Raw genomic sequence first — 144,179 nt, 5'->3', positions numbered from 1 at the left:
GTCCAACTCTTTCATCCCCATGGACTGTAGCCTGCCAGGCTCCTCTACCCCTGGTATTTCCCAGGCAAGAATACTGGAGTGGGTTGTCATTTCCTACTCCAGGGGATCTTCCTGATCCTGGGATCGATCCCACATTTCTTGCATCTCCTGCATTGGCAGACAGATTCTTTACCACTGAGCCACCTAGATATGGTGTCCCCCAACTCATGTGTATGCCTGTCCATGGTCCTGAATCTCATTGTTCTCTGTGGGTGCTCCCCTGACCAGGGATCCAACCTGCAGTGCTCTCTGCATGCTCAGCTGTGTCCACGACTCTTTGCGACCCATAGACTATTGTTCTCTGAGTGGTCTCCAAAATGAGGTTGACCTACTCTAATGATTCATGGGAGTTGTGGAGGAAAACATATTGGTAGAGCCCTCTATTTATATGTTTAAACTTAAAATAAGTAAAATATTAATGTTTACTAAGCTATAATATGCCAAAGCCTTTGACTGTGTGGATCACAATAAACTGTGGAAAATTCTGAAAGAGATGAGAATACCAGGCCACCTGACCTGCCTCTTGAGAAACCTGTATGCAGGTCAGGAAGCAACAGTTAGAACTGGACATGGAACAACAGACTGCTTGCAAATAAGAAAAGGAGTACATCAAGGCTGTATATTGTCACCCTGCTTATTTAACTTATTTAACTTATTTAAGCTTATTCAACTTATATGCAGAGTACATCATGAGAAATGCTGGGCTGAAAGAAGCACGAGCTGGAATCAAGATTGCCGGGAAAAATATCAATAACCTCAGATATGCAGATAACACCACCCTTATGGCAGAAAGTGAAGAAGAACTAAAGAGCCTCTTGATGAAAGAGGAGAGTGAAAAAGTTGGCTTAAAGCTCAACATGCAGAAAACAAAGATCATGGCATCTGGTCCCATCGCTTCATGGGAAATAGATGGGAAACAGTGGAAACAGTGTCAGACGTTATTCTATTGGGCTCCAAAATCACTGCAGATGGTGATTGCAGCCATGAAATTAAAAGATGCTTACTCCTTGCAAGGAAAGTTATGACAAACCTAGATCGCATATTCAAAAGCAGAGATATTACTTTGCCAACAAAAGTCGGTCTAGTCAAGGCTACGGTTTTTCCAGTGGTCATGTATGGATGTGAGAGTTGGACTGTGAAGAAAGCTGAGCACCAAAGAATTGATGCTGTTGAACCGTGGTGCTGGAGAAGACTTTTGCAAGTTCCTTGGACTGCAAGGAGATCCAACTAGTCCATCCTAAAGGAGATCAGTCCTGGATGTTCATTGGATGCTAAAGCTGAAACTCCAATACTTTGGCCACTTCATGCAAAGAGTTGACTCATTGGAAAAGACACTGATGCTGGGAGGGATTGGGGGCAGGAGGAGAAGGGGACGACAGAGGATGAGGTGGCTGGATGGCATCAGCGACTCGATGTACATGAGTTGGGTGAACTCCAGGAGTTGGTGATGGACAGGGAGGCCTGGCATGCTGCAATTCATGGGGTCGCAGAGTCAGACATGACTGAGCGACTGAACTGAACTGAACTGAATATGCAGATAAGCTCTGATGCTCTGATGCTCTTATGCTCTTACTGGGTCTATTTGTCACCTACTCTCTACTCTTGTTTCTTTCTCTGCATAAAAAGCAAGTGTCTTACAAGACAGAAAGGCTACCCACAGAATCCTCATTCAATTTTTACTTTTCAGCATTTAATGGTTTACTGTATGGACATGAGTATAATTAAGTGACTTTACAGATTATTGTTTGAGATACTAGAGTTGGGTGAAGATGGTGAAAATCTTCTATACCAAACAGAGGCTCAGTAGTTATCCCAGAGCTAAATACTTAAAAGAGTTGTCTAGAAGAGAGATGAGATATGAAATTATTTTTAAAAAAGACAAAGGTTTGAAATTTACTGAGATTTCCTGTGATGAAAACAGCTGTTGGCAGTCCCTTACAGCTAAGAAAATGATTAAATTCAACCCCTCAAATAAATTAAACCTGGGCTAAACTTTTCCTTTTTTTTTTTTTTTTAACTTTTTGGCCACACCGGACAGCTTAAGGGATCTTAGTTCCCTGACCAGGGATCCAACTTGCACCCTCTGCAGTGGAATCATGCAGTCTTTACCACTGGACCACCAGGGAAGGCCCTGGGCCAAACTTTTAAATAACTATTTCAAAAAGTGTTACAAGATTTTCAAAATCACAATATTTTAGTGTGAGTATGCATCTCTGGGTCATTAATTTCTTTTAATTAGCATTTATTTTTATTTCAGGCTTTCAAAAAATTCCAATCTTAAAAATTTCCATTTGTGGACTTCCCACCAGAGAAGGAGGTCCAGTGGTTAAAACTCTGAAATTCCAATGAAGGGGTGAAGATTGTTTTCCTAGGCAGGGAACTAAGATCCCACATGCCATGTGGCATGGCCAAAAAAGAAAAAAATCTCCATTTGTGTTTGTCTTACACACAAAATATTAGTACATGTGTAACGATACAATTTTTAAACAAAGAACTGTGCATACATTGATACTGGATGCTCAAAGTGTCCAGTGCCAATAGAGGCTCATGATCAAAAAGTATTGATCTAGAGCCCACTTATTTTCAATGTGATTTATACTCGTGCTCATTCTCCTGAAACATTTCTAAGTCAGGAACAGGCAGGATGCGTGAGAAAGGAGAGAGCAGAGATGGAGAGCAAACAAGAGATGGCCACTCTGGAAAGTCAGAGCTACTCAGGGATTGCCAAGGAGAAAGCAAGGTTTGTTCTGAAGTTGATTTCATATAAGTACAGTAACCAAGGACAAAACTGCAACTGAACCCAGCTAAACTACTAAAGAGCTTTTTTAAAAAAATAAGTCAAAATGTGTACATTAATGGACACCGAGGCAGGCAAGCATCAACATGAACAAGGGTAGTACTGTGGTGTCCCAACAGAGCAGCGTGAAGAGAATGAGCTCTCCCTATGATGGAGTTATTCAAAAGGCTCATGATTTTTCTGTTTTTATTTTCTATCTTGATGAGAAATGTGCTGATTCCACCCTGTCTCAGGACAAATAGAACTTTGACATATAGTTCACAATTTATGTAACTGATTGCATATACATTGTGTCTCTGACAATTACAAATACTTCTTTGCTCACTCAGTGGTGTTGTGGGGCATCTGTGATCACCCCACTCTGCCTTGATGCTACAGTTAGGGGTGCTCTTTATTCCATCTGACACTGCAAGGAAGCGAACTGAGGCTCAGACAGGTTATTTGATCAAGGACACCTAAAGGGTAAATGGCAGATCCAGGATTTGGACCCAGATCAATAAGGGAAGTACCTTAAAATTTCTCTGCCACATCTCAAGTGTCCCCAGACTGAGTCACCTCAATCCCAAGGAATCTCTGTCTATAGCAGTGTTTCAGAGGTTCAGGGTACCCAAAACTTCAGGGTATTCTCCAAACTTCAAAATGTCTAAAAAATGGCACAAAACAGGCTATTTACTAATAAATACAGTGCTTGTACTGGGTAAAATCTTTCAAGGGTGCAGTCAATCAATGTATGAAAATCACGTATGGGTCATTGGTGGTCAAAATGGGGGAACTCACTGCTTTATATTTTTACCCAAACGACAAGTACCCTGCATCAAGTCCCTTCAACTTCATATAGCATCTGGTGAAGCCAGACGGGCTGTTGAATGAATGAATGCCTCAGGCTGTTAATAAGACTTATTGTGTTCAGTTTCCTCAGCTATAAAATAGAGGTGAAGATAGACCTACCTCTAAGAGTTGTGGTTGGTATTTTTAAAAATCAAAACATGCAAAGTACTTAGAACAGTGCCTGGCACCTAGCAGGAAATCAGTGACAGCTATTATTGTTTTAGCCTCAGTTTCTTCATCAGTAAAATAGGAGAATGCATATACTACCTACTACCGACAGGCATACTGCGAGACCCAAATGAAATGGTACAATAGTGCCTGACAAGCTACAGCATGCTCCAAAGATGACAGAAGGTGTTGTACTTCTCAGTCTTCTGACTCACACATGAAACATGTCTGAGAACAGCACATTCCAGCCGGGAAATTAAAAGCTTTGTTCCTTTGGAGTCAGAGTGTGTCCCTGTACAGATCAATGTTGCTGAAGAGAAAAGAGAGATTTAATTACCTCCAGCCTCACCACCTTCCTCGCTGAGAGCAGCGAGCTCCTGGTGGGAGGGGAGGCTGAGTGTGGAGGTGACAGGTCATCGTGTGCACACCTGGGGAATCCCAGACCACCAGCCTGGGCTCTGTTCCTGGGGGCAGACAGCTTGACACAGGCAGAGCTGACCCCAAAGAAAAGGTGTGAACCTGTCTTTGAAAAGGCCACGAGCTGGGATGGAATCCCCCGGGGGAGGAGGCAGTTAAGGCTGCCTTCCTTGCCCTTGCAGGCCTGTGTGTGTCACCATGGAAGGGCACACGGCACTGAGTTTGCACACACTGGTATCCACGTACTGAGGGGTATGAACTCTCAGAAGCATAAGGTCATATGCACACCAGAGTCTGCCTGTGCATGTACCTGTGCATCTGGGCACACCTTGCATGCGAAGCACAAGTAGGTTTGCCTGTGGGCCCTGTGTCTGCCCCCATGGGCACACATGCATGTCTGGGTCTCTGCTCTTGGCCCAGTGGGCATCAATCCTTGTGGCCAGGTGGATCCATCGTGTAAGATCCTGGCATCACTGTCTAGATTTGTGTTCAAGTCTGAACACAAATATATATGAGTTTGTACAGCTCTTACTGTGCATCTCAGTAGTGCCTGGTTACTGAGACAGGGCAGCCTGTGGGGCTGCTGCCCACGGGATACCTGTGGAGCTGGGTCTGGGGGGCTCTGGGTGAATGCCCCAAAGCTAGGAACTGGCAGCGAGCCGTGGTTGGGAGAAAGTGAGCTCACTGCCAAAGGGGTCAAGTAAGAGTGGACCTAAATGAGATGTGGAGCCTGGGCTGCGGGGAGGAGAGGACACGGAAGAACACAGTGCAAGAGAGGGGAGGAGAGATCTGGCTGACAAGCCCACCCCCAACGGGCAAGCACAGACAGAAGAGCGTCTTGCTTTTTAACCAGAGATATCTCCTTAAAGGCGCCGCACCAGTTGCCCAGGGCACACAGTCTGAGGACCGGCGTGCATACACAGGGTCTGTTTCTACACAGGGCTTCTCTGGGGGTTGACATATGATATGACTGCATGTTGGCTTTTACTCAGGCAGTATTTACACAGCACCTATTGTATACCTGGGGTCTTTGGGAGGAATCGGAACAAAGTGAAAGCAAGTCCCTTGAGCCTGAGTTTCTAAACGGAGGAGTGACACACACAAGGAAGAAAAAAATTAGCAATGTAAAGAAAGTGCTCAGGCATTCTACTGTCTAGATTTGTGTGCAAGTCTGAACTCCACCTTTTACTGGCTCTGTGGTCTTAGGCAAGTTATTTAACCTCTCTGAGTTTCATTCCCTCATCTGCAAGATGAAATAATAATACCAATTATTGTTACTAGGCTATTGTGACAATGAAAGGAAGTAAGAAATATGAAGTCACCTAATAAAGCATAAAGTACATATCATATGTGATGAGTGGGGCTCAGTCCAGCAGGCTCCTGGGAGGAGAAGGAAGTGACCAGGTGACAGTCTGAGAGAGGAAGTGGAGGATCCAGACCTCCACGTGAGTCAGCTCTTGTCTTTAGACCTTTGTTGTGGTGGTGGTGGTTCAGTCTCTAACTCATATCCAACTCTTTGTGACTCCATGGACTGCAGCCCGTCAGGCTCCTCTGTCCCTGGAATTCTCCAGGCAAGAATGCTGGAGTGGGTAGCCATTCTCTTCGCCAAGGGGACTTCCTGACCCAGAGATTGAACCCAGGTCTCCTGCACTGCAGGCAGATTCTTTACCATCTAAGCCTCCAGGGAAGCAGAATCAGAGGAGGATCCTAAAACCAAGCCCCAGGGTCAGGAGTAGCTTTGCAGAAAGATGGACAGAGTGAGGTTGGGTGTATCTGACATAGGCCGTGGTAGGACACACGGTGTTTCACATTTGATGCAGTCCTGTCAAGGTGATGCACTGAAATAGCCTGCAAATCAAAATGGGTCCACTACAGTTATAATGGATAACATTTATGGAGCACGTGCCATGTGCTTTCATTCATTTGCTCCTATGACACAGTGTGAGAATCCACATTTTCAGATGAGAAAACTGGGCCTTAGGTAGCTTGACTAAAGTTCCCAGCTGGTAAGTCTGAGCTTGGGGGATGACTCCAAGCTGTACCCCTATACCACCTCTGGTCAGAAATGTTTCCCCATTAGAACTCAGGACCTGAGGCTAACAGAGAAGCCAGATTTTGGAGAGGAAGAAACCTAGACCAGTATGGTGGCTGCAAGAACATGCCTCCCAGATGTCCAACCTCAGGGAGTGTAATTGACCAGTGGTCCCAGCCACTGTGCTCTGAAGTCCAGTATTACCTTTGCACCATGCTGGTTCCTGACAGCTCCCAGCCAGTGGCAGAACCCAGCGAGGGTCACTCAGCAGGGCCATTCCTGGGAGACTCGGGTCTCCTCTCCCAGGCAACTTGGGTTCAAGGACCCCCAGACAGCTTTGCCAGACTCAGGATTGTCTAAGACATTTCCACCCAACCCTCTGCCTTCCCTCTGTCCTTCACTCAGGGTCACATCAACTTCACACGCTGTAGCTCCTCCCATCTCTCCCGACTTCCCCCTCATTTTCTCTCCTGTTTCAGATTTCCTATATTTAATCCTGTCTGTCTCTGGTTTCCGCTTCTTCTATGGACCTGGACTAATGCAGATCAAGTGAGTGTAAACAGAAGCCCAGCTGGAGTCTGTGGAGCCCTGGATTCCGAGCCCGGACGGCAGAGGAAAGGGAGGATGTTTGAGTGGTGTCGTGTGAAGTACTATCACTTTACTCTCCCTTTCTCAGGCCTTGGGGAGGCGGTTCTTTCCTGAAGGAACAATCTCTCTCCCCGGCCACACGCCATCCTCTCCTCCTTTCCCTGGCTCCACCTGGGTCTCCTCTGGAGGTCACTTCCTCCAGAAAGCCTTGACGCCGTGACACGGGGTGACGGGTCACTTTCAGCGCGCTGCCACTGCCCCAACCTTCACCCAGCATGGGCTTCATCCCACTGCCCAGGCACCTGCCCATGCCTCTGTGTTCCTGCTAGATAGGGGTGGGGGCTCCTGGGCGGTGGGTCAGTCTGTGCTACTTGTCACTGTATTCTGGTGCCTGGAACGTAGGAGTGGTGAATCAATGACTGAAATGACCGAACACATTAATAAGCGGATGACTGGCCTCATAGCAGACAAACACATCGCTTGCCTTGTGCAAAACAGACACAGAACCTGGAGGCAGGGCACCGCCGAGGACCCTTGACACCAGAAAGACTTTCGTGTGAACCCAGCTCTGCTAATTAGCAGCTGAATGACCCCAAATTCGCTGAGCCTCAGTTTTCTCATCTGTTAAAAGGGGTTGTAATACTCAACTCTCCAAGTTGTGAAGACTGAAAATAAAACACATGAGGCATTTAACAAAGTGGCTGTCACAGTAGTAGGAAATCAGGCGTCAGACCCTCTGACCTGGCCCCCCAGGTCCTCCACCATAGATCTATTACCTCATACAGCAGTGCTCAGACAAAGGCAGAGGCTCTGCTTTCCTGACTTTCAAAACAGTTACTTACGTTCGACTATCTGCTCTACCCGCCTTCTCTCTTCCCTCGATTTTCCATCTCCTGATTAATAAAAACATATTAAGCACATATTGCTTGTCATCAGCACTGGGGATTCAGAAACAAGCAGATGAGAATCTTCCTTCTTAGAGTTCATGGTCCAGTGAGGGTCTGGGAGAGAAAGAGAGTAGAAACAAGCATAAAAATAAAGAAATGCTACTCAGGGCAGGAAAAGCCACAATAGGCTAAGACTCAACTGCTGACATGTGATAACAAAGACCCAAGATTTTCTGAAGCAGAGCCGATTTCAAGTCATTTAATATATTTTCAAAAAAGGTAATCTGTGGAGTATGATTTAATATGGGTTACTTTTATCATGGAATACTTTAGGCACAGGTAGAAAGAGTAACCATCTACCAACCACTCAGCTTAAGACAGAAAACCTGACTGCATTCTTTTTTCTTTCTCTCCCCAGTGGCAACTTCAATCCAGCAGTTTGTGCTTAATCACTCCCTAGTACTCCAGTACTCTTGCCTGGAAAATCCTATGGACGGAGGAGCCTGGTAGGCTGTGGTCCATGGGGTCGCTGAGAGTCGGACACGACTGAGCAACTTCACTTTTACTTTTCACTTTCATGCATTGGAGAAGGAAATGGCAACCCACTCCAGTGTTCTTGCCTGGAGAATCCCAGGGATGGTGGAGCCTGATGGGCTGCCATCTATGGGGTTGCACAGAGTTTGACACGACTGAAGCGACTTAGTAGCAGCAGCAGCAGCAGTGTGTTCTTACACTTTTATTATGTATGCACATATCTACAAATGATGTATTGCTTGGTTCTTCATGTTTTAAAACTTTATATAAATGTCACATCCTGTATGTATGTGACATTCAGGATGTATGTCACATCCTGCAACTCTTTTGGTTGTTTTTGCTCAATACTGTACTTTTGAGATGTATCCACATTGAGGCCTTTATCTCTAAATCATTCATTTTCACTGCTCTGTAGCATTCCATTAGATGTCAATATCACAGTATTGATCTGTTTTCCTGGTGATAAACATTTGGATTGGGGAAATAAAATCACTCTGTCTGTCTACTAGAGACTTCCAAGAAGCAGACACCAAGATGGAATCAGATGTACAAGAGATGAATTGGAGAGACACAGGTGAGTGATGTGGGTAGGGGAGAAGGAGTAGGCAGAGAGAGCCTTCAGACCACAGTGCAGGTCTGACACAGGAAAGGAGAGTGGGAAGGAAGGAAGGACTCAGTCAGGAAGACTTCTGACTAGCATGGCTCTAAGCAAGTCTCAGCTAGGCCAACAGGGAGTCCTCAAGCAAAGGTTGTCCATTATAGGTACTCACCGTGAGGCCGGAATGGCCCAGTCCAGCTCTAGCGCTGCTGCTGTGTCCAGTCACTGGCTGGAAGCCATCCAGATGAAATGTCACAGTGGATCTGAAGGTGTGGCAGCTGGGGCATCAGTCAGCTAAGCTCCATACAGTAGGTTCTCTGGAATGGGGTGCTGAGTGGGTCCACAACCTCTGTGGCTGCCATACTGTGCATGAGCAGAGAACAAGCAGATTCCTACTTACTTATTCGTTTGTTCATTCATTCTCTGTCTTAGAAAAAAATTGAGATGTTTGAGAAGGTCATCACAGAACAGTGCCATGAAAGCTGGGTCCTTAGAGGACTGTTCCAGATATCATCACTGGGGACAGCAGCCACAGGAAGTCATTTTTTTCTGGGTGACCACATAGAGCTCTACTGCCAGGGATCTATAGTCAAGGTCCCAAGAGGCTTCAAGGTAAGATTTTGGAGTCATATAGACCTGATCTGTTTTTATTCTCTTCTCTGCCACTTGGTCACTTGTGCAAAGACCTTTGTACCTTGCTCTAGGTCTCAAAAATGAGGGTATCCAGACCTATTTCATGGAGCTGTTATGAGGATTAAAAGAGGTGACGTAAAGATAGTACCTGGCACACATAGTAGGTGACTTAAAAAACATGAGGCAATTAGGTTCCTCATCCAACATTCTTGAATGGAAAAATTTTTCTCAAACAGAACTGCTAAAACTTAGAGCCCTAGTTCTGCAAACTCCAGCTATAGCAATCAGGGTGAATCAAAATGATCTCCATTGACCCTTCTTATTCACACCCATCACTCTTTCTAAAGCAGCATTTGTGATTAATCTCACTCTAGGGCTAAATCAGTCCCAAGCGCTTCCAAGGCACTTGATAAAGAAGCTCTCTGATTTATAGCAAACATCATTATTGAGCGATGGCAGAGAGAGGCCATTGGGGGATTTGTCTTGCTGGAAACTGTCTGTTGGAGCCATTTCTTCTACTTTCCTGGATAAGAGCTCAATTTACTTCAAAATAGATAAATGGGGTCCTTTTTTTATTCCCTTGGTGGGGTAGGAAGGAGAGAGGAGTTGGACAATTTTTTTAAAATAATGAATAATAGTTAACATTTTTAATTTGGGGAATTCTTCACGGCTGACACAGACATCAGGGTTCAGCAGGCTAGGCACATAGTTCAGTTCAGTTCAGTCGCTCAGTCATGTCCAACTCTTTGTGACCCCATGGACTGTAGCACACCAGGCTTCCCTGTCCATCACCAACTCCCAAAGCTTACTCAAACTCATGTCCATTGAGTTGGTCATGCCATCCAACCATCTCATCCTCTGTCATCCCCTTCTCCTCCTGCCTTCAATCCTTCCCAGCATCAGGGTCTTTTCAATGAATCAGTTCTTCACATCAGGTGGCCAAAGTACTGGAGCTTTAGCTTCAGCATCAGTCCTTCCAATGAACATTCAAGACTGATTTCCTTTAAGATTGAGTGGTTGGATCTCCATGCAGTCCAAAGGACTATCAAGAGTCTTCTCCAACACCACAGGTCAAAAGCATCAATTCTTCAATGCTCAGCTTTCTTTATAGTCCAACTCTCACATCCATACATGATTACTGGAAAAATCATAGCTTTGACTAGATGGACTTTTGTCAGCAAAGTAATATCTTTGCTTTTTAACATGCTGTCTAGATTGGACATAGCTTTTCTTCCAGGGAGCAAGCATCTTTTAATTTCATGGTTGTAATCACTATCTGTAGTGATTTTGGAATCCAAAAATATTAAAGTCTGTCACAGTTTCCATTGTTTCCCCATCTATTTGCCATGAAGTGATGAGCCAGATGCCATGATCTTAGTTTTCTGAATGTTGAATTTTAAACCAGCTTTTTCACTCTCTTCTTTCACTTTCATCAAGAGGCTCTTTAGTTCTTCTTCACTTTCTGCCATGAGGGTGGTATCATCTGTGTATCTGAGGTTATTGATATTTCTCCCAGCAATCCTGATTGCAGCTTGTGCTTCATCCAGCCTGGCATTTTGCATGATATACTCTGCATATAAGTTAAATAAGCAGGGTGACATAGCAGGTCCTCAATACATGTTTGTGGGCATATGCAGTCATCTCATGGAATCCTCACAGTGCCCCTGTGAAGTGTACCAAATCCATTCTTCCCATTTGATAAAAGGGGAAGCTGAGGCTCGCAAGTAAGAAATGGAAGAACTAGGACCCTGATGTATTTTTCTGGTGGCTCAGGCGGTAAAGCATCTGTCTACAGTGTGGGAGACCTAAGTTCGATCCCTGGGTTGGGAAGATCCTCTGGAGAAGGAAATGACAATCCACTCCAGTACGATTGCCTGGAAAATCCCATGGAAGGAGGAGCCTGGTAGGCTACAGTTCATGGGGTCACAAAGAGTTGGACACAACTGAGCACACTTTCCCTTTCAGGACCCTGATGTAGCCTCAGACCTGACCTTGACCAGTCACCGCACCACTGCCCTTGCTGGTCCAGGAGCAGAGCCATGATACCCATTCCTTGAGCACAGATGCCTAAGACACAGGCTCAGAGTGAAAGCCCAGTTAGCCAAGGCTGCAACTTATTTTTACCTAGTCTTTGGATCCAGTTGGTTCTACTCCAGAACATATACATAGAACATTTGTCTCTCACTTGCAGTCCCACTTCCTCATTTCTGCCTACTCAGAGCCAGACTTTCCTCTCCAACAAACCTTACAAACGGTAGTCTGACAAGACTTTGCCTGAATATTTCCAGTAACCAAGAGCTCCCTCCCTGCCAGAGCTGTCCATAAGAGAGCTCTTCTTATTTGCGCCCTAGGAAGGTAATTCCCCTGGACCTTAGACTTTGCTGCAGGCAGAAGAGCATCAGTGAAAAGCTCAGGCAGACCTGCCTTGAAGTATGAACTTTCCATTTACTAGCTAGGTGAACTGGGAAAGTTAACTAATTTGCAAAATGCAACCAATAATATTTTATCAGTAGGATTTCTTTTGGGTGCAGGTGTGAGAATGGCCACCTGATGTGAAGAGCCGACTCATTGGAAAAGATCCTGATGCTGGGAAAGATCGAAGGCAAGAGGAGAAGGGGATGACAGAGGACGAGATGGTTGAATGGCATCACCGACTCAATGGACATGAGTTTGAGCAATCTCTGGGAGATGGTGAAGGACAGGGACAAGCTCTGGCAGATGGTGAAGGACAGGGAAGCCTGGCACGCTGCAGTCCATGTGGTTGCAATGAGTTGGACACAACTGAGCAACTGAACAAGAAAATACTTAATTAACAGTGGCATAAACAATACACTTAACTTTTCATTTCATAAACAGTTTCAAGGGAGGCAGCACTGGCACTTGTTCAGCAACACAGTGATGTTGGGCTTCAGGTTGGTATCTTCACGATTCTCTTGGCCCACCCTCAAGTTCATTAAAAGACCACAGCAGCAACAAGTATCATATCTTAACACAAAACTTGCAAAGCAGGGATAGAAGACACAGGCTTAAAAATAAAGTAGATAAACAATAAGGGTCTACTGTATAGCACAGGGAACTATACTCAATATCCTGAGATAAACCATAATGGAAAGAATATACATATGTGTGTGTGTATATATCAGAATGTATAACTGAATCACTTTGCTGTATAGCAAAAATTAATATAACATTGTAAATCAACTATATATAGCCTCTCTCTTATCAGGGTGGAAAACATTTGCCATCCTGGAAAATATTAGACTTGTCTCTGTTTCTCATGGGTTGGATCTGGTCACATGCCTACTTCTAGACCAATCTAGAAGTAGCTTAGGGAGATAGTACTGCCGTGATTGACTTAGATAACCATGTTTTATCTCCTTGGGCAGGGCAGATGGCCATTTAAACAAAATGAAGCTTTGCTAGCTGTTGGCTGAACAGCAACAATATTGCACTTGAGGGTAAAATGTGATACTATGCACACACTGCTTAGTAATTTCTGACATGTTTTACTCCTTAAGTGTTAACTCTTACCATTGCCTATTATGATGACAAACATTAATAAAGGTATCCAGTTTCCCTCTGACAATCTCCTCTTCCACCTAGAACTTCAGCTCTACCTTGTAATTAGGTTCTACCTTGAGGAGCATTATTCTTGACAGAAACGATAAAAGCATTAAAGGTAGGACTTCCTTGTTGCATTACTCTACTGGGAGTTGTTCACATTGTAGTCTGGGCAGATGGCGCCCTCTGGAGTTGTGCAGTATATAACTTGTGTGACTGCTAGCCTTGGGCCTATTAGAAGTAAAATCGTTCTTTCTGTGTCATCTGTCTTCACCATACCATCTTCTCCCATAAGCAGTCCTCTCCTGTTCTTGGTATATTTGACCCTACAAAAACTTTAGCTTTTCTGTTTTGTCTTACTCTTAAGTCTCACTTAGGAATTTAGCCTGGATTAACATCTTATCAATATCTTGAGTAAAAACAGGGACAGGCAGCTCCCTTTAAGGGATAGTCAGTGACCAGTTGTGGTCATTGAACTTGACCATGGGACCTCTATCTGCCCTTCATATGGCAGTGGGGTTGGGGGGAAGGCAGGATTTCCAGTTCTGCTGTCATCTTTGAAACAATTCAAAGAGACTCATCAGCAGAGAACAGAGAAACCAGGGCAGGTATTTCCTGAATATTACTTAGTGCTATCTTGAGCAGAAAACAAAAGACTTTGTTGAAAAACCTTTCTTGTATTTGTCTCTTGATATTCTCTGCCTTACAAAAGAATCTCTTAAATCATCTGAGGCCTGATAAGAAGAGTCAGATTTTGGCCCCAAACTTTCCTTTGCAAATCATCTTTGGAAGTAAGTGGATTATAAGGCAAATGTTTGAGGGGGAAAGAGAAAGAACAAGAAGTGATTAGTTACCATGTGCCAGGCACCTCTGCCCATAAATCCACTGCCTTCTCCTGGCTGCTCTGTGAAGCAGGTATCACCAAATATTTAGCGGGAGTGAAATCAGTCCTGGGAAGGTGAAGGAATTTTCTAAGGTCTGTCTGATTCAAAAGACATTTCTCCACATCACACTGTCAGTTCAATTCAGTTGCTCAGTCATGTCCAACTCTCTGCAACCCCATGGACTGCAGCATGCCAGGCTTCCCTGTGCATCAGCATCTCCCAGAGCTTCCTCAAACTCACGTCCATTGAGTCAGTGATGCCCTCCAACCATCTCATCCTCTGTCGTCCCCTTCTCCTCCTACCTTCAATCATTCCCAGCATCAGGGTCTTTTCCAATACATCACACTGTATTTTTGTGCATCATAAACCAGTCAGTCAAACAGCCAACCCACTGTCATCGAACGCCTTCAGATGGCCTTAAATCTGGGGCTCATGAGCTTGGAGGATGGGGATAGTCCAAACTGTGACTCTGGGTCAAGACACCCATGCTCTCTAGGCTCTGATTCCTGCATTCATCTATGAAGTGAGACGATCATATCCACCTCACAGAATGGCTGCAGGGATCAAATCAGCCCCTGGAGGTCAAGTGCTTTTGGGTCCTGGCTTGTAAGAGGTGATTAATTATTCATCCACTAACCAATGGTGGCTCTTATTATTGCTCTGCTTACTGGTCTCAGTCAGTGACTGGATCTTGCTGAGCCCTGAAGTGAACTGAGAAGTGTGAAGTGAAAGTGTTAGTCGCTCAGTCGTGTCTGACTCTTTACGACCCCATAGCCTACCAGGCTCCACAGTCCGTGGAATTCTCCAGGCAAGAATACTGGAGTGGGTTGCCATGCCCTCCCCTCCAGGGGATCTTCCCAACCCAGGGATTGAACTCGGGTCTCCTGCATTGCATGCAGATTCTTTACCATCTGAGCCATCAGGGAAGCCCCAGTGACCACTTTCCAAAACAACCCAACCTGAATGTCCTCTGCAGAGTAAGCTGGAGCACTTCTGAGTGGGCTTCCCCAAAACTGGCTTGCCTTCCCAGCCTGTGTTTCGTATTTTGACTCCTGACAGTTTCCTTGTATTGGACAAGGCCTCTAAGTGTGACTCTGCCATCTGCTCCGGCTGTTAAATAAACTTCTGCTCCTGGATGGGCTGTCACGGGTGTGTAAAAACCACTTTACGTCTGGACTCTGATTTCCAAGTCAAAATTCCCACTGCATGGCTGGTTATTAGGGTCACTCCGGATCCAGAGTGTATGAATCAGAGATAATAGGTTCCAGCTCCGAGGCTGCCCTGGGCACTGATGATGGGCCTGAATGAGGGATGTTTACTTATTGTATGTGGGCATGTTTATGGCTACTCTGAGCATCAGATGATCGCTTTTGTGTCACCATCATTAGAAGAGGTGTCCTTATGAAGGGACAATAAGCCACTCATGCCCAGTACTACAGTATATGAAGCCCATTTATATTTAAGTGTTGACTCATTACCTCCTCATAACAATCCTGAGAGGCAAGGGTTATTTCAACCATGCACTGCTGTGTAACCATGGGCCGATTCCTACGCTCTGAACTTTAGTTTTGTCATCTGCTAAGTGGGGTTGTTATGGGCATTCAATAATAATAATAGTGTTTGGTAACTAACTTCCCAGTTTGGGTCTCCCCCAAAATAAGGCCAAGGCGGGCACCAGGGTAAAGTAGGTAGGCCTGAGATGGTTTATCTGGCCTTGCTCTCAGGAACTCATGTAAGGGAGTGGACAGAGAGAGCGCGGAGGGAGAAGCCACTGCAGTACGGATTAATGACTGGGTTAAAACTGTGATGGGGCTTCCCAGGTGGCTCAGTGGTAAAGAATCCACCTGTAATGCAGGAGACCTGGGTTTGGTCCCTGGGTCGGGAAGATCCCCTGGAGAAGGGAATGAATGCCCACGCCACTATTCTTGCCTGGGAAATCCCATGGACAGAGGAGCCTGAAGGGCTACAGTCCATGGGGTCGTAAAGAGCCAGACATGACTTAGCGCAGTAGCAGGTTAAACACACACATCTATAGGCTCATAAATCAGACTAAAACTAAACCTGCTACAGATAGGTTTCCCTTTTTGTCACCCTTGGGTAAGAACAGATCATCATCAGTTCTGGGCTGTATCACATCAGGCAATGGTCATCCTTTTGGAAATGACCTCTCCTAAATAATTTGTGACCCCATGGACAGTAGCCTGCACCAAGCTCCTCCGTCCATGGGATTTTCAAGGCAAGAGTACTGGAGTGGGTTGCCATTTCCTTCTCCAGGGAATCTTCCCAACCCAGGGATCGAACCCAGGTCTCTCGCATTGTAGACAGATAATTTGCCATCTGAGCCACCAGGGAAGTCAAATAATAACCTTATCACCCAGACTAAGATGATGCTAGAGTCAGCCTGCATGCAGCGTTGTGTTTTTTTTTTTTAAGAGAAATGAAGCAGTTTTTAATAAATTAATGGCATAAATTTGGTTGTATATCTTAGAATACGAAAATAAATTACAGGTGTTTTAAATAGAAAACGATAAAAAGCCAGCCCCAAACTGCATGCAGCATTTTGGATAATGTACAAAGCAGAGACACATAACTATATTTAAAACCCATTATAACTGCGGGAAGTAGGCAGGGAAAATGTTATCATCCTATTTTCCTAAAGAAAAAAAAAAGATTAGTCATGTTCTTGATTTTTCTCAAGGTATTCTAACATCAGAGGGGAACAGTTGTGGAAAAAATTAAATTCAACTTGCTTTTCTGCAAAAATGATACTTTTAAAATATATCCTTATATACAGAACAACAGACCTGTCTACCTTCAGTAGACTGTCCATCATCCCTAACCTACAGCAATATGGCTCTAATTTAATATACTGGTCAACATTAATACATGTTAATTTTACTTTCTTTCATCTTCTAGAGAAAAAAAAGTGAATCTGACTGTAAACCCATACCTCCTGGGAAGAGGTCCCAGGCCCCTTGTGGCCTGTAAAGATGTTATTGGAATCTTTCAAAGAACCTAACTAAAAATGTTATATTTTCTCTCATATAATTAGGCCACACAGACTAATTAAAATCACAAATCTTGCTTTTGGCTGGAATTTGGTAACACCAGAGATCACATGATGATCAGCAGTCCTGATTGGTCATTAATGACATCACAGAAACTCTGAGACCTGGAAGCAGAACCACACTGTGACTTATGCCCCTCACCCAACTATCTCAGCTCCTAAGCAGCCAGTGCAGCAAGAGACCCTGGTCATGGGTTGAGACATTCCAACCCTTCAAGACAGAGAGAACTTGGTGCAAACATCCATGCACACAGAGCCAGATCATGTAAAAAGAATTCTTGGTGATTTAAAAGCTAGAGCCGCTGGCCTACTTTGGAGGGCTACTGGTTTTCTGATGGAAATTAGGGGGCCGAAGAATTGATGCTTTTGAACTGTGGTGTTGGAGAAGACCCTTGAGGGTCCCTTGGACTGCAAGGAGATCCAACCAGTCCATTCTGAAGGAGATCAGCCCTGGGATTTCTTTGGAAGGAATGATGCTAAAGCTGAAGCTCCAGTACTTTGGTCACCTCATGTGAAGAGTTGACTCATTGGAAAAGACTTTGATGCTGGGAGGGATTGGGGGCAGGAGGAGAAGGGGACGACAGAGGATGAGATGGCTGGATGGCATCACTGACTGGATGGACGTGAGTCTGAGTGAACTCCGGGAGTTGGTGATGGACAGGGAGGCCTGGCGTGCTGCGATCCATGGTGTCGCCAAGAGTCGGACACGACTGAGCGACTGAAATGAACTGAAGGAATAAAGGGGGGATGCACTGATAGTGCTTTCTTTCCACAGTGAAATGAGATATGTATATATATATATATATATATACATGTTTTTACACAGATTAAGGAACTCTCTAGGTTTCAATAAAAACACATTATACAAATGCTGGAGAGGGTGTAGAGAAGAGGGATCCCTCCTACACTGTTGGTGGGAATTTAAGTTTGTGCAGCCATTATGGAAAACAGTAGAGAGGTTCCTCAGAAAACTAACAATAGAATTACCACATGATCCAGCAATCCCACAAGTGGGCGTATATCCAGACAAAACTCTAATTTGAAAAGATACATACAACCCAGTGTTCACAGTGACACTATTCACAATATCAAAGATATGGAAACAACCTACATGTCCATCGACAGACAAATGGATAAAGAAGATATGGTAAACAAATACAATAAATACTACTCAGCCATAAAAAAGAACAAAATAATGCCCTTTGCAGCAACACGGATGCAATGAGATTATCATTCTAAGTGAAGTAAATCAGAAAAAGACAAATGATATATGACAAAAGACATATGCTATCCTCATACATGGAACCTAAAAGATGACACCAATGAACAATCTATGGAAGAGAAACAGATTCACAGACATAAAGAGCAGACTTGTGGCTGCCAAGGAGGAGGGAGATGGGGGAGGGATGGACTGGGAACCTGGGGTTGAAAGATGCAAACTACTACACTTAGGATGGAGAAACAAGGTCCTATTGTACAGCACGTGGAACTATATTCAATATCCTGAGATAAACCATAATGGTGATGCATATAAAAAAGAATTTCTGTGCATATATATATATATGTGTGTGTATACATATATATAAAACTGAGTCTCTTTGCTGTACAGCAGAATTAACACAGCATTGTAAATCATGAGTATTTCAATTTTTAAAAAAAACATGCTATATAATAGAACAATTACCAGGAATTTTATCTTCATGTATATGAATATGCTTAAAATAGATATTTTTACCACATGCCATACAGCATTAAAATGAGTGCTTTTAAGAAAGGGAAGAGAAGGTATTGGCCCTGCTGTTCACAAGTGAGGAGTGAAAGGAAAGGAACCCTGTGCATTTCCACTTCCTTTATGAGATTTGTCAGCTGAAGCAGTAAATTGATGAGGAGCACAGACTCTGGAATCAGAAGATGAAGGCTTGAATCTCAGTTCTGCCATTACTTACTGAGCAGTGCTGGGCACACAGTTGCTTAGTACCTTTGAGCTTCAGTTTTGAGATAAAAAATGGAGGAAAGGCCTGCCTCTCCAAAGAGAGTGGAGTTACAGTGTGGTGTTACTGTTGAATGAGCACAGGATTATAAATCAACGAATCTTTTCCTTCTGATCTCAGTTCAGCCATTCACTTGGATAACTTGTCTAACTCCTTCAAGCTTTAGTTTTATCCCCTATGAGCAAAACTCACTTGTCCTTCCAATCTCATAGGTTGATTTTGAGGATATAATTCAGGATAGGCAAAAAAAAAAAAAAAAGATAAATAATAAAACAAACATTTCAACACAAATCCACTATCATATCAACATAAAATTTTGCTACAGTGTTTTTGTCCAGATTAAATATCATTTCAGACCAATCTTCAAAGGATCATGTTTCCTTACTTGCTCAAAGAGGCAAAGGTAACAGGTTTCTTTATTCATCACTCAACAGACCCTTCGGCTGCATGTCCCCCACCGTCTCATAGAGCTCTGTTTGGGTGCTGTTGACTGTACCCATCCTTGGCTCCTGCCAGTCAGGACAATCCCATCCTCTACCATGGTGATGGTGACTGCTTCTGGGATGATCTTTAGAGGCTGCAATTAGAAATGAAGGCTTTGTTTCAAAAGTTGCAAAGTGAGTCACTCTTCCCACCTAGATGTGAAGTAAACCTGGCGGCTGCCAACAGCCATCTTGATTATCATCAGAGGAGAGAGAAGCCAGAGCTGAGAAAAATCACATAGAGCCATTGCTCTGCTGATATCATGATCTTCTGGACTGAATTGTGTCCAGAGCTAGTGCACTTCTGGGCTTGCTGGCTAAGACAATAAATTTTCTTGATTGAGGTTGAGTTGGTTTTTCTGTTCTTGCAAGTAAAATAATCTTAAGAAATATACCATGTGACCTTAAGCAAGTTTCATTAACCCCCTGAACATCAGTTTCCTGATCTATAATAGGGGATAATATAATATCTATCATATACAAGGTTACAGTGAGGTTCAATAGTGCTTGAAAAATGCTTAGCACAGTGCTTAATACAAAGTAAGAATTCAATAAATTGTGGCTATTTTTATTATGTTTGGAGCTCTGGACATTGTGCTAAATGCTTTCAGTACATCATTTCCCTTAATCATCACATTAACCTATAAAGTAAGATTTATTATCTCCATTTATAAATGAAGAAATGAGGGTTAGAGGGTTTAGGGGACTTGTCCAGGGTCCCATGGCTACCAAAAGGCAGAGATTTCACCAAGTATGATTGCTTTTCCTTTTTTCTAATCTTTTGACCAGATGATATTGTACATTATCAGCAAAACGCAAATGTGCTAAAAATGATTATAGCAATATAGCAGTAAATATACATGTTTTCTTTGAGCTTAGTTTTACAGGGTATAGTATTAAAACTATTTGGATTATAAACAAAATTAGATTGAATTTCTTCCCTGGATTAACCAGCATCATGTTCCAGCCAATAGCATCTAAATCCTCCAAGCACATAAAAAGCACTGAAAGTAAGTTAAGCAACTAAATGCAGGACATAGAGAGGTCGTTTCCATGTACAACTTAAAGCATATGTACACATATTATGTTCCAATTGCTATCTGATTTCTCCTAAAACTCTGAGCTGAAACGTAACATTTCTTTTACATTTATTGATTCTAGTTTTTAAAGAATCCTTTTCATGTACACTATAATATTATCATCTCTATATTTTCTCTGCTCTTTCTGACAAGATGTCAACTTGTATATGTTTTCTAGGAAGTCTGAACATACAATTAGATGTGAGAATAGAAGAAAAAAAACAGACTAGGGTCTCCACCACATAATTTTCTTAGGAAATTTACAGGGCAATCTGAAACTGTGCTTTACTGTTGACCTGTAGGGGGCCTTCTCCAGATGTCATTACATGGCATGGAGTGTCAGAACTCCAATCACTAAGGGAGGAAAGAACAACCAAATGGAGAATGGTTAATCCAAACCTCTGCCTTACAAGTGTTGTCTCGTGGGCAGATGAGGGGATTCCTTCCAAGCGATATATAGAAAGCCTCAAAAAAACATAAATACACTCTGGACTTGTCTTCTTAACAACTAGGTCAATATTTTGTCAAAGAAAATGTAACTGCATCCAGACATATCCCCAATGAGAAGTAAGAGTTTCACAGGCAGGGCAAGAGGTTTCACTTCCGTCCTGCCTCATTCCAGGTTTTTCACATGAAGCCTGATAGAAACGTCTGAGAGGAAGACCTGGAAAACAGTCTTGTAGATGATACAAGTGACCCTTGATTTTAAACTTAGACAGTTTTTTACCTATATCAAAGTCATACATGAGGAAGCTGACAAACAACATAGAATAGAGTTTGTTCCTTTTGGTAGTTGTTAGAAAGCTGAGTGGGAAAGTGGACATATTTGTAGTCAGGCAGGTCTAGCTTTGCTCCTTCTAGGTGAGAGACACTGAGTGTATCTTTGAACCTCTGCAAGCCTGTTTCTCATCATAAAATGAAAATACGGGCATGCCTCATTTCACTGTGCTTCACTTTATTGCACTTTGCAGGTATCATGTCTTTTACAAATTGAAGGTTTGTGGCAAGACTGTGTCACCCTGTCCCGACAGCATGATTTTTTAATTAAGGTGTGTACATTGTTTTTTACACATGATGCTATTGCACATGTAATAGACTACAGTACAGTATAAATATAAGTTTTATATGCACTGGGAAGCCAAAAAAATTGCAACTTATTTGACTGGGATATTCACTTTCCTGTGGTGCTCTGGAACCGATCCTGCAGTATCTCTGAGGTATGCCTGTAGTAAGAAGTATTCACAGGGTTGTGTGATGAATGGGCACAGGTAAAAGGTAGCTTATTTTCCCTTTTTCTATTAAACTATTTATTTGATTTAATCTGTTATAAGAAAAAATCCCTCTTAATATAACTTCAGCATCACTAGACTTCACCAGTTTGGGAGTACAAATCATACAAAAACAACAATACATTTTAAAAACCTATTTCTACATGTAGCAAAAACAGTAATTTCTGGGTATCACTAGGGATGTGTCTTGTGATTCTTTCATCTTCATCCAGATCTTTTTCGATGTCTACTGCCCAGAAAGATCAACTTGGGGACTACACCTCGCCCCTGCCTGCGTCTCCGTGAAACCTCAGTGAGAACAGGTTGGCTGTGCTGAGAACCCCCGAGGTACCGAGACTATAATGCCATCAACGAGCCCAGACGACACAGCTGCCTGCTTCGGCTTCAGGGCACCAGAAGTGCACCATGTCTGCAGAGAAGATCCTGCTCCACATTTTCTCACTTGATCACTTAGACCACAAACCGCACTACGTGTGTCTGCCTATGGAAAGAGCTTCTTCAGCTTCTTCTTAATCACTCATGGCCCACAGATGAGGATCAGGAAACTCTCTAGTCAAAGGTGCCCTATTCCACACAACTGCAGTCCTAATGCAAACCAATTTCTGCCTATTTCAGACTGTCAGTTTCCTAGTTCCTTGCAACCACCCAGACTCTTAAATTCAGTTTAGGCTCAGCTGGAACCCTCTGCTGCTGCTAAGTCGCTTCAGTCGTGCGACCCCATAGACGGCAGCCCACCAGGCTCTGCCATCCCTGGGATTCTCCAGGCAAGAACACTGGAGTGGGTTGCCATTTCCTTCTGCAACACGTGAAAGTGAAGTTACTCAGTCGTGTCCGACCCTTTGCAACCCCATGGACTGCAGCCCACCAGGCTCCTCCGCCCGTGGGATTCTCCAGGCAAGGCATGGCAGGCCTCCCTGTCCATCACCAACTCCCGGAGTTCACTCAGACTCACGTCCATTGAGTCAGTGATGCCATCCAGCCATCTCATCCTCTGTCGTCCCCTTCTCCTCCTGCCCCCAATCCCTCCCAGCAGCAGAGTCTTTTCCACTCTTCGCATGAGGTGGCCAAAGTACTGGAGCTTCAGCTTTAGCATCATTCCTTCCAAAGAAATCCTATGGCTGATCTCCTTCAGAATGGACTGGCTGGATCTCCTTGCAGACCAAGGACTCTCAAGAGTCTTCTCCAACACCACAGTTCAAAAGCATCAATTCTTCGGTGCTCAGCCTTCTTTACAGTCCAACTCTCACATCCATACATCAGTTCAGTTCAGTCGCTCAGTCATGTCCGACTCTTTGTGACCCCATGAATCGCAGCACGCCAGGCCTCCCTGTCCATTGCCATCTCCCGGAGTTCACTCAGACTCACGTCCATCGAGTCCATGATGCCATCCAGCCATCTCATCTAGGTTGGTCATAACTTTTTTTCCAAGGAGTAAGCGTCTTTTAATTTCATGGCTGCAGTCACCATCTGCAGTGATTTTGGAGCCCCAAAAAATAAAGTCTGACACTGTTTCTACTGTTTCCTCACATATTTCCCGTGAAGTGATGGGACCGGATGCCATGATCTTCGTTTTCTGAATGTTGAGCTGGAAGCCAACTTTTTCGCTCTCCTCTTCACTTTCTGCTATAAGGGTGGTATCATCTGCATATCTGAGGTTATTGATATTTCTCCCAGCAATCTTGATTCCAGCTTGCTTCCTCCAGTCCAGCGTTTCTCATGATGTACTCTGCATATAATTTAAATAAGCAGGGTGATAATACACAGCCTTGACGTACTCCTTTTCCTATTTGGAACCAGTCTGTTGTTCCATGTCCAGTTCTAACTGTTCCTTCCTGACCTGCATACAGATTTCTCAAGAGGCAGGTCAGGTGGTCTGGTATTCCCATTTCTCTCAGAATTTTCCACAGTTTATTGTGATCCACACAGTCAAAGGCTTTGGCATAGTCAATAAAGCCGAAGTAGATGTTTTTTTGGAACTCTCTTGCTTTTTCCATGATCCAGCAGATGTTGGCAATTTGATCTCTGGTTCCTCTGCCTTTTCTAAAACCAGCTTGAACATCAGGAAGTTCACGGTTCACGTATTGCTGAAGCCTGGCTTTGAGAATTTTCCTCTAGATCATAACAATTATTTCACATTCTGATATTCTGATTTTTTACCCACTTGAGGTTTTCTCCCAAAATCAAAAGTATAAGACACAGTAAAATGTGTAATACAGGGGTGGTCTTAAGATGGCGGAGGAATAGGATGGGGAGACCACTTTCTCCCCCACAAATTCATAGAAAAGAAAATTTGAACGCTGATAAAATTCCACAAAACAACTTCTGAATGCTGGCAGAGGACATCAGGCACCCAGAAAGGCAGCCCATTGTCTTTCAAAGGAAGTAGGACAAAATATGAAAGATAAAAAGAGAGACAAAAGAGGTAGGGATGAAGATCCGTCCTGGGAAGGGAGTCTTAAAAGAGAAGTTTCCAAACACCAGGAAACAGTCTCACCGGCAGGTCTGTGGGGAGTTTTGGAATCTCAGAGGGCAACATAACTGGGAGGAAAAATAAATAAATAAAACCCACAGATTACGTGCCTAAGGGCAACTCCCAGTGCATCCGCCAAGCGGGGGCTGAACAGGGAGGCATGGGCTGCATTGTTTAGAGTAAGGACAGGGCCTGAATGCTCTGAGGGCAATCTGAGGGAACTAACGTGAGATAGCAACCCAAACTGTGGGATAGCCAGAGAGAGAGAGAGAAAAAAAGAGAGAGAGAGAACTACCCTGTGAAAAGCCCTAACCTAAGGCACTGCCAGGTCCGCTCACAGAACAGAGGACTGAGCGAATACCAGAGGAGAGCTAGCCGGCTGCAGACCAGCCCATCCCCCGCTGGAGACAGGGAGGCAGCGGGGGACAGCCAGAGCCGGAAAGGGGCAATCTCAGCCCCAGAGATGGCATCCTCTACCAAACTGCAAGCAGGCTCCCAGTTGCTAGCCAAGACTTATTGGGATTCTGGGCGGTTGACATCTGCCAGGAGGGTCGCAGCCAGAGACCAGCTCCCCAGAAGAACCGCACGGCACACCTGAGATGGCGCACCCGCTGCCACCCAGGAAACTGAGCTGCTGGGACCAGGGAGGTTATAAGACGCACTCCCCACCTGGGGAGACTGCGCTCGCCAAGCACCTGGTCACCGGAGCTGCTCGGACCTGGGAAGGGCACAAAACACAGACCCAACCGAGTCTGCGCCTTTGTGGAGTACCCGAGAACCTGAACCCGAGCGGCTTAGACCTGGGAAGTGCATACAACCCAGGGCCGGCCTCAGACAGTTCCCGGCAGAGCAACCTAGAGCCTGAGAAGTGTACACTGGGAAAGCACATGTGCCATGAGCGGGAGCACCCAGTGTGGCCCAGGCGCTGCGAGCACTCCCCACACATGCCAGTGGTATTTGTTTGCAGTGTTTCTCCCTCCCCACAGCATCACTGAACAAGTGAGCCTAAATAAGTGACCACCTTTGCCCCCGTGTGTCAGGGCGGAAATTAGACACTGAAGAGAGCTGCAAACAGAAGAAGGTAAAATAAACAGAGGGAACCATTTTGCAAGTGACAGGTGCAACAGATTAAAACCTCTAGTTAGCACCAACTACACTGGAAGGGGCCTATAGATCTTGAGACGTATAAGCCGGATCAAGGAACTATCTGAAACTGAACTGACCACACACTGCCTGCAACAGCTCCAGAGAAGTTCCTAGATATACTTTTACTATTATCACTTTTTAAATTTTTAAAAAATGAAAAAAAAAATTTAAGTCCTCTATTACTTCTTTAATTTTCATTTTTATAACCTACTATTAACTTGCAAAAAAAAAGACCCTATTTTTAAAGCAAACTTCATATATATATAATTTTTGTGACTTTTTTTAAATATTGTATTTTTGAGAATCTAACCACTACTCTAGATTTTTAATCTTTGCTTTTGGTATTTGTTATCAATTTTGTACCTTTAAGAACCCAATCTTCAGTACCCATTTTAACTTGGGAGTGTGATTAATGGCTTGATTGCTCTCTCCCCGTTTTGACTCTCTTTTTTCTCCACCAGGTCGCCTTTTTCTCCTCCCTCCCCCTTCTCTTCTTTACCAAACTCTGTGAATCTCTTTGTGTGTTCGGACTGTGGAGAACACTTAGGGAACTGATTACTGGCTGGATCTGTCTCTCTCCTTTCGATTCCCCCTCTTCTCCTCCTGGTCACCTCTAACTCCCTCCTTCCTCTTCTCTTCTCCATGTAACTCTGAACCTCTCAAGGTGTCCCTCACTGTGGGAAGATTTTCATCATTAGTGTTAGTCGCTCAGTCATACCCGACCCTTTGCGACCCCATGGACTGCAGCCCTCTGTCTGTGAGATTTTCCAGGCAAGGATACTGGAGTGGGTTGCCATTTCCTTCTCCAGGGGATCTTCACAACCCAGGAATCGAACCTGGGTCTCCTGCACTGCAGGCAGATTCTTTACCAAGATGTTTCATCATTGGTGCTGTATAGATGGTGAAGTCTTGAGGCTACTGTAGCAATAAGACTGAAAACCAGAGGCAGGAGGCTTAAGTCCAAAACCTGAGAACACCAGAGAACTCCTGACTCCAGGGAACATTAATTGATAAGAGCTCATCCAAAATCCTCCATACCTACACTGAAAGCAAGCACCACCCAAGAGCCAACAAGTTCCAGAGCAAGACATATCAGGCAAATTCTCCAGCAATGCAGGAACATAGCCCTGAGCTTCAATATACAGGCTGCCCAAAGTCACACCAAACCCATAGACATCTCAAAACTCACTGGACACTTCTTTGCATTCCAGGGAGAAGAAATCCAGCTCCACCCACCAGAACACCAATGCAAGCTTCCCTAACCAGGAAACCTTGACAAGCCACTCATCCAACCCCACCCACAGTGAGTAAACTCCACAATAAAGAGGAACCACAAACTGCCAGAATACAGAAAGGCCACCCCAAACACAGCAATCTAAACAAGATGAAAAGGCAGAGAAATACTCAGCAGGTAAAGGAACAGGATAAGTACCCACCAAACCAAACAAAAGAGAAAGAGACAGGGAATCTACCTGATAAAGAATTCAAAATAATGATAGTAAAAATGATCGAAAATCTTGAAAACAAAATGGAGTTACAGATAAGTAGCCTGGAGACAAGGATTGAGAAGATGCAAGAAATGTATAACAAGGACCTAGAAGAAATAAAAAAGAGTCAATAATGAATAATACAATAAATGAGATCAAAAACACTCCGGAGGGAACCAACAGTAGAATAATGGAGACAGAAGATAGGATAAGTGAGGTAGAAGATAGAATGGTAGAAATAAATGAAGCAGAGAGGAAAAAACAAAAAAGAATTAAAAGAAATGAGGACAACCTCAGAGACCTCTGGGACAATGTTAAATGCCCCAACATTCGAATCATAAAGTCCCAGAAGAAGAAGACAAAAAGAAAGAGCATGAGAAAAGACTTGAAGAGATAATAGTTGAAAACGTCCCTAAAATGGGGAAGGAAATAGTCACCCAAGTCCAAGAAACCCAGAGAGTCCCAAACAGGATAAACCCAAGGTAAAACACTCCAAGACACATATTAATCAAATTAACAAAGATCAAACACAAAGAAGAAATATTAAAAGCAGCAAGGGAAAAACAACAAATAAAACACAAGGGGATTCCCATAAGGATAACAGCTGATCTTTCAACAGAAACGCTTCAGGCCAGAGGGAATGGCAGGACATACTTAAAGTGATGAGAGAGAAAAACCTACAGCCCAGATTAGTGTACCCAACAAGGATCAAATATGAAGGAGAAATCAAAAGCTTTACAGAAAAGCAAAAGCTCAGAGAATTCAGCACCACCAAACCAGCTCTTCAACAAATACAAAAGGATCTTCTCTAGACAGGAAACACAGAAAGGGTGTATAAACTTGAACCCAAAACAACAAAGTAAATGGCAACAGGATCATACTATCAATAATTACCTTAAATGTAAATGGGTTGAATGCCCCAGCCAAAAGACAAAGACTGGCTGAATGGATACAAAAATAAGACCCCTATATATGTTGTCTACAAGTGACCCACCTCAAAACTGTTATGCACCGAGCCTGTATCTCCAAACCAACCGAGAGAGTGAACAAGTCCACCGTGGTAATGCAAAGGCAAGAAGGGAATTTTTATTTCTAGCGCACTAGGGCTCAAGCCTCATCCGATGCAGCGGAATCAGACGAGAGCCTCGAACAAAGCAGTATGGCGGTTTATATACAGTCAGTTGTCTCAGTTACAGGGTACTTGGCGATACCTGATTGGACAGGCAGAATGAGCTCATGTAACGCCTTCCTTATGCTATCACATATAGAAAATTTTCCTTATTTGGTTAAGGAATGTTCTTCAAGAAAACAGGAAATATGACTCAGGTCCCCGGCGCTGTTATGCACCTCATTGAGCCGACCACCCTGCCTAACATTCCCCCCTGTTCTTAGATCATACAGAGGAATCCTCCTCTGGGTCCTGAGATACTGTTTGATATTGCTGCCGAAGCACGAACAGCTGTACTGTATTAATACGCTCTTTTACAAAGGCTACAAGTCTATTGATAATACAAGGGCCGAACGTAAGCATTATTAGGATTATCAGGGGTCCTAGCAAGGTAGAGATTAAAGTAGTCAGCCAGGGGGATTGTTGAAACCAGGACTCAAACCATCCCTGTTGAGCCTCACGCTCTCGTTTACGCTGGGCTAGCCCCTCTCTCACTTTGGCCATGGATTCCCTAACTATTCCAGTATGGTCTGCATAAAAACAACATTCTTCTCCTAGGGCAGCACAAAGTCCCCCCTGTTGCAAAAATAGCAGATCTAGCCCTCTTCTATTTTGCAAAACTACTTCAGACAGGGAAGTTAAAGATGACTCTAAATGACTAATAGACTGTTCTATACGAGTGATGTCTTCATCTATGGCTGCTCTTAAAGAGTTAAATCCTTGACTTTGCATGGACAAAGCTGTTATTCCAGTTCCGGCCCCGGCTATTCCCAGACCGAACATAGTTGCTATGGTTATGGCAGTAATGGGCTCTCTCTTAACTTTATAAGCTCTTTCTTGTTGATTAAGAGTCAATTTGTGGGCCCAATAATCATATACAGCTTCTTCTGGTTGATACAGTATCTTTGGTATCACAGCCACCATAACACAAAATTCTTTTTTAGGATCAAAAATGGAGCTATGTACACAGGGAGTCAACCCAGTGTGAGAGCACACCCACCATCCTCCCATCTGTGGAACTGACCACCTGGCTACTGGCAAACTCATGAGTTCAACAGTAAGGGCACACAATGAGGATCTGTCTGGTGGCACTTTGCCCATACATAGTCCCTTTCCCCACACTTCTCTCATTGTAAGGCCTACTTTTCGTTCTCCCCATCGACACTGGGGAGGATCGGTGCCGTTGGCCAGGTCGTAAGAGGCGTTGAGGCCTACTGCCTTGTAATAAGGGGGAATTAAGTTGTAACATAACCAACAGGATTTAGTTGCCTCAGGATGGGTTTGATTTAAGGTAGCATAAGCTGCCTTTACTAATTTCCATAGTGGATCTGTTTGCCCAAGTTTAGCAAGGGGGCCCATCTCTGGGTCTTTTGTTGGTCCTTGGGATGTAGGTAGGGAGGTTGTCGGGTAGAGAGTTGCATGGACCTGTTCAACGGGGTTTGGACCGATACTATACATTTGTACCGGTTCTAAAACTTGACTCACAACAATGATCCCATTATAAGTAGTCAGGTCATTTCTGGTCTGAAGTCCCCATGATATCCTGTTGACCCAGGCCTTCTCTTTTTTTGCTTTGTCAATGTTAAACCTTATTTTCACCTGGGCAAAGTTATGATCCTTTTCCCAATCGGAGTACGGAGGTACGGGTCCTACAAATGAGAAGTTAAGCAAGTCCTGATTTCCTACATCCCACCGTCTATACCCTGGAGTCTCCGACCCATCATTAGAAGTTACGCAGTCCCAAGATTTACAATAAGAGTCCTGTATCCCCCCACAGATCTTCCAGTTGTGCCTGGGTGCACCTGGACATGCCCAGAATGCATGATTCTGGAGGTAGCCCCTTTTCCAAGGTACATTTACCACCGGCTTAAGGTCAAAGTATAAGTCTGGCCACCAAGTATTTGGTGGATGTATTGCGGTGGTGGAGTTAAGCATCTCACGTGTTAGTCCATTTTGCAGTTTCCAGGTGATTTTGACGGGTTGGTGTGGGTTCACACTGGCAGCTTCGGAGCAGAGTAACATGGTCATCCATAAGATGGTCCAGACGAGTTGCCTTGGTCCTGTCGACGACGCCGGAGCTTCAGCCTCAGGGGGTTGGACGGGTGCAGAGACGCTTCCCATTCTTTTTTAGCGTCTTCCTGCTCTGCTGAAGTAGCTGGGCGTACGTGGTTGCAATGCACCCAAGGCCCGATACCGTCGACCTTTAGGGCAGTTGGGGTGGTAAGAACAACAACATAAGGACCATTCCATTTAGGTTCTAGTGCCTTGGTGTGGTGCCTTTTGACCCACACCCAATCTCCGGGGCCGATGTTATGTGAGGGGATAGTCCCCTTGTTTTGACCCTCATGTATTTCCCAGAGCAGTTTCCAGACACGAGAATGCACTTTGCCCAAAGCCATCAAAGCCTCCTGGAATTGTCCCAAAGTAGGAGGTGGAAGTTTCTTTCCTTCAAATATTGGACATACAGGGGGGAGGTCGCCCATACAGAATTTCAAATGGGGTCAGATTAAGCTGATAAGGAGTATTACGTGCGCGAAAGAGGGCGAAGGAAAGGAGAGTCACCCAGTCCCCGCCAGTCTCTATAGCCAATTTAGTTAAAGTTTCTTTTAGGGTCCGATTCATTCTTTCAACTTGCCCCGAGCTCTGTGGGCTGTATTCACAATGTAATTTCCATTTGGTCCCTAGAGCCCGGGCAAGGTTCTGAAATATTTGGCTCACAAAAGCAGGTCCATTATCAGAGCCAATAGTCACCAGCAGGCCAAACCTGGGAACTATTTCTTCTAAAATCTTTTTAGCCACTACCATTGCAGTTTCTCCCTTAGTAGGAAAAGCTTCTACCCACCCTGAGAAGGTATCTACCAACACTAACAAGTACCGGTAACCATACTTGCCTGGCCTTACCTCGGTGAAATCTATTTCCCAGTGCTGCCCTGGCCCTTCTCCCCGATACCTCAGTCCTGCGTGTTGCCTCTTTCCTGGCCTCATCCGTTGACATGCCTTACAAGCATGTACTATGTTCTTCACAGTTGTTTGGTGCCGGGGGAATTGCAGGTGCGCAGTTTGAAAAAGGATCAGAGTCTTTTTCTCTCCCAGATGAGTAGACGAGTGTAGATGCTCACACAGTTGCCGTCCCAACTGAGCAGGGAGTATCAAGTAACCATCGGAATCTCGGTACCATCCATCCTCTTCTTGTTGGAGGTTGGGACGTTCCTGGATCCAGGCAAGGTCTGTGGATGAATACTCAGGGGTTGGGGGCAAAGTTCCCATACCTGGGGGTGGAAGTCCGATCGCCAACACCGGAGCGATGAAATCTTCATTAACCGCTTTTCGAGCAGCCAGATCTGCGGCACGATTTCCTCGTGCCGTGGGACTGTCCCCTTTTCGATGTCCAGGTACATGTACTATTGACACAGCCCGAGGCAACTGCACAGCCTCCAGAAGTGGACGGATTTCTGGCAAGTTTTTAATCTCTTTTCCTTCAGCTGTCAAAAACCCCCATTCCCGATATATCGGGCCCTGGATGTGTACCATGCCAAAAGCATAGCGACTGTCAGTAAAAATAGTTATTCTTTTTCCTTTAGCTCTCTCTAATGCTTGAATCAGGGCAATTAACTCTGCTCTTTGTGCTGAGGTGTCTGGGGAAAGAGTCTCTGCCCATATCGTCCGTCCAGAATCATCTACCACTGCAGCCCCCGCCCGTCTCTGTCCATCTTTTACATAACTGCTTCCATCTGTAAACCATATTAGCTCACTGTTATCCAGTGGCGTATCTGTTAAGTCCTTCCATATTGCCGTTACCCCGGCCAGTATCTCATCGCAATCGTGGAGGGGGCTATCCCCCTCCGGATTGGGCAAAAGAGTAGCCGGGTTTAGAGTGCACGGCATTTGAAAATGAATCCGTGAGGTGTCAAGTAACAGGGCCTGGTAGTGTGTCAAGTGGGCATTGGAAATCCATTTACCCGGGGGTTGTTTCAGAACTCTCTCTATAGCATGAGGAGTGTAGACCAAGAGTCTCTGTCCATAAGTCAGCTTATCAGCATCATGGACTAGGAGCGCGGTAGCCGCGATGATTCGGAGGCAAGGTGGCCATCCGGCTGCCACTGGGTCCAATTTCTTGGAAAGGTAAGCTATGGGACGCTTCCAAGGTCCCCACTTCTGTGTTAGTACCCCTTTTCCTATCCCTCGCCTTTCATCTATAAATAATTGGAAAGGCTTAGATGGGTCAGGAAGGGCAAGGGCAGGAGCTTCCAGCAAGGCATGCCTGAGCTCCTGAAAGGCCGTTTTCATTGACTCAGTCCATTTCCAGTCTTTGTTTTCTTTGGTCCCTTCATACAGGGGCCCGGCCTTTTCTGCAAACCCCAAGATCCATAATCGGCAATATCCCACAGTTCCCAGAAATTCTCTCACTTGTCTAGGGTTGGCTGGCTCAGGGATCTGGAGGATGGTTTCTTTCATAGCCTGTGTTAGCCACCTCTGGCCCTGTTTTATCTTATAACCGAGGTATGTAACCTCTTGCTTGGCAATCTGGGCCTTTTTGGCACCGGCCCTGTAACCTAAAGTCCCCAAGGTTTGGAGAAGGTCACCTGTTGCCTCTTGGCACTCTTTTTCTGTAGTTGCTGCCAGCATAAGGTCATCAACATATTGTAATAAAACAATGGTAGGGTGTTCAACCTGATACTCACGGAGGTCTTCATCCAAGGCCTCGTGAAAAAATGTGTGTGAGTTTTTGAAACCGTGGTAAGCGAGTCTACGTCAGCTGCACAGGAGTCTGAACACCGTCTTCCTGCCATTCGAAGGCGAAGATCTCTTGGCTTGCAAGGGCAAGAGGCAGACTGAAAAAGGCATCTTTTAAATCTAAAACAGTATACCAAACGTAGCTTGGTGGCAAGCTGCTTAGCAATGTATAAGGGTTAGGAACCATAGGATGAATGTCACTCACCCGTTTGTTGACTTCTCGCAGGTCTTGAACCGGTCTAAAATCAGTTCCCCCAGGCTTCTTTATGGGAACTAGGGGAGTGTTCCATGGGGACCGGCACTTTCTCAAGACCCCAGCGTCTATGAGGCATTGTATGTGAGGAGTAATTCCTTGCCGAGCCTCTTGATTCATGGGATACTGCCGCACTCTCACCGGTGTGGCACTGGCTTTCAGTTCCACAATAATAGGGGGCCTCTGTTTGGCCAGTCCCATTCCTGCTGTTTCAGCCCAGGCCTGGGGGTATCTCTGAACCCATGGCTGTACTTCAGGACTTATTGTTGCTGGGGCCTCTGGCAAGTACAGTCTGTATTCATCTTTTAATGCCAGAGACAAGACCTGAAGAGGATGCCCGATTCCATCTAAAACTGACACTTGCCCGTGGTCGAAATGAATTTGGGCATTTACTTTAGACAGTAAATCTCTTCCCAGCAAGGGCGCTGGACACTCAGGTATCACCAGAAAGGAATGGGTCACTTGGTGGGTCCCCAAGTTCACATGCCATTTTGTAGTCCATCCATATCGCTTAGTCCCAGTTCCTCCCTGCACCCAGCTACTTTTCTTAGACATGGGTCCATTTCTTTGGTTTAAGACTGAGTATTGAGCTCCCATATCCACCATGAAGCCAACCGGTTTCCCCTCCACATTTATAGTTACCCAGGACTCGGGGAGGGGCATCGAGCCCTGACCCCCCAGTCACTATCCTCACCCGCGTAGAGGATATGACGGTCAGGAGAGCGAGTCTCGTTCTTGGGATTTTGGGGCCCCTCTTTTAGGTTTTTCTTGGGGCATTTATCTTTCCAATGTCCAATCTCCTTACAAAACGCACATTGGTTTTTTTCAAGCTTGCGCCTTGCAGGTTTTTCCTTAGTCTTTGAGTCTAGCTTTTTCCCTTTTTGGAAACTATTTTTGTTTTCAATTCCGGCGAAAAATATCTGAGCCAGCTCTTTTTGGTTCTTACGGTTTTCTTCAGCTCTAAATTCTCTTTCTTCCCTTCTAACGCGGTCCTCTCTCTCCTCTGGGGTCTCTCTATGATTGAAAACTCTCTCTGCTGCCCTCACTAGATCTTGCAGGGACTGGTCACCCAGCCTCTCTATCTTTTGTAACTTTCTCCTAATATCGGGGGCTGCCTGATTCACAAATGCTAGCATAACTGCTGCTCGAGACTCATCTGCCTGTGGGTCCATAGGAGTATACTGTCTAAAAGCTTCCATTATCCTTTCAAGGAAGGCTGCCGGGCTCTCATTTGGCTCTTGCCTCACTGAATTTACCTTGGCCAAATTAGTTGGCTTTCTGGCGGCCACTCTAAGGCCAGCCATGAGAGTCTGACGGTACACTCGGAGACACTCCCTACCTTCAGCGTGTTCAAAGTCCCAGTTGGGTCGCACCAAGGGGAACCCCTCTTCAATGAGGTGAGGCTGTATTGTGGGCCTCCCATCCATCCCTGGCACATTTTTCCGGGCTTCTGACAGGATCCGTTCGCGCTCTTCTGTAGTAAAAAGTACCTGTAACAGTTGCTGACAATCATCCCAAGTGGGATTGTGAGTAAAGAGGATAGATTCTAAAAGATCAATAAGACCCTGCAGTTTCTCAGAGAAAGAGGGAGTTTGAGTCTTCCAATTGTACAAATCACTAGTGGCAAAGGGCCAATACTGATATGTCCGTTCCCCACCCTCTCTGGCTGGCCCCGCCTGGACCGGAAACGCGTGAACAGTGGAGGAGGGAATTTCCGGGCCTTCTTCCGCTGCGCTGGCCATTTCCCTTGCTCTTCCACGAGTTCCCTAGGCGGGGCCCCCTTCCCTAGGAGGAGCCGAGGGCTCGGCCCTCCTCCGGGCTTCTCCCGATGAAACTTGTGGAACCGTGGAAGCAAGGGCGGATGTGGATCTGCGTACGGGGGTGGGAACAACTCGGTTTCCAGGTCAATCAGATTAGGATACAGAGAAGAAGATTCCTGGAACACCGGCTTAGGTCGTTTTTCGTCCTGTTTTTCTTCTTTTTCTTCAGAAGCTTTCATGACTAGCACCTGTGGGTTTAGCGAGGTTGGAGTCGGGGAAGAGGGACGGGGAGGTTTAGGAGGTTTAGAAGGAGTGAGAACAAAGGGTTTAAGCCATTCCGGCGGGTTTCTCACTAGATCCTGCCAGACCAGAATGTAGGGAGTCTGGTCTGGGTGCCTGGCAGGACTAGGGGTAAGCACCCTCTCTTTAACTGCCTGGATAATTTGGGGATTGAAGGTTCCCTCTTGTGGCCATCCGACGTCAAAGGTGGGCCACTCGGCGGAACAGAAAGTCACCAGTTTGCTCTTCTTTACCAGTAACAAAAGATTCTGAGCTCTAGACTTAAAATCAGAAAAATGGTCAGTCATCAGAGACAGCAGAGTAGAAGCAGATTGCCCCATGGGTACAGAGAACACAGACAATGACAACAAGACTCACACAGACAGTGCCGGCACACAGAGTCACAAAAATGACACAACAAACAGATTCCAACTCTCAATATTACTTTCAGTCTCCTTTATAGCACTAGAGACCCCTTCTCTACTTGCAAGTGTCTTACCGTCAGGATGTCCTCAGTGCCAGCTGCCCTCCCGGTTCGCTACCGGGGACCCGGCCTTACACTGGGCTTGCCTCTTCACCTTACACCTAGATGCCTCCCCAGTACGATACTGGGCCCCGGACTTAATCTAGGCCTCTGCACTGCTAGCACCGGTGCTCAGAGCTCTCAACTCCTAACGAGATTATTCCCTTCTACCAGGAGAGTTGTCCTCCCCGGTAGGCCGGAGATCCCGGACGAGCCCCCAAATGTTATGCACCGAGCCCGTATCTCCAAACCAACCGAGAGAGTGAACAAGTCCACCATGGTAATGCAAAGGCAAGAAGGGAATTTTTATTTCTAGCGCGCTAGGGCTCAAGCCTCATCCGACGCAGCGGAATCAGACGAGAGCCTCGAACAAAGCAGTATGGCGGTTTATATACAGTCAGTTCTTTGTCTCAGTTACAGGGTACTTGGCGATACCTGATTGGACAGGCAGAATGAGCTCATGTAACGCCTTCCTTATGCTATCGCATATAGAAAATTTTCCTTATTTGGTTAAGGAATGTTCTTCAAGAAAACAGGAAACATGACTCAGGTCCCCGGCGCTGTTATGCACCTCACTGAGCCGACCACCCTGCCTAACAAAAACAAGGGACACATACAGACTGAAAGTGAAGGGCTGGGAAAAGATATTCCACACAAATAGAGACCAAAAGAAAGCAGGAATAGCAATAGTCATATCAGATAAAATAGACTTTAAAATAAAGGCTATGAAAAGAGACAAAGAAGGACACTACATAATGATCAAAGGATCAATCCAAGAAGAAGATACAAAAATTATAAATATATATGCACCCAACATAGGAGCACTGCAATAAGTAAGGCAAATGCTAACAAGTATAAAAGGGGAAATTAACAGTAACATGATAATAGTGGGAGACTTTAATACCCCACTCACACCTATGCATGAATCACTAAACAGAAAATTAACAGGGAAACACAAACTTTAAATGATACAATGGACCAGTTAGACCTAATTGATATCTATAGGACATTTCATCCCAAAACAATGAATTTCACCCTTTTCTCAAGTGGGAACCTTTTCCAGAATAAATCATATCCTGGGCCATAAAGCTACCCTTGTAAATTAAAAAAAATTAAAATCATTCCAAGCATCTTTTCTGACCACAATGAAGTAAGATTAGATGTCAATTACAGGAGAAAAACTATTAAAAATTCCAACATATGGAGGCTGAACAACATGCTGCTGGATAACCAACAAATCACAGACGAAATCAAAAAAGAAATCAAAATATGCATAGAAATGAATGAAAATGAAAACACAACAACCCAAACCCCATGGGACACTGTAAAAGCAGTGCTAAGGGGAAGGTTCATAGCAATACAGGCTTACCTCAAGAAAGAAGAAAAAAGTCAAATAAATAACTCAACTCTACACTTAAAGCAACTAGGAAAGGAAGAAATGAAGAACCCCAGGGTTAGTAGAAGAAAAGAAATTTTAAAAATTAGGGCAGAAATAAATGAAAAAGAAACATTGGAGACAATAGCAAAAATCAACAAAGCTTAAAGCTGGTTCTTTGAGAAGATAAATAAAATTGACAAACCATTAGCCAGACTCATCAAGAAACAAAGGGAGAAGAATCAAATCAACAAAATTATAAATGAAAATGGAGAAATCATGACAACACAGAAATACAAAGGATCATAAACTACTATCAGCAATTATATGCCAATAAAATGGACAACGTGGAAGAAATGGACAAATTCTTAGAAAAGTACAACTTTCCAAAACTGAACCTTTAAGAAATAGAAAATCTTAACAGACCCATCACAAGCATGGAAATAAAAACTGTAATCAGAAATCTTCCAGGAAACAAAAGCCTAGGTCCAGACAGCTTCACAGCTGAATTCTACCAAAAAATTTAGAGAAGAGCTAACACCTACCCTACTTAAAATCTTCCAGAAAATTGCAGAGGAAGTTAAACTTCCAAACTCATTCTATGAGGCCACCATCACCCTAATAGTAAAACCAGACAAAGATACCACAAAAAAAGAAAACTACAGGCCAATATCACTGATGAAAAAAGATGCAAAAATCCTTAACAAAATTCTAGCAAACAGAATCAACAACATATTAAAAAGATCATACATCTGACCAAGTGGGCTTTATCCCAAGGATGCAAGGATTCTGCAATATCTGCAAATCAATCAATGTAATATACCACATTAACAAACTGAAAGATAAAAACCATATGATTATCTCAATAGATGCAGAGAAAGCCTTTGACAAAATTCAACATTCATTTATGATAAAAACCCTCCAGAAAGCAGGAATAGAAAGAACATACCTTAACATAGTAAAAGCTATATATGACAAACCCACAGCAAACATTATCCTCAATGGTGAAAAACTGAAAGAATTTCCCCTAAAGTTAGGAACAAGACAAGGGTGCCCACTCTCACCGCTACTACTCAACATAGTTTTGGAAGTTTTGGCCACAGCAATCAGAGCAGAAAAATAAATAAAAGGAATCCAGATGGGAAAAGAAGAAGTAAAACTCTCACTGTTTGCAGATGACATGATCCTCTACATAGAAAACCCCAAAGACTCCACCAGAAAATTACTAGAGCTAATCAATGAATATAGTAAAGTTGCAGGATATAAAATTAACACACAGAAATTCCTTGCATTCCTATACACTAACAATGAGAATATAGAAAGAGAAATTAAGGAAACAATTCCATTCACCATTGAAATGAAAAGAATAAAATACTTAGGAATATATCTACCTAAAGAAACAAAAGACCTATATATAGCAAACTATAAAATACTGATGAAAGAAATCAAAGAGGACACTAATAGATGGAGAAATATACCATGTTCATGGATTGGAAGAATCAATATAGTGAAAATGAGTATACTATCCAAAGCAATCTATAGATTCAATGCAAGCCCTATCAAGTACCAATGGTATTTTGCACAGAACTAGAACAAATAACGTCACAATTTGTATAGAAACACAAAAAACCTCGAATAGCCAAAGCAATCTCGAGAAAGAAGAATGGAACTGGAGGAATCAACCTGTCTGACTTCAGGCTCTACTACAAAACCACAGTCATCAAGACAGTATGGTACTGGCACAAAGACAGATATATAGATCAATGGAACAAAATAGAAAGCCCAGAGATAAATCCACACACCTATGGACACCTTACCTTTGACAAAGGAGGCAAGAATATACAATGGAGAAAAGACAATCTCTTTAGCAAGAAGTGCTGAGAAAACTGGTCAACCACTTGTAAAAGAATGAAACTAGAACACTTTCTAACACCACACACAAAAATAAACTGAAATGGATTAATGATCTAAATGTAAGATCAGAAACTATAAAACTCCTAGAGGAAACCACAGGCAAAATACTCCCTGAGGTAAATCACAGCAGGATCCTCTATGACCCACCTTGCAGAGTAATGTTAATAAAAGCAAAAATACTACATATCATAGAGCAGGTACAAGATCGTGCTTTATCAGATCTGTTTTTAATGACGTTATTCTAGAATGTTTCTTTCCAGATGATGATTGAGAAATGTAATTAAAAAAAAAAAAATGGTGCCAGGTACCACAACAGTAACAGAACTTTGCTGTTTTCTGAGGTTTTGTTTTTTTACTTTTTTTTTTTTAATGGAGTGTGCTGGATGTCTCTATAATTTTGTTCAGATGACTGCAGAACTTGGAAAAGCTGTTGCTGCTATTGATGCATAACATACTGCTATTGGTCTTTTTATATAAATAAATAAATCTATATATATATACATAAAAAAAAAAAAAAAAAAAAAAAAAAAATAAAAGCAAAAATAAACAAATGGGACTGAATTAAAATTAAAAGCTTTTGCAGAACAAAGAAAACTATAAGCAAGGTGAAAAGATAGCCTTCAGAATGGGAGAGAATAATAGCAAACGAAGCAACTGACAAAAGAATTAATCTCAAAAATATACAAGCAACTCCTGCAGCTCAATTTCAGAAAAATAAACGACCCAATCAAAAAATGGGCCAAAGAACTAAACCGACATTTCTCCAAAAGAGGCATACAGGTGGCTAACAAACACCTGAAAATATGCTCAACATCACTCATTATCAGAGAAAAGCAAATCAAAACCACAATGACGTACCATCTCATGCCAGTCAGAATGGCTGCTATCCAAAAGTCTACAAACAATAAATTCTGGAGAGGGAGTGGAAAAAAGGGAACCCTCTTACACTGTTGGTGGGAATGGAAACTAGTACAGCCACTATGGAGAACAGTGTGGAGATTCCTTAAAAAAACTGGAAATAGAACTGCCATATGACCCAGCAATCCCATTGCTGGGCATATATGCTGAGGAAACCAGAACTGAAAGAGACACGTGTACCCCAATATTCATCACAGCACTGTTTATAATAGCCAGGACATGGAAGCAACCTAGATGTCCATCAGCAGATGAATAGATGAGAAAGCTGTGGTACATATACACAACGGAATATTACTCGGCCATTAAAAAGAATACATTTGAGTCAGTTCTGAGGTGGATGAAACTGGAGCCTATTATACAGAGTTAAGTAAGCCAGAAAGAAAAACACCAATACACTATAGTGACACATATATATGGAATTTAGAAAGATGGTAATGATAACCCTATATGCAAGACAGCAAAAGAGACACAGATGTTTAGAACAGTCTTTTGGACTCTGTGGGAGAAGGCGAGGGTGGGATGATTTGAGAGAATAGTATTGAAACGTATATTATCATATGTGAAACAGATCACCAGTCCAGGTTCGATGCATGAGACAGGGTGCTCAGGACTGGTGCACTGGGATGACCCAGAGGGATGGGATGTGGAGGGAAGTGGGGGGCGGGGGGGGGGGGGGGGGGGGTTCACCATGGGGAATACATGTACATCCATGACTGATTCATGTCAATGTATGGCAAAACCACTGCAATATTGTAATTAGCCTCAAATTAAATAAAAAATAAATAAAATGTATTTTTGTTCCAGACTTAAAAAACAAAAAAGGAGTTAGGCATGATTAAAAGTGAGGTTCTTGATTTATCAAGAAGTAAAATGTAGCAGTGATCTTCAACCAGAAAGTAAATTATTTATTGCTAGATAGCACTGTCCTGGATAATTTAAAAAAAATTTTTACCTCAAGGTTCAACTTACTTATCAAATTAAAGAATTCTTTCTTTCAACAGAAAAAGGTAAGATTACATTACTCTTATTTTCAGTTATCTCGTGGCTTTGAAAATAAAAGATATGATTAATGGAAAACAAAACAATGACATAATCACGTTAAACTATTTTTAAACTATTCTGATATCTTAAATAACTCTTCTGATATTTTCTAAGCAGAAATAATGATGAATGTCTCTTGTTTACAATACAACAAACAAGTATAGGAATGGAACCTGTGCAGATTTGCACTGTAGCAATTTGACTTAGGTGGAACTACATGTCCCAGAATCCCTGGTCACAAACAGCACCAGGCAGAGTTGGGCAAAAGAGGAATTCACTTCAGATGCCAGAGGAGGAACTGAGGCAGCCATAGGATTTCTCTTCTTGGTTAGATGTGGTCACAGATACTGACACTGCCAGTTCCAGCCCATCCTAACACCCCTCTGATCCATGTCTACCTCTTTTTTTCTCAAACACTGAACCGACTGAGCAATAAAGACCCCAGGTTCACACCAGACGGCTGGCAGAAGACACAGAAGTGGCATTCTAGAAGTATTTAATTATGGATGAATAATGTTTAGTAAGCTATAATAATGAAGTAAATGAGTTAAGCTCCTCCTCACACAGTACCTTCAATGTGTTGATAATGTTCTATTAATTTATAGATTTATCAGTTCAGTTCAGTCGCTCAGTCATGTCCGACTCTTTGCGACCCCATGAATCGCAGCACGCCAGGCCTCCTTGTCCATCACCAACTCCCGGAGTTCACTCAGACTCACGTCCATCAAGTCCGTGATGCCATCCAGCCATCTCATCCTTTGTCATCCCCTTCTTCTCCTGCCCCCAATCCCTCCCAGCATCAAAGTCTTTTCCAATGAGTCAACTCTTCGCATGAGGTGGCCAAAGTACTGGAGTTTCAGCTTTAGCATCATTCCTTGCAAAGAACTCCCAGGGCTGATCTCCTTCAGAATGGACTGGTTGGATCTCCTTGCAGTCCAAGGGACTCTCAAGAGTCTTCTCCAACACCACAGTTCAAAAGCATCAATTCTTCAGCACTCAGCTTTCTTCACAGTCCAACTCTCACATCCATACATGACTACTGGAAAAACCATAGCCTTGACTAGACGGACCTTAGTCGGCAAAGTAATGTCTCTGCTTTTGAATATGCTATCTAGGTTGGTCATAACTTTTCTTCGAAGGAGTAATTTCATGGCTGCAGTCACCATCTGCAGTGATTTTGGAGCCCCAAAAAATAAAGTCTGACACTGTTTCCACTGTTTCCCCATCTATTTTCCATGACGTGGTCCCATGGGCCAGATGCCATGATCTTCATTTTCTGAATGTTGAGCTTTAAGCCAACTTTTTCACTCTCCTTTCTCAGTTTCGTCAATAAGCTTTTTAGTTCTTCTGCACTTTCTGCCATAAGGGTGGTGTCATCTGCATATCTGAGGTTATTGATATTTCTCCCAGCAATCTTGATTCCTGCTTGCGTTTCTTCCAGTCCAGTGTTTCTCATGGTGTACTCTGCATAGAAGTTAAATAAGCAGGGTGACAATATACAGCCTTGACGTACTCCTTTTCCTATTTGGAACCAGTCTGTTGTTCCATGTCTAGTTCTAAGTGTTGCTTCCTGTCCTGTATACAGATTTCTCAAGAGGCAGGTCAGGTGGTCTGGTATTCCCATCTCTTGAAGAATTTTCCACAGTTTATTGTGATCCACACAGTCAAAGGCTTTGGAATAGTCAATAAAGCAGAAAGAGATGTTTTTCTGGAACTCTCTTGCTTTTTCCATGATTCAGCAGATGTTGGCAATTTGATCTCTGGTTCCTCTGCCTTTTCTAAAACCAGCTTGAACATCAGGAAGTTCATGGTTCTCATATTGCTGAAGTCTGGCTTGGAGAATTTTGAGCATTACTTTACTAGCATGTGAGATGAGTGCAATTGTGCAGTAGTTTGAGCATTCTTTGGCAGTGCCTTTCTTTGGGATTGGAAAGAAAACTGACCTTTTCCCGTCCTGTGGCCACTGCTGAGTTTTTCAAATGTGTTGGCATACTGAGTGCAGCACTTTCACAGCATCATCTTTCAGGATTTGAAACAGCTCTACTGGAATTTCATCACCTCCACTAGCTTTGTTCGTAGTGATGCTTTCTAAGGCCCACTTGACTTCACATTCCAGGATGTCTGGCTCTAGGTGAGTGATCACACCATCGTGATTATCTGGGTCGTGAAGATCTTTTTTGTACAGTTCTTGTGTATTCTTGCCATCTCTTGTTAATATCTTCTGCTTCTGTTAGGTCCATACCATTTTTGTCCTTTACTGAGCCCATCTTTGCATGAAATGTTCCCTTGGTATCTCTAATTTTCTTGAAGAGATCTCTAGTCTTTCCCATTCTGTTGTTTTCCTCTATTTCTTTGCATTGATCGCTGAAGAAGGCTTTCTTATCTCTTCTTGCTATTCTTTGGAACTCTGCATTCAGATGCTTATATCTTTCCTTTTCTCCTTTGTTTTTCACTTCTCTTCTTTTCAAAGCTATTTGTAAGGCCTCCCCAGACAGCCATTTTGCTTTTTTGTATTTCTTTTCCGTAGGGATGGTCTTGATCCCTGTCTCCTGTAAAATGTCATGAACCTCATTCTATAGTTCATCAGGCATTCTATCTATCAGATCTAGTGCCTTAAATCTATTTCTGACTTCTACTGTATAATCATAAGGCATTTGATTTAGGTCATACCTGAATGGTCTAGCAGTTTTCCCTACTTTCTTCAATTTAAGTCTGAATTTGGTAATAAGGAGTTCATGATCTGAGCCACAGTCAGTTCCTGGTCTTGTTTTTGTTGACTGTATAGAGCTTCTCCATCTTTGGCTGCAAAGAATATAATCAATCTGATTTCGGTGTTGACCATCTGGTGATGTCCATGTGTAGAGCCTTCTCTTGTGTTGTTGGAAGAGGGTATTTGCTATGACCAGTGCATTTTCTTGGCAAAACTCTATTAGTCTTTGCCCTGCTTCATTCCGCATTCCAAGGCCAAATTTGCCTGTTACTCCAGGTGTTTCTTAACTTCCTACTTTTGCATTCCAGTCCCCTATAATGAAAAGGACATCTTTTGGGGGTGTTAGTTCTAAAAGGTCTTGAAGGTCTTCATAGAACAGTTCAACTTGAGCTTCTTCAGCGTTACTGGTTGGGGCATAGACTTGGATTACCGTAATACTGAATGGTTTGCCTTGGAGACGAACAGAGATCATTCTGTCATTTTTGAGATTGCATCCAAGTATTGCATTTCAGACTCTCTTGTTGACCATGATGGCTACTCCATTTCTTCTGAGGGATTCCTGCCTGCAGTAGTAGATATAATGGTCATCTGAGTTAAGTTCACCCATTCCAGTCCATTTTAGTTCTCTGATTCCTAGAATGTCGACGTTCACCCTTGCCATCTCTTGTTTGACCACTTCCAATTTGCCTTGATTCATGGACCTGACATTCCAGGTTCCTATGCAATATTGCTCTTTACAGCATCAGACCTTGCTTCTATCACCAGTCACAACCACAGCTGGGTATTGGTTTTGCTTTGGCTCCATCTCTTCATTCTTTCTGGAGTTATTTCTCCACTGATCTCCAGTAGCATATTGGGCACCTACTGACCTGGGGAGTTCCTCTTTCAGTATTCTACCATTTTGCCTTTTCATACTGTTCATGGGGTTCACAAGGCAAGAATACTAAAGTGGTTTGCCATTCCGTTCTCCAGTGGACCACATTCTGTCAGACCTCTCCACCATGACCCACCCATCTTGGGTTGCCCTGCGGGCATGGCTTAGTTTCATTGAGTTAGACAAGGCTGTGGTCCTAGTGTGATTAGATTGACTAGTTTTCTGTGAGCATGGTTTCAGTGTGTCTGCCCTCTGTTGCCCTCTTGCAACACCTACCGTCTTACTTGGGTTTCTCTTACCTTGGGCGCGGGTTATCTCTTCACGGCTGCTCCAGCAAAGCGCAGCTGCTGCTCCTTACCTTGGATGAGGGGTATCTCCTCATTCAAATCTACCCATAGATTTATAGGGTATTTGTATACCCTTTTCCATGTATCAAACATTACATAACTTTTTTTTAAGGGCAATCAGTGATATTAAACATCTGGAGATATTCAAATAAGTTGAGACCACAATGCCTGAACAAAACAGTGAGCTAAGAAATCCATCTCCACCATTTCTTTAATATTTACCAAATTATCATTCAGCAGTTTCATTCACTGTCCATGAAAAGCCTCCATCTATAGTCAGCTATCTTTAACAGTCAACCAAACTCCTGCATTTGATAGCTAACCACCAAGATGATTTCTTAGTCTGTTTTATTTTCAGAAGTGAAAAAGTAGATCTAGTGCTGGCACCAATGACAAGGATACACAACAGGCTCAATATTCTGTGTTAGAAAGAGTTGATCAGTTAAATTATCTTCATACTGGTATCAGCCTGATTCAACTCCCTTAACATCTGAGTTACCACAAGGTAATGAAACAAAACATCAGAGAAAATAAGAAATATAACTGCTAGTTCACTTTTGCGGATTAAAAAAATCAAGATTCAAAAAAAATGTGTAATACAAATTTATTCTGTGGCATTTTCCTCATTAAAGATATTTTTAATTGATTAAATATATCAATATTTCATGAAAAATAAATACCTATTATAAGAATTTAGATAATACCTGTAATATACATGATTTGACCCTGAGTATCCATTTTTTTCCTTTCAAACATCATTTTTAAAAAATTAACATGAAAATGATAAGGACTGCTGCATTCTTCATGTATCCTGTGTCTCATAAATTTTAATTCAGCTGCCAGTTCTTTTGTCCACTATACATGTTAATGGTATTTGCTTCTGGTTTTGGATGGGAAGAGCATCCATTTTCTGTTTAACAGTGATATTTAGGTCTTCTTTCTCTGCTTCAAGAAAATTCTTCATGCTGAGTTTGAATAGTAATCGAGGGTCTGGTCCCGAAAGTGGTGGGCAATTACAGGTCTCTCTAATTTTGAGAGCCTATAAAGAAAGAATACAATACAAAATATACACACACATATAAATTAATTAAAACAATGAAAAATAAGAATACATTCTGTATTTCTGCAATAAAGGGATCTTAAATACAACATGTAAAAGAGAACATATGTAAATTCATAGTAAATAGTCATATTTACATGATTTATCCATACAATAAGGTATGTGCAAAGAACAACTGTATTTGCAATGACTGCCCACTGTCCTGTTGGGGATAAACAAGGCTTCTTGAAGGTATCTCTATGATTTGTCAAACTTGAGCCAATCCTAAGAATAATATTCCGATCAAAAGGATCTGAAGACTCAGAGATTTTTTTCAAGAGAAAAGAAAAAAAACCGATGTGAACACACTGAAAGAAGATATACATAAGTGGGACAGACTGGGGTGGAAATGATGCTAGTAACCTAGACAAGTAAGCAAATCAAAATCACAACAACCTTTTAACTCCAGGGAAAATAAAATGCTGCAGGAAAAAGAAAAGTAAGCATAGTATACAAATGGCTCAGCTGTGATTAGTGTTTACAATATTTAAAAAATCTATCTTTATCTAACCAAAAGGAGGAGAGCTATATTCATGCCTGTGTATGCACAGGATGTGACAGTGGTCAGAGAGACCTTAATTCTCATCCTCCATGGGGAGAAAAGAAACATATAATACCCAACACCAAAAAGTTAGGAAGTAGCCATATAAGCATGTTCCACGGGCATGGTAGGAAATACTGAAAGAACCAATTTATAGAGTTGCAGTTACCCTTGAAACTGGAAGCATGATAGGAAGACTGCTGCTTCACATACTAGCCTCAGAGAACTAGTACCTACTTCTTTAAAGCAGGTACATGGATGATTTTAAAACATGAAAACAAAACTAGAAATTTTTTTAAGAGAAGAAAGTCTTGATTCTTAAGGGATTTTGAAAGAAACATATTTGAGGGAAAAAATTAGTCTTTTACCGCTTCTAAATCTTGGATAGTGGTGCACATTAAGGGAAGAGAAGCAGGGAAGGGGATTTGAGAATCCTTTAGAAGAATCCCTTAGAAGCAAGAATCCCTTAGAGGAAACGGAGTAGCCCTCATAGTCAATGAAAGAGTCTGAAATGCAGTACTTGGGTATAGTCTCAAAAATGACAGAATGATCTCTGTTCATTTCTAAGGCAAACCATTCAATATCACAGTAATCCAAGTCTATGCCCCAACCAGTAATGCTGAAGAAGCTGAAGTTGAACGGTTCTAGGAAGACCTAACAGACCTTCTAGAAATAACACCCCCAAAAGATGTCCTTTTCATTAAAGGGGACTGGAATGCAAAAGCAGAGGTCAAGAAACACCTGGAGTAACAGGCAAATTTGGCCTTGGAATACAAATGAAGCAGGGCAAAGACTAACAGAGTTTTGCCAAGAGAATGCACTGGTCATAGCAAACACCCTCTGCCAACACCACAAGAGATGACTCTACACATGGACATCACAAGATGGTCAATAATGAAATCAGATTAATTATATTCTTTGCAGCCAAAGATGGAGAAGCTCTATACAGTCAGTAAAAACAAGACTGAGAGTTGCCTGTGCCTCAGAACTCCTTAATGCAAAATTCAGACTTAAATTGAAGAAAGTAGGGAAAACCACTAGACCATTCAGGTATGACCTAAATCAAATCCCTTTCGATTATATAATGGAAGTGACAAACAGAGTCAATGGATTAGATCTGATAGACAGAGTGCCTGAAGAACTATGGACGGAGGTTCGTGACATTGTACAGGAAGCAGTGATCAAGACCATTCCTAAGAAAAAGAAATACAAAAAGGCAAAATGGTTGTCTGAGGAGGCCTTACAAATAGCTGAGAAAAGGAGAGAAGCTAAAGGCAAAGGAGAAAAGGAAAGATAGACCCATTTGAATGCAGAATTCCAAAGAATAGCAAGGAGAGATAAGAAAGCCTTCCTCAGTGATCAATGCAAAGAAACAGAGGAAAACAATAAAATGAAAAAGACTAGAGATCTCTTCAAGAAAATAAGAGATACCAAGGGAACTTTTCATACAAGATGGGCACAATAAAGGACAGAAATGATATGGACCTAACAGAAGCAGAAGATATTAAGAAGAGATGGCAAGAATACACAGAAGAACTATACAAAAAAAGATCTTCATGACCCAGATAACCACAGTGGTGTGATCACTCACCTAGAGACAGACATCCTGGAATGTGAAGTCAAGTGGGCCTTAGGAAGCATTACTACGAACAAAGCTAGTGGAGGTGATGGAATTCCAATGGAGCTATTTCAAACCCTAAAAGATAATCCTGTGAAAGTGCTACACTCAATATGCCAGCAAATTTGGAAAACTCAGCAGTGGCCACAGGACTGGAAAAGGTTAGTTTTCATTCCAATCCCAAAGAAAGGCAATATCAAAGAATGCTCAAACTACTGCACAATTGCCCTCATCTCACATGCTAGTAAAGTAATGCTCAAAATTCTCCAAGGCAGGCTTCAACAGTACGTGAACTGTGAATACCCAAATGTTCAAGCTGGTTTTAGAAAAGGCAGAGGAACCAGAGGTCAAATTGCCAACATCTGTTGGATCATAGAAAAAGCAAGAGAGTTCCAGAAAACCTTCTACTTCTGTTTTATTGACTGCAACAAAGCCTTTGACTGTGTGGATCACAAGAAACTGGAAAATTCAGAAAGACTTGGGGATGCCAGACCACCTTACCTATCTCCTGAGAAATCTGTATGCAGGTCAAGAAGCAACAGTTAGAACTGGATATGGAACAACAGACTGGTTTTAAATCAAGAAAGGAGTTCGTCAAGGCTATATATCGTCACCCTGCTTATTTAACTTATATACAGAGTACATCAAGCGAAATGCTGGCCTGGATGAAGCATAAGCTGGAATCAAGATTGCTGGGAGAAATACCAATAACCTCAGATATGCAGATGACACCACCCTTATGGCAGAAAGTGAAAAAGAACTAAAGAGCCTCTTGATGAAAGTGAAAGAGAGTGAAAAAGTTGGCTTAAAACTCAACATTCAGAAAACTAAGATCATGGCATCTACTCCCATCACTCCATGGCAAATAATGGGGAAACAATGGAAATAGTGACAGACTTTCTCTGGGGGGGCTCCAAAATCACTGCAGATGGTGACGGCAGCCATGAAATTAAAAGATGATTGCTCCTTGGAAGAAAAGTTATGACCAAGCTAGACAGAATATTAAAAAGCAGAGACATTACTTTGCCAACAAAGGTCTGTCTAGTCAAAGCTATGGTTTTTCCATATAGAGTTGGACTATAAAAAAAAAAGCTGAGTGCTGAAGAATTGATGCTTTTGAACTGTGGTGTTGAAGACTCTTGAGAATCCCTTGGACTGCAAGGAGATCCAACCAATCAATCCTAAATAAAATCAGTCCTGAATGTTCATTGGAAGAACTGATGCTGAAGCTGAAACTCCAGTACTTTGGCCACCTGATGCAAAGAACTGACTCATTTGAAAAGACCCTGACACTGGGAAAGGTTGAAGGCAGGAGGAGAAGGGGACAATAGAAGATGAGGGCTGGATAGCATCTCCAACTTGAAGGACATGAGTTTGTGTAAGCTTCGGGAGTTGGTGATGGACAGGGAGGCCTAGTGTGCTGTAGTCCATGGGGTCGCTAAGGGTGGGACATGACTGAGAGACTGAACTGAACTGAACATTTCATTAGGTCTCACTGATAAAATAATGACCTGGAGGGGTGGAGGAAAGACCTAGAGGACAGGACCTGAGGGAAGAAACAACTCAGGTATCCAGAAGAAGATAATTCCAAAATGCAGCAGTGAGTGCCAGAACCTGAGATCGGAGAGTCATGTTACAGACAGTGAGGAAGCCAGGACAGCTGCAGCAGAGTGGGTATGTGGCAGGTGCAGATCGTGTGGGATCTCATGGGTCAGGGAAGGGATCTGGGTCTTCCTCTGAATGCACCTGCTTCTGACATCTGTGGGGTCCATGGCAAGGATGCAAACGGAGGCTCAAACACCATATATTTAAATATCTAAAATGACTACACAAAAATGTTCTGTTCTACTCTGAGGAACAGACAATCAAAATCACGATGATGGCCAAACACAAAATTAGCATCCTTGAATTTCACTGTAAGGTTGCAGGGAGCCTACCCTGGCTGCTGCCACTGGCCTACTGTCCACTCCCTTCTCCCACCACTGCCCACCTGGCACTACGAAGAACCTTGTGTGCACGTGTCCAAGGGAAGAGGTCCACACAGGCCCTGGAAACAGACTCCAAAGGATCTGGGTGAGGAATTCCATTATCCCAAATGATGACAGCATAGGTTCTTAAAAGGGACTATTCCCTTAGGTCTCACAGGAGAGGAGGGCATACAACCAGAGGCAAGTCAGAAAAGGGTCTTTTTAAATGGCTGAGGCCAGGGCAAGAGCTTAGGTCTAGGACTCTGACTCTGAATGAGGCTGTGAGTTACCAAAATAAAGAGGAAAAAGCAGTGAAGTGAAATTCTTTGGTGACAGAGGTCTTGTCTGAATTTTCTTTGTATCTCACAATATGACAGAATGTGATATGTACTCAGCGTTAAGTAAATGTTTGTTAAACTGAACTGAAAAAAGAAAAACAATGTTTCCCAGCTACAGCACTAAAGTAAACAGAAATTCAGACCCTCAGCCAAATGGTGACCTACTGTCCAAACAAGGATACCTTTGAGAGTGAAAGGAAATGCTATTTAAGTAAGATTTACACCAAGACATCAGGCACAAACTGAGACTGTCCTGGGCAAACCTGGGACATACTACTCTTGCTTTAACTCCTTTATAACCAGGCTGATGTTCCTTCCCAAGTGAGGAGCCATTCTGTCATGGCTGCTACATCACACGCCCAAGGCCTTCCCAGGTGTCAGTAAAGGCCCTAGTGTGGGGTTCAGCAGCTATCAGGTGGTACAACTGAGTTTAACAATGAGAGATGTGAAAGAGCAAACAAAGAGAAGAGAATACCATCTCCAATAGTCTTTTATATTCAGTAAAAGCTCTTCTCTTTCCCTTACTTTACTCAATACTTTTGCCTTCAACAGAAACCTAGAACACAATACTGAGTGAGTCAAGTGCTAGGTACACCCGAATCAGAACAGGCATGATCCCTGCCCTCAAGCAATTCACTTTGCATTTCCCCATTACTGGGCTTGTGAATAGTTTCCATAGTTCCGTTTTATGTGGCTTTTATAAGTTACCCTGCTATGAAAATCTTTGTTTAAAAAAAAAAAAGATGTTATTTTCTAACCTCCAGTTGGGAAGGGAAATACCCCAAAATAAAATGATCTGATCAAAAGCATAAGAACAGTGTAATTTTTGTGATACAGGACCAGACTGCTTTCACCAGGAAGGGTTTATCACCTTATAATGTCATCAGTATACAATCATATCTGACCTAACCATTTAAGAGTGCATGATTTCTATCTAGATAACCACATAATTTCAAACCTCAGAATTCTTAGAAATCATGCGTTACATTTTACAGAGAAGAAAATTGAACCCTAGAGAGGAAACAAAACACTGCCTACTATTTGTTTACTTACTTGTAATTGCCAGAACTTGGAAGCAACCAGGATGTCCTTTGGTAGGTGAACAAGCAGACAACAGAATATTATTCAGCACCAATAAGAAAAATCTTCAAGCCATAAAAAGCCATAGAGAAACCTTAAATGTGTGTTTTTAAGAGGGGAAGAAAAAGCCAATCTGTAAAGGCTACATAGTGTGTGATTCCAGTTATATATGTGACATTCAGAAAAATGCAAAACTATGGAGACACTAAGAAGATCCTTGTTTGTTAGGGGGCAGGAGGGAGACAAGGATGAATAGAGCCGAGAGTATTTTTAGGGTAATGAAACCTACACTATGTAGTACTATAAGGATAAATACATGTCATTATACATTTGTCAAAACACCACCAAATGTACAACTAAGTGTGAACCCTAATGTAAACTGTGGACTTTGGCTATAATAATGGTGGCCATGTACGTTCATCTACTCTAACAAATGTACCACTCTGGTGCAGGATTTTGATAGAGGGGGAGGATGTGCCCACATGGAAGCAAGAGGTAGATGGGAAATTGTACCTTCCATTCAATTTTGTTATGAACCTAAGATATGTCTTAAAAACAAAACTATCTTTTTCAAAAGCTGGCATGGAAGTAATCCAAGGTGGCACTAGTGGTAAAGAACCCGTTTGCCAATGCAGGAGACATAAGAGACGAGGTTTGATCCCTGGATTGGGAAGATCTCCTGGAGAAGGGCATGGCAACCCACTCCAATATTCTTGCCTGCAGAATCCCATGGACAGAGGCGCCTGGCAGGCTACAGTCTAAGGGGCCTCAAAGAGTCAGATATGACTGAAGCCACTTAGCACAGCACAGCACATGGAAAAGCAAAAAGGTTTAGAAAAAAGGAATTAGAACCCACTTTTGTTGTTTTGTTTTTTATACTTCTGCATTTCATGTACTAATGGTTTTTCTTTCTTTTTTTTGCACATTATGTTTCCTGAGTAATCCTTTACTGAACAAAACGAACTTCAGCAACATCTGAGCTACATTTCCTTAACTGCTAGAAAAACTATATATACTTCATAAAGGTTTATATTAGTATTTCTTCACACGTCAACTGTTTTTCTCCTCTACCTATCAAGCAGAATCCTGTTACAGACCACATATATTTTCATCAAGTCTTCATCTGTTTTGCATAGTAAGATTTTTATCACATATGTTGGTAAAACATTCTTTTTTTCACTTTCCTTTCTACATTTATTTTATTATGCTTTGTGGTATCAACACTTTTTATTTTTTATAAACTCAAATCTATCTTATTTAATATGCCTTCCTCTCTTGAAGGAAGCAATGCTTTCCTACTATGTAACTAGAATATGCTTTTTCCCTTACTTTGTTTTCTGTATTTAAATCCATGCACTGCACATAATAGTACTTAATAAATGCATGCTGAATTTTAAACAAACATTTATAGAACACAAGCTATGAATAAATCATTATGATAAATGTCATAGGAAAAACATTCTTAAGAGTTTTTACAGCCTAAGAGAAAGCAGGAATGTATTCACATAAGAATATACAGTTCTAAGAATCCCATGGAAGACCTAGCATTAAATATGGGATTAGCCAGCCTAAAGATTTCCACTAGGAGTGAAAGAAACTAACGTTCACCATTCATTTTCTATGTGTCTTGCCCTGTGCCAGGTGTTTTATCTAAATTGGTGTTATGATATGAACTACTTTGAAATCCTGGGCTCAGTGTTAAATACTTATCATTAAAGTATCTTATAGTGGAAGGAGGGAAGGAGAAAGTTTCCCTTTCTTAGGCCAAGAGAGAAGGAGGCATGATCTCCACACAAATACATAAAACATTCATTAAACATCCAGGAGAGACTGCTATCTCAGTTTCCTTCTCACATCTCTTTATGTCTCTTGTATTGGAAGGCAGGCTCTTTACTACTAGCACTACCTGGGAAGCCACCAGGGCTTCCCCAGTGGCTCAGATGACAAAGAATCCACCTCATCCCTGGGTTGAGAAGATCCTCTGGAGAAGAAGGGAATGGCTACCCACTGCAGTATTCTTGCCTGGAGAACCCCTTGGACAGAGGAGCCTGGTGGGCTGGAGTCCACAGGGTTGCAAAGAATTGGACACAACTGGAGCAACTAAGCACGCACGCAGTAAAGAAGAAAATAAACATTCATTTCCAAGCATTTAATTTATAATGTCCATTAAATCTTATTTTTGTACTATTCAACTCAATTCTCTGTTAATTTCTTTACGTGATCTCTGGTTTTCTAAGAAGAGCAGGGTGCAAGCTATAATCACAATCCTATATATTGCTAAATAGCAAGCTAAACTATATATTTTATCTAATTCTCAAGCATCAGTGGATTTGGAAAGTTCACTACTGCTACTGAGTACTTCACTGATACTTTGTTGTATGTGTTTCATTTATTAAGGGATCTTTCATCATAAAAGGGGTTTCCCAGGTAGTGCAGTGGTAGGGAATCTGTCTGTCAATGCAGGACACGTGGATTTGATCCCTGGGTCAGGAAGACCCCATGGAGTAGGAAAGTACAACCCACTGCAGTATTCTTGCCTGGAAAATTCCATGGACAGCGGAGCCCGGTAGGCTACAATCTATGGAGTCAAAAAGAGTCAGACACGACTGAGTGAGCACACACCATCTTAAAAGCAAGAAAAGTTGGTTTGGCTAGATACCACAGCAAAATGTATTCATTCCACTGGCTTTTGTTTGGTTGGTTTTGTTCCATTCCCCTCTAAACTCTTACACTTCTCCAAAGTCTGAAAAGTAAGATCCAAAGTCTCTTTAAGTGTTTTTAAAATTTCTCTTTATACCATGGCATCTTGTAAAAGCCTGTCTTTGCAATGAAGGGCAAACATTTGATAAATGTATGTATCTAGGTCTGTTCACATCAGGTTTCTCTTGCATGATGCTCTGGGATTCTTCTAAAAACTTATCCTGAGACACGTTATCTAAATTAAAAATGTGACATAGAAACAAGTTAAAGAAATGTCTTTTGTCTTGTCAAAAGACAAAACAAATAACCCTTATCACTGTTATATGCAGCTTGGATTTCCTTGTGTCTTCAATACGCTTCCATTTTTAAACACCTTTTTTAGCTTCGGATGTTCTAATTTGGATGTGCTATGTATGTCGCTCTATCTCCGAGCATCAGTAGGTCTTTGCTCTGGAGCATCAGTTCTGCTCTTGGCAATAGCTGCTCTGCGGTAGTCACAAGGGAAGAAACTTTCTGAAGCGGGTGTGTCTGACATTTGCAAAGTCGTTCTTCCTTCCTCCTGTCACTCTCCATGTAGCTGGCTCAGCCTTACCATGCAGCTTTGCATGCCGCTGCCTCGCGCTCACTGGCTAAGTTGTGTCCAACCGTTTTGCGACCCCCTGGACTGCAGCACTCCAGGCTCCTCTGTCCATGGATTTCCCAGGCAAGAGTACTGGAGTGAGTTGCCCTTTCCTCCTCTAGGGGATCTTCCTGCCCCAGGGATCAAACCCAAGTCCTCTGCATTGGCAGGCAGACTATTTACCACTTGAGCCACCAGGGAAGCATCTCTGATGAAGTTAATTTTTTAAATTAGCTTGAGATTTGAGATTTGGGTTTTTGTTGTTTTTTTTTTTTAGTTTTTCTATTATTTAAAGCTTATCTTATTTGAGGAAAATGGGCATTTGGGGGGGTTTGGTTTTTGTCGTTAATGCTAGATTTAGTTGAGATGAAGATCTTCGTGGTATTATTAGTGGAGGACTCTCAGACACTACCTATTTATTAAATATCAATACAATTATCTGTGACCAACCTGCCTTTCAACTCTTATGTACTCATCATCATTGTGATTTAAAAGAAAAAAAAATTCTCTTACCTACGTCTTAAATCTACTCTTAAATAGGAGAAAAATGTGCCTGCAACATCTTTTGTTCCACTAGGGCTGACTTGGCTGTTCTGAGTTCCTTCTTCACTGTTCTACATAGGCAGATTCCTCCTAAAGACACACGGGGCTTACCTGCTGGCTCGGACAGTAAAGAATCTGCCTGCAATGCAGGAGACCTGGGTTCGATCCCTAAGTTAGGAATAGGCCCTGGAGAAGGAAATGGCTACCTATCCACTCTTGTATTCTTGCCTGGAGAATTCCATGGACAGAGGAGCCTGGTGGGCTACAGTCTATAAAGTCGCAAAGAGTCGAACATGACTGAAGCAACTAACACTTTCACTTTCTGAAGACACCATCAGCTTAGCCTTTTGAGAGAGAGGAGGATATTTCTTCAATTAAAGACACTTCTCAGGTTGCTGAAGAACTGGATCTTTGGCAGAGTGCCATATCACCACCTCACAATCACTTGCTGGCTATGAGGGGGAAAACCACATTCCCAAAGGAGGGGTTATGGTATCACCCTCCAGACCCTCTGATCAAATGTGACATCACTGGACATGGAGCAGCCAGATTAAAAGACCCCTGATGTGAAGGCATATGAAGTGTAACTGCACCACCTATCAACTATTCTTGCCAAAAGTTAACTGCCACTTACAAGCATACAGAGAAAGAAGCTGGTCAAGGCCACAAAGAAACAATCAGATAAATCTAGAATGTGGGTCTAAATTTATTCAACACATCAATAACATGTTTAAAAACAAACAAAACAAAGGGCAGGGAGACTGTTCTAAAATCACAGACTTAAGGGACAAAGCAGGGAAACGCTATATGGATTTGCTGGATCATGATTTGAATAAACTAATTATAGAACTGTATTTTGGGGCCATATTTGAGTATATAAAGGATATTTAACTTTATTAAGGGGAAATTACTTAATTTTCTTAGCTATGATGATGGTATGATTACAGAAGAAAACAGTACTACTTTCTAAAATGCATAGTGAAGTATTAGGAGGGAAAGCCCTCATGTTGTTAAGTTTTGCATTAAAATACTTCAGGGTAAAGAAATAAGAGAAGGGGCAAATGAAGCAAATGTATAAAAAGTTAATACTACTGAATGTGAGTGAAAATGGGGGTTCATTAAATTATTTAAATTATTCTCTATCTTTATATATGTTTTAACATTTTTACCATCAAAAATAAAACTAAAAATCTTTTCTTAAAAAAAAAAACCTTTTTTTTCTATCTTCACTTTTCCTTTGTCATTTTAACACTTCTGTAACTTCAACCTTGATTTTGCATCAATATCTTTTAATTCTAAATGGCTCCTGAGAGGTTTAAATGTTTTTCCTGAAATATGAAAGCAGTCCCTTTACATCCTCTGAATTTCCAACTCTCTTCCTTAGTTTCTGAAAGTAAGCATATACTTTACAAAAGACCTGAAATTTTAGTATCAATAACCTCAGTGCTAAAACTCACTAGAAACAAATTTAAGAGAAAATAATGAGAATAAGAAGGTTACCACTTCAAGGAACAGGAAATACAACAGAAAACACAATACAATGTGTGGCTACTTAAAAATACCCAGAAAACTTGTTTTTTATTAGTCTGACAGGATGATCTGATCTGGGGTCTACTTGAAAGGCTAACAGAAGACAATAGGAAACAAAGGGAAAAACTGTGAAAGAATGTGAAATGGGTAGTAAAAGATCATTTGGTGTCCTGCCAAGTGCATCCTTGGGTATTATCTCTGTCTTTCATGGCCTTAGAGCTATTTTATTTACCACACTGTAAGTTGTAGAAAACTTAAAACACTGTAAATGATACTTGTCCACAGAAAAGGAAATGAACTATATCTGGTATTACATATCAAGTAAAACAGCAATTACATATGCATAAAAAATAAACCAAGTTCAAAAGAGAAAAAGGAAAGAGAACAGGAAAAAAATTAACTCCAAAGAAGCCTCATGGTTAGGCTAAAAGCCTCCTTTAAAAATAAAAACCAAGACATTTCAAGGGGAAAAAAAAAAATCACCTCCATTTTTTCAAACATGTTTTTCTAAAAATATCATTACTTTTCTCCCCTTTCCTCCCAAAAGCAATTTTTTTCTAATAGCCCATTCATTTCAGCCTCAAGTAGATACACATCAAATGCACCATAATATTTTTTTAAGGTTTTAGACAATGGTACTGTCAGGCTTACTGGTTTTATATGATTCAGAGGCCAATTCAATTACAGTAGCTGCTATGATATTTGCCTTCTCCTCAACACTCTTCATGTCAGACACAATGAAATTCTGTAAGGTGAACAGTATGTTTGTGTACATTGGCCAACAACGACATTTCACTTCAATGTTAAACACCCTCATATTTTCTCCTTATGAGACGTATAATATTAATGATTTATGCATTTACTTTGTCCAATTATAAATATGTAAGAATGATTTACACGTGAGTTAAAACCCCCAGCTTCCTGAAAGTTTAAAGAATCTGAAATAAAATGAGATTAAAATGAATGCATTTATGGTCTGCCACTGAGTGATTCTTGTACCTAAAAATTAAATGTAGTAAATTTGAAACTCAAGATTTAAAAAACAGTTTACAAATAAAGCTGACACTGAAAGTTCTAAGAGTATTAAAAAATAAATCCTTTTCAAAATTATAATAATGTAACCCTAGACAACTAGTAATTCCAAATTAAATGCTTTCCCTATATACTCTATTATTCTCTATCCCCTTCCCCATGCCAAGGAAAGGATGACAGAGAGTTGGTGAGAGAAGAAATATAAAAAAATTTAGTATAAATGCTTTCAGTTGTAAAATGAATCCTTCAAGTAAATTTCAACCCCAGGTTATTATACAGTTTTTCTTATTAACATCTATTCATATAGTATAATGATACTTACAGAAAAAAATTAAATAAGATATCTCTTTCAAGGACTATGTATGGTATATATAAATTTAAAATTTGAATATAATTTTTAAATTGTTATACTATTAAACATCAACAGGTTGATATAACATCTGTTCTTCAATTTTTCACCCAAGTTGTTATGGTAACGGAATATGTGGGGTATGTGTTTCCTAAATTTAACTGATTATTTCAAGTAAATAAAATTATAACATACTGTATCATTAACTACAAATAATATCATTACTATAACTCTTTATTTATCCTTTTTAAATACTAGTGGATCACAGGACTATATTTAACTAAAGGCATTTACACATGCATTATCTAAGCATTCACATTTTTTAAAAAAGCAAGGATATTTTTTTCCAATTTGGAGGCTTGATTTAGAAACTAAACACAAAAAGGAACTGGCTTATTTTCTGAACAATATACTAAACTAAAACACTCCAAAATTACATGATTATACTGTTTTGTAGGAGCTGTAGATCACACTCTTTTCAAATACAACACAGATCCTGTTACTCCTCTAGTCCTCAGCTCAAAACACTCCACTGAGGCTCTCTTCAGTCATGTCTGACTCTGTGTGACCCTATTGACTGTAGCCCACCAGGCTCCTCAGTCCATGGAATTCTCCGGGCAAGAATACTGGAGTGGGTTGCTACGCCCTCCTCCAGGGGATCTTTCTGACCCAGGGATGGAACCCGAGTCCCCTGCAACTCCTGCACTGCAGGCAGACTCTGTATCACTGAGCCACCAGGGAAGCCCCCACTGCTGCTCTATCTCTGAGCAAAACCTAGCTCCCCACCTTTTTTTTTTTCGGTGGCCTATAAAACCTGCTTCCTCCACCTTCCCTTGTTTAACCCCAAGCAGCTACACTGGTTTCTTTGCTGGTCCTCAAACATAGCTGGCTCACTCCTGCGCAAGGACTTGTACTTACTATTCCCTCTGCCTGGACAGCTCCTCCTCCCAGGAAGCCACATGACTCACTCTTTCCCTTATTTCAAGTCTTCCTTCAAATACCTTCTTCCCAGGGAAACCTGCTCTGACCCAACCCCAATTCACACAGCTGTTCCAGCAACCATGACCACCTCTGCTCACACATTACCTATCTGCTATGGAATGAACTGTGTCATCCGGGAATGCATATGTTGAGCCTCTAATTCCCAATGTGATGGTATTTAGAGATGCGGCCTCTGGGAGGTAACGTTTAGATGAGGTCATGAGGGTATGACCCTTGTGATGGAACAGTGCCTCCTAAGAGGAAGAGACACAAACAGCAATCACTCTTTCTATACCACACGGGACACAGCAAGAAGACAGCTATATACAAGACACGGAGAGAGACCTCACCAGAAACTGAGCTGGCCAGAGCCTTATTATTGAACTTCCAGCCCTCAGAATTGAGAAAAGTGTATTTCTGCTGCTTAAGGCAGAACCCTGATCTTGTACTTTTAGCCTTCAAATCTGTGAATGAATTAATTTCTGTTGCTAAAGCTACCAAGTCTATGGATTTTGTTATGGCAGCCCAAGATAATACACAATTCCTCCTTCTTTATGTCCCTCTCTTACACTTCTTACTGACTAACATGCAATATATTGGTGATTTGTTCTGTATATTACTATCTTATTCTATTCACTGTCTCTCACCCTTTACTGCCAAATAAACTTCCTGAGGGCAGGTGGTTTTGTCTATTTTGGTCACAATACCTACAATACCTATAATCTAGCACGTAAGAGGTAATAAATATTTGTTGAAAAATGCATCAAATATAGATTTAAAACATCATAAACATTAATATGCTATGGTAAGGCAATACACTTCTGTAATGATCTACAGGAAAAATAAAAAAGAAAAACATACAACCATTAATAACTTAAATTTTAAAACATCAAAGTTACCAAGATTTGTATTCTCAGAGGACCAAGGAACCTCATTTTCCTGACCTTCTTGGTCTTTTCTCTTCCTATGAACCTAATCTACTACAGGCTCTTCCTCCTGCCAATTAAACATGGACTCTACCTAACACACCTAAGTGTCCAGGAGCATTTCCTTTGCTTACCTCCTAAGTGAACTCACTCACTCTCACCACTTTAACTACCACCATTTCCTGGTGATTTTGAAATCCTCATCTCTGACCAAGACACCTCTGCACACTGGTGCAATATTCCCAACCACCCTTTAGAGGTACATCACTGTCTGAAGTGGCAAAGGACAGGAGCTTTAGGTGGAACCCAACACAGTCCTCACTTTAGTAGGAAAGAAACCTTAAAGAAAATCTAACCCAAAAAACATAGTCTCTAAGAGGACACAGACTCACATATTCCCATATATTGCCTGAGGAATCGTTTTCTTTCATTACAGAAATTAGACCTATGATAGTAGGGAATTCCTATCTCTGAATTATGACTATGTATTCTAATTAACAATATACTCTTGTACTATCAGTTTCACTTCAACCACTGAATTACTCCCAATATTGTAGTAGAGTTTTATTACCTTCAAATTGAATTTAATCACTTGGGGGGAAAAAATACAAGAAATTATATGAGGTTTTCAAATTAAGCTTCTGAACTAGAATAGTTTATTTTTAGAAGAAAAATATCTCTTAATTTTTTTCTTCGTCACTGGCTTCCAAATAACATATCTGTTTCTCCAACCGTTTTTTTTTTTTTTTTTTTCGTATTCACTACTCAATTCATTATTATTTTAAAGACTTTTCTAAAGAACATTTACTACTTCTTTAAAGATCCTTAGGTATCTGATGATGAAACAAAAACCTGGAATTTACAACCGGCTTCAGATAAAAGATAGGTAGAACTCATTACCCAGTTTAAGCAAACCATGTATTTTTAGAATTTCATTAAGCAAAAAGCAAAGGAAATTCTAAGAGAAACCCATACGGTTATTACGGATTTAGAGATAGGTTAAGCCACTCCCAGGGTAGTATGAGGTTCCTGGGTCTGGGGTGCCACTAAGAAGACTCTCAGAGTCAGTGCTCTTCAACACAAATCAGTTACTTATGCAACTGATTCTCCCAGTCCCATGCTGTCTCTCAAGGTGAGTAACTACTACACATTGTATCAAGTAAATTTCACTGCTCTTTCTTTCTCACGTATTTTTCCTTAAAGTTAAGAGTATAAATGAAATGTATTTAGGATAGGTCTCAATAACCTATGTCTGGCTGACCCAGTGCGCATAAAAGGCATAAAGCAAGCTCAAAATATCAACAAATCCAGTCATCATTCTTTTCAAAATACATCCAAAATCTGACCATTTCTCTCCTGCTCTTCTGCCTCCATCATCTCTTACCAGGATTACTGAAAGAGCCTCTTAAATAGGCTTCCTGATTCCACCTTTGCTCCCCTATAGTCCACAAAAGAGACCCAGTGATCACTATAAAACACTTGAGCCAGATCAAGCCTCCTCTGCTCAAAGCCCTCGCTTAACTTCCCATATCACTTGAAATAAGAATCAAGACCTTACAGAGGTTTTGAAGACCCCTCACACCTCAACCATTCTCCCCTCCCTTACTCCTTTCAGCCCCAATGTCTTGCTATTCCTTGAATATACCAAGCAAGCACAGTCTCACTTCCGGTCCTGGGCATCAGCTGCTTCCTCAGCCTAGAAGACTCTTCCTCCAGATATCCCCAGGACTTGCTCCCCTGCTTCTTTCCAGATTCTGTGTATTAAGGTCTTCCTTGACAAACATTGACTAGTATACCTTCTGCTGCCCAGGCCTCTCTCCCACCTTTCATCCGCTTTGTTTTTCTGCAACGTGCTTATAACTGCTTGACATACTATATGTATGTTTGTTGGCTTGTTTATTATTTGTATTCCTTAACTAGAATGTTAGCTCTAAGAAAACAAGAGGCTGTTTTGTTTCTTGCTCACTCCCCGGCACAATACAACACAAAACAGTACATTAGCAATGAATATTAATAAATGGTGATCACATGAATAAATGAATGAATCTTGTGGTAGTTTCTTACCACAAATAAGAGGCTTACCCCAAAATAAGGTTATTATTATTACACCAAGTAATAAGGTTATTCTTCCTTCACAATATATACCATTGTATTCTACTTTTTTATGATAAATAATATTCCTTATTATATTAAGAATAATTTTTTACTTATTTTAGCATCTTAAAATATCAAGACTATGTATTATTTCTTTTGCATCTTTCTTATAGCGGGTACTCAATGTTTGTTCTTCTGAATTTGAAGTCATATTTAAAGAGACGTTTATAATAAATATATCTGTATCTGTTGTGTTATCGCTTTAGCAATTAGCCCAAGACTAATTCTTAAATTGGTAACGAATATTCTGCTTTTAAGCAAGTGAGGCAGAAGAGAGGATGTAGGCTGCCTTAGAGATGACTGACATTCATTTTGTACCTATGTGGAAAGCACAGAAAACATTCTGAATATGTTAAATCAAAAGATTTTTAGAAGAGAGTGAATGCTACTTGGAGAAAGCTGTTTCAGCTTGATCCATTAATGAATTCTACAAAGAAAAAAAAAGAGCACACGGCACATACTTTATTCTATCTTTTGAGAGAAATAACCAAAAAGCAAACTAATCTGAAGGGTTTTTTTTCCTAAAAAAAAAAAAAAAGAAAAGAACAAATTTCAGCATCACTACTGGAATTAATACTCAACCCAAAATTTCACATAATTCATTAACTGGTATTTTTAATGATAAGCTTAATTCACTAAGATTATGATCAGTATGATGAAAAACATACCTTGACTTTTAGACTTTCACCAAATCAGTTAAAACTACAAAGTATGATACTAAAAGCTGCTAAACCTTGACTGTCATGAAAAGTCAGCTATACATACCTATTTATTCACCAGGACTTGTGGACTAGCAGGATTTCTTACTTTTCAGTGAAATTCTTTGAAAACTGATGGTAATAAAAATGGCTGACAGGCTAGTGCTCTTTTTCAAGGCACAAGAAGTAACAGTATTAAAAACAAATGATAGCATAACAATAAAGGCTTGCCTTATGTAGTGTTAGCCCACCTGAGGTATGAGCCTATCCAAGTGCTCAGCTCGATTGCCATGAGAAGGGTGTGTAGACAACCATTCTGGCAACTTGGGATGACCATGGAGGCTTTCTGCAAATTCCATCTGCTGCCAAAACACTGAACTGGCTCTGACGTCCACACAGGCCTAAAACCAAAATTAATAAAAGCACAACGTAAGCTTAGTAATGAGGACATTATTTTAAAATTACCTTTATGTCATTACATTTCTTAAAAATATTTACCATTATCATTTTAATAAAAGTAGAATATGCTCACTGCTTAAAAAAAAAAAAAAAACTCTAAACAATATGGTAAAGCATCCTCCTCCCTTGCCCTTCCCACTATACAACGTTCACAATAATCCCACTCCCAAGAAGTATGACGGATATTAAGAACGTATATTGAGGGCAAAAATCTTCCATACAAATTAAAATTTTTTAGGTTTTCATAAAAAGATTTTAAAATCTAATCTGTTAACAAACTATAATAAACAAAGTTTACTCATCTATACCACCAGAATAATTAGAAGACCTCAAATAAAGACAGTTATACTTTTATATGAAATTCCAATTTTATTTGGATTATATCTTACTACGAAAATGGTTCTTCATTTTAGAATGTAAGATTAAAGTGTTGACTCCAGAAAAAAGTTAATGTTTTTATGCTGTTTGATTCCACCTACTATTAGCATGCATTTACATTTAAAATCAGTCATTCCCTCTTGGAAATCTTTTTTAAAGGATATTAAACCTACACTAAGCAACTGAACTGAACTGAAACCTACACTATAGGTTTTATTTATTGATATATTTTTGGCCAAAGTATAACTTTCTCCTTTACAAATTTCTTTTATTGTATTTATGCTTAAGAAGGATTTCACAAGTTTGAAATCAGAGATATTACTCTATGATTTATTTTTAATACATCTGTTTACATTTACCTCGTCAATCCACTTGAAGTGAATATTTATGAATGTATGAGTGATGTATTTTTTATATTTATTTACTTTTTAGTTGAAGGATAATTGCTTTACAGAATTTTGTTGTTTTCTGTTAAAGACAGTTATAGTTTTAATGTACACATCAATTTGTCTACTTTTCCTTGAACTTACTGAAGAACATATTTAAGCCATTCAAAATACCTTATAGAAAATGAATCTTTAAAAAAAAGATGGGGTATATAGATTTTGTGTATGCGTGTATACAATTCCATCATATACTTATATACATATACTTATCTATTCATAGATCATTTCTGGAAAGCTATTTAAGAAACATTAATAGTAGCTACCCTAAGAGAGAAATGGGGTGTTTGATGGTGGAGGAGGAGTAAGACTTTTATTTCTGAAATGTATTAAAGTATATTAATTTTATACTAAAATTTATTTTCTAAATCCTACATAAGGCGATTTAGTAAATATTATTATAAACCTATCCAATTTTTTCACACTTCTTATTTTTCCTATAAAAAGTGTCTGGGAGAAAAGTGATTATATTGTATTTCCCATCCAGTTTTACTTTTGATTAAAATGATTTTTAAAATTACACTGTATTGACTAAAATGTGCTATCAAAAGCCTTAATATGCTATCAGCCTTAAAACAGTGCAACTGTGACACACAAAAAGACAAATAAAGAACATTGTATGCTAATTTAGACAGTCAACATCTATGCCACATCATTTTTAATAAACACCATTAAAGCCATTTTTAAATACTCGGAAAATGGAAAGAAAAAAATCTGAAATTCAAGTAAGTTTCAGTCAATGTTTAAAGCAACATCATTCTTTTTCTATTGTGGTGAAATACATACACCAAATTTGACCATCGTGACCACTTTTAAGCATACAGCTCAGTGGTACTGAATACATTCACACTGTTGTACAGTCATCTGTACCCATAACTAGACTCATAACTCTTGTCATCTAGTGAAACTGAAACTCCGTACCTATTAAACAATAACCTCCATTCTTCCCTCCCCTCAGCCCCAGGCAACTACTATTACAATTCCTGTCTTTATGACTTTGACTACTCTTAGAAAATACCTCAAATAAGTGGAATCACACAATATTTGTCTTTTTACACCTGGCATTTCACTGGGCATAATGTCCTCTAGGTTCATCCGTATTATAGCATATCACAGAATTTTCTGCCTTTTTAAGGCTGGATGATATCTCATTGTATGTATGTACCACATTTTGTTTATCCATTCAACAGTCAGTGGGTACTTGGGGTGCTTCCACATTAGCTATTGTGGAAAATGTTGCTATGAACATGGGTGTACAAATATCTTTTTAAGACCAAGCTTTCAATCTTCCAGGGAATATACCAATAAGTGAAGTTGCTAGATCATATGGTAATTTTATTTTAAAATTTTTTCAGAAACCAACATTTCATTTCCATGGTTTCTGGACCATTTTACATTTCCATCCAATTTCTTCATATCCTCGCCAATGCCTGTTATTTTATGTTATTTTGACAAGAGCTTTGCTAATGAATGTAAAGTAGTATCTCATTGCAGTTTTAACTTGCAGTTCCCTAATTATCAGTGGTGTCGAACATCTTTCCATGTGCTTATTGGCAATTCACATAGTTCTTCTCTGGAGAAATGTCTGTTCAAGTCTTTTGCCCATTTTTGAATCAGGTTTTTACTGCTGTTGAATTTTAGAAGTTCTCTATATATTCAGATGTTAATCCCTTATCAGGTAATTGATTTGCAAATATTTCCTCCCATTCTGTGAGTTGTCTCTTTTTACTCTGGGGATAGGGCTTCCCTGGTGGCTCAGGTGGTAAAGAATCTGCTTGAAATGCAGGAGCCCCAGGTTCAATGCCTAGGTTGGGAAGATCGCCTGAAGAAAGAAATGGCAACCCACTCCAGTATTCGAGCCTGGAAAATCCCACAGACAGAGGGGCCTGACGGGCTACAGCCCATAGGGTCATAAAGAGCTGGACACAACAGCGCAACTAACACTCTGTGAATGGTGTCTTTTGATGCAATTTTTTTTAATTTTCATGAAGTCCAATTTGTCTACTTTTTCTCTTGTCAATTGTGCCTTTGGAGTTATATCTAAGAAATCATTACCAAAACCAATGTTGTGAAGGGTTTTGCCCTGTGCCTTTTTTCTAAGAGTTTTTGTTTTAGGTCTTACACTTAGGTCCGAGTTAGTTTTTGTATACAGTGTTAATCAAGGTCCAGCTCCACTTTTTTGTGGAGAAATCTGTATGCAGGTCAAGAAGCAACAGTTAGAACTGGACATGGAACAATGGACTGATTCCAAATTTGGAAAGGAATACATCAAGGCTGTATACTGTCACCCTGCTTATTTAACTTATATGTAGAGTACATTATGCTTCATGCTGGATTCGATGAAGCACAAGCTGGAATCAAGATTGCAGGGAGAAATATCAATAACCTCAGATATGGAGATGACACCACCCTTATGGCAGAAAGTGAAGAGGAACTAAAGAGCCTCTTGATGTAAGTGAAAGAGGAGAGTAAAAAAGTTGGCTTAAAACTCAACATTCAGAAAAGTACGATCATGGCATCTGAACCCATTTGCCACTTCATGACAAATAGATGGCAAAACAATGGAAACAGTGACAGACTTTATTTTCTTAGGCTCCAAAATCACTACAGATGGTGACTGCAGCCATGAAATTAAAACACGCTTGCTCCTTGGAATAAAAGGTATGACAAGCCTAGACAGCATATTAAAAAGCAGAGACATTACCGACAAAGGTCCATACAGTCAAAGCTATGGTTTTTCCAGTAGTCATATATGGATGTGAGAGTCGGACTACAAAGAGAGCTGAGTGATAAAGAATTTATGCTTTTGAACTGTGGTGTTGGAGAAGACTCTTGAGAGTCCCTTGGACTGCAAGGAGATTCAACCAGTCCATCCTAAAGGAAATCACTCCTGAATATTCACTGGAAGGACTGATGCTGAAGCTGAAACTCCAATACTTATGCGAAGAACTGACTCATTGGAAAAGACCCTGATGCTGGGAAAGACTGAAGGCGAGAGGAAAAGGGGACAACAGAGGATAAGATGGTTTGATGGCATCACCGACTCGATGCACATGAGTTTGAGTAAGCTCCAGGAGCTGGTGATGGACAGGGAAGCCTGGTGTGATGCAGTCCACGGGGTCGCAGAGAGTCAGACGTGACTGAACTGATTCTCTTTTTTTAAAATTTCCTGAAAAGATTGTCCTTTACCCATTTTCCACTTTTGACAAAAAATCATTTGACCATATGCGTGACGGTTTAATTCTGGGCTATCTCTGTTCTACTGGTCTATAAGTCTTTCATACTACCACCACACTGCTTGGATTACTGCACACTTGTAGAGTAAGTTTTGAAATCAGGAAACATGAGTCTTCAAGTTTTGTTCTTTTTCAAGGTTGTTTTGGCTATTCGGTTCCTCAAGATTGTATACGAATTTTAGGATAGGTTTTTTTCTTTTTCCCTTTTTTGGCCATGCCATGTGGCATGTGGAACCTCCCTGAGCAGGGACTAAAACCCCTGCAGTGGAAAGGTGGACTCTTAGCCACTGGATCACCAGGGAAGTCTCTAGGATGGGTTTTTCTATTTCTCAAAAAAAAAAAATCACTGGCATTTTCACAGAGATCACACTGAATTTGTAGACTGGTTTGGGTACTGACATTTTAGCAATATTAGGTTTCACAATCCCTAAGCACAGGATGTTTTTCCATTCATTCACGTCTTAAGTTGTTCCAGAAATGTTTTGTAGTTTTCACCGTACAAGCCGTTTCCCTCCTTAGTTAATTCCCAAGTCTTTTACTCTTATGGGTGCTATTACAAATGGAATTATTTTTGTAGTTTTCCTTTTTAGATTATTCACTGTTCATGAATAGAAATACAACTGGTTTGTGTGTGCTGATTTTGTAGTCTGCTACTTATTAAACAGCTTTTTTGGTAGAGTCTTTAGGATTTTCTACACACATGATCATATCATCTGCAAACAGAAATAACTTTACTTCTTCTTTTCTAATTTGGATGCTTTCTATTTCTTTTTCTTGCTCTGGCTAAACGTTCCACTACTACTAAGTTGAATGGAAGTGAAAGTGGGCATCCCTGTCTTGTTCTTGATCTTAAAGGAAAAGTTTTCAGTCTTTGCTGCTGTGTGTTTTTCATGTATGGTTTTCATTGCAGTGATACAGTTTTCTTTTTGTCTCTATTTTGTTGCCTGTTCCTTATCATGAAAGGGTGCTGAATTTTGTCAAATGTTTTTTCTGTATCAGTTAAGATAATCACACAGCTTTTTTCATTCATTTTGTTGATAATAGCATATCATTGATTAATTTTTGTATATTGACCCATTCTTGCATTCCAGGGATAAATCTCATTTTGCCACAGTGTATAATCCTTGTAATAGGCTTTGGAATTCTATTTGCTAGTATTCTTTTGAGAGTCTTTGCACCGATGTTCATATAGGATATTCTTTTCTTATAGTTCGTCTTTGTCTGGCTTTGATATTAGGATTACACTGGTTTCACAGATAAGGAAGTGTTCCCTCCTCTTCAATCTTATTTGGAAATTTGAGAAGTACTGATATTAATTCTTTAAATATTTGGCAGAATCCATCAGTGATGCCATCAGATCTAAGCCTTCACTCTGTTGGAAGATTCTGATCATCTAATTACTAGTTATGTGTACTAAGTCACTTCAGTCATGTCCAACTATTTGCGACCCCATGGACTGTAGCCCACCAGGACCCTTTGTCTATGGGATTTTCTGGGCAAGAATATTGGAGTGGGTTGCTATGCCCTGCTCCAGGGAATCTTCCCAATTCAGAGATCGAACTGTGTCTCTTACGTCTCCTGCAATGGCAGGCAGGTTCTTTACCACCGGCACCAGTAGTTATGGGTCTATTCAGATTTTCTATTTCTCCATGATCTAGTCTTGGTAGGTTCCGTGTTTCTAGGAATTTGTCCATTTCATCTAGGCTATCCAATCTGGGGCAAACAATTGTTCACAGCACGCTATTATAATCTTTTTATTTCTACAAAATCAGTAAAAGTGTCCCCAAGTTCATTTCTGATTTTAGTAATCTGACTCATCTTTATATTTTTATTAGTCCAGCTAGTTCATGATTTGTCAATTTTATCTTTTCAGAGAACAAAATTTTGGTCTTGTTGATTTTTCTCTTTTGTTTTTCTATTCTTTATTTAATTTATCCCCACTCTAATCTTTTTATAATTTCCTTCTACTAGCTCTGAGTTTAGTCTATTCTTTTTCTAGCTAAGTTGTAAAGTTAGGTTGTATATTTGAGAGCTAACTTTGGGTATATTATTTTCATTTTCATTTATCTCTTTATTTATTAATTTCCCTTGTGATTTCTTCTTTAAATTCTTTGACTGTTTAAAAGTATACTGTTTTAGTAGAGGTCTAACACTATGCTACTAAACAACCAATGGATCACTGAAGAATCACAGAGGAAATCCAAAAATATCTAGAGATAAGTGAAAATGAAAATACAATGAACCAAAACCTATGCAACACAGCAAAAGCAGTTCTAACAGGGCCATTTATAGTGATACACACTTATCTCAAGAAACAAGAAAACTCTCAAATAAACAACTCTGACTTACACATAAAGAAATCAGAGAAAGGGGAATTAAACCCCAAACCCAAAGTTAGTAGAAGGAAAGAAACAGCAACAAAACAAAAAGAATGGGGGGGGGGGGGGGAATCAATGAAACTAAGAGCTAGCTCTTTGAAAAAATTACCAAACTGATAAACCTTTAGCCAGACTCAAGAAAAAAAAAGGGGAGGAGAGGGCTCAAATCAATAAAATTAGAAATGAAAAAGGGGAAGCTACAATCAATATCACAGAAATACAAGTGATCATAAGAGACTACTACAAACAACTATATGACAATAAAATAGAAAACCTGGAAGAAATGAACAGATTCTTAGAAAGGTACAATTTCCCAAGATTGAACAAGGAAGAAACAAAATATATTACCAGTAATGAAATTGAGTTAATAATTTAAAAATGCCCAACAAACAAAAGTCCAGAACTAGAGGGCTTCACAGGTGAATTCTACCAAAAACATAGAGAAGAGTTAACACTTATACTTCTGAAACTATGCCCAAAAACCGAAGAGGAAGGAACACTTCCTAATTCATTCTATAAGGCCAGTTTATCACCCCGACACCAAAACCTAGGTGAAGATCTCACATATACACAAAAATTACAGGCCAATGTCACTGATGAACATGATACAAAAATCCTCTACAGAATACTAGCAAACTGAATCCCACAATACATTAAAAAGATCATTTACCATGATCAAGTGGGATTTATCCCAGGGATGCAAGGATTTTTCAATATCCACAAATAAATCAATGTGATACACCACATAAACAACAACAACAAAAATCCCAGTATCCTGGGGCAGCAGGAGGTGAACCACACATGTAATGTTCCTACCTTTCTAGGAGCTGCCCAAGGGACTACCCACTGTCACACCTACCTAAGGGCACGGATAGACTCTAGAATACTTTAGATGCCTGGGGAGCATGAAGACCAAAGACAATTCAGACTGGCCTGAATGTTTGAGAGGTTGCCCTAAGTCTGGCTGGACTGATCAGCAAAGACCTCCTCCTGTTTGAGGCCAGTCTGTGAAGCCTGAAAGAAGTGGCTGTTTTTCCCATTGTGAAGATACCAATACAATAAGTCAAGAGAAATGAAGAAATGGGGAAATGAGTCCTGAAGGAACAAGCTAAATCTCCAGAAATCAACCCTAATGATACTGATGTGTGATTTACCTGACAGAGAATTCAAACCAGCCACCATAAAGCTGCTCATCGAGGTCAGGAGAAATGCATGAATTGCAGCCAAGAGATAGAAATTACTAGAGTACCAAACAGAAATCTTGGAACTGAAGAATACTATAAATAAACTGAAAAATTTCAGTAGAGGGATTCAACATCAGACTAGATCCAGAAAGGATCAGTGAACTCGAAGACAAGGCATTGGAAATCATCTCGTCAGAGAAGTAAACAAACCAACCAAAAATAATAGAGTGAAGAAAGCTTAAGGAATTTATGCGCTATTATCCATCAGCAGACCAATTTATACAGTATAGAAGCCCAGAGGAAGAGAGAAAGAGAAATGGGGCAGAAGAAAAGTATCTCTAAATTTTGCTCTTTCTATTCACCTAGACTCTCCAACCAAACTCCTGCCAGATATCATGTTCTCTAAGAGGTAAATTCTGACACTAGCAGTTCTGAATTTTTCTTTGGAATGGCAGTAACACCCTACACTTGTCCGAGTCATTCTAGCATTCTCCCCTGTATTCTACATAGACATGTGGTAGATAAAACAGCCATCTGAGATAACACTATAAAGAACTGTAGCAGAAGGGTAATTGGATTCTTAGATGTAGAAGAATACACTGAGGCTATCTTAAAATTAAATTTAAAGGAACTGAAAACATATATAAAAATGGTCATTTTATGGACAACAGGACAGATGTCTAAAACTGTTCCTAGCAGGTTAAAGTATTGGGTTGACCAAAAAGTTTGTTCGAGTTATTCCATAACATATTACAGAGCAAAACTTTTGGTCAACCCAATATTATCAAAAAGTTCCATTTCAGAAGTAGGAGGGGAAAACTTTACTATCTGTGAGCCCTTTGACAAGTTACTTGCTTTCTCCGTCCCTCAGTTTCATCCATAAAAATGAGAAAGTAATTGTACTTCACAGGGTTGCTATGCAGATTAAAAGAGGTAGCATATTTAAAAACACATACATAAAGAAATGTGAACTATTATTATCACTGTTGTCAAAAATCATCATCGTTACCAACACTACCATTATCATCATCATCTACCAAGATGTCTCACTTTATTTCAGTCTCTTACAGGTTCCTTTTCCCCAATATCGTATCATTTGTTAAAACTCACCTTATAACCCACTTTCTGTTTAAACAACATTTTCCAGTCAATAATTAAAAACGGCTCTTTTCCAACTAAATGTGACATAGTCCTGGGATGGTTATTGCCAAACTATTCTCAATATGTGCCAATCCCACTCACTTAAAAAGAAAAAAAAAATGACTTATCAAAACCAATTTTATGTACCCTAACAAAGAGGAAAAATGACAACTTCCATTATTTTATAATTCATTTCATTTTAAAGTTTTCTGCATTTTTGATTGCCAACATGTCAGTTCTACATAATTTTAATAAATTTTCATGCATTTATTTATCTTAAAAAGTTTTATCACGAGATTCAAAAACTTGTGCTGAAATCGGAGCAATTAAAAAAAAATTAAATGAAATCACAACACTTGTCTCATTTCTCTAAGTGAAACAATCAGGTTCAAAATAAGATGTAATCTATAATACATGCATTATGGGAGCTTACTTCATGGCACACCTAGTAAATGAGATGTTCTCATTTATTATTTTTTCTTTCTTAAACAAATCACTAAAAACATAAGACTTTAACACAAATAGGACACAAAAATAGTCAGTCTGCTATGTGAAAGGCTCAGATTACCAACCTGGAAAACTGGGATCTGAATTCTAGCCCTGGCTCTTGCTGTAATACCAACTGCGCGCTAAGTCGCTTCAGCTGTGTCCAACTCTACAACCCTATGGACTGCAGCCCACCAGCCTCCTCTGCCCATGGGATTCTCCAGCAAGAATACTGGAGTGGGCTGCCATGCCCTTGATCTTCCCGACCCAGGGACTGAACCTGCGCCTGCTTCATCTCTTGCACTGACAGGCGGGTTCTTCACCACTAGTGCCACCTGGGAAGCCCATAGCAAGCGAAGCCACTCCATTATTCTTGCCTGAAGAACTCCATGGATAGAGGAGACTGGTGGTCTATAGTCCACAGGATTGCAGAGTTGGACACAACTGAAACGACTTAGCACGCACGCACGCACACACATGTTACTGGACAAATCACTGCACCTCTTTGGGCCCTAATTTTCCCATCTGTAAAAGGAAAAGATGGATCAGATTATCTCCAGTTTTCCTTCCTGCTTCAAAAATCTGGGATTCTATAACTTATCATTTTACAGAGAGTTCAGATTTTTTAATATTCTCATTCCTGCTATGAAAGGAGGGTTTGCTTATTACCTATTGATATTTCCCCCACTAGATGGTGCTATGTGCACAGTTATTCAGATCACTTGAAGCAATCAGCCAACTATGTTTCTTAAGAGGGGCACTTTCAAGATTTGGGGGCTGGACAATACCTCATTCTGGAGAGCTCTCTGGGCCACTACAGGGTATTTAAGATCCCTGCCCTCTGCATGCCCATTAAATACCAGCAATCCTACCTCCACAGTCAGTATGACAATCAAAAATAATCAAGAGGCTGTCCCCCAGCTTAGCACAAACAAAAGAAAACTAGTTTTCTTTCTCATATTTAAGAAACAGATACTCAAAAAATATATGAACTTGATACAGCCTTTTGTGAAATCAAACAAACAAAAGTCATTTGTGTAAATGACTGTAAAGTGTCAAATTCTTTTTACAGGGACAAATGAATAAACACACACAACAAAATCAGGCTATCTTTTTGTCAGCTGGACAGTTAGCTGTTACTCTGTGTTTAGGACACCTCAGTTCTACCAGCTTTTACAACTATATTTGTCATTCTGGTTATTTACGTAATGATAATTTAAAACTTTTACAAAAATTAAATGAAAAATTAAAACTACAACTATAAGAATGCAAATATAAAAAACAAACTCACTCACAGGCAAGAGCAGAGTAGACACAGAGTGTCTCTAGAGCAGAGAAGCTGCTTACCATGAAAGAGGCATGTTGAGTAACTGGATTCTAATGGATTTTCCATATTTCTATTTAGCCCTTGGCCTTAAAAGCTCATAAATCCAATGGGACAGCACATGACCAACAGATCCATCTTTCAGGAACAGTTTCCATTAACCAAGCTCACTAGACTGACGTAAAATTAGAATGTCAACTTATTAGGTGACAGCAGTAACTATAACGACCCCAACTACAAGGGCACAGGGCATCTGTGTCCTCAAGTCAGCATGTTCTCTCCCTCGCAGGCAAGGCAGTCCAGGCAAAGGAAGCCAGACTATAATCAGAAGGTTGCTTGAAAAGGAAAGGATTAGGAATAAGAGAATTACGTGATCTGACTATTAAGTGGCAAGAAGTCAACGGAGTCTGATGCATCAGTGTCCAAAGAGAGGACACACGCCACAAATAAGAGTCAAGTTCTGGATATTCAAACTGACCATCGAGGTTCAGTTCAGTTGCTCAGTCATGTCTGACTCATTGCGACCCCGTGGACTGCAGCACGCCAGTCCTCCCTGTCCATCAAGAACTCCTGGAGTTTACTCAAACTCATGTCCATTGAGTCAGTGATGCCATCCAACCATCTGATTCTCTGTTTTCCCCTTCTTCTCTTGCCTTCAATTTTTCCCAGCATCAGGGTCTTTTCCAATGAGTCAGTACTTCACATTAGATGGCCAAAGTATTGAGAGTTTTAGCTTCACCATCAGGACTTCCAATGAATATTCAGGACTGATTTCCTTTAGGTGGGACTGGTTGGATCTCCTTGCTGTCCAAGGGACGCTCAAGAGTCTTCAACATCACAGTTCAAAAGCATCAATTCTTCAGCACTCAGCTTTATAGTCCAACTCTCACATCCATACATGACTACTGGAAAAACCATAGCTTTGACTACATGGACTTTTGTTGACAATGTCTCTGCTTTTTTAATATGCTGTCCAGGTTGGTCATAACTTTTCTTTCAAGGAGCAAGTGTCTTTTAATTTCATGGCCGCAGTCACCATCTGCAGTGATTTTGGAGCCCAAAAAAATAAAGTCTGTCTCTGTTTCCACTGTTTCCCCATCTATTTGCCATGAAGTGATTGGACCGGAGGCCATGATCTTCGTTTTCTGAATGTTGAGTTTTAAGCCAATTTTTTCACTCTCCTCTTTCACTTTCATCAAGAGGCTTTTTAGTTCCTCTTCATTTTCTGCCATAAGGGTGGTGTCATCTGCATATCTGAGGTTACTGATATTTCTCCCAGCAATCTTGATTCCAGCTTGTGTTTCTTCCAGTCCAGTGTTTCTCATGATGTACTCTGCATATAAGTTAAATAAGCAGGGTGGCAATATACAACCTTGATGAACTCCTTTCCCAATTTAGAACCAGTCTGCTGTTCCATGTCTAGTTCTAACTGTTGCTTCTTGACCTGCGTAAGGAGGTCAGGAGGCAGGTCAGGTGGTCTGGTATTCCCATCTCTTTCAGAAGTTTCCAGTCTGTTGTGATCCACACAGTCAAAGACCTTGGCATAGTCAATAAAGCAGAAGATGTTTTTCTGGAACTCCCTTGTTTTTTTAATGATCCAATGGATGTTGGCAATTCGATCTCTGGTTCCTCTGCCTTTTCTAAAACCAGCTTGAACATCTGGAAGTTCATGGTTCACATACTGCTGAAGCCTGGCTTGGAGAAATTTGACCATTACATTGCTTGTGTGTGAGATGAGTGTAATTGTGTGGTAGTTTGAGTATTCTTTGGCATTGTCTTTCTTTGGAATTGGAATGAAAACTGACCTTTTCCAGTCCTGTGGCTACTGCTGAGTTTTCCATATTTGCTGGCATAGTGAGTGCAGCACTTTCACAGCATCATCTTTCAGGATTTGAAATAGCTCCACTGGAATTCCATCACCTCCACTAGCTCTGTTCATAGTGATGCTTCAAGGGCCACTTGACTTTGTGTTCCAGGATGTCTGGCTCTAGGTGAGTGATCACACCATCGTGATCATCTGTGTCGTGGCGATCTTTTTTGCATAGTTCTTCTGCTAATTCTTGCCACCTCTTCTTAATATCTTCTGCTTCTGTTAGGTCCCTACCATTTCTGTCCTTTACTGTACCTATCTGTGCATGAAATGTTCTCTTGGTATCTCTAATTTTCTTGAAGAGATCTCATCTTTCCTATTCTATTGTTTTCCTCTATTTCTTTGCACTGGTCACTGAGGAAGGCTTTCTTATCTCTCTTTGCTATTATTTGGAACTCTGCGTTCAAATGGGTATATATTTTTCCTTTTCTCCTTTGCCTTTCGCTTCTCTTCTTTTCTCAGCTATTTGTAAGGCCTCCTCAGACAACCATTTTGCCTTTTTGCATTTCTTTTCCTTGGGAATGGTCTTGATCACTGCCTCCTATACAATGGCATGAACCTCCATCCACAGTTCTTCAGGCACTCTATCAGATCTAATCCCTTGAATCTATTTGTCACTTCCACGCATAATCACAAGGGATTTGATTCTGTCATACCTTAATGGTCTAGTAGTTTTCCCTACTTTCCTCAATTTAAGTCTGAATTTGGCAATAAGGAGTTCATGATCTGAGCCACAGTCAGCTCCCGATCTTGTTTTTGCTGACTGTATAGAGCTTCTCCACCTTTGACTGCAAAGAATATGATCAATCTGATCATATAAAATGCTAAGCAAAGTACAAAAATATAATAAATATTAAGTGGCAGATAATGGTGTTACTATCCATAAAGATGACACAGAATAAAGTGGTAGTATAAACATAATTGAGATTTTAATACTTATTTCTCCCTTTGGCAGGAAAAGAAATACTTGTATTCAGAGATGGCATATTTATATCCTAAATGCTCCATAATAAAGATATTACTTTATCACTATGGATGCATGACTTAACATCTGCAGCAATACTGCTTTCTCCTTTGAACTAAATAAACCATAATATTACAACTGGTAAAAGGTCAATAGTCCACAACACAAAGAAAATGAAATCATAGTTTTATCTACCCAGATATACTCTTTAAAATATATATATGGATTGCATATCATAAATAATCAAAGGAATATCAATATTTCTTTAATAACTTCTCTAGTTTAATTCCTCTTTTTTTTTTTAAATAAAACAGGAAATTTAACTTACCAAGTGACCTCAAAACACAAAACTGACATTTGATTATTCAAAGTAGTAATTTCCAAATCTGCCTGGATATCAGAATCACTTGCAGCTCCTAAACACACTCAGACTCAGACCTTGGTCACCTAGCTACTGATTCTGAATTTCCAAGGGGGGAAGCTAGAATATGTATTTTTAAAATCTACTCATCAAAACACAATAAAAGGCAAGCCGCGAAAGAAGAAATCATTTTAAAAGAGCCAATGAAAATAAAACATTATGCTCAGCTTTACTGCTAAGCAAGAAAATTCAAGTTTTAAAAGCAATGAGATCTCAGTTTTTGTCCAAATTAACAAAAAAGGAATTAAAAACAGTGCTATTGAGGGGAGTTTAAAAAGGCATTCTGGTTTGTCACTGGTAAGACTTGCTAGTAACATTCTGAAATAATTGAGTGTCTTTTAAAGTAAAAATTGAAATGCCAGCAACCCCACCCTATAGCTATAAAAGCCCAAGGAACAGAAGGAATGTGTATAAGGTTGCCAATTTCAGAATTATTGCAATAAAAACAGTAACAATAACAACAACAAAACGTAGAAGTACCTCCAGAAGTTCATCAATAAGCATACAGTTAAATGAGTTATCCAAATTACAGAATATTAGATAGCTATTTAAAAGACTGCATTAGGGAGTTTCTCATCTAACAGTGACAGAGTCAAGTAGCTTATTATAGCAGACCAATGTTTCCATCAAAAATGATTAGAAAATTTGGATAAAACATAAATAATACTTGTTCAAAGGTACTGGAGAGTTACCAAGTCAACCAAGACTAGAAAAGACAAAATCCCAGAAAGAAGGAAAGCTCACTGAGGTGAGTCTGATCCTCTGTTTCACAATTCCAACCAGCAAATCTTATTAAATTTTAAGCAGTGAAGAGCAAGAGACTAAGAATATATGCTGAAATCAAAAGAAATCCAAGCAGAAGGAGGAGACTGAGAAGAGCCTTTGACTGTCTATCGGGACTCGGGAGTCAAAACTTAGAAATCAGACATTTCTCCAAAGAAGACACAGGGATGGCCAAGAAGCTCATAAAAAGATATTCAACATTACTCACTGTTAGAGAAATGAAAATCAAAACTACTATGAGGCATTATCTCACACCAATCCTAACAGCCATCATCAGAAAAACTACAAACAATAAATGCTGGAGAGGGTGTGGAGAAAAGGGAAGCATACTGCACTGTTGTGGGAATGTAAACTGATACAGTCGTTGTGGAGAACAGCATGGAGATCCTTAACAAGTTACGCATAACACCACCCTGGTGGTGGTTCACTCACGAAGTCCTGTCCAGCTCTTGCGACCCCATGGACTGCAGCCTGCCAAGCTCCTCTGTCCATAGGATTTATTTCCCAGGCAAGAATACTGGAGTGAGTTGCCATTTTCTTCTCCAAAAACCACCATATGATCCGGTAACCCCACCACTGGGCATGTTGTTGTTGTTAGTTGCTAAGTCGTGTCCGACTCTTTGTGACCCCATGAACTGCAGCATGCCAGGCTCCTGTCATCCACCATCTCCCAGAATTTGCTCAAATTTATGTCTATTGAATCAGTAATGCTATCTAACCTTCTCATCCTCTGCTGCCCCCTTCTCCTGCCTTCAATCTTTCCCAGCATCAGTATCTTTTCCAATGAGCTGGCTCTACACATCAGGTAGCCAAAGTATTGGAGCTTCAGCTTCAGCATCAAGATATGAGATGTCGAAATTTATTACACAGTTACAATGAAAAGGTGGTATTGGCTCAAAGATAAATAACGGACCAGTGGAATACAACAGGGAGTCCAGAAACAGACTTATATATAGCCTCCCACATTCATGAAAGAGAAATTGGAAGTTTAGTGGAGAAAAGAAAATCTTCAATAATCAATGCTGAGTCTATTAGATATCTACATGGGGAAAAATTATCTTGACCTCTTCCTTATATTTAACAACACAAGAAAACTTCTTGGAAATAAAACAGGAACACTTATTGAAATAAGCAAATATTTCTGAAATAGAACACAGAAGGCAATTAACTAGAGGGAAAATTTCACAGACTGTAGTACATTAATATTGGGATATTCTTGACAGAGTCAACCTGTGGCTCACTATTGGGGAACCTCTTAATCTATGAGGTCTGAAAATTCATTTAATTCTGCTTATGCAACATTCAAAGAACATTGCTTTTTTGGATTTATTGAATTCTTTGAACTTAGAATTTTTATCTCGATTTATGAAATTAAATACATAAAACTCATAATGAGAAATTTGGGTAAGAGTGATTTTCAATAGGATTTTTGATAACTACTGAAAACTCAACAAAGAATCAAATACAATTTGAATTTAACATGTGAAGTGGCACTGTTTTCACCAATTTTTAAAAATGCAGTTTTACTTCTAATGTTAAATACTACTAATTCACAGTTATCACAGGTGATAAAAAACAGCAGTCAGACATGAAGTAGCTTCAAATCAATCCAACATAAACCAGAATAAGAGCCCAGAGCTGCTCTCTGTGGCTAGCAAAAATAAGTCATCTGCCAAAACAAAAATTATAACCTAAAGGATACAAAGTAATAAGACTGTTCTTCTACCATTTACTTAAATGGTAAAAATTCAGTTTGTTCAGCTGAGATTATAGCTATAACAAGATAAACCCTTTTCCAAGTGGGAAAAAACAGTTACACATCATCTTACTCAGAAAGCCTCCTTAGATCAGCAAAACGAGGGAAAAGAGTCAAATAAAGACAGCAATAGCTTCCAGCGGGGACAGACTTAAAAAGATATTGATGACGGGCTTCCCTGGTGGCTCAGTGGTAAAGAATCCCCCTGCTAATGCAGGAAGAAGACCCTCCCCGCCCCACCCCCATGCTACAGAGCGACTGAGCCTGCGCACCACAACTACTGAGCCTGTGCTCTTGAGCCCAGAAGCCACACTACTGGGCCCACACGTGGCAAGTTACTGAAGCCCATGTGCCCCAGAGCCCGTGTTCCACAAGAGCAGCCACGGCAATGAGAGGCCCACGCAGCTCAACTACAGAGGAGCCCCCACTCGCCACAACTAGAGAAAAGCCATGCAGCGAAAAAGAGCCAGAACAGCCAAAAATAAACAAATGCAATTATTTTTAAAAAGGCATTAGTGAAAAATTACACATAGTCAAACTCTCATTCTACGCCCACGACAAACCTCGTTAAGACAACATACAATTGTATTTTGCTGTATGAAGGAGACAGTGTATCTTCCACTTCTAAACTTTGTACCTTGGCAGCAAGCTGTAGTCCAATTTTGTCAGCTTCAGCCTCCAGCGTTCTGCTATATGGTCGATCAAACAAAAACTAAGAAATAAGAAAGAAAGTTCCATTAAGGCTGTTTATTTCATTAAAAAAGCAGCAACAAAATGAGATTTTTAAAATAAATGTCATGGATTATCTAGGATATAGTTCTTATGCTATGAATAATAACATTTAAAGCACACCATGGTATAAAACAATGCAGCCTTTATTTCCCCCATCAGAGATTAATATTTTAAAAACAAGGAACGAATAGGAAAAAACTATGCCTACAAGTTTTTGGGAGTCCACAGTATCAGAGTCCTTTTATTTTTTTCTGTTTTTTTTTTCTTTTTTTTTAATTTTTATTTTTACTTTATTTTACTTTACAATACTGTATTGGTTTTGCCATACATTGACATGAATCCACCCCACTTACTATGCAGAGGATTCCCTGAGAAAGTTTACTGACATAGGTTTTTTTTATTATGGCCAAGAAACATTCTGATCTTTCAGTCTTAAAAGAAAATTGAAAAACTGCAGCTATATAGTAGCCAGTGACACTACTAGGAGATTTATTTCAGTTAGAAAATTAACCATAGAGCACAATGTTCTTTCTTTGATGTATTATCTTAATTTCTTCTTTGTTTTCTAAGTATTGATTAGTTAGGAAAATGAACTTTTCTTCCAACTTCAATAAAAAAATACAAATAGATATTGTAACTTTAATTTTCCTAATTATTTGTATTTATGTGAATGCTTTCCAGTTAATACTAATTTTTGGTAAGTACGAAAGCTTTGTAGAAGATGGATTGATAGGCAGGACTTTTTGAGAAAAGAGCTATTAATTGGGGAAGCAATTAACTACCTGTCAGTGATAATTAGAAATAACTAAATCAATCTAGTCCACAGTACATACCATTAAATATGACTTGCTTCCTTCTCGATCATGTCTGTTTTAGATTGCTGAACTATATCATATACTGGCTTTGCTCACCACAAGCAGTCTACAGGTGTCCCCACAAATTGACTGGCATTAACAGTATAACTAGTATAAACTGATGAAAAACACTGGCTTTAAAAGGAGAGAAACATGTTCAAGCCTGAGTGCTTATTAACTATTACCTCTGGGCTGTTATTTTTCCACCCTTCTAAGCCCAATAGCATCATACGTAAAATGAAGCAGTGACTTCATATAGTGGCAAAATATAGCAGTACTTCATATAGTACCAAACTCCTAGAGTTGCAGAGAGGGTTCAAATGAGCAAGTAATAACTCCTATTTGTTGAGTCCTTACTTTATACCAGGTGTTGGACTAAATGCTTTCAACCAGTGGTTATCAACAGAACATGATTTTTATCCCTTGGGGACATTTGGAAGTGTCTGGTGATATTTTTGATTGTCACAGCTGCAGCTGGGGGTGGGAAGAAGTGGGGAGAGCTACTTGCATCTAGTGGGTAGAGGCATCTAAATGTGTGGAGGCTACTAAACTTTCTGCAATGCAGAGGACAACTACCCACAACAAAGAATTATCTTGTCAATTCTTTGTCAATTGAAAATGTGAATAGTGCTTATATTGAGAAATACTGCTTTAAATGTTATCATTAAACCTTCAATAATGCTTTGAGTTAGCCACTACTACTATCCGAACTTACAGATAAAGAAACTGAGACCTATAACAAGTGCAGCAATCCATTGAAGTTCTACAGAATTTAAACCTAATAGAGATTAAATTCAAACATAGATCCATCTGATCAGAGCCTGTATTCTTAGCCCCTGTACAAAATTAATTTACATTGTTTATCATGGTGCCTACCATACAGTATGTACTCAATAAATGCTAGCTACTGTATCACTAATAGCTCTCAAAACCTTAACTGGTAGCGCTCTATGAGGGCTGCTACACTATATCCAAATGGTTAAAAGAGAGCCCCTCCTTCTTCCTTCCTCTCTTCCATTCTCTGACAAAAGAATGTCAGCATTTTCCCCTCAATAACTTCACTATCAGAATCCCCTCTGCCCTCCAATCACCATGAGCAAGACTTCTAGAGAAGGAAACATTTCCTCATCACCAAAATTATTGGGAAGGGGCCTTGATTCAGAGAAAAAAATAGAGGAAAAAACAAAAAGTTCAAACAGAAGTAATCCTTACTTGAGTTTCAGTGTAACTATTAAAGAATTATACTCAAGCAACAGGATCATCAAGTATTTCAACAGAGAAAAAGCTTCCAGTTATCTTCCTTATGACTTAATCTTCTGATTCCATTACACAAAATGCTATCTACTGATAAATGGCGGAAAACCTGCGTTACCTTCTTTGACTTCCCAGCACATGAACAATAAAAATAAAATTCAAAATATGAGATTCTGTAACTTAAGCAATGACCATTTTTTCTTTTTCCCTTTAAGAACTTTTATTTCAATAAAAATGAAACCAAATGATATGGTAACACTGACTAAAAGATTTAGTTATTCAATTTCCAAAGCAATTTGTCTCAAAGAATTTTACAGATTAGATTTAAACAGCACCCAGATGGCACTCTGATGGGTGCTCCACAAATCACTGAATATACACAAATAACAGATTGTTCCTAAATAACCAAACCTCCCAGGACAAGAGGAAATATGTGATGAAAGACATAAAATAAAATGATCACAGCTAACAAAGCAAATATTAAGATTGCAAGACCTCCTTTCAGTAGTATACTGTTTTGAGCAAGATGGAGGACCCCACAAGTTTTATCAGATGACTATCATTATGCATAAAGCAAAAGTTAACAAACACCTATTAAAACTGTCCTTTCAATATTTACCACGTAATACTAGCTTAGCTGGAGTCAGGCGGTGGGAGAAATTAGGCAGCTTCTGCCAACCCTGTGCCCAGGTTTACAGGTTTTAAGAGCTCCCTGAGAGTGCTGATGAACCTATTTGCAGGAAAGGAATGAAGACAGAAAAAGGACTTCTGGACACAGGTGGGGAAGGAGAGGGTGGGAAGAACTGAGAAAGTGCCACTGACATATATATACTGCTGCTGCTGCTGCTAAGTCGCTTCAGTTGTGTCCGACTCTGTGTGACCCCATAGACGGCAGCCCACCCGGCTCCCCCGTCCCTGGGATTCTCCTGGCAAGAACACTGGAGTGGGTTGCCATTTCCTTCTCCAATGCATGAAAGTGAAAAGTTAAAGTGGAGTCAGGCACGACAGTGACCCCATGGACAGGAGCCCACCAGGCTCCTCCGTCCGTGGGATTTTCCAGGCAAGAGTACTGGAGTGGGGTGCCACTGCCTTCTCTGGACACATATATACTACCACGTGTAAAACAGATAACTAGTAGGAAGCTGCTATACAATACAAGGAGCCCAGCCTGGTGCTCTGTGATGACCTATAGGGGTGCGAAGGGAGGGGAGAGGGAGGCTCAAGAGGGATAAAATATATGTATAATTATGGCTGATCCATGCTGTCGTACAGGAGAAACCAACACAACACTGTAAAGCAATTATCCTCAAAAAAAAAAAAAGTTCCCCATCAAAATGTAAATATTTGGGGAAAGGAAGTCATCCAGTGAGTACACCACTGTCACTACGAGAGACAAAAGGAACATTTGAAGGTAAACAAAAGAAGGAAAGGGTTGTGACTGGGTTTTCTCTCTGTAGAAACAATAAAGATGCCAAAAAAATTATGTTAGGCAGAAGCTGCCAAGCCCTTCCTACCCATCTATCTCCATCATTTAAGAGAAGTAGCATTTTCTAATTTAAATGCCTATTATTAAGAGTACCCACTAAAAATGAGAAAATGTAAGACACTAAAACATAGTACCCATGTTTCATGATAAGGATAAAACATGAAAAGATTTCTGATATTTTTTTCTTTACAGTAATATTAAAATATCTTCACCACAGGCTATTGCAAATTCAAGTTTTTGTCTCAGACTTACCTCCTGCAATTTAGACTGTATCCACTGGCCCAAAAGTGCCAAACTATCTCGAGGACAAATGGCCCAAATCATTGTAAGAAAAATCAGACCTAGGAAATCCAATAAATGAACCAAGCTAGCCTTTTCTGCCTGAGAAAAATCAAAACAATAAATATTATACTTAATAAATTCAGACAGTACAGGCTGACATTTTCTAGTTCACTGTGTATAGCCACATTACATAATTACATGTGTTTAACTGAACTTCGCCAAGTAAGACTGCAAGTTCTCTTTCTTCTGTGAGCTTTATCCTTTCTGTCTCTTGCTTACACATTATGTATTCATTTACTCATACAACTAATATCTGCTTGAGCTACTACCACTATTCAGATATAATAACAGGTTCATTAACCTACAGTCTTATATTAACAAGCATACTAACTTTGTAAAATATGTACAATTGTTTTCTATTTTATAGATAAACTAGGATCAAGAGAGGTTAAAGGAGTTACCCAAATTCACACAGCTGCTAGTAAAAAGAACAAGGAATCAAACCTAGGAAATTACTAGTTTCTAATATTGTCGCTAAATCTTTTTTAAAAATCAAATAAATGTGTTTATTATGTTTATACTTTTAGACAGAGATCAAACACTCTTGAACATATGAAGAAGTTAAAAGAACAATTCAGGAAAATATTGGAAATTATTTTAAATAAAAATCTTTTGACTTCACGACCTAATATATGAAAAGTCAAGCAAGTTTGAAATTTTATCAGTCTGATACTTCCCACCAGGAAATTTAGTTATAAGATTTTTTTGTATTTACTTATAGCAAAAAAAAGTTCTAAAGTGTTTGTCTTGAATAGCAATATCTACATATAAGTTTAATGCACTGGACAGTTCACCACTCCCTGCAACTGTTGATTAATAAATGTTACTGTCATGCTGACACTGATAATACAGGAAACATTACCTGAGTGTATGAAACATGGCTGACAACTAAAAATAATCACCTAGAATACTTCTTAATATAATCTGCCCTCACAAAGCAATTTTTGCTTCATTATAAGAACTGAGAGTCATGATAAACAATTATGGAATTATTTTAGCACTAAAGAATACAACTCCAAGTGATGAAGTCATTATAGAAGAGAAAATCCTTGTAATTACTAAAAAATATAATTGCTATTACATAATCTTAGAAAACTAAAAAAAAAATTTTAAATCCATATTTGTGGAATAACAAAACAACATCAAATAAAAATGGAGACTCTTGAAAGAGAAAACATAGTATAGACAATGGCTAAGATGCCTAACAAAGAAATATTCATAACTATTTCCTATTTTTGAGCCTGCTATTTGCTTTTTATGTCTCATCTAATTATTGTTCTTGCAGAGACAGAGATGACAACATTATGCTGAATAACACATTGATCTAGGTCCAGGAAAATTAAGGTACTGAAATGAATACTTTTTAAAAGCTAAAAATGACCAAAATTGATTTTGCAGTTATGAAACCATTTCTAGAAAGATATAATGTATTTCAACTGCTTAGACTGATTCTTGCATGTATCTGTTTAAGGAAAAAAAATTTTTTTTAATTTTCCTGTAACTCAGAAGAAATAAAGGTGATAATCACTATTTGCACTCCAGAAGAGCACAACTTTGGCCTCCCTCATCTTATTAATACTCTAAGGCAAAGACAGAATTTGAGATGACTTTTAGAAGGATTAATAACATTATCTTTTCCACTTAAAGTTAATATTACTTGCATTTCTGATACAGCATTTTACAATCCTTTCACTATTTACCTTTGTGCTTTCAATTCGAAAATATACCTTTTTCTACTCATGTGGACAAATGAGCCATATACATTTTTAGTGCATCAAAATAAAAATATGAGTAAACAAATATTTTTCTTAGATTCATACCAAGTCAAACAGATGTGTATATTCACAAGAGCATTAATCGCCCTGAATTGTATGATAAATTGACTTGAAAACAGCCAGGTAACTGTGGTAAAAGAAAGCAGTGCTGGACTGGCAAAGACAAAGCCTTGATTAAAGTTCAAATTCTGCCAGTTTGTCAGATTAGTCATTTTATTTAAGGTCTTTTTAAATGTTAGTGTTCTTGTATATAACATAAGGATACTAAATACCTACCTCATGAGGACAGTACTGAAATTATTAATGAGAAGGTATATATTAAAAAGCTCAGTAAACTGTAAAATGGCAAGGTATCATTATTATTACTCTGCATTCATTATATACAGCATATCATTCTAGACATTTTCCAAGATGCTCTAAGTTATTCTCTGAGAATGAATAAAAAAGCAAGAAAACTGATTTACCACTTGGATAGTAATATTGCTTTCCTCCAGTTAATTTTCTGACTAGATTATAAGTAGGTTAATAATTATGGAAAGTTTAAAATCTAATTTGAAATAATTAGAGGTTGAGAATAATTACTTCTTACCAAAAAAGACAGGTGATAAAAACAGTATTTAAGAGAAACACTAATTATTCAGAATCAAACACTAAAGACTATAGAAATTCTCAAAATTATCCAGTCATACTTTTTTAGGCAACAGAATAAGTCAATTACTAAAAACTAAAATACCATCAACTTAAATAAACTGAAAAGATCCAGTTCTCTGAAAGATTTAATTTGCTAACTTCAAAGGAGTATTTCAATAACTGAACATTCACTTTAGATACTCACAGCATGCTCAAGTACTGCATGTGCTATTTCATGGCCCAGAAGGAAGGAGAGCTGATGGATATCAGTCACACTATTTAAAAGTCCAGTAAAGACGAACACTTGTCCATTCTGCACCATAATGAAAATAATGCAAGCAATGAGAACACCATTAAAAAAAAAAATAAGGACATTAAATTTAACAATTAAAAGTTAGGCTGGGTAACATTTACTTACTGGAAGTACAAAGGCATTTATATCTGGGGAATCAACCACATGAATAACCCAATTGATCTCAGAGATCCCTGGAATATCTTGATTGCATTCAATTAAATGATGAACCACTGCTTGAACAGCCACGTATCGGGCGTCTTTCTCAGTTAGCATATCATTTTTAAATTCTTCCATCCACTGAAAGGTTAAAAAGAAAAGTCGTCTCTAAGAGAGTGTTAGCTCTACAAAATGTTTATATTGCTTTTATTGTTGTTTGCTTAGTCACTAAGTTGTACCCGATTCTTGGCGACCCTATAGATTGTAGCCCACCAGGCTCCTCTGTCCACAGGATTTTCCAGGCAAAAACACTGGAGAGGGTTGTCATTTCCTTCTCCAGATCTTTTCAACCCAGAGATGGAACCCTCATCTCCTGCAATGGCAGGTGGATTCTTTACCACAGAGCCACTAGGGAAGCCTTTATTTTAAGGAGTGACTTATATGGCACTATGTTGTTGAATAATTTTTAATTAAGGGAAAATCTGCATATATTAAATACTCAAATTTTTCAAATCTGAATTATTTGTGCAAAGGCAAAAATTTGGCTTCTCACAAATGGAGTAAGTTCTAATAACTTAAGATTTTTCCTATATGTTGGTTGAAATAAAAATTTCATTCATCTTTTCTATTAGCTTATAAACAAATAAAATGCTTAAATATTATTTATGCTTTCCTAAATATTTTAGAAAACAAAGCATTTCCTAGAGAACATAAAGATTTTATATAAGAAAGCAAAACACAAAAGAAATTACTGTTTAGCAGAAACTAACACAACACTGTAAAGCAACTATACTCCAATAAAAATTAATGAAAACTTTCTTTCATAACATAAAACACCCTATGCTTAATAAGAAAGCTAAACTTCTACCAGAAAAAGGACAACATTTCATTAGAGTGTTTTATTCACACAGACTGAAAGGAAATTACTGAAACTGTAGAACTAATGAGCATATCATTTTCTTTTTACTGTGTTAAGACTAACCACCATACAAAGACATTTTTTCTGAAGCTATATTCATGAGAGATTCTTTCAAGTATACTTTGAAAAATTTTGCTGTTCCAGTCGCTCGGTTATCTCTGACTCTGTGACCCCACGGACTGCAGCACACCAGGCTCCCCTGTCCTTCACAATCTCCCGGGGCTTGCTCAAAATCATGTCCATCCAGTCGGTGACACCAGCCAACCATCTCATCCTCTGTAGTCCCCTTTTCTTCCTGCCTTTCATCTTTCCCAGCATCAAGTCTTTTCCAATGAGTTGGCTCTTCGCATCAGGTGACCAAAGTATTGGAGCTTCAGCATCAGTCCTACCAATGAATACTCAGGACTGATGTCCTTTAGGATTGACTGGTCTGATCTCCGTGCAGTCCAAGGGACTCTCAAGAGTCTTCTCCAACACCACAGTTCAAAAGTATCACTTCTTTGGCACTTAGCTTTCTTTATGGTCCAACTCTCACATCCACACACGACTACTGGAAAATTCATAGCTTTGACTATACGGACCTTAGTCAGCAAAGTGATGTCTCTGCTTTTTAATAAGCTGTCTAGGTTGGTCATAGCTTTTCTTCTAAGGAGCAAGTGCTTTTAATTTCATGGCTGCAGTCACCATCTGCAGTGATTTTAGAGCCCAAGAAAATAAAGTTTGTCACTGTTTCCTCTGTTTCCCCATCTATTTGCCATGAAGCAATGGGACCAGATGCCATGATCTTAGTTTTTTAAATGTTGAGTTTCAAGTTGGCTTTTTCACTCTCCTCTATCACCTTCATCAAGAAACTCTTTAGTTCTTCCTTGCTTTCTGCCATAAGGGTGCTGTCATCTGCATACTCTGAAGTTACTGATATTTCTCCCAGCAATCTGGATTTCAGCTTCTGTTTCATCTACTCCAGAATTTCTCATGATGTACTCTGCACAGAAGTTAAATAAGCCAGGTGACAATACACAGCCTTCAGTTCAGTTGCTCAGTCGTGTCCAGCTCTTTGCGACCCCATGAACTGCAGCAACGCCAGGCCTCCCTGTCCATCACCAGCTCCCGGAGTTCACTCAAACTCACGTCCATCAAGTCGGTCATGCCATCCAGCCATCTCATCCTCTGTCATCCCCTTCTCATCCTGCCCCCAATCCCTCCCAGCATCAGAGTCTTTTCCAATGAGTCAACTCTTCGCATGAGGTGGCCAAAGTACTGGAGTTTCAGCTTTAGCATCATTCCTTCCAAAGAACACCCAGGACTGATCTCCTTTAGGATGGACTGGTTGGATCTCCTGTCAGTCCAAGGGACTCTCAAGATTTTTCTCCAACACCACAGTTCAAAAGCATCAATTCTTCGCCGCTCAGCTTTCTTCACAGTCCCACTCTCACATCCATACATGACTACTGGAAACCATAGCCTTGACTAGACGGACCTTTGTTGGCAAAGTAATGTCTCTGCTTTTGAATATGCTGTCTAGGTTGGTCATAACTTTCCTTCCAAGGAGTAAGCGTCTTTTAATTTCATGGCTGCAATCACCATCTGCAGTGATTTTGGAGCCCCAAAAAATAAAGTCTGACACTGTTTCCACTGTTCCCCCATCCATTTCCCATGAAGTGATGGGACCAGATGCCATGATCTTTGTTTTCTCAATGTTGAGCTTTAAGCCAACTTTTTCACTCTCCTCTTTCACTTTCATCAAGAGGCTTTTTAGTTCCTCTTCATTTTCTGCCATAAGGGTGGTGTCATCTGCATATCTGAGGTTATGGATATTTCTCCCGGCAATCTTGATTCCAGCTGTGCTTTTTCCAGCCCAGCGTTTCTCATGATGTACTCTGCATAGAAGTTAAATAAGCAGGGTGACAATATACAGCCTTGACGTATTCCTTTTCCTATTTGGAACCAGTCTGTTGTTCCATGTCCAGTTCTAACTGTTGCTTCCTGACCTGCATACAGATTTCTCAAGAGGCAGGTAAGGTGGTCTGGCATGCCCATCTCTTTAAGAATTTTCTACAGTTTGCTGTGATTCACACAGTCAAACCCTTTAGAGTAGTCAATGAAGCAGATGTTTTTCTGGAAGTCTCTTGCTTTTTCGATGATCCAACTGATATTGGCAATTTGATCTCTGGTTCCTCTGCCTTTTCTAAATCCAGCTTGAACATCTGGGAGTTCTCGGTTCATGTATTGTTGAAGCCTGACTTGGAGAATTTTGAGCATTACTTCACTAACATGTGAAATGAGTGTGCGGTAGTTTGACCATCCTTTGGTATTGCTTTTCTTTTGGATTAGAATAAAAACTGACCTTTTCCAGTCCTGTGGCCACTGCTGAGTTTTCCAAATTTGCCGGCATACTGAGTACAGCACTTTCATAGCATCATCTTTTAGGATTTGAAATAGCTCAACTGGAATTCCATCACCTCCACTAGCTTTGTTCGTAGTGATGCTTCCTAATGCCCACTTGACTTTAGACTCCAGGATGGCTGGTTCCAGGTGAGAGATCACATCATCATGGTTATCTGGGTCATGAAGATCTTTTTTGTATAGTTCTTCTGTGTATTCTTGCCACCTCTTATTATTATGCTTCTGTTAGGTCCATGCCATTTTTGTTCTTTATTGTGCCCATCTTTGCATGAAATGTTCCCTTGGTATCTCTAATTTTCTTGAAGAGATCTCTAGTCTTTCCTATTCTACTGTTTTCCTCTATTTCTTTGCACTGATTGCTGAGGAAGGCTTTCTTATCTCTCCTTGCTATTTCTTATTTCTCCTTGCTATTCTTTGGAACTCTGCATTCAAATGGGTGTATCTTTCCTTTTCTCTTTTGTCTTTCACTTTTCTTCTTTCCTCAGCTATTTGTACAGAGAAGGCAATGGCACCCCACTCCAGTACTCTTACCTGGAAAATCTCATGGACAGCGGAGCCTGGTGGGCTGCTGTCTATGGGGTTGCACAGAGTCAGACACGACTGAAGTGACTTAGCAGCAGCAGCAGCAGCAGCTATTTGTAAAGTTCCTCAGACATCCATTTGAAAATTAAGGATGTTCTGAAACTACTAAATTTCCATAAAATGTGTAATTTCTTTCATATATGAATTAAGAAGTCTGTAACCTTGATAATGCATTATAAACATGATTTTACAGAATATGAATTTTAAAATCTTTACATAGTATTTTCTAAAAGCACACATCACCAATGTAAACTGTCTAAAAGAACACTACTGAAGTAGATACAACAAGATTATATGTAATTGCAGTACTTTATAATAATCCCATAAAAACATGTGCTTGAATTTTCATATCAAGCAGGTATTACATGCATAGGCTAAATAAGTAAAAAAAATATGTACATGTATGTAATTTTTTATAACTTCTTAGTGATATAAATGGTAGAACATACACTAATTTAACACTAGGCTTTTATCAACCTTAATAAAACACTTTTCTCAAACTTGCTTCTGACTAAGCTATTCTAAGAAACATCTCAAATCTCTGTATAACCTGTATAAAAGAGATTCATCTTTATTAAGAACAATCGAACAATCTTTTTAGTGAAAAATCTGTTATTTCTTTTTTATGGTAACTTTCCACTGACAAACTCAGAAGCTCAACATTATAAAAATATATAAATATTTTTATATATCAATAAAAATACTGGTATATAAAAATCTAACCACAGCAAAGTTGTCAAGTGAGGCTATAAATTCAACAAATATTAATTTAGCATATACAGCACATGTTGGAGATATTGTGGGTTCAGTTCCAGTTCTCAATATCTTTACTGAGATATTCAGCACAAAGTGCATATCTTAATAAAGCGAGTCACAAGAATTTTTGGTTTCCCACTGTTTATTGTGTGCAATAGCATTATGTCTAAAAAAAAACAACATACACACCTTAAAGAACACTTTATAGCTTAAAAAAAAATGCTAAGCATCATCTAGGCCTTGAGAGAGACATAATCTCTTTTGCCTAACAAATAATAATGAAAAGACTCAAAATACTGCATCACTGAAAAGTGACACAAATAGGAAGTGAGCAAATGCTGCTGGAAAAATGGAGCCAACAGACTCGCTTGACACAAGGTTTCCACAAACCTCCAAAGTTTAAAAATGCATATCTGCAAAGTGTAATAAAGCAAATAACAATAAAATGAAGTTTGTATACCATACGTGTGCTAAGCATGAGGGACAGAAAGATGATCTGCCCTCAACCTCACTAGGGGTGTAAGATGTTCACTTGAGTTACTATACTTTCCAAGGAGTTAAGGCTTCTGATATTCAACTTTATTTTGTATTCAAAGAATATAATTTTTAAAAAAATTTTTTAAAGAACATAATAAACCGTGGCAACCTGGTGGCCCAGTGGTTGAGAGTCTGCCTGCCAATGCAGGGGACATGGGTTCGATCCCTGGTCTGGAAAGATTCCACACACTACGAGGCAGCTAAGCCCATGGCCTACAGAAGCCTGTGCTCTAGAGTCCAGGAGTTGCAACTACTGAGCCCACATAGCAACCGCTGAAGCCTGTACACCCACAGCCTGTGCTCCACAGCAAGAGAAGCCACCTCAGTGAGAAGCCTGCACTCTGCAACTAGAACGTAGCTCCCACTTGCTGCAACTAGAGAAGGCCCTCATGCAGCCGTGAAGGACCAGAGTAGCCAATAAATTAATAGATTTTTTTTTAATGAGAAAGAAAATATATACATAATCAACTGCCCAAATTGATGTTTAGGGGATGGCAAACTATGTTATTCTACTTAATTTTCAAGATAAAAAAATTCAAATTACAGATCTATTTGTTAAAAAAAAATACATAGTAAGCATACTTTGTACACTGTGCCAGTACTTAAAATAAAATGATAAACAAAACAAACAGGCTCTTTGAACCCAATAGATAATTATGCAAATAATTATGATGCTTCTACCCTCATGATAAGTGTTTTTAAAAGGAAAGTACAGTATGCAAAGAGAAAATAAAAGTAGGATACCTAGCCCCAATATAGCCAAGCAGTGATCAAGCTACAAATGACTGATTCATAATGTAGTCTGTTATGAAGGATATCCCCTAGGGCCTAAGACAGCCTCACTGCTTAACCCAGTCGGGATAATCAAGGAAGGCTTTCCTGAGAAAGTGACATTTAAGGTGACATGTTGCAATCAGGAGTTGGCTGGGTGAGGAAAGGCGATGTAGAGGGCAGGAATACAAAGCATGAAAGGTCTGAGACTTTTTGGAAAAAAGGCTAATTCCCCATCAGAGATTAAAATTAAAAAGTAGTGCATTGTTCATGTTTAAGAAACTCCTGCTTTGAATATTGTATCAAGGAATCTAATTTAAAAATGAGTCTTTCTACTTACTGCTTCATATTCCAGTTCTGATAAAAGTCTGAAATGTTCTTTCCCCAATAACAGTAGCTTGCTCCTTCCTGTGACCGGACTCACTTCCAGATGTGTAAAATAAAACACTACAAAAAGCAATCCAAAACTACTCAAGCCAAGGAAGAGCTTCCATTTATTCTTCCTTAAACTTTCTTTAAATAGTTCCTTCTTGTTAGGAGGAAGTGCCTGCCACCATTTTCTTATGCCCCTAGAGCAAAAAGAAAAATTCTGATAACAAAAAGTTCTGATAACAAAATCAGTACATACCATCAAAACTTAATGCTTATGCTAAAATTTTGCCATCAAAGGCTTGAATTTTTATATTTCTCTGTATAGATGGGTTTTTTCCAGTTTGTAAAATTCTTAGCCAAATGATAAAAAAGCAATCAATTATACAGAGCTATAGTTAAAAATTCTAATGCTCATTTGAATTTTCTTCTTCAGTTATTTTAAACGAGCTAAGTGAGAAGTCGTTTTACACTAACTACCATTAGTTCACATTTATTGACTATTGAGCACATTCAAGGTACTCTTCTAATTGCTGTACGTATGTCATCTCATTTAATCTTCATAATAACCCTGTTACAGAAGAGAAAATTGAGGCATAGAGAAGTTAAACAACTTATCCAAGGTCACAGAGTTAATAAGAGGAAAATCAGGAAGGCAATGTGATAATAGGGATGAATTGCGCAAATAAACAACTGAAGGCTTATAGTACAATAAATCTTCACCTTTAACCACTCCCCCCACTGCTCATCAGACATCAGACATCTGGCACAATCTGCCGGTACTTCAGTCAGACGCAAGGGAAACGATCTCAGCACTGATTTTAGAAACAAATATTGCGCAGTAGCAGAAACTCCACTAAGCTACAGAGAACACGACAAAGGAGAGGTGGTAAGAGCGCAGGCACTGTCAACACAGAAATCAGAGATTTTACGGGTAACATCTGAGGAGGTCCAGCTCTACCAGGCAACAATACTCTGCTGCTTCCTAGGATTCCCAGACATTCTGACAACCAGTCATGTTTTCAGGGGCTTCCCAGGTGGCTCAAATCTGCCTGCCAAAGTAGGAGACCCAGATTCAATCCCTGGGTTTGGAAGCTCCCCTGGAGAAGGAATATTCTTGCCTGGGAAATATTCCAATATTCTTGCCTGGGAAAACCCATGGCCATAGGGGCCTGGCAGGCTACAATCTACAGGGTCACAAAGAGTTGGACATGACTTAGCCACTAAAATAACAATGCTGTTTTCAGTACCTGAACAAAAAATTCTCCCTATGAGTTCATCTGTGAAATTGCAACAAACATTTAAAATATATATATCATTCTCTAGACAAAATTTATTTTATCAAACAACTTCTTCAAGTTATTTTAGTCCTGCTAAGTGATATACCTAAAAGGCCCTTAAAGTGTTTCAACCTAAAAAGACTTAGATCAAGCTATGAAGTCTACTTATTTCCAATTTAAAAATGTATGGCACTATTATTTAAAATGCATGAAAACATAACCTAAAACAAAATTTCAGGTGATTTACAACGGTAATAACAAAAAATTAAATAATTTAAAAGGAGGAAAAAGATCTACCAGCCCAAGAACCTGGGCTGAATTGTGACAAAGATTCTCTCCTGGACCAAACTCTACTTAGACTCCCATGAATATTCTGACTTCAGGACTCCTGAGTTCATCTCTGCACAGGTCAGTTAAGTCAGAATCCCTCATCCTACGTATCTGATTACTCGTGATATCTAACCTGTTACTTATCATTCATCATCCCCCAGGTCTGCTGCTGCTGCTAAGCTGCTTCAGTCGTGTCTGATTCTGTACGACTCCATCAACAGCAGCCCACCAGGCTCCCCCGTCCCTGGGATTCTCCAGGCAAGAACACTGGAGTGGCTTGCCATTTCCTTCTCCAATGCATGAAAGTGAAAAGTGAAAGTGAAGTCGCTCAGTCATGTCTGACTCTTAGCGACCCCATGGACTGCAGCCTACCAGGCTCTCCCGTCCATGGATTTTCCAGGCAAGAGTACTGGAGTTGGGTGCCATTGCCTTCTCCATTATCCTCCAGGTCAGTGGTCCCCAACCCTTCTGGCACCAGGGACTGGTTTGTGGAAGACAATTTTTCCATGGACCTGGGGTGGTGGTGAGGGAATGGTTTTGGGATGATTCTTATAAGGAACACGCAACCTAGATCCCTCACGTGCCCAGTTCACAGTAGGATTCATGCTCCTATGAGAATCTAATCCTGCTGCTGATCTGATAAGAGGCAAAGCTCAGGCAGTAATACAAGTGATGGGGAGCAGCTGTTAAATACAGATGAAGCTTCGCTTGTTCACCCACTGCTCACCTCCTGCTGTGAAGTTGCGTTTCTAAACAGGCCATGGATAGGCACCATAGTGGGGTGGTATCTGATCACTCTCACCTGTCTTCGGCAGTAACTCTGGTAGACCAGATTGAGTAGAATCCCTCCGGGCTCCTGATGTTTCCTCTCTGTAGTTTTCCATCTACCAACCCCATTTTTCAGAACTGACTCTGGTTCTATACTGAGGTCTCCTTTCTCCTACTGCAAAAGTTTTGACTAAAAGCTGGTTTTACTTCTTTGACGACTGCCTAGCTCTAGCTTTCTTTGAAGTCATACTTAAATTGAGAGCTAAATTAACTGTATATTTTCTGAGTGCCAAAGCTTAGTCATAAAGAACACCATAAATTAGAGTACAAGTTCTCTATTTTGGATAAAAAGAAAACTGGCTTGATTATTATGGAAGTAAAAAGGCTAGAAGGCACTTCATAGCTACCAAATATGAAACAACTTTATAGGGAGACAATGCTTAACTTTACCTTTCTTCAATCTTCATGGAGCAAATAAGAGAAAACAAGATTAATTATGAGGGAGGAGTTTTAAGTTAAATACGAAGTATTATTTAGCTTTAAAAACATTAAGTGCTATAAAGGATCACCAAGAGAAAACAAAGATTTGTTGGAAATAGAATAGAAAAATAAACAAATACTAATTAAGAGTTAACTTGGCTAGGAGTTCTTTCTTAAATGAGCAAAGTTCTTCAGTTTCATGATTCATTGCCCCAAATTTCATGAACTAAAAAGGAATGTTTGTAAGTACGGTTCTTATACATGAACTGTAACAAACATTTCTGATTTTTGGAATTATAAGATCTTTAAAATAGTGTCTAGATAAGATATATAAGAATTTTTACATATCACATTTCTGTATTATATATGAAGCAAATGATTTCAAGATTAAGGCATATATACATATACATATATATATATACACCAACTATTTAGAAACTGAACTTCTGTGCTAATCATGGGAGGGAAATTTACCAATTTTTCTTTAAAAGTACAGTTATACAAACTTTTAATATAGAAGCTTATATTTTAAAAAGCATTTTACCTGCCCACAATGATTGCAAGCAGTTTCTGCACTGGCTTAAGAATCATCAATAACAGAGGAACAGGAGCAGCTTGGCACCGTGGAGAAGTGTGGAAACTCCTGATGTCTCTCGTGGGTAAACAGTTCAAGGGATGCAACACTGAACGAGCAGGGACTATGGGAACGCCCTTCATCAGCAGCTGTCTTGAAAGAGAGTCAGTCCATGCGGTACATTTTCGGCTAATCATCGAAATTTCCTTACTTCTGGTGCTCAAAAGGCAGCCTTTTCTTTTGGTATTAAAAGTCCTATAGAAGAGAAAGTTTTCAGGCAGAAGAGTCCATCTATCACCGTGATTTACTCCCAGGCCCGGAGATTTATTTACTATATGGTTAATTTTCACCTGATGAAAGTCTCGTGAGGTTACAGCTTGCGTGTTACATTTTCTCCAGTTGGTCAGTAAATTAAATCGGAAGAAAAAATGGTTTCTACCAGCAGGCTGCAGTCCATAGATGAAGCTCATCTTTGTTTTACTTGATTATCTGGGACACAAAATATAAACTATAAATAATCCCAGCAAAATATTTATTACCAAACTGGAAACATAACACGTTGAAAAGTTGTTCTTCCTTCAACAGGTCTCCAACCAAATTACCTTGGGTTTCCACTCACCACTCATGCAGCAATTCCTCTTAACAACAAAAACCAAAGAGGTTTTACTAACTTTTTTTTTAACTCAGCAACATGTACTTACAATGTCCAAATCTGGCCTTTTTTCTTCTTTTTTTAAAATTTTAGTTGAAAGAAGTCTATTTTTATTTTATCAGCTAAATTATTTGGGGAACAAGAAATAGATTAAACAAAAACAGGACTGAAAGTAAGAAAGTGAAAGTCGCTCAGTCACGTCCAGCTATTCGCAAATCCACGGACTGTACACAGTCTATGGAATTCTCCAGGCCAGAATACTGGAATGGGTAGCCGTTCCCTTCTTCATGGGATCTTCCCAACCCAGGGATTGAACCTAGGTCTCCCACATTGCAGGCAGATTCTTTACCAGTTGAGCCACCAGGGCAAGCTTCAGCAATTGGCAGTAACCAGATCAAAGAGCATTTAATGGAATACTAAAGTCTAACACAAAATGTATTTTTTAAAACACCAATTTGTTCCTTTCAAATATAATGCTGACACTTCTGATTCAGGTCAAGAGAGAGGGAAAGGGACTTATCTTCTCACTGAAAACAACTGAAAGAACAGAATATAAAGACCTAAATAGACATTTTTCCAAAGAAGACATACAGATGGCCAACGAGCACATGAAAAGATGCTCAACACTGCTAATTATTATTGCTGTTGTTCACTCAGTCAGGTCCAACTCTTTGCCACCTCGTGGACTGCAGCATGCCAGGCCTCCCTGCCCGTCACCATCTCCCAAAGTTTGCCCAAGTTCAAGACCATTGAATTGGTGCTGCCATCCAGCCATCTCATCCTCTGACACCTTCCTCCCCTTCTACCCTCAATCTTTCCCTGCATCAGGGACTTTCCAATGAGTCAGCTGTTCACATCAGATGGCCAAAATACTGCAGCTTCAGTATCAGCACAAGCTGGAATCAAGATTGCCAGGAGAAATATCAATAACCTTAGATATGCAGATGACACCACCTTTATGGCAGAAAGTGAAGAGGAACTAAAGAGCCTCTTGATGAAAGTGAAAGAGGAGAGTGAATAAGTTGGCTGAAAACTCAACATTCAGAAAACGAAGATCATGGCATCCGGTCCCATCACTTCATGGCAAATAGACGGGGAAACAGTGGAAACAGCGGCTAACTTTATTTTTCTGGGCTCCAAAATCACTGCAGATGGTGACTGCAGCCATGAAATTAAAAGACGCTTACTCCTTGGAAGGAAAGTTATGACCAATCTAGATAGCATATTCAAAAGCAGAGACATTATTTTGCCAACAAAGGTCCGTCTAGTCAAGGCTATGGTTTTTCCAGTGGTCATGTATGGATGCAAGAGTTGGATGGTGAAGAAAGCTGGGTGCCAAAGAATTGATGCTTTTTCACTGTGGTGTTGGAGAAGACTCTTGAGAGTCCCTTAGACTGCAAGGAGATCCAACCAGTCTATCCTAAAGGAAATTAGTCCTCGGTGTTCATTGGAAGGACTGATGTTGAAGCTGAAATTTCAATACTTTGGCCATCTGATGCAAAGAACTGACTCATTTGAAAAGACCCTGATGCTTGGAAAGATTGAGGGCAGGAGGAGAAGGGGACGACAGAGGATGAGATGGTTGGATGGCATCACCAACTCAATACATATGGGTTTGGGTGGACTCCGGGAGCCGGTGATGGTCAGGGAGGCCTGGAGTGCTGCCGTTCATGGGGTCACAAAGAGTCGGACACGACTGAGTGACTGAACTGAAAACAAAGGTTTCATCATATGGACATCAGGCAATGAACAACAGTCATCCCTGAGAGACAGAGAGAAAACAGATAAAGGAAACTTATGACCACCCCAACCTTCTGCCTGGAGAGTTTGCAGGCTACTACGCAAACAGGTAAAACCTAGCACAGCCCAACAGTCCTCCTAAATCAAAGAGATAAAGCTGGGAATTCAAGGATATTAAAGTAGTTATTACATTGAATATGTGTTAAATTTTAAAGGAAAGTTTGAGCATGTTATATAGAGGCAAAGAATATAATTTTTCAAAAGATCGACGTTGAATTTCTAGATAAGAAAACTACTAATACAATGTCTTAAATAAAAATTACCCTGGATGATACTAACAGCAAATTAGACATTGTAGAAATAAAGACTTATGAACCTGAAATAACAATAAAACCCATCGAAAATGGAATGCAGAGAGAAAATAAACTGTAAGAAATGCATAAAGCATCAATGAGGTGTGGAATAACTCAAATGGAGTAAATGGACTCCAAGAAGAGTGGGAAGGGAGCGCACACAGGAAAAAACACTTGAAAAATAATGGCCAGAATTTTCTAGAGAATGGCAAGGAGAGATAAGAAAGACTTCTGCAGTGATCAGTGCAGAGAAATAGAGGAAAACAATAGAATTTAAGACTAGAGATCTCTTCAAGAAAATTAGAGATACCAAGGGAATATTTCATACAAAGATGAGCTCAATAAAAGACAGAAATGGTATGGACCTAACAGAAGCAGAAGATATTAAGAAGAGGTGGCAAGAATATACAGAAGAACTATACAAAAAAGATCTTCACAACCCAGATAATCATGATGATATGATCACTCACCTAGAGCCAGACATCATGGAATGTGAAGTCAAGTGGGCTTTAGGAAGCATCACTATGAACAAAGCTAGTGGTGATGGAATTCCAGTTGAGCTATTCCAAATCCTGGAAGATGATGCTGTCAAAGTGCTGCACTCAGTATGCCAGCAAATTTGGAAAACTCAGCAGTGGCCTCAGGACTGGAAAAGGTCAGCTTTCATTCCAATTCCAAAGAAAGGCAATGCCAAAGAATGCTCAAACTACCGCACAATTGCACGCATTTCACACGCTAGTAATGTTCAAAATTCTCCAAGCCAGGCTTCAGCAATACATGAACCATGAACTTCCAGATGTTCAAGCTGGTTTTAGAAAAGGCAGAGGAACCAGAGATCAAATTGCCAACATCAGTTGGATCATCAAAAAACCAAGAGAGTTCCAGAAAAACATCCCTTTCTGCCTGATTGACTATACCAGAGCCTTTGACTGTGTGGATCACAACAAACTGTGGAAAATTCTTAAAGAGATGGGAATACCAGACAACCTGACCTGCCTCTTGAGAAAGCTGTATGCAGGTCAGAAAGCAATAGTTAGAATTGGACATGGAACAACAGACTGGTTCCAAACAGGGAAAGGAGTACGTCAAGGGTGTATATTGTCACCCTGCTTATTTAACTTATATGCAGAGTACATCATGAGAAACGCTAGGCTGGATGAAGCCCAAGAGATTAGGAGATTAGTCCTGGAATCAAGATTGCCGGGAAAAATATCAATAACCTCAGATAGGCAGATGACACCACCCTTATGGCAGAAAGCAAAGAAGAACTAAAGAGCCTCTTGATGAAAGTCAAAGAGGAGAGTGAAAAAGTTGGCTTAAAACTCAACATTCAGAAATCTAAGATCATGGCATCTGGCCCCATCACTTCATGGGAAATAGATGGGGAAACAATGGAAACAGTGACAGACTTTATTTTGGGAGGCTCCAAAATCACTGCATGTAATGACTGCAGCCATGAAATTAAAAGACACTTGCTCCTTGGAAGAAAAGCTATGACCAACCTAGACAGCATATTAAAAAGCAGAGACATTACTTTGCCAACAAAGAACAAAGGTCTGTCTAGTCAAGGCTATGGTTTTTCCAGTAGTCACATCTGGGTGTGAGAGTGGGACTGTAAAGAAAGCTGAGCGCCGAAGAATTGGTGCTTTTGAACTGTGGTGCTGGAGAAGACCTTTGAGAGTACCTTGGACTGCAAGGAGATCCAACCAGTTGATCCTAAAGGAAATCAGTCCTGAATATTCATTGGAAGGACTGATGCTGAAGCTGAAACTCCAATACTTTGGCCACCTGATGTGAAGAACTGATTCATCTGAAAAGACCCTGATGCTGGGAAAGACTGAAGGTGGGAGGAGAAGGGGACAACAGGAGATGAGATAGTTGGATGGCATCACCGACACAATGGACATGAGTATGAATAAACTCCAGGAGTTGTTGATGGGAGGCCTGGTGTGCTACAGTCCATGCGGTCTCAAAGAGTCGGACATGACTGAGCAACTAAAGTGACTGACTGACTGAAAATTTTCCAAATTTGAGGAAAATTGTAAACCTTCAAATCAAGAGGTTGAACAAATCACACACACTGGAAACACAAAGAAAATTACTCCAAGGTATAGAAAATTTCTTAAAACCAATGAAAGAGAAAATCTTAAATTTGACACCTTAGATTAAATATACACATTCCTTGAAAAACACAAATTACCAGAGCTTTCTCAAGAAGAAATAAAGAACCTTATACACGATCTTTAAATTGAATTTGTAGTTGAAAACCTTCCCACAGTGAAAGTTCCAGAACCAAAAGGCTTCACTGGGGAATTCTACTAAACATTTAAAGAAGAAATAACAATTCTATAGAAACTCTTTCAGGAAATTAAAAAGGAATACTTTGCAACCCATTCCTTAAGACCAGCATCACCTGATAACGAAGACAGAAAAAAAAAGGATAATTACAAAAAGACTACAAAATAATAACCCTCATGAGTATAGATACAAAAATTCTTAATATTTTAGGAAATCTAACTCAACAATATGTTAAAAAGACAATACATCATGACCAAGTGACATTTGTCCCAGGAATGTAAGGCTGAATAAAAATTCATACATCAAAGTAATTCACCCTAACTGAAAAAACACCACATGATCATCTCAGAAGATACAGAAAAAGCATTTGATAAAATCCAACAACCAGGAGCCTCCCTGGTGGCTCCGTGATAAGGAATTCATCTGCCAACACAGGAGACGGGGTCAATACCTTATCCAGAAGGATCCCAGACGCCAAGGATCAACAACGCCTGCATGCCCCAACTCCTGAGCCTGTGCTCCAGAGCCCGGGAGCCGCAACCACTGGCCTGGGCTCCAGAGCCCGGGAGCCGCAACTACTGAGGTCTGCAGGCCCTAGAGCCCGTGCTCTGCAACAGAAGCAGCCACTGCAATGAGAAGCCACACACTGCAACGAGAGAACAGCCAGCCCTTGTTCACTGCAACTAGAATCAAACAATGAAGATCCAACACAGCCCCCAAAAAGGTCAAAAACCAATCTTTAAAAACACTCAGTAAACTAAGATATTTACAGGTATCTATATCCAACAGTATGTTTGCTGGTAAATGATATACTTTCCTCCTAAGATCAGACCAAGGAAAAGATGTCCACTCCCACCACTTCTATCAACATTATACTGGAGATGTTGGTGAGTGTGACTGAATTGAGTAAATATGTACATAACTAAATAAATAAATGGCATCCAGATAAGAAATATAGATCATCTTTATGATAACATGACTATCTATCCAAAATATCCAAAGAAATCTACAAACCAAACAAACAAAAACTATTAGAATGAGCTTAAGGTGGCAGAATACAAGAGCAATACACAAAAGCAATTTTATTTCTCCATACTAGCAAGTGAGAGAAGCCAGACCCATACACAGGAAAAAACACTGCTCTCCTCCAAAACACATACTCTATGATTCCAGCTTTATAACATTAACCATAGAAAATGCAGACTTATTTATAATTACAGAGAAATCAGAGGTTGAAGAGGTAAAGAGGGGCAAGAGGAGGAATTACAAAGTTTGGGGGACAATTAAAATGCTCACTATTGTGATTGTGTTGCTGATTTCATAAATATACACTAAGTCCAAACATATGCACAGTTTAAATATGTCCAATTTACTGTGTATAAACTACACATTAAGATATTTTTTTAAAGATACTAAAAAGAGACAACCAAACACAATGTGTAAACTGAGATTAGATCCTACTTTGAAAGAAAAAAATTAGCCTTAGAAGACAATTGGAACTACTGGGATAATCTGAATATGAATTTGCTTTTAGGTTCTTTTAGGTAGGTAGTGCTTCTTTTCTTAGTTGACAAAGATGTGGTTATGGAGGCAAGTATCTTATAACTGAAATACTTGCTGAATACTCTCTTCATCATGAATGAAACTTCCAAATTCTATAATAAAATTACCTACATACATACACACAGGACATAAATCTGATATACTAAAAATGGCAGCAATCTTTGTGTAAAGTAGTGGTTATAAATGTGCCATAAATTTTTTTTTTTCAGTTTTCTTTAGTGTTTCAAAATCTTCATAATAAAAATTGCATCTTCTGCTTTGGCAGGCAGGTTCTTCACCAGCTGAGCCACTGGGGAAGCCCAATAAAAGTTGAAGGTAAAAATACATAAATCTAATTCAGTCTAGGTTAATATACTATTATCTGGAAAGATGCTTCAGAACATCAATTTTCATAAATAGTATTATCTATATATCAAACTATTTGAATACTACTCAACATTTTTACATACTTTATACATTCTGCCCTTGCATTATTAATGTATAATCTGAATAAAGAGCATGCTAAGCAAGCGTTAACTTCTAGTTAACCCTTTTTGAATTACTACCGATTCTAAATCAGTAGAGTCGAAGCTGATATTGTATATAATAGTTTAACATTAATAACAAGATATTTTCTAGTTTTCTTCTCCTTTGAACCTAGATGAAAAGTGGTAAAATATTTTAGGCCTGGAAATCATTTTAAAATTAGTATTTGGGTAGCTAGGAAGATTCTTCATTGGCTAGGTGGTATGTGAGTTACGGACACAGCATAAAATTCAATCCCTGACCTCACAGAGGTTGTAATCTAGTTGGGGCTGGGGGGAAAGTACTTTAGTAAGACTATTAAAGGACAGTAAAACATGGCCTTTTATTAAGTGCCATATACTGTATGAATTTTAAAAAAGAAAGTATATCCACAAGTAGCAAAATAGTTCAGAAAGGCAATTATGCACACCATTTGGGCAGATGCAGAAAAAAAAACTTAAGATTTCAAATATGAAAGTGTACTTAAGGTTTATATATAGAATGTCTTCTACCAGAAGTCCAAACTGCAAAAACAACGTACTCTTTTCATTACTCTAGGGGACCAGTTTCAGTCACTGACCAACCACACTCCCTTTTTATAAGTACACTCTACAGCCTAAATTTGGGGCATAGGCCTAGACTGCCATGTTTGTCCCTTTTGAGTCTGACCTCTGAATTATTTATTATTCATTCATACATTAAATATTTAATAAGTGCCTGCTACATACCATACCACATACCTTTCTGAATGCCAAGGATACCACAGAAAACAAACCAGACAAAAATCACTACCTAATTTGCAAAAATAGTAATGCTTAAAATATGGCAGTATACACAAATATAAATAAATCGAAAGGAATATACACCAAAGCATTCACAGTGGTTATGTGGAGTGGCAGGATGATGGCTGCAAGGATTCAGCATTTCCATCTTCTGTATTTCTGTGCTATTTACATTTTTACAGAATGTGTGACTACTGTTGTAAGCCCCGAGCCAATAAAGCCAACTGTATTTGTAATTTCCATTGGTTTCCATGCACGTCAATAAACTCCTACATACTGTAGACCAAACCCTGCAAATTACCACTTCCCACAATTTCTCCAGGCACCTTCCCCACCCTTTCTTCACCAACTCCTAGGTTCCAGACCCACGGATTTACTTACACCTCTCAGCGGAAAGAAAGAAAAAAACCTCTCATCTCTGTCTGCGCATCTATTTACACTGCTTAGCTCTGCTCACATGTCAAGCAAACTCCTGCTCATCACTCTCGACTTCTGTGAAATGTAAAGTGTTCTACTGACACAGAAGGTATAAGCAAAAGCCCGACACCATACCTATTACACATACAAGCAAAAGCACTATCATTTATATCACCGACAAGTGTCACTTAGAACAGAAACAGTGCCTGATAGTTTGTAATCCCTGCTTTATCCTTAAGAATGGGTAAAGAATGGGAGAAGGAGTCTATCTATACATTTTCAAAGAGCCAATGACTAGACTTCACAGAGCAGAATCCAGGCTTACATATCCTCTTCAAAGAACAGCAGCAGGTCAACAAACGTAGCTGGCAAACTTCTAGGATTATTAAATTAATGATGCGAGAAAATTAAACAATTTGGATTGTTAGCCTCTAAGAACATTTCAGATCCTTAATTCTTTAAGTACCATCTCAGAATGTGCAAGTACAGCCCTCACTGGCACTCACAGCTGAAGCCTAGAAGACAGTTTTAACAACTCTGCTGAAAATGACTATTTCTTCTCTAGTTTCTATGGCAACAGCTGTTCGATCGGCAAAAATAGGACATGTACTTTAAAATAATCATTCAAGCAAAGTACACACATGATGGAAGGCTTAAAAAAATAATAATAAATTGGAAGGCAACAGACTTGGTTCTTAGGCTTCCAAATGTCAGCGTACACCCTTTCACCACAGCTGAGAATGATGGATATGAACCCAAATCCTTTTAGTGAGGATTTGGTTGCACTGGTTGGCATCAATATAGCTGATCAATCCCTGAATTCTCAATGAAGTATTTTCATTTCCCTGGACTAAAATTTCTCATGCACACTGTAACTGTTGTTCCACTTTACACAAGCAAGAGGCATTATTTAAAGAGCACAAAAAGTGATTTCTGCAGACAAGTTCATGAAGAAATTGTTTCAATACGCTACAGCTGTTCAGACAAGGAATTTCCTATTTTTCACTGGGGTTTAGGTAGGAAAACTTTTCTCGACTTTAAGAGTGAGGAAGTAAAAGAGGTTTGAGTCTCAAGATGCCTAAAGCGGTTGGAATCGGTTTTCCACGGGAGAAGATGTCACTGTGAAGCACATGATACTACATTAGAAACACAGCTTTTAAAAAGGGAGCCCTACACGAGAAGGCTGGGAGAGGGGTTATCTCGCCGGAAAATACAGCCACCTGTCTATTTGCAACTCCCGCGCTGCACGGTAGCGCCCTGGAGTCCCTGCAATTCACACCAAAAGGGGACCAGGCGGGAGAAGGAGGCTTTACTCCCACGTCCTCCTTTCCCCCTCGCCCCTCTTCCCCGACTCCACACGCCGCCCCCTCTATTCCCGCCCGGGCGCTCTGTCGTCCTCCTCCACCCCAGGCCTCGCCATCCCCACCCCGCCGGGTCCACAGGGTCCTCGCTCCGCACCCCAGCGCTCCCCACAGCTCTCTCCGCCCCAACTCCAGTACTCTGTCCCTTCCCCGGGGCCCGGCCCACTCAATAGCGAAGGCGTCCCCACCAGGACAGACCCCAGCAGTAGCAAAAGCGAAGAGTCCGCCGACCCGACCTCTGCGCACGCGCACACCCCGCCAGAGAAGCCCGGCCTCTTCACTTCCTGCCCCCGGCAAGGACCGGGACGCCTTTTGCTCCGCCCACACCGGGCAGTCAACACACTCGCCCAGATTCGTCCTCCCAGAGGGCCGGGGTCCCGTGTGAACTATGGCGCTCTAGTGCCCCCGCGTGGCTGGAGGAGGGACGTGACTATGGGCTAGGCCGCTGGCCTAGGAACATCTTCACTAGCGTGATCCAGGCAAGGGTGTGCCCGCTGCAGATATGGCCTGCTGAGCTGGCCGGAAAGAAAAGTGATTCGAAGGCTACCATAACGCTAAGGTTTCTTGGTTCAGAAGTTGCACTGATAGAAGCAGTCTTCAGAGTGTGAGAACTGTCTGCTTCCACGTGGCACGTTTTAAGGAAGATGAGGGATAACCTGCAGCATCTGGACGTTAGTTGAAAATAGCTGGCTACAAAGTGATGTATGTGTATAGTAGACTTCAGGATACCAGATAGTGATATGATACTTTAATTACAAATTTAGTCTGTTATATTTATATCTTTGCACAGTGAAGAACATCTTAAAGGATAGAAACACTGTTTTTAGGTATCACTTTTAGAACATTTTAAAATAATTTTTTCTTTTATCTTGCTTGTCTGTATTTTGTAGTTTGCCTTTTGTTTCAAAGGATCTATGTTGGCATATCTCTGACCACTGGTTCCCTGAAAATTGAAGTGGCAGTTCCCTGAATCTTTACAGATTTATCTCCCACCCTCCGAAGAGCATGTTTCCTACCAAGGTTTCCAACACACTAGCCACCTCTTGCTCATTCTGCCTGATTAGCATCATGTCATCAGTGAAACAGGTATGGTGTTCTGGCGGATGTCCGAGTGGTCCAGATTCTGTATCATGTGGGTCACAGAGCTGACACGATGTCTGTGATCAGGACTCCTACATGGTTAGGTCTGCAGTAGTCTGTAAGCCATCCTCCTGGTTTCTGAAGGGGGCTGACAGGCAAACCAAATGGAAACGTGGCCGTTTAAGGAGCACCCATTCCTGCATCCTTTAGGCTGCTCGTGGTAGCATCCATTCCACCGTCACCTCCACATCCCCTTGGATGAAATATTGGTTTTAATTTATTTTTTCAACTTGATAGAGAAGGGATAGTTTCAAAGGTGTTCACTTGGACTTCCCCACATGAAAAATAAAGGCCAAGAACTTAATGTGCAGGCTTGCTCCAACTGCCCAATTTATATTCCCAATTATGAATTCAACAGTCTGGGGAAATGGGTGGGTCTGTAGGCCCAGGATCACTGTAAGCTCTGTTATCAAGGACTCTGCTCATTATCTGACACTCAGAAGTCCCCTTTCTTCCAGAGGAGCCATGATAGTACTTTGTATTTCTGGGTAACAAGATCCTTTCAAATCCTGAGAAATATCTGGATGTTCCTCTTTCCCCAGTATACTTGTCCCAGTGTTTCAGGGTCCTTCTTCCTAGGGACCTAGCCACCTCCTCAGGTCAATGGGTTCCATGGTCTGGGTCTGAAAATTTACTCAGATGTGAGAATTAAGCAAGGAACATGATTTTTTATTTGGATAACTACACTGAGACTCCTCTTCATCCATTCTTGTGTTTTTCTGGTCATAGATATTAAGCAGAAATCAGTTGGTTTCCCATTTATAGAACGTAATATAATGTAACCTAAAATATTTTCTGAATGATTAGGCCCAGGGAGCTTTTACAAACACATGCATATGTCCTTCTTGTGGTAAGGACCACCAAGGTGACTGTGGTCCCAACAGTTCTGAATAACCCATCCTTTCCAAGTGTTGACTCTATCAGTCTAGGAAACTGCCATGTGTCTCCATTTATACAGGTCTTCTTTTATGTCCCTCCATAAAGCTTTAGTTTTCTTACATGATGGGTCAAAGCAGTATGTTTTTTAAAGAAACTATAGACTTTGACTTGTCTTAAAATTATAGAATCTCAGAACTGGAAATGATTTAAAATTCATCTCATCACCCCATTCAATCAAACAAGCAAAGGTATGGGTGTATTTTGGTGAGGTTTTTTTTTGGCATGGTGACATCATATTATATGTATGTTCTGTGACTTCAGTTTATCACTTGAATAGCAAGTCTTGGAGAAATTTCTGTGTAGATGCAGATAGATCAAGTTAATTCATTTTAATTGCTGCATAATGTTTTATGGAAATGATATAGCATCATTTAATTTATTATTCCCCTGTTGTGGACATTTAACTTTTCTATTGTTTTGGTCTTACAAAGAACTGAGTTTACAACTTTGCTGCTGCTGCTGCTGCTAAGTCGCTTCAGTCATGTCTGACTCTGTGCGACCCCATAGACGGCAGCCCAACAGGCTCCACCGTCCCTGGGATTCTCCAGGCAAGAACACTGGAGTGGGTTGCCATTTCCTTCTCGTTACAACTTTGCACCCTAACTAAAATCGAAGTTCCTGAGAGTCTAGCGCACACAACCAGCGCCTGCGAAGTCCCCCTCCTCAAAGTCACCACTAGGTGGCACAATGCCTGTCAAAGAAAGGCTTTTTTTAAATTTTTTTGGCTAAGTGTCCTTCAGTTCTGTTCAAAAAGTATTTATCAGATGGGTATTGTATACTAAGCACTGGAATTTTGCAACACCCCAATTTCAACACAATAAAATCATCACTTCAAAAAATACTTGTTGGACTTCCCTGATGCTCCAGTGATTAAGAATCCCCCTGCCAATGCAGGGGATGCTGGTTTGACCTCTGGTCTGGAAGATTCCATATGCTGCAGAGCAACTAAGCGCATGTGCCATAACTACTGAGCCCGCGCTCTGGGTCATCCAAGCTGCAGTTACTGAAGCCTGCATGCGTAGAGCCTGTGCTTCCACAAGAGAAGCCACTGCAATGAGGAGCCCACACGCCACATCTAGAGAATAGCCCCCATTCACTGCAACCAGAGAAAGCCCACGCACAACAACAAAGACCCAGCACAGCCAAAAACCAGTCAATCAACAATATAGTATTTTTAAAAAAAAATACTTATTAAGTGCACACCATATGCTGGGCCCTGTGTAGGTCTGAGGGCTCCAGGGAAAATGAACAATCCCCAGCTTTTCTTCTGGATTCCAACAATTTCCAGAATAAAAGAGGGGTCGTTATAACATGGTACACATTTATTTCTAAGCTCCAGATAATTCTTTACACTTTAGACCAAAAGACCAGGCAGGAGATTCTTGAATAACTTGGATAATATCTTAAATATGCTGTGAGATGTCCATGCTTACATTCTCATGCTCTTGTACATGCTGTCCTTTCTGTGTGGAATGTTATCTAATTTGGGGTTCCCTCAGAAGGATACCCTGAGACAAGAAATCAAATGCAAGTGATTTACTTGGAAGATGATCCCAGGAAGTACCAGTTGAGGTTCAAAGCAGAAAAGTGAGACAGGGAAAGGAAGGGAAGCCAATAAATGATGCATTAACAAACTGGTTACAGATGGAGTCGAAGCGGAGTTTCTCTAATGAGTATGGGGGTACTATGTAACACACACTCAGAATTTTCCCAACTGAAGGATGAATTTGCTTGGTTATTTATCTACCAACTCTATCCAGTCACTGAAGGAAAGTTGTTCCGAGGCTGATTAATTCTCTGCACTTTCAGCCTCTTGCATATGTTTCTGGGAGGTCCAGAAGCCTCAAGCAGAGGCATTCAGATGCTGATTTTTGCAAATATAATGAGCATGTCCAGAAATACACCTGTTGGGCCAGGCAGCAACGTCCAGGGAGGTATAAGTGGGCACCACTAACATCTGCTACAAATGCCTTTTCTACAGCCACCCAGCTAATTCATTCTTTAAAACACAGGGCAGAAATCATCCTCTCTGAAAAGTCCTGCATGCATATGCAGCGAGCCTGGTGAGTTGCTCCACTTTTCTGTGCACCAGCAGCACTTTGTTATATCTTTCCTACTAAGAGATTGTAAGTGGCTCTGAGACCCAGACTGGCTCCTGACTCCAAATCCCAGGATGAAACCACTGACATGCTCCCATACAAGTGAGCCCCTTGGACGTAGAGACACAGCTCCAAGCTCTGCCTCTGTCTTCATATCACTGTTTTCTCTGTGTTTCTGTGTCCTCTATTCTTTTAAGGACACCAGTCATTGGTTTAGGGCCCTCCCTCGGTCAGAATGATCTCCTGTCAAGAGGAGTTGTTGCTGTTTAGTTGCTAGGTTGCATCTGACTCTTTGCAACCCCATGGACTGCAGCATGTCAGGCTTCCCTATCCTTCACCATCTCTCAGAGTTAACATCACCAAGAGGAGTTAACATCTACAAAGACTATATCCAGTGGAAATTGGAAGGAGAAAACATTCTGTGTGGCTCTTGAATTAGTAGAATAAGAGGCTGAACTGCTGGTGGCCCTGTTGCTCCAGATGAGGAGGAAGCTGCCCCAGAAAATGATGCCAAGTCATGAGCATAATAAAGATATAAAGAGAGAAACAGAAACCTGACATTATTTGAGCCCTTGGATCCAGCCGCATGTGAAGCTAACACTTCCTCTTCACCTTCAAGTTACATGAATTAACAAATTCCTTTTGCTTAACTAGTTTGAGTCACTAACACCAGCAACTGAAATAGTTCTTACTTACTAATACAATCAAGTACTACACATCTAATTTCTTCCTTGATGGATCTGCTTTCCCTTCTCTTCTTATACCTGACAAAGTCCTATTTATCCTTAGATCTCAGTTCAAACTTTCTGGAGTAGACCTTCCCTAAACTTCCCCTACTTCCACCCTGGATTACATCAGTTCTACCAGATGGATGTTCTCATAGCCTGGCATTCCTTTGTCATAACGCTTATATCACATCATTGTAATTGTTTAATTTATTCCCCTATCCTAAGGTTGCTTCCCTGGTTGTCGTTGCTCATTCACTAAGTCATGTCTAACTCTTTGCGACCCCATGACGGCAGCACACCAGACTTCCCCGTCCTTCACTGTCTTCTGAAGTTTGCTCTCTCATGTCCATTGAGTCGGTGATGCCCTCCAATCATCTCATTCTTTGTCGCCCCCTTCTCCCTCTGGTGGCTCAGTGGTAAAGAGTCCGCCTGCCAGTGCAGGAGAGGTGGGTTTGATCCCTGGGGAGGGAAGATCCCCTGAAGAAGGAAATGGCAACCCACTTTAGTACTCTTGCCTGGGAAATCCCATGGACAGAGGAGCCTGGTGGGCTACAGTCTATGGAGTTGCAGAGTCAGACACGATTTGGCAACTAAACAACAACAATCCTAACACTTCCTCTGTACTGAAATGTAAGACCTTTGAGAACAGAAAAAAATCTGTTTATTGCTATATTCCAGTTTCTAGCATAGTGATGAAAAGTAGTAGGTGATCATTGTCTGTTTATTCACAACTTCAATCTTCATCTGTTTTTCGAAGTATGGTACAATAGACTATGACCAATTATAAGTCATAGCGACTTCATGTGTGTGTCTGTGTGTTTGTGTGGCTACTGGAAAACTGTAATATGTCCTGATTAATTTTTAGTATAGAAACTACTAATTGCTTTAACTTAGGGATTTCTTAATAAAATCATCATAATAATTTTTTGAAAACTCCCAAGCTGATCAAAGGGAATAATTTGAAAAGGATAATTATACTCATGGAGGATGAAGATTACGGCTTTAATAATACTGAGCAGTCTGATGAGACTTAAAGAAAGGAAGAGCTCAGTTTGCAGTTCTTGAGGCATTTTCTGAAGATCTGAATTTAAATCTAAATAATCCATGACCTTAAATGGGCTTCTTTTAAATAACTTTTGCTTTTTTCCCTGATTGTTGAAACAAATTATAATCATCATAGAAAATTTGGAATACACATAGAAGTACAGGTGGAGAAAATGAGAAGCCCCCTTATCCTCACTGATGAATCTTTGTGTTTTATTTCTCTGCATATCTGTAACCAGATATCAGTTCAGATCCTGGCTCTTGTCCCCAGGGACATTCCTGGCCTTACTTTCTCAGGATCCCCCCTCCAGCATTCCTGATTTCACTTCTCATGTGTGTCCCCTTCTTATCTCACAGAAGCAGAGAGATGCCTTTTCCTTGATTTCCACACTTACATAACCAACTCACCCTAAAAATCTGGGGGTAAAGACAAAGAGAAATTTTATATCACAATTCCATATTCATCATTCATTCATTCATTCCTCTTAAAAATGGAATATTAGAACTTCCATTCCTTAGTCAAATCACACACTAATAGTCTGGATGAAGTTGGAAAGTACCCCCCCAAAATTCATGCCCACCTGGAACTTGTACATGTTCTCTTATTTGGAAGTAAGCTCTTCATAGATGCAATCAAGTAAAGATGAAGTCATACTAAACTGCAGCACAGCCCAATCCAATGCCTGGTGTCTCATAAGCAGAGAAAAATTTGGACACAGACACACACACAGAAGAGAGGCTTCCCAGGTGGCAGTAGTGGTAAAGAATCCACCCACCAACGTAGGAGACACGAGAGATGTGGGTTCAGTTCCTGAGTGGGGAAGATCCCCTTGTGTAGGAAACGGCACCCCACTTCTGTATTCTTGCCTGGAAAATTCCATGGGCAGAGAAGCCTGGTGGGCTACAGTCCACAGGCTCACAAGGAGTCAGACACAGCTGAGCACAACACAGCACACAGAGGAAAGACAGGCGTGGGAAGGAGGCAGAGGTTGGAATTATGCTGCCATAAGCCAAAAGCACTGCAGATGGTGACTGCAGCCATGAAACTAAAAGACGCTTACTCCTTGGAAGGAAAGTTATGACCAACCTAGAGAGCATATTGAAAAGCAGAGACATTGCTTTGCCAACAAAGGTCCGTCTAGTCAAGGCTATGGTTTCTCCTGTGGTCATGTATGGATGTGAGAGTTGGACTGTGAAGAAGGCTGAGCGCTGAAGAATTGATGGTTTTGAACTGTGGTGTTGGAGAAGACTCTTGAGAGTCCCTTGGGCTGCAAGAAGATCCAACCAGTCCATTCTGAAGGAGATCAGCCCTGGGATTTCTTTGGAAAGAATGATGCTAAAGCTGAAGCTCCAGTACTTTGGCCACCTCCTGCGAAGAGTTGACTCATTGGAAAAGACTCTAGTGCTGGGAGGGATTGGGGGCAGGAGGAGAAGGGGACGACAGAGGATGAGATGGCTGGATGGCATCACTGACTTGATGAACGTGACTCTGAGTGAACTCCGGGAGTTGGTGATGGACAGGGAGGCCTGGCGTGCTGTGATTCATGGGGTCACAAAGAGTAGGACCCAACTGAGCAACAGAACTGAACTGAAGCTAAGAAACCAAGAAGAATGCAAGGAAGAGAATGCAAGGAAAGCTGCTTCACTAGAGGCTTCAGAGAGAATGTGGCCCAGCTGACACCTTGATTTTAGTCTCTAGCCTCTAGAACTGTGAGAAATTTACTTTGTATTATTTTAAGCCACTACACTTATTGTGCATAATTACGGCAACCCCAGGAAACATTAGGTCAGCCCCATGCTGAGTGATCTCCTCTCTCACTTCTCCACCCTCTCTACCCCACACCCACCCCCTGCTTCCACTCAACACCCCCCAAATTTCCTCCCACTTCTTTGTGCAAAGCAATTTAGTTTCTTTCTCCAGTCCTGGGAGCAAGGGTTTAGTCACTCACTCATGTCAGACTCTTTTCGACCCCATAGATTGTAGCCCACGGGGCTCCTCTGCCCAGGAGATTCTTCAGGCAAGAGTACTCAAGTGGGTTGCCATTCTATTCTCCAGGGAATCTTCCCGACCCAGGGATCAATCCCTGGTCTCCTGCATAGCAGGTGGATTCTTTACTAGCTGACCTTATCCTTTGCTTCACCAAGTAGGAGGTGGGATGGAGGGATTCCCTTTCTCCCGCCCCAGCAGACCATTCAAAGAAAACCAGTGAACCTCCCTGGTGGTCCAGTGGCTAAGACTCTGTGCTTCCACTGCAAGGGGCATGGATTTGATTCCTGGTCAGAGAAGGTCTGCGTTGCCAGGCAGTGGGGCTGAAAGAGAAAAATTAGTCAAAAAAAAAGCTAAGTGAAGTAATGACTGATTTCTACACTGATAAAAATTATACTATTGCTCTTGAAGATTAAAAACAGAAGGAAAAAAGAGGAAAACAAAAGCAGCTATGGTCAGTTTGGGTTTAAAACAGCCAATTTTGCATTTAAATGAACAAATTTGTTCCCACTTTTTCTTTTAAAGTGGAGGGGGGCCACTGTGTCACTTTGGTACTCTCTCCCCTCCCCCGCTCCTTCAGCTAACAATATATTGTAATCATTTCCCCATATTAAAAAGTCCTAAAAGATTATACCATAATTTATACAGATCCCCAATCCCTTATCCACAAATTCAGAATGCTCTGAAAACTTTTGAAAATTTAGTGCCAACTCATTTGATGACCAATGACCAGAAGTGGCCTATAGCTATTTATGGTCTATTTATACCAATTAGTGTGGCTATTAGTAAGTTTCATGGCAGAAATATGGATGTGTTGATGATATCGCTCCAGACCTTATTAAGAATGCTAAATAGTATATGCACAAAATTATTCTTTGAAAATTCAAAGATTCTGAAACACATTGGATCTCAGAGTTGTGGATGTGTGTAATTGTCCCTTTGTTGTTGGATATTTAGATTATTTTCAGCTTTGTGTTATTATACAATTGCTGCAGGGAACATGTCTTATATGTAAATCTTTGTGCATGCATGCTAAGTCACTTTGGTTGTGTCTGGCTCTGTGACCTCATGAACTATAGCCTGCCAGGCTCCTCTGTCCATAGGATTTTCTAGGCAAGAGTACTGGAGTGGGTTGCCATGCCCTTCTCCAGGGAATCTTCCTGACCCAAGGATCTTGCATGCAAAAATGCAGCTCTGGTTTTCCTGTAACATTTTTACAATGCTGTTTTTTTTCACCTTTTAAGTCATAGGATTTCACTAGATCCTGAGGGGTTGGCTAGGCCTCCAGGGGCTCAAGAATTCCAAGACACACTCCATTTCTCTCTTATCTACAGTGTCGCCTGGCTAGCTGTGCTTGCGGGCAGGCACAGAATCTGGGCTATGTCCAAGCAGGTCAGAAGCAAGTTCAAAGGTCTGCTCTCCTGCTTCTGAAGCCTGAACAGGACTTCCTCCATTTTATCTTCACCACCAGTGAAGTCCTAGCTATATTTTTAGAACATGTTTATTATCATTTCTAGTTTCTCTTCCAGAATTGTCTATTTGTGACCTTTGTCTTTTTTTTTTTTAATTGAAAACTGGCCATCTTGTAAAGTCATTCTGTGTACGTGCTACACCAAGGCCAAGGGGTGAAGTGAAGTGAAAGTCACTTAGTCATGTCTGACTCTTTGTGACCCCATGGACTATAGAGTCCATGGAATTCTCCAGGCCAGGATACTAGGGTGGGTTGCCTTTCCCTTCTCCAGAGGATCTTCCCAACCCAGGGATAGAATCCAGGTCTCCTGCATTACAGGAGGATTCTTTACCAGCTGAGCCACAAGGGAAGCCCAAGGGGTGCAGTAGCCCAAATCAAGTCTGACTCCAGTCATTTTCTCTTTACAAAAGTACTTACCTACCTGTGTCCTTGGCAAGTCTGTACCACAAGACTGGGTCCAAATATATGGAGTGACTTTTTCTAATTTATCTGCTCAGTGTGTGTGTGTGTGTGTGTTGCGGGGGGGTGGGGTGGTTACCCTTTCTAATTTGACTAAGGTATCTAGCTGAGGCCTTGATTAGATCATTGTTTTTCTAATCAATTTGTCTCCGTTTTCCATGTAGGAAGGACAGTAACTTTTTGCATATTGTGCTGACTGTGTTGCTTGCACATTGTTTTGTATTAGTTTACTCATATATGATTTAAATGCGGTCCACATTGCTTTTCCTTAAAAAACCTTCTTGGAGTTCTAAGTAGCTTCCTTTTTCTTTCTTTTGCTCCTGAGTATTATTTTGGATGGTGAGATATAGGTAGAAGCGAATGAAATTTACCCTCTTGAACAGTTAATTCCGGATGTTTAAGGGACATATTTGGCCCCATTTAAACTTCCAGGCAGAGCTAGTCCTTCTGGGAGATCTCCACCCATCTCCTCTGTACAATCATTGAATCAGTATTCATTATTGAGCGCTTGCTACTTTCCATGAACTGTGCAGAGGTGAGCAAAAGGAAACAGTTCTTCCCTTGGGGGAGCTTGCATTGGACACTATGTATGCAAGTTCAATACATTGATTAATAAGAGCTAACATTTCTGAGCACTCCCTGTGTGCCAGGCACTAGTCTAAGTGCTTTACCTGTTCTATTTACTTTTCTCACCAACCTGATGAGGAGGTAGGTACATTGGTTTGGTGATTTACTTGTTAAATCGTGTCTGACTCTTTGCAACCCCATAGACTATAGCCCATCAGGCTCCTCTCTCCACGAGATTTCCCCGACAAGAATACCTGAAGTGGGTTGCCATTTTCTCCTCCAGGGGATCTTCCCTACTCTTCAGGGATCGAACCTGAGTTTCCTGCTTGGCAGGAGGATCCTTTACCACTGAGCCACCTGGGAAGCCCTTCTGCTGCTGCTGCTAAGTCGCTTCAGTTGTGTCCGACTCTGTGTGACCCCAGAGACGGCAGCCCACCAGGCTCCCCCGTCCCTGGGATTCTCCAGGCAAGAACACTGGAGTGAGTTGCCATTTCCTTCTCCAATGCATGAAAGTGAAAAGTGAAAGTGAAGTCGCTCAGTCGTGTCCAACTCTTAGTGACCCCATGGACTGCAGCCTACCAGGCTCCTCTCTCCATGGGATTTTCCAGGCAAGAGTACTGGAGTGGGGTGCCATTGCCTTCTACAAGTAAGGAAATGAAGCTCAGGAAGTTTAAGCAATTTGGTCCAATCATATGCTGAAAAGGAACTTTACCAGAAGCGGCATTTGGCAGTCTCAGCCTCCTGTGTCCCCCCAGCCAGCTCACAGATTAGTCTCTTGAAATGTCTGCTCAAAACCTCTCCTTTTTCCCATATAGCTGTCCCCAAAGACCAGGCAGCTGGTGAACAAAAACTGTAAGTTTCAGACACTCAGGTGCCTCTTGATCTGGGCCTTTGCTCCCACCAATGGTCCCCTCAACCATCTGTTCAGTAGCCCCCACCTTCTGACTCGGTCTCATCTCCTGAGGCCAGACTGGGCTGGTCCTTTTATCTCCATGCCTGGTTTTGACCATTCTTGGTTCCTTTGCCAGCTCATCCTCCTCTTTCATGTCCTGAAGCGCTGAAGTCTTCAGACGCCTGGAACGAGTTCTCTCCCCTTTGCCATCTGTCTCTTTCCCCTAGCCACTTACATCTGTGATTATAGATTTTCATCCTACCTACATATGAGTGCTTCCCAAAACCTATATGCCAGCTTCTCCCAAATCCCCATCTGCTGCCCATACATAATATGTCAGACATCTATATCCAGCTCCTGGCTGAACTCAACATATCCAATGCCACACATTATTTTCCTCCCACCAAACACATTCTCTTTCCTGAGTCCTCTATCGTGGGTAATGGTATCTCCAACCAGTCATGAAAGGCTGAAACCAGAGAACCGTTGTTGACACCTCCCACTTCCTCACCACCAGGTAGACTCCAGCCCCAACTCCTACTGATTCAGTGACCTGGGTATCCCTGCAACCCACTAATTCCTCTCCATCCCCATGACTATCCTCTACACTTGTTCTCAGGCTCAACTACCTTTATCTCTCACGTGAGATTCTGGTCTTCTCCTGTTTCTTCGCCTCTACTCTTGTTCCTTTTCAGTCTATTCTCCAGACTCCAGCCAGAGTGATTTTTTTTCAAAATTGGATTATGTCACGTCTGTGTAAATATGTGTGTATATGTGTGTGTGTACATGTATAAATGCATGTTCAATGATTTTTACTATACTTTTTTTTCACTAAATGAATTGCTTGTTGAACACATTATGAACTACATGATCCTGTGTTACTAATGCAGCTCATGTGTCACTTTGCACAGGAATTTAAGAAGCTTTATATCAAAGGATTTAGACTCTTTTGAACAAGAAATCCACAAGACGAAATACAATTTACATTGTCACCCAACTCTCCTACCCACCTATACACATACATATAGTAGCAACAAAACTTTCATGGAACCTTACTTATTTTTGTTTGAAATGTACATTTACTTTCTGGGATTTTTTATCTTCTAGTAGTTGCAGGTATACAACATAATGATTTGATGTTTGTATATATTGTAAACCTCAGATATGCAGATGAGACCACCCTTATGGCAGAAAGCAAAGAGGAACTAAAGAGTCTCTTGATAAAGGTGAAAGAGGAAAGTGAAAAACCTGGCTTAAAACTCAACATTCAAAAAATGAAGATCATGGCATCCAGTCCCTTCACTTCATGGCAAATAGATGGGGAAACTCTGACAGACTTTGTTTTCTTGGGCTCCAAAATGACTGTGGACAGTGACGGCAGTCATGAAATTTAAAAACGCTTCCTCCTTGAAAGAAAAGCTATGACAAACCTAGACAGTGTATTAAAAAGCAGAGACATCACTTTGCCAACAAAGGTCCGTCTAGTCAAGGCTATGGTTTTTCCAGTGGTCACATATGGATGTGAGAGTTGGACCATAAAGAGAGCTGAGTGATGAAGAACTGATGCTTTTTACCTGTGGTGTTGGAGAAGATTCTTGAGAGTCCCTTGGACAGCAAGGAGAAGAAACCAGTCCATCCTAAAGGAAATCAATCCTAAATATTCATTGGAGGAACTGATGCTGAAGCTGAAGCTCTAATTTTTTGGCCACCTGATGAGAAGAGCAAACTCCTTGGAAAAGAGCTTGATGCTGGAAAAAATTGAAAGCAGGAGGAAAAGGGGATGACAGAGGATGAGATGGTTGGATGGCACCACCGACTCAATGGACATGAGTTTGAGCAAACTCTGGGAGATGGTGAAGGACAGGGAAGCAAGGCATGCTGCATTCCATGGGGTTGCAAAGAGACACGACTGACCAACTGAACAACAACAACAATATGTTGTAAAATTGCTACTCTTGACTGGGGTCAGGATAAGGTGGTGTCAGTAGGGAGAAGGGAGCCCCTTTTTCTTCACACAAAGGTCCCCACTCACCCATTTGCCAAGCCCTTCACTACAGGGTTAAGTCCAAGTAGACAGGAGGCCCGTTTCTGCTTATCAGAAGGGCCTTTATACAGAGGGCATGCCCTACTAATTTGCACAAAGTTCAAAATATTTGCTTGAAAGGCCTCTCTTAGTCTGTCCTTGGAGCTTCCCTCAGTGGTGAAGAATCTGCCTCCCAATGCAGGAGACATGAGTTCCATCCCTGGGTCAGGAAGAGCCCCTGGAGAAGGAAATGGCAACCCACTCCAGTATTCTTGCCCGGGAAATCCCCTGGACACAGGAGCTGGCAGGCTATAGCCCAGGGCGTTGCAAAAGAGTTGGGCACAAGTGAGCCACTAAACAACAAGTCTATCCCCAGCCCACTTCTCCAGCCTCAAGCAGCACCACCCTTCTCCTTGCTATCTACATTCTAGAATGCTGGCCTACTCTGAGGTTCTCAGATAAGCCATATTCCCTCTGCTTCAGGACCTTCCCACCTGCTACTTTCCTGTGCTAAAATCCTTCCTTCCCTGCATAAATAACATCTACCCATATCCTGACTCTTAGATCAAGCATCAATTCCTGAAGGATGTGACTCCCTCCAAGGCAGAGTCAGAACTTCCATATGTGCTATTTGTCTTCAGAGCACTTACCTCATTTTTCAATTGTGCCCTTACCTTTATGATCATATACTTAAAGACTGTCTTGGCTGCTGGACTTTCAGTTATGCAAAGTCAGGGACTCCACCAGTTGGGTTGTTGGTTGTAAACAACAGAAACTGATTCTGGCTAAACTCAAGCATTAAAGTAATTTATTGGAGGATTTGGGGTAAAGATACAGAATCAGTGGGAAGACTGGAGAACCAGATTCAGAAAATAGTCAGGAAGTAGGTTGGCTGGGAAGTAGGAATACAGCCAGAGGCAAGCAATGGGACAGTCTAATCGGTATGGCCCACTGGTATGCTGCCACTGGACAGTGGACATCTGTGAAGCAGTTGTACAGTTGGCAAAGTTAATGCTGCTGGGACTAATTTATCAGGTCGTGGATGGTTTCATGTCCTCTAGATCAATGTCCCAGGCAGGAGAGTTCAGTTGAGCGAGCCAGGTCACACACACATATTCCATCAGCCAGGAGCAGGACCACCTAGCCTCTCACCAAGACTCACATAATAATGGGTGTGTCTCCTCATTGAGAAGGTTGCAGGGTTGCCAGGTAAGCAAAAAACAAACACCGGAGAAACCATGTCTATTCAGTGCATCATATGCTCTCAAAGCTAGTACGATATCTGGCATAAAATAAAACAAACAAACAAAAACACTTGAGAGAATGAGTGAATGATAAACCTTCAGAATTCTTAAGGACACAGGTCATCCAATTTCGGAGGGTGTCCAGGTAACGGGCTTCCCTTGTGGCTCAGACGGTAAAGCATCTGCCTATAATGCGGGAGACCCGGGTTCGATCCCTGGGTCAGGAAGTTCCCCTGGAGAAGGAAATAACAACCCACTCCAGTATTCTTGCCTGGAAAATCCCATGGACGGAGGAGTCCGGTAGGCTACAGTCCATGAGGTCGTAAAGACCTCTTCCCTAGTACTAGTTTGGCTGCTGCTGCTGCTGCTAAGTTGCTTCAGTCGTGTCCAATTCTGTGCGACCCGAGACGGCAGCCCACCAGGGTCTCCTGTCCCTGGGATTCTCCAGGCAAGAACACTGGAGTGGGTTGCCATTTCCTTCTCCAATGCATGAAAGTGAAAAGTGAAAGTGAAGTCTCTCAGTCGTGTCCAGCTCTTAGCGACCCCATGGGCTGCAGCCCACCAGGCTCCTCCATCCATGGGATTTTCCAGGCAAGAGTACTAGAGTGGGTTGCCATTGCCTTCTCTAACTAGTTTGGCTAGTACTGGCCAAACTAGCCTCTTGGTCACACTTACCTTAGTCCCAGTGAGGTGAGATTAGAAGACAAGATTGCTATGAACCAGAGTGAGTGTATATTATTAGGTCCATTAGATGATGTAAATGTGAGGACCAGGGAGGTAAACTACCAGATTTAAGATCACATGGCTAAAAAGAAAGAACCAAGACATCAAGCTTCCTTGCTGACCTAGTTGAATTGATACCTTCTGTATCAAGCTGTGTTTTGATAGCACGTGATAATGTGCTTCCCATCAAAATATTTGAGTGATCGGAACATTTCCTCCAACAGTACCAACCAACCAGCGAGTTGAGAGTAGTGGGACCCCAAAGGGGCTGCAATGCTCCAGAGTGGGAGCCACAAGGACCTAAGGCACTGAAAGGTTAAACTGATCTAGACAAGAGACTCTTGGCCCTGTCTGTCCAAGAAGACATGATGTGTCGGTAAGCAGAGTGTTCAGACTGTTGTTCTGGGACATTTCTCTTCCCCTCCTTCCCCTCCTGGTATAGCATGGACCTGAGAATCTCCACTGAGATTGAGAATATCTTAGCTTACTGTGGAATCAGGGGACACAGTTCTCCTGAGCCCAGTGGAATTCTTAATACTGAATGAAACTAGGACCCAGTACACATCCCCACCCTTCCAATGATTCCTTCCTAGAGTTCAACATATAAAGCAGTAACGACACCTCCGATGGTGTTTAGCAATGACAGAGAATGGCTCCAGGAGGGAAATTACAACTGGAAGATGCCCATTAGGATATGCTGTTGATTATAAAAGAAATGTGTTCAGTTCCCAAGTGGTCCTTCAGGGGATTCCCTCTGGGTCCCTGAGAATAAGCTTCTCAACTTGCATCATCACTTTTTGGCATGGAACATGGTTCTTTACCCTGTGGTATTGTAGAGCATAGTGATAAAAGCACAGACTCTGGGGAAGGTAGCCCTGGATTTACATTCTAGCTGTATTCCTTACAAGCAATGTGATTTCTGGCAAGTCACTTATTAATACCTTGGTTTCCTCAGCAGTAAAACAGGAACAACAGAAGATATCTTCTGTTTATGGGATTGTTGTGAAGTGGATGAGATAATCAGGGTAAAGTTGTAGGACTGTGTCTGGCACATTATACATGTTCAATAAATGCCAGTAGTTGGTATGGTTTCATTTCAACACACATTTCTTGAGAGCCTATTCAGTGCTAAGCATCTTGCATGACCCCGTGTGCAATACAGGAATAATTCTCCCAAGAGTTCATTTTACTCCTTGTGAAGGCTTTGTTCAAAAAGGGACAAAGCAGAGGGCCATGGGGGAGAGAGATCTTTTATCACAAAATACAGAATTGCACTCAGCCCTGAAAGAGTATAATGGTTAAGAGCATGGGTTTGTGGGGAGCAGGGCATTCTCTGAGGGGTGGACAGAATAATGCCCTCCCCAGTCATGGTGCCCACAAATTATTCCCCAGGATTTGTGGACATGTTACATTAATGGCAAAAGGGACTTTGCAGATATGATTAAAGTTAGAGGACTTGAGGGAAGATAATCTTATCCTGGACTATCTGGGTGACCCAACCTAAGTCCTCACAAGTGAGACATTTTTCATGAAAAGATGAGACAATGGAGAAAGATTGAGTGTGAAGATTCTACTTGCCATCACTGGTTTTGAAGATGAAGAAGGTGGGGCACGAGGTAAGAAACATAGGCTGCCACAACAAACCGGGGAAAGCGCTTCATTTACAGCCTGTGAGAAGAAACCAAACATCTAGGCCCCATAACTGAAAAGGAACTGAATCCTGCCAATAAACTGAATGAGCAGGAAACAAAATCTCCCCTAGCACCCTCAGAAAGGAATGCAACATGCAGATATCTTGATTGTGGCCTAGTGAAACCTATGTCTTTTCTAGCCTTCTTATCTAGAGAACTGTAAGCTAATAACTATGTATAAATGTGTACTGTTTAACCCACTAGATTTGTAGTAATATGTTGTAACAGAAGCTAGTATACTCTGGCTAGCAAATTTATAAATTCTAGGAGACAGTATAATACATTGGTTAAGAACCTGGGTTTAAGGTCCAATGTGCCTGTGCTCTAAACTCAGATATGCCACTTATTAGATGTGTGACTACAGGCAAGTAATTTAACTTTCAGTGTCTTTTTTTTTCCTTTGTCTGTTACAGGAATAATAATATGGCCACCAATACTTGTTTGGGTAAAAGATTATGCTAAAATAAAAGACTTTTACAGAGACCCAACAATGACATAATTTGAAAACAAAAGCATTTATTTCTTTCTCACATCAGAGTCGAAGGTATCTCACTCAGCTTTGGCAGCCATTTCATACAGACCAGGTAGACTGTGACTTCATCTCTATAAACAGGTAACCTCAAAGATTGCTCTCATCTTCCTGAGAGCAGACACCTAGGGACAGAGAAGTCCCTATAGGGAAGTAGGCTGAAAGTGCTGTTTGCATTGCATTGGAGAGAGTTCAACTGTGACTAGTTAGTTATTTGGATCTTGAGGGGTCTTGCTGTCATTCTATCAAGACTAATCATTTACTAAATATGTACTCAATCTTTTCTTATGTCTAATTTTTAAAACCAAGCATAGTAGACAAGACTCACTTGTTTTACAAACAAGAAAAAAGAGGTCTGAAAGGCCAGGTAAATTCAAAACCCACACATTTTACACTTGACCAAAGTATCACTCCCATTTAAGTGATATTAAGAAACTAAAGGAAATGCACTACAATTTAAGAACAGAAATGATAGAGTGAAAATAAAGAGGAGACTAGGGAGACAAGTGGAACAGACATTAGACAAGACAGAAGTCAGGGTACTGGAGCTATAGGGTAGCTCAGCCACTATCTGCAAGACTTGGGTAAGCCCATTCTCCTCTCTGGGCCTCAGTTTCTTCATCCAGAAAATGGACTCTTGGACTAAATGATCCTCTTTCCAGCTCTGACGTTGTGATTCTATTTGAAAAACGCTGACGCCAAAAGTATGTAAGCAGGTAAAAAGTATGTGATTTAAAGAACTGCTCTTGGAATTTCCTGGTGGTCCAGGTGGTTAGGACTCCATGCTCTCACTGCTGAGGGCCTGGGTTCAGTCCTTGATTGGGGAGCTAAGATCTCACAAGCCATGGGGCGGGTCCAAAAAAATTGCTCCAATTAAGGAAATAGCAAGAGTGGAGACAGCCCTAGTGACCAAAACAAGGAAATCAAATGAACCTCCTACAGGGCTCAGAAGACAAGTTGTGACCTGCAAGGTGAATCATACTTGCTCTTCGCATTCGTGTCAAAAGCAGCCCCAGGCTAGAGCTCAAAATAGTAAATGTTAAGTTGAGGCAGGGGGTGGTGGGGGTGGAGAATCTGGTGGTGGCTAAACCCCTGGAGAGGGCCAATTCTGGATGGTATATTTCTGTGACTGACAGAAGGGAGCTGAGTACGGAACAGAGTACGAGGAGCTCTTCCTTGGAAGAAGTGAATAGGAAAGATGTCTCAACCTGCTGGAGCTTCCCAAGTGGCTTAGTGGGTAGAGAATCCACCGGCAATGCAGGAGACACAGGAGACCTGGCTTCGATCCCTGGGTGGGGAAGAGCCCCTGGAGGAGGAAATGGCAACCCACTCTGGTATTCTTGCCTGGAAAATCCCAAGGACAGAAGAGCCTGGTGGGCTGCAGTCCACGGGGTCGCCAAGAGTCAGACATGACTTAGCAACTGAGCACACAGACACTGAACCTGCTTGGTGCCTGGGGTAGAAACCTGGGCTAGAAAGCTGAAACAAGGGTTCTACATTCTGGCTTTGGCACATGGAGGACGTGTAATCATGAGTCACTCAGCCTCAGCCTCTGTGGACCTGTTTCCTGACATGTGAAATGAACATAACCCATGGTGGTTTAGTCGCTAAGTTGTGCCCGACTCTTGTGACCCCACGGACTGTAGCCTGCCAGGCTCCTCTGTCTGTGGGATTCTCCAGGCAAGAATACTGGAGTAGGTTGCCATTTCCTTCTCCAGGGTATCTTCCCAACCCAGGAATCGTCTGTAGGCAGATTCTTTACCAACTGAGCTATGAGGGACCTAATCTGTAAGAGAGGGAAAAATTGAACACCAAGTTCTAGGCACTCCTATCAATTACCCTCATTTAATTTTTATAATAGAGATTTGTAGTTTTTAGCAGATGAGGAAACTGGAGAGTTAAGTGACTTATTGCCCAGTACAGTGGGATTTGAACCCAGGTTTGTCAACACTTGATTGTCAGTAAGCCAGCAGCTCAGAGATGATCCAAGTGAAAGTGCTTTACAAACTGTAAATAAAGTGCAATCAATGACTCAGCCCAGAATTAATGCAGACATTTAGAAATTATTCAAAAGCCACATTCTGATGAAGAATGGGGTTGCTCAGAACTTTTTCCTTTGTTCAGCCGCCCACTCAGTCCTTAATCTGTTTACTTTCTGGGCAGTCGTGATAGTTTTCTGAAGTGACTCTTGAAACAATGGCAGTGTGATGTAGTGAAAAGAATACTGGATGAGGAATCAAGAATCTGTCTAGTTTCAGCTGGGTCACAGAAACATTAATCTTGAGAAGTCACTCACCCTTTCATCCGTAAGATGAGAGGTTAGGATAGAGGTGATTGCCAAGGTCTCTTTAGCTAAGGTATTTCAGTGATGGGGGGAGTGGGGGTGCGGAGGGTGGGTGAGGGGTGGGAAGTTGGCCTGAGAGTTGCTTCACTCTCATTGTTAAGGTTCTCATTCTAACCTCAGGCACATCAGCTGTCCTTTCCACAGCCAGCCTACATCAGCCTTCTCCCCTTGTGAAGCCCCATTTTCACCTGAAAGGATATTTGGAGCCTTCCCTTAGCAGGAGTGCTTGCAGGCTGAAGAGACTCTGGGGACCATAAGGTATGATTCTTTCAGCACACATCAGTCACCGCCCCAAGCTGCCCAGGCAGCAGCTTAGAGCTCCCTCACCCCAAATCTTACTGGTGCTTCATTCTTGAGGGGCAGGCATACACCAGAGTGCAAGTCAGAGGAGGAATGTGAGATGTATTCTGGGGAAGAAAATGAGGTCCTGGACCTAGCTCTTTGGGGTTGGATGTACCACTCTTTCCTTTGTACATGCCCATGGTTGCAGCAACTTCCCAGGAACTGCAGTAACTTATTTACCATTAGGCTACCCCACAGTGACCTTCTAACACACCCTGCTTCACATAAATAAGCGTGAATGAGTAAAAACAAGCAGATAAATGTGAGACAAGACTTTTTGCAGCTAAAACGCAGTAAGTTTTTAAAGCACCTTACTAGTAAAATCTTAGGAAAACAGACTACATGGGCACATGCACACACACAGCCAGAGCACGAGCCCGCTATAGACTGGCTGTGCCCATGTGGGAAAGTCCTTTAACTCAGAGACAAAGGTAGAGTCTTCTTCTCAAGGGGAGAATTCTCATTTGGTGATAACCTTAGGCTGGTCCCCTTTCCTAACAACACTGGCCGGTTCTAGGCGGTTCCCTCAGACCTACCCTCCTGCAGGGGGTTTCCAAACAACCTTATTTAGAAACACCTGTGTTTACACTGGCCAGCTCAGGGATCTCAGAAACACCAGAGTGGCTATGGGAAAAGGTCCATCCTGCAAAGAAGTGTTAGAATTTGAAGTAAGAAATCTGAGTCATAGGAAATTAGAGCAGTCCCAAATCATATAAATCTGGAGCAACTTTTCACAAATTCCATCTTTTGGTTTGTGCCTTTTCCATATTTTATTAAATTCATGTTTTTTAAAAAAAATCACAACAGCATTATCAAAGACAACCTATGTACAAACATTTTACAAAAGAAACATTACTCGTATCAGCTGTAATAAGGGCAAGTTGCAGAACAGATGCTGAGTTTCTGGGCCAAAGTCTGTCCTCAAATAAAGACATCTAAAACGTGTGCAGGCAGCTCACACAGGCTTCTTTCCCGGTGACAAGCATGTGTGGTCAGTAATACAAACGATGGGAAATGAAGATACAACATGGGCCCAATTAGCGAACTCATTAGGAAGGCCACGAGACAAGTGGAGCTAATGAAATAACTTAAACCCAAGACAGCAGCTGTTTCCCAGCTAAAAGCGTTTAAGCCTTCAGCATGGATTTCTGCATTTGTAAACCAGGCTGGGTTGTCATACAGACACTTGATTCTTATACATAACCCTATGCCAAACTTCCCTTAACTCTTGGAGTCAGGTTTCTGGTTGGACCGAAAGGGAAGGAATTTTAGAAATGCTTTCTTCAGGACAGAAGTCAGAAAGCGAGGTAACCCTGAGAACAGGATCTATTAAACATGGTGGCGGTGGGGGGAGGCAGGAATGTGAGACGAGAACTGTCTCCTGCGGGGGGCCAAGAATCAAGAAGGCTGGCTGACTCACTTGGGTCTGGAACCTTGCTGAAATCCGATACCCTACCCTACCCCAGCCCCGCCGGTACCTACAAGGTCGGTTACTGTCTTATCTCCCCCAGTTCCTTGATCTCCACCTTCTTGTACTTTCCTGACTTCCTCCGATTGGTGATCACCAGGACGGCCACGCCGGCGACCACCGCCACCACGACCACCACGATGACGGCGATGAGGCCGCTGGTGAGGCGCTTCATGGAGAACTGGGGGGGCTTCTCGTCCAGGTAGTACACGAGCATCTGCTCCAGGACCAGGGGCTGTCCGCCCACGCGCAAGTTGAGGTCGCGGGGGCCTAGGAACAGCGACTCGCCCTTGACGTCCCTCTCGAAGTAGTACGCGGCGTCGCCGATGTCCACCTCGCCGGCGACCTTCTGCGACGAGTTCTGGCGCAGCTCGATCTGGATGGTGGGGTGCTCGTAGTGCACAGCCCTCACGAACTTGGGCTGCAGCAGATAGCGCTGCTGGAAGAGCTGCCGCAGCTCGGCGTCCAGGTCCGAGTGGTTGAAGGCGGGGGCGTCGGGGCGGTGGCGCAGGTCAATAAGAATGTGGTAGGTGCGCACCACCTCGTCGCACTGCAGGCTCAGGTCGCCCTTGTCGGTGCGGCGCACGCCCACCGAGTTCACGCACCAGCACACCGACGTCTGGTTGCACTGGCGCGCCTTGAAGCGCCCCTGCTGGTCGCAGTCCGGGTCGTACAGGCCGTCGTTGTCCACGAGCGCGTGCTCGCTCGGCCGCACAAGCGCGCGGCCGCTGTGGGAGGCGCGCATGCGCGCCTTGAGCAGCAGGCACTTGGACGTGAGCGTGGAGCAGTTGACCGCCTGGTTCGAGCCGAGCACGCGGCACTGGCAGCGGCCGCTCGGGTCGCGCTCGTCGCACACGGTCATCTTGTTGGTGGGACACACGCACTGGTTCTGCGCGGCCGCGTGGCCGATCACCGCCGCCAGCATCAGGATCCACGGCGACGGCAGCGCGAGGCCCGGGCCCCGGGCCATGGTGGGGCGGAGGAGCGAGAACCCGGCGCGGGCTGGCGAGGACTGGAGACTCCGCAGGGCTCCGGCTCCGGCGTGTGCGACGGTGTCCAGGCGTCTGCCGCCCGCCGCTCCCTCCAGCTCTTATACTTCGCCAGACCTGCCGGGCTGGTTTGGCCGCCGACTCACCCGCTGGTATTTGGGTGATAGATACCCCGCCCGCCCCTTCCCGGGTTCTCGTCCCCTTCTCTCTGAAGGCTCAGCCGGCCCTGCGCCGCCCGCGATAGGATCAGCGAGGCGGAGGCTGTCCCGTCTCCTCTGGACCGAAAGCCTGGGAAAGGAAAACCGATACTCGGCTGAGGGCGGGGGGCGGAGTACCGCCCCCGGCCCGCGCGGCCCCACCCGAGAAGGGACCCGCCCTAGGCGCGCCCTCCAGTCGAGAACCTTGGGCGTCCAGGCCTCTCTCCCCGGCTGGAGTCCTCAGAAATTGTATTGAGAAGGATGGCGTGGGACTGTCAGGTTTTGTTCCAGCCCTTGTCCCTCCTTTAAGTTCTTTCACTTCCTCGCTTCTTTTCTCAGTCCCTTGCTTGCGTGCTAAGTCGCTTCAGTCGCGTCCTGCTCTTTGCAACTTTGTAGACTGGAGCCCACCAGGCTCCTCTGTCCATGGGATTCTCCAGGCAAGAATACCGGAGTGGGTTGCCATGCCCTCCTCCATGGGTTCTTCCCCACCGAGGGATCGAACCCCCTTAAGTCTTACAGTTCCCTTAATAGTTTGTAACCCACTCCAGTGTTCTTGCCTGGAGAATCCCAGGGACGGGGGAGCCTGGTGCGCTGCCGTCTATGGGGTCGCACAGAGTTGGACACGACTGAAGTGACTTAGCAGCAGCATATAGTTTACAGTACACAAACATTATCTCATCCTCACGTCAGGTCCTGACAGGTATTCACTGTCTATCAGACCCATTCCATAGGTGGTGTAGGTGAAGCTTAGAGAATTTAAAGTCGCCGGGCCAACAGTTTCCTCATATTCCCTGGAGATGCCTTTGCAACTCTGCCTGGCTGTTCTGAGACCTTAAATAAGTGCTTATGGAAATAGTGGTACCGAATCTGAAGGAAGGTTTAGAAACAGGTCTGTTACCGTATCACAGTTAAAACCCAAGTGTCCTGGTGGCCAGGATATCAGAAGTTCTGTTAAACACTTTCCCCCCTCTCCTTCAAACACCACAAACTGGGAATATTTATGCACGTGGTCAGTATAGGGAGATGAAAAGGAACACATTCTTTCAAAGAACCAGCAAGACTATAAGGAATTCGTTGTATAATTTGATTCTAAAAGAACAAATCATTGCTTTTCTTTCACTATGCCCCATGTAAGTAGCCGAACCACTGCAAATAATGAATGGAGCTTGTGAGAAATTACTTGTCTGCTTCTGTGTGGCTACTGGGATGGGATGCAAGTGTTGCCATCTCTTTTTTGAATCATTGAGAAAGTTCAGGATTTCAAATCTGTGGTAAAATTAACAATGATTAGCAAGCTATAATTATTCCTGGCTCCTCCAGTCAGAGCACATTTTATATGCTCAGCATTTAAAGAACACCACCAGTGGTTCAGGGTGTTGTTTAACACATGAAAGCCAGTCAGGTTTCTACCCTATTAATTTTCTAGCAATTCCTGAGGCGGGTAGGTGGATATATATTATTCTGCCTTTACAGGCAGAGAAAGCAGAAACGTGGGGGTCAGTTTCTTACCCACAAGGAACTGGCATTCTGCTCTCTACTCCCACTGTCTCTGTTTAGGTTCTTGAACCAGGAGCCTCCTCAGTTTTCTCCTCCCCAACACCCAGTCCACCCTGAACACGAGAAGGCTTTCTACATCACAAATCTGTGACCATCTTCTCTCTGCTGAGAATCTTTCATGCACAGAGTGGGAGGTGCCCTTGGCTCTTAGGGTGAAACTCATACTTCTTAAGTTAGCACACAAGATCGTATGTGATTTTGGCCATATTTCTAAAGTTATGTAATTTCTCTGTGCCTTAGTTTCCTATCCTCATCTGTAATAAAATGGGCTAATAAAAGTATCTACCTAACAAGATAGGTGTGAGAATTAATGTTCAGTTCAGTCGCTCAGTCATGTCTGACTCTTTGCGACCCCGTGAATCGCAGCACGCCAGGCCTCCCTGTCCATCACCAACTCCCGGAGTTCACTCAAACTCACGTCCATCGAGTCAGTGATGCCATCCAGCCATCTTATCCTCTGTCGTCCCCTTCTCCTCCTGCCCCCAATCCCTCCCAGCACTAGAGTCTTTTCCAATGAGTCAAGTCTTTGCATCAGGTGGCCAAAGTACTGGAGTTTCAGCTTTAGCATCATTCCTTCCAAAGAAATCCCAGGGCTGATCTCCTTCAGAATGGACTGGTTGGATCTCCTTGCAGCCCAAGGGACTCTCAAGAGTCTTCTCCAACACCACAGTTCAAAAGCATCAATTCTTCGGCGCTCAGCCTTCTTCACAGTCCAACTCTCACATCCATACATGACCACAGGAAAAACCATAGCCTTGACTAGACGGACCTTAGTCGGCAAAGTAATGTCTCTGCTTTTGAATATGCTATCTAGGTTGGTCATAACTTATCTTCCAAGGAGTAAGCGTCTTTTACTTTCATGGCCAAATAAACCACTTAGGAAAGTGTGTGTTCTAACAATATCCAAACTTGGTAAGCATAGATAGGTGTTAGCTATGGTCATGGTCCCCACCATCACCATCTTTATCTTGGTTCGTCCTACCTCTCCAGGCTTCATCATATTTTCAAACCTTTGTGAAGTCATCTACCTGGACTCTCCACTCCTTCACCTATTTTGTGGATTTTTTTTTTTCACACTCAGCTCTTGGGTCACCTCCAGGAAGCCTTCCCTGATTGATCCTCTTGCTGCAGTCAGGATGATGCCCCTTCTCTGTGCTTTCGTAATTCCTCTAACACCAGAATGACAACACCAACTTTTCTGGGCTTGGTGAACCCCCTGCTATAATGGAGATAATAGCAATTCTCTACTTCATAAATCATCCTGAGGATCCAGTGTAAATAGATGAGATGGTAGATCCCAAAGCTTTATAAGCTGTAAGACATTCTAAAAATAGTAGGCTGCCTTTTTAGTATTTAAATATCTATCTTCTCACTCTTCCAACTACTGACTAGGTAGCCACAATCCCCTATAACTGAAAGCCACCTGCTTGATATTCCAATGGGTCCCAGACCAGCACAAGGAAAGCTGAAGGGAAAAGGGTCTCAGAGCTGAGGAATGTATACAATGGTGTCTACTTAGCTAGGACAGCCCCAATGCCTGGGCCTTATTTGGGCTAGTGCTTTGTCTCCAAACCCCTGGCTTTTCCAGCCATGTTATGTGTTGCAAAGAAGGGATAAACAGGAGTCCATCCTCAGTAACGTCTATGGAAGATGGGGAGAAGCAAAGATGACTTGCCCCCTGTCCTATTCCCCACCCCACACACACTTTCTTAAATTCTGTGGTTCTGGCAGATTTTTCCTAACAAGCACACAAACACCAAGATGGGTTTATTAACAGAAGCCTCAGCTCTGATACCCGCTTCATTCTTTGTTTCCCACCTAGGTCTGCAAAATGCCATGCGTTAGCTTTAGTTCTGTTTTTTCTTTTTTAACTTTTAAATATTTAACAAAAGGGTTCTATGAATTCAGGATTCACAAGAGTATATCCGGGCAGGAACCACATCTGAGCACTGTAGCCCCAGAGACAGCGTGTGTTAAGTATTCAGTAATATATTTATTGGCTTAATTAATGTTGAGTTGTGCCCAGAGTATTGTAGTATCAACATATACTCCTAGGAATGTTCCTGTTGACCATTTCAGTATTTCCCTTCTGGGCCAATTCTCATCACCTACCCCAGCCACAAACCTCTGTCCCCACCATAACCTACATTCCTAGCACCTCATTTCAAGGAAGACTAGGTAATGATACCTGAGTGCTATTTTTGCTCTTACCCCAGGCTTTTAATATACTTCCCTGGTGGTTCAGACGGCAAGGAGTCTGCTTGCAGTGCGGGAGACCCAGGTTCCATCCCTGGGTTAGGAAGATCCCCTGAAGAAGGAAATGGCAACCCACTCCAGTATTCTTGCCTGGAAAATCCCATGGATGGAGGAGCATGGCAGGCCCCAGTCCCTGGGGTCACAAAGAGTCTGACACAACTGAGCAGCTTCACTTCCAGACTTTTAATAACTGTAGGAAGGAAGGTTGTAGTCTGATGAGGGTTAGAATAGACAAGGATTCTGGAGGCAATCAGTGTAGTGTGGTTGAAAGAAAATGAGCTTTGGCTCTATAGTAAGACTTTGCCTCCAATTCTGGTTTTACATCACTTACTGTCTGTGTATTACTTCACCTCCCTGAGTCTCAATTTCCTTAGTTATAAAATGGGGATAATAATGCCTACATTTCCCCAACATCTGGGAACAGGATAATTTCCCATCTTATTACTGAGAACATGCTTTCCCCCTCCACTGAACTTCATCTATTCTTGTACTCTTTTCTAATCTGTTGTTGATGTTCTGGTTTTCCTTGGTATTAGACCAATACCAACACGTCAGTTTTATATTCAAGGAGGTGATTCACAAAAACAAAACACAAAAATAAAAGTGTTTATTAATAAAATACTTATCATCCATAATTATTTTAATGTTTCGAGATAAAGAATATAAAAAAACTCAACAGCGTGTTTGGCATATTCTAGGTGGAATTAATCTTAGCTATTATTATCAGCCCTCTCAGGAATGTGAGGATGCTTTAAGACCATAAAAGCGCAAAGCTGGTGACTGTGTGGATTGCTGACAGGACCGTGCATGGAGCTGGTGTTAGGGAGGGGAGCTGCCCGAGAACCCTTATCATTCCCCCGCCCTCACCGGATGCAGGAATACGGAGAGAGTCTAGAGTGGGTTAGCATTTCTACTCCCATTTTCTGCTGGAGTACCGACAACCCCTAGGGGAAGGCAGAGAAGATGTTATTATCCCCATTTCACTGATGTGGAAGTAGAGACCTGTGGAGGGGAAGAGGGCTTGTTCATGGTCACATGCTTATAGGTAGAGAGGCCGGGTCTAGAATCCAGTTCTCCTGACTACAGATGCACATGTCAATTAATTAAGATGGAAGGGAATTGAAAGTATGAAGGGGTTAGAACCTCATCTCACGTTCCTTGGGTTGTCTTTTATTATTTTTCTTTCCCTTAATTATACAAGCACTTTTTAGAAAGTTCTGCTTTTATGAAGAGCACAAAATAGCTATTAAAATTGTGTAGGGTGCACCAGTGAGCTCACACCTGGAAACGCCAGGGCTTAGGCCGCTAATCACTCGTTCCTCCCACACTGGAGTGAAAGTGGTCCCTGACGTCTCTGCTTTGCAGAAAAAGCAGCCTCCATTTGAATTCTGGGCTGCCAGGCTAAGAGCAGGTGCTTCACCTTGTTCTTTCCTTATAGAACAGGGATAATGGTTGCGTCTTAGAGACGTGAGGATTCAGTGGTGTGGTGTCTGTGGAGCTGCCAAGCGCCACGTTGGGAAGAGCCCTCACTCTTATTTCTGGCCTGACCAGCGTCAGCTTTAGGCTCCATAAGGAGCAGCCACTGAGATGGTGGACAGTGCCTGAAAGTTGGTCAGGCTTCCTCTTCTTCCTCAGAGGGAGCTTGGAGTCTTGGAGGAATCAAGTGGTCCTGCCAGCCAGAATGCAGAAACTATAGAGAGAAGGTGACTGTGATGATCACTGGGTAGAAAGAGGACAGAGGCTCCAAGAAACGAACCATAGAAAGAACGGGAAGTCATCCCAGGGCCTGGGGACAAGGTGCAGAGAATCAAATAGACAAGAGGTACAGGACTCTTCTCTTCAATGCTTTATTTCTTTAGAAATGCAACTCAAGTATTGCAGACCATTAGAATTCAAAAGAGCCAGGCAATGGGAACTCTGTATTTTCTTGTTTGCTATTGTGAAAATGTTTATAATAAAAAATTTTAAATCTAGTTAATCCTTCAAATTAAGTTTTGGAGGAAATACTTGGAGTAAAGTTTTCTGGTTTTGCTTCTACTTTTTTTTTCCCCCCATTTCCATAGTTTTTCTTATTAATATGAACTGGCACTTATTTATCACCAACATTGTGTCAGGCACTTTAATGCTTTTATTTATTTATTTATGCTTTTATTTATTATTTATAAATAAATTCCGTATAATCCCCCCAACAATTCTATGAACTGTTCTTGTCCCTATTCATCCGATCAGGAAGCTGAGGCTTAAGGTCCCTCGGTGAGAAGTCAATAGGGGAGGGGTTTGAACATGATCTGCACTTTTCCATGGCACAGTTCTCTTTCTGAAGTCTTGAGTGAGTGAGAGTAGTTTGAAGATGTTGGGCTAGCGAACTGAGTGTGTTTTGGGACCCAGCTGCCTAGGGAATGGAATCTGATTTCTCACTTGTCTGGCAAGACAACATATTTCTCTGTTTGCATGTGCTCATCTGGGTGGGGCTTAACTCCTTTTCTTAAAAGAGAGGTTGGCTATGACGTCTGTGGTTCTGCTTGTTTTTTGACTGCGTTCTCACCCGAAAACTCTGTGTCATGGTCACTTCCGTGTCTGCTACTCACCATCTTCTTCTCATGATCTTGTCATGATTTCCATGCCACAAATGGCAAACCCTAAGTGGCTCCCGTCTCATTCAGGTCCCTTCTTCTAGAGGTAGCTGACTTCTTCCCCCAGGGCTTTAGCACTGGAGAAAAGCCACCTAGTAACTTTGTGTTTTTTTTTTGGAATGTAATTGCTTTACAATGTTGTTTCAGTTTCTGCTGTACAGTGAAGTGAGTCAGCTGTGTGTATACATATACCCTCTTCCTCTTGAATCTCCCTCCCACCCCTCCCAGCCCCCACCCATCCCGCCTATCTAGATCTTCACAGGGCACTGAGCTGAAGCTTCTGTGCTCTATAGCAGGGTCCCACTAGCTGTTTCACACATGGTATGTATATATGTCCATCACAGTTTCCCAATTCATCCCTCCCTCCCCTTCCCACCCAGTGTCTGCATGTTGATTCTCTGTGTCTTCATCTGTGTTCCTGCCTTGGAAATAGGTTCATCTCTACTGTTTTCCCGGAGAAGGCAATGGCACCCCACTCCAGTGCTCTTGCCTGAAAAATCCCATGGATGGAGGAGCCTGGTAGGCTGCAGTCCATGGGGTCGTGAAGAGTCGGACACGACTGAGCAACTTCACTTTCACTTTTCACTTTCATGCATTGGAGAAGGAAATGGCAACCCACTCCAGTGTTCTTGCCTGGAGAATCCCAGGGACAGAGGAGCCTGGTGGGCTGCGGTCTATGGGGTTGCACAGAGTTGGACACGACTGAAGCGACTTAGCAGCAGCAGCAAGGTATGTGCCCAGTAGTAAAATTGCTGGGTCATATGGTTGTTCTATGTTTAGTAACTGTGTAGTTAATCTCATTGGCTTTTGAGCACATCAGTTTCCGGTGAGACTTGGCAACAAATGAGGAGAGATTGGGTAATGTTGTCACAACATTCCCCAGGCAGCCAAGTTTCCCAGACCCCACACTTATGAATCATGGCGTCGGCGTTTCCTTTCCTTGAGCTGGCCAGGTGATGTGTGATTCCTCATAGAGGGGAATGCAGGTGTATGCTGTTTCTTAGCACTTTTAGCTGTTCTGGAGTTGGGGGCAGGTGGTGCGAGGTCTCACCCCTACACTAACCTGCTTTTCTGGGCAAGCCTGGTCCAAGTGATGCTTCTTAGAATTATTGAAAAGGATTTCAGAGGTCATTTATCCCAGTCTCCCACCCAAAGAGAGAAATCTCTTCTCCAAATCCCAAACAGGTGCTTAAGCATTACCTGGGCTGGTGAATCATCCATTCTCTCCCACAAGACAACTCATTCCAGCCCTGAGAATCTTTATGAGAAAGTTCCTCATCATATTTAGGAAAATTCTGTGCCTCTGTAATTTTCACAGACTGATCCAAATCTCCATTCTCAGAGCACTACAGAGTAAATGATTTCCATCCTCCACTTCATGGTTCCTCAGGTATGTATTTGAAGCCAGCTCTTCTGTCCCCCAGTTCTCCTCCTGTCTCTTTCTGCCTCTTCCCTTGCCTTTGTCTAGGAGAGACATCCCTCCTCCCTCATCCTTGCCTCTGTGCCAGCCTCACCCCCTGGGTTGTGATGTTTCCATCAGTGGTCCAGTTCAGCAAATGTTGTCATGTAACTGGGTTGCTGCCAGCAAAGGATCCCTGGGAAGCTGTGCAGAGGGCTTGTTCCTGTTGTCTAACCTCTATACTTTGATTAGGAAGGTGGGTGTAATTCAAACTGTCCCATACTCAGCTACCAATTTCCTCTTTTCTAGGAACACATGATTCCTGGGCAGTGTTTATAATATCAGCAATTTATTGAGAGGCTGTCACGGTCAGCTTCTCAACATGTGTTATCTTTATCCTTGCAACATCTAAATGAGGTATGTTCTGTTATTCTTACTTATGAAAACTCAGGCAAAAGGACACTTTCCCAAGAATATATCAACAGTAAACGGCAAAGCCAGAATTCACATTCTTTTGGCTCTGAGATTATGCTCTTTGATTTACACCGAGCCTCTATAGAGCAGGTGAATTTTCCAAACCCACAGGTTTTCAATTCCACCACACTTAATGTACAAGTTCAAACTACATCCCAACCTCTTGTTCTTCTACAGCTGCCAAATGAAGGCATCAAAATCGTCTCTCAGGGACTCCCCCCCACTTTGCATTCCAAGGCAGAGGGTGTGAGTTCCCTGATTTGGGAGCTAAGATCCCACATGCCTCAGGGCCAAAAAACCAAACCATGAAACAGAAGCAATGTTATAACAAATTCAATGAAGAATGATCCACATTTTAAAAAATGCTTAAACAAAAAAAGTTGTCCCTCAACTGAATCCAAGTAATGATATGGCTTAGATTTTATCCAACACTGGACAATTTTGCGTTCTGGCATCTTGGCTGAATTCAGCCTTATAGAAAAACAGATAAGACATTATCAGTACTGTGCAGGTGAAGGAAGTCCAGCCTAGAGCATGCTGGTGGCCAAAGCTAGAGAGCAGGACAGAACCTCCCGCTCTTCCTAGCCGCAGATGCGCTTCTCGGCTCTCGAGCTGTCCTTTCTACAGCTTCAAGTACCCAGACTTCTCTGTTGTCTGTACTTCTGCTCCTCCCTGCCTATTTGTCTTTTTTATAAAATTTTAATTGAAATATAGTTGACATGCAATATTATGTTAGTTTCAACTATATTACATAATGATTTTATATTTGCATACATAAGAATTTTATATTTGCATACATAATGAAATGATCACCATGATAAATCTGGTAATCTGTCCCCATATAAAGTTATTATAGTATTATTTCTTAGGCCGTATATTATATCCCCATGACTTAATATATAACTGAAGGTTTGTACCACTTAATCCCGTGTATCTATTTTATTCACCTGCCCCTCTCCCCCACTTCTGGCAACAACTTGCTTATTCTCTGATTCTATGAGTCCATTTTCTCTGGGTTTTCTGTTTTGTTTTATTTTTTTGTAATTTTTTTTTGGCTGTGCAGGTGGGATCTTAGTTTCTGGACCAGGGATTGAACTCTGCATCGGGAACATAGACTCTTAACTATTGGACTGCCAGAGAAGTCCCTGTTGTTTTAAGGTATTTTTAGATTCCACATAACTGAGGTTATGCAGTTTTGTCTTTCTCTGTATGACTTGTTTCATTTTGTATAACACCCATCAGGTCCATCTATGTTGTTAAAAATGGCAAGATTTCATTCTTTTTATGACTGAGTAATATTCCACTGTGTATGTACCTAATATGTATATAAAACATATTTTCTTTATCCATTCACTAAGTGTCCATGTTCACATTCATGGACACTTAGGTTGCCTCTATATCTTGGCTATTGTAAATAATGCAATGAACATTGGAAAACATGTCTTTTTAATAGTGTTTTTCTTTTCTTTGGGTAAATACCCAGAAGTAAAACTATTGGATTATGTGGTAGTTCTATTTTTAATTTTTTGGGGTGGCTCCATTTGGCTTCGCATAGTGGCTGTACCAATTTAAAATCCCACTGACAGTGCACAGGGTCTCTTTCCTTCACATCCTTGCCAACAATTGTCATCTTTTTGAAAGTATCCATTCTGACTGATGTGAAGTGATATCTCATTGTGATTTTGATTTGAATTTCCCTGACGTTGGTGATATGGAGCATCTTTCCATGTATCAGTTGGCCATTTGTATACCTTCTTTGTAAAAATGTCTATTCAGATCCTCTGCCCATTTTTCACTTTTTTTTATGTTGCCTTTCTTTGTATATTTTAGGTTATATTTCAGGTATTAACCCCTTATCAGGGGATGTATCATTTGCAAATGTCTGTCCCAGGAGCCTCTCTTTGTATATTTTAGGTATTAACCCCTTATCAGGGGGTGTCTAGTTTGCAAATGTCTGTCCCGGGAGCTGAGTATGCTCTCAGCAGTTGTGAGTCACTAGACTCACACCAGGGACGGAAGCAGAGGCGAGGAGGAGTGGGACAAGGGAAAAGTTCAGGAGTTGAAGGAGAAAGTACAGGCAGGACAGAGGAGATCTCATTGTTTTCCAGTGTGGGGATGTACGGGTCCAAGACAAAGGGCCAGAAAGCCCTCATTGTTCCTCTGGCCTAAGTAGGATGCAAGAAGTTGGACTCATTTCTTTGGATTCATGTGGGAAGTCCTGGCTCTGTCAGCTAAACTTCAGCTATAACCTTTCAAATCATGACTGATGGGAAAATGAGGTCTGCCCTCAACAGCTTCTCTAAGAACACGGAGTCTGCTGATTAGAAGGCAACTGGGAGCCAACAGAACCAACCTGCTCGGGACCCGGCACCTCCTTTTCCCACCCACATGATGATTTCCTGTACATCCATTCACCATCCATTCAGCCAGTCAGTCACCCATCATTAATTCATTCCAAACCCTTTGAGTGCCCACCACGTACCGTCCCTGTACCAGGCTGGGAGGATAAAAGACAAATGGCAGCCAACCCCTGAATCTCAGGAGCTCACAGTCCACACAGTTATGGCTGCCAAGCAGGGGCTCAATGTGAATATATTGAATAAATATCATAGAAACATATGAATAATTACAGTAAAGGATTATAAAGCACAGTTCCTGTCCTTCCCACTTATATGGATTATGCACCTAGAATTGCTGAATACATCAGTAGAAAAACCTAACTTTCTCTTAAGTTTGTATGCTTTTCTCTCCCTCCCTCCCTCCCTCTCTCTCTCGCTCTCTCTCTCGCTCGCTCTCTCTCTCTCTCGCTCTCTCTCTATCTCCTCTCTCTTTGACTGTGCTGAATAGCTTGTGGGATCTTAGTTCCCAGATCAGGGATCAACCCAGACCCGCAGTAGTGGAAATGCCAAAACCTAACCACTTTAACACCAGGGAATTCCCACTTTTCTCATTTTTGTCAGTGATGAGCATGTAATTCTTTGAGGGCAAGGAGAAAAACATCATCTAATAGGTAAGGTTTGCATTAAAAAGGCACCTGAAATAAATAACATTTGGTCATAAAAGACAACCTAAAGAGATAACAGTTGGGGCACAAAAATGGCAACCCAAATTAAGAACATCAAAGGATGTTAAAGTTGGAAATGAGTTTCCAAGACAGCCAGTCCAGTAACTCTAATCTATTTTGAATTGTGGAGTCCCACGTCTCAGAAAAGTGGTGAGTTTTCTCCTTAAAGAAATACAGCTGTGCACAAAGGCAGAAACATTAAACTGTGTAGTTTCCAGTGGGGGCCACAGAGTCCCTGAGTTTGTTCATCTCAAGGACTCTCCCATTCCCAGTTTCGAATTTCTGTAGAGTTCAGTGCCCTCACCTCGTTTAACAGAAGTAGTGGAATGACTTCTTAAAGCTCACAGTGCCAGTTTGTGAAAACATCAGGCAGTTTGATTTTGAGAAAGAACTTAAAAACCAGCTGCCTGGGTTCAAATACCGACTTCACCATGTAGAAAGGGAATGTTGCCTGCCATTCCAGTAAACAATGAATGTTTGTCCCTGCACCCTACTCCCCATCAAGCCACCAGCTATTGCAGCCACCCTCCCACACACACCCACAGTGCACCCCGAGGGGAATTCAGGATGGAGAAAAACAGGAAGCAGTCTGTGCCATGGATACTGGCCCTAGATAGTTAAGATGCATACAGTTATTTCAATGAGCCCAGATTCTTACTGTACACCTTCCCATACATAGAAAAGCACTGAAATCATTCATTTGAGGTTCTGCTTTGTGTGTGTGTGTGTGTGTGGGGGGGGGGGGGGGGGTTAATCTTTTGATGTTCAACTACATTTTTGGGGGGGTTTTCTTTATTGTTTATTTTTCTTTCCCAGCAAAAACTCCCATATATCCTGACTCTCCCCTTACCTTTTTGGAATAGTTCCTCAGAGCTATATGAGAGGTTGTCTGCCAGGCTCTAGTTTTCATTAAGATCCCCCAATAAAACTTAATGCTTAACTTAATGATCAGGTTTTAGGTTGAGCATTTTTTTGGCTACTTGACTTTCAGTAAACCACTTTACTTCTTTATGCCTCTGTTTTCTCATCTGTAAAATGGGGATAATAGGAACCTACTTCATAAGGTTATTGTGAGGGCTAAGAGTTCATCCAAGTTAAAATTTTGAGCTGCGGTGAGCAAACTGTGTATGTAAAAGGCTAGATATTAAGTATTTTAGGCTTTGTGGACTGAGGAGCAAAATTCAAGGCTATTTTGGAGACATCTATAGAATTATTTGGGCTTCCCTGGTGGCTTGGACAGTAAAGAATCTGCCTGCAATGCAGGAGATGCAGGAGACACGGATTCAATTCCTGGGTCAGAAAGATCCTCTGGAGGAGGGCACAGCAGCCCATTCCAGTATTCTTGCTTGGAGAATTCCATGGACAGAGGAGCCTGGCAGGCTATAGTCCATGGGGTCGCAAAGACACAACTGTGCAACTAACATGATACTATAGAATTATTTAAAAATGTGAAATACATTCTTAGCTCATGTACCATACAAAAACAAATACCCACACAAAAACAGGATTTGGGTCACAGATTTATAGTTTGCCAACCCTTAGCTTAGAGCAGCACCTGGTACACAGTAAGTACTCAATAAGTGCTAGCTTCTACTCTTCAGCCTAATCCAACTCAGGGCTCTTTCAGCTGCCAGGGTCTCCTCTATGGAGCATAAATGACAACGGGAAACAAGGGGCTGGGCGACCAACTCGGCCAAGACGTTTGTCACAAATGGGCCCAGGTCTCCAGGTGTGTAGAGTCTCCTGCTCCTCCCCGGTGTGGGAGACCCCATCTGAGACCCCATCCATGTCCAGCTTAAGTAGGCAAAATGGCCAACATGCTATAATTATTCTCAGGGAAGCCTTGAGTCAGATGCCACCATCATGAGGCAGAGAAAGGTAAGAGGGGCTGGAATGGGGACCACAGGCCTTGGTTTCTGGGCATTTCTGCCAGGTCAGCCACCTTCTTCCCACACCTACCCTACATTAGAGCAGCCTTTCCTGGGGAAGCTCTAGACACAAACTCAGCCACAGCTGGTGAGTTAGAATGGACCCCATCATCTACTTCTAATTGCTTCATTTTACCAATAGGAAAACTATGGCCCAGGTTGGGGAAGTGACTTGCCCAAGATCAGATAGCTAGATTGGGATTAGAAAACTTTAGCCTTGCCTTCCGGGTCAGTACTTTTCCCCTGCCTGCATTAGTGCTGGTTTCTGTCTTTGGCACATAATGGAAACTACCAGAGCAGTTGTCCGGTCCAGTCTTTTGGTGCTCATCAGCCCTTTGCAGACTGTATGCTCTTGTTTATAAACATTTCCTGATCTCCTTCTATGGGCCAGGCTCTCTACTGGATGCAAAAGATGAAAAAAGAGCCAGTTTCTGCTTTCGAGGACCTCAGCTCACAGTTCAGTGTGATTATTGTCACTCAATAGTTGGTTTGTGCATTCGTTCATTCAACAAACATTATTAAATATACATGTTGTATCAGGCACTGCAACAGATGCCGGGAATACAGAATTAATAAAGGCTCTACCTTCATGGAAATTATAATCTAGTATAGGAGATAAACAACAGTAATGTGCTGGTGGGCTTCCCTGGTCAAGAATCTGACTTCAACGCAGGAGACCTGGGTTCAATTCCTGGGTTGGGAAGTTCCCCTGGAGAAGGGATAGGCTACCCACTCCAGTATTCTTGGGCTTCTCTGGTGGATCACACAGTAAAGAATCTGCTTGCAATGCGGGAGACCTGGGTTCAATCCCTGGGTTGGGAAGATCCCCTGGAGGAAGGCATGGCAACCCACTCCAGTATTCTTGCCTGAAGAAAAGTCCCCATGGACAGAGGGGCCTGGTGGGCTACAGTCCATGGGGTCACAAAGAGTCAGACACCACTGAGCAACTAAGCACAGCACAGCAGTGTGCTGGCAGATGTGTAGCAACAGGTTCTCCAGAAAAAGAGGACCATAATCTGCAGCATTTGCTTATTTTCTTGTTGAGAATGCTCTCCTCATGACTAATTTCAAGCTACCAACCTGGCATGATGGAACATTGGTTAAGAAATATGCACATTATGGCTCTGGCAAGCTGGTGCAAGCCGGCTGCCACACAGCA

The 144,179-nt window shown here is 41.4% G+C and overlaps 2 protein-coding genes across 2 annotated transcripts; both read right to left on the bottom strand.

Moving 5' to 3' along the window:
- Window positions 1-45,589: 45,589 nt before the first annotated feature.
- Window positions 45,590-107,061, bottom strand: OMA1 (OMA1 zinc metallopeptidase). The gene is made up of 9 exons (XM_052637800.1): window positions 107,032-107,061; window positions 97,134-97,652; window positions 93,703-93,931; window positions 87,362-87,535; window positions 87,149-87,256; window positions 84,449-84,577; window positions 80,508-80,582; window positions 63,300-63,449; window positions 45,590-45,912 (listed from the first exon to the last, which is right to left on the bottom strand). Exons 2-9 carry the CDS (start codon window positions 97,631-97,633, stop codon window positions 45,706-45,708), a joined length of 1,572 nt encoding a protein of 523 aa, XP_052493760.1. The 5' UTR covers window positions 97,634-97,652; window positions 107,032-107,061; the 3' UTR covers window positions 45,590-45,705.
- Window positions 107,062-128,545: 21,484 nt separating this feature from the next.
- Window positions 128,546-129,493, bottom strand: TACSTD2 (tumor associated calcium signal transducer 2). Its single transcript, XM_052638182.1, has one exon. The coding sequence runs from the start codon at window positions 129,491-129,493 to the stop codon at window positions 128,546-128,548; it is 948 nt and encodes a 315-aa protein (XP_052494142.1).
- Between the last annotated feature and the right edge of the window lie 14,686 nt (window positions 129,494-144,179).

Source organism: Budorcas taxicolor, chromosome 3 (genome assembly GCF_023091745.1).
Source record: "Budorcas taxicolor isolate Tak-1 chromosome 3, Takin1.1, whole genome shotgun sequence".
Taxonomy (NCBI): Eukaryota; Metazoa; Chordata; class Mammalia; order Artiodactyla; family Bovidae; genus Budorcas; species Budorcas taxicolor.
This window is presented reverse-complemented; position numbering and strand designations above follow the sequence as displayed.

Coding starts and splice junctions, on each gene's coding strand:
- OMA1 (XM_052637800.1), bottom strand. CDS start 97,633: ATGAGCTTCATCTATGGACTGCAGCCTGCTGGTAGAAACCATTTTTTC. Junction 84,578..87,148: donor ATGCAGTACTTGAGCATGCT/GTGAGTATCTAA, acceptor GATTTTTCTCAG/GCAGAAAAGGCTAGCTTGGT. Junction 80,583..84,448: donor TACAGTCTAAATTGCAGGAG/GTAAGTCTGAGA, acceptor CTTATTTCTTAG/TTTTTGTTTGATCGACCATA.
- TACSTD2 (XM_052638182.1), bottom strand. CDS start 129,493: ATGGCCCGGGGCCCGGGCCTCGCGCTGCCGTCGCCGTGGATCCTGATG.